Raw genomic sequence first — 144,179 nt, forward strand, 5'->3', positions numbered from 1 at the left:
TTGGAGGATTTTTAGACCCGGTTAAATAATAGGGTAATCGGGTATGGGGATTTTCGGGTTCGGATATGGAGGCGGGTTTGATATAATCTGACCCACACCTGAACCGAATACCCGTTTAAATTAATATATATAAATATATATATGTATATATGTATATATATAGTAATTATATTTATTTATATTAAAAATTCATCAATCAATCGACTGATTTTCGGAGTTTTCAATATATATAATCATAAATTTGAAAATTAAAGAAAACGATGTTTTGTATATTAAAAGAGAACAAAATATATAAAACTTCATATTATATATATATATATATAATTTATGTGCACAAAGATTTTCAAAAAAGTGAAAAACAAAAAGACGGTAAATGTAAAAGAATAAGTCGTGTCTCATTATCAAGCGTTGGATGAGTTGATCTACCGGAAATCCATTTAGTTTGACTTTTGACCGAGTTATGGAATGTTCATATCTTTGTTGGGATATTTGGGAAAATGATTGGCAGAACAAGCAAAGCAGCCGGCGGAATACCCAACCCTATCATCTTATCATCTTCTCAAATCCAAGTAAATCAATACTTTTTCTTTTCTCTTCCCTTTCCCTTTCATTTTTACGTTTCAAGGTTTTACCACTCTTTTATTTTTCATTCAATTTCTCATCTTCTTCACTGGTAAGTTTATTCCATGTTTGACTTCAAAAATTGAAAAATATTTTATTTCTTGATTATGGTTCATTGTATTTCTTTTTTGTTTGCATATTTCCCAATTCATTTTAGGGTTTTTTTAACCAATTAATTTTGAAAGTTTGGAATATACATGACTTTTTTTTATTGGTTTTGGTTTTTTTTTATTATTTTAACTTGAGGTATTTTTCTCAAGATTTCTTCGTTAAGGTTAGATATGATTGAGAGATGGAAATCGAACAATCCATAAAAATTTAAAGTAGAAAGCGAAACTGAAACGTCCTGTTCTTTTTATTACTTTAAAAGTACTAGAAATTTTTTTTTTTTAACACTCAATTTTCGGCCATGTACCTTTCTCACATGAAAATATTTTTATAAAATATTGTACCCTTTAAAATTAAACATTAACCAACTAGCATTTTAAAAACCAAGCGCAATAGTGATAAAATGAAATCGTCGCATATTTTACCAAACCTAAAAAACAATAATTTGAAAAGAATAGTCCATACTAAACCTCTCAAAAATATCTCAAATGCATAAATAAATAATCTTAAAAATCTTTAATCATAAAGCATGAGTCAAAAGTCATAATGCGGAAAAAGTAGAAACGCTGGTCCTCGGGTTGTGTGCACCTTCAGTCCAGTCAAATCACCCGTCAAGTCCTCCCTCAAACTCACCTGCATCCATCACACCTAGTGAGTATAAAAACTCAACACACCATCATCTTTATAGCAAGTAATACGTAATACAGCCAACATATAATAGTGAAAAATATTTGTACTTAAAATATCGTTTTCATGAAGATGCATAAACTTCAAACATGAACATTTTCATGAACCTTTTATGATGCATGAACTTTAAATAGGAACATTTTCATAATGATGCGTCAACTTTAAGTATAAACATTTTCATGACATGCATAACATAAACATTAACTGTAACGCCCCGAAAATTTAAAGGTTCACGCGAACCACATGCATATGATTTATTAAATTCTCTTGTATTTTAATTAATTGTTTTAATTGCATAAATTAATTATCTTGTGCATATTTACATGTTTAAAATATATTTTTCTACAATATTGCATTAAAATGGTATTTTTAAGGAATGTTCAAGTGACGAACGAGGAACGGGGACCGAGGGCTGTAAATGTAAAAATTTTTATTAAATAATTATTTTTAATTATTTAAATTATGGTTGATGCTTTTAAGTATTTTTGAAAATAAGGGGGTTTTGAGGTGATTTTATACGCCAGGACGTAAATTTTATCGGTGTTGGTTTTTCAAACAAAAACTCGAACATTTTAGCAACCCGGCTAATAAATTCACAAATTTACTTAAACAAAAAACTTTGAAAATATTGTATTAAATTCTAATTAAAATTAATGGGCTTAATTTAGAGACTTAATAGGCCTAAGCCCTATTAGTAGAATGAGTTAATATATAATATGTTAAAACCCTTCTCCCCATCACACTTTTACACGCCTCAAAGTCTGAATTCTCACTTAAAAATTCACCCCAAGACACACGGCTCACACACACCACGATATTGAAGAAGAAAAATCGAGATTTTTGCAAGAAAGAGTCTAGCCAAGGTCTTGCTCCGTTCTCCGCAATCGTCGACAAATAATCGTGCGTTAATTACGCAAAGGCACGCCTATTCTTTCTTCAAACCATCACCACATCATAGTATTGTTTTCATGAAAGAAAAGTTTACAAGTCAAGGATTACTTTCTGTATTTTCGTTTTTGCATGCATCATGAACTTTTCAAGTATGAATTTCAATCCAAATTGTGTTGTTATTTGTGTTAAAGGGGCTGCCATGATCAGGACATGTTTAGACATTGTTTTACATGAGGTTAGGGTCTTAAGATAAGCCACAAACATGCACAAACCGAGTCTAAACACAAGCTGTAAGCAACCTGCTGTCGTGGGAAGCAAGGGATTCGGTTTTGGGCTCCAAGGGCTTGGCTGGGTCGTGGCTTATGTCCAGGGCTTAGCCAGGGTCTGTGAGGGGTCAAGGAGGAGTCCTAGCCATGCTAGGACTCGAGCCAAGTGGGCTGGGAGGAGTCCTTGTTGACAAGGACTCCTACCCGAGAGTGCAGTAAGGGTGCGCAGGGTTCAGCTGTGGCGCAGGGGGTGTGGGGCTCTGCCTGGGTTCGAAGGCTGGGTTTGACTGAGTCTTTAGGGTCTTAAGTCAGGGCACAATAGGATGGTTCGGTGGTTGGGCTAACGGATAGAGTCCTAGAAGCTAGAACAAGAGTTCTTGTCCTTAAGCAATTCTCGGCCACTTTAGATACTTGCTGAGGTGGTTCGATTTTGGTGTTAGGGATGGTTTCCTTGGGATCTTTGGGTCCAGTATGGTACTTTAGGACGTTTGTCAAGTTTTGAATCGACATGGTTTGGGGGTAACTCGTGAAAATCGAAAGTTGGCTCGGGGTAGAAGATTTTGGGTCAATTTAGGGTTTGGAACTCATTAAAACTTGAACAACGGCTCACGGGGGTCGATTCGTGGTTCATGGGGACTAAAATAATATAAAATACTAAACTTAGAATTTAGGAATTTTATATTAAAGTTTGGGATTTTTCGGAATTAAAACGCCTTCAAAAACGTCTGAATACGAATTAATTAAAAAGTCTCGTTTTTAAGCTACATAAAATTATGGGAATTTTAATTTAACCTTAAATAATTATTTGGGACATATTAGAGTCAAGAAAATCAAGGAAACGTCAAAAACGTAAAAAGTCACGTCAAGGGGTAAAACGGTCTTTTTACAGCGGAAAATTAGTAAACATCATGGCAGTGCCCTATTTGCTGTTTTATATGCTAACATGATTATTTTTAATGTTTATGAATGTTTACAGGGTAAAATGATTATTTTATATGTTTATGATTTAAAATGTTAAAATGTTCATTTTAAATGCCTATGGACATGCTTGGTTTAAAATGAAAAATGTTATATGCATGATTTTTATTAAGTGATGATAATATGTTGAAAGATGTGAAGGGATTGTGACTAACACGATGATATGTTGGAGATATCGTGAGGGTTATGGTCCCAGTGGGAGCCCGACGATCGTATTTCCTTGGATACGAATATGTATATGTATATGTATATGATGATATGATAATACGTAAGGCCAGGGCCCAGTTGACCGGTGAGAGTGTTGCTGGTATCCCCCGCCGCCCAGTATTGTGGTTACATGTAGATGAATCCATCGCCTAACACGTATATGAAAGTCACAATCAACGATCTGAATTCAACAAACACGAACATGAGTAGGAATACGAATATGGACATGAATATGAATATGTTTAAGTGATATGTTTATGTCTTTTGAAAATGTTTTTATGCATCATGAAAATGTTTACGAAAATATTGAAGTTTAAGTTTATGCATCCTCATGAAAATGATATTTTAAGTACAAGTATTTTTCACTGTTATATGTTAACTGTATTACGTATTACTTGTTACCAAAGATAGGACGTGTTGAGTCTTTAGACTCACTAGGTGTGTTGATGCAGGTGGGATTAATGGCAATGATATTGGAGGTCTTGACCTGGTGACTTGCTGGACTGTCGGTGCACATAACCCGAGGACCATCGCTTCTATTTCCGCATTTAAGTTTATCACTTTAAGTTAAAGATTTCTACGACATTTTACTTTATGATTTTCAGAGATTTTTGAGAGGTAGTATGGGCTACACTTTTCAATTAATTATTGCTTTCTAGGTTTGGTAAACGATTTACGATTTCATGTTTGACTTCTCTCTTTGGATTTTCAAGCACTAGTAGGATGTTTTATTTTAAAAATGGTGACAAGGTATTTTAAAACGTTTGTATATAAGTATATTTATTTACGAGGAAAAAAAAATTTTCTAGTACTTTTTAAGAAAACGAAAAAGAGGAGACGTTTCATTAACATTTTTTTTTCCTCAACATGGCATAACATAAACATTTTTCATGATCATAAACATTTTTCTTTTCCTTTTTCTTTGTTGAATTCAGATCGTTAATTGTTACTTTCCTCAAACCTCAAAAGTCGACGGATCCATCTACATGTAACCACAGTACTGGGCGACGGGGGACACCAACAACACTCTCACCGGTCAACTGGGCCTTGGCCTCATGATCGAATAGAAATACGATCATCGGGGCTCCCTCTGGGGCCTTCTCCTATAAATGGGCTCCCTCTGGAGCCTTCTCCCCCCACGATATTCTCATTCTTACCTCAAACCTCATATCCTCATAACCTCATATTCGCAATAATGAAAACACGATCGTCGGGCTCCCACTGGGACCATCACCCTCACGACATCGCCATCATTAACGAATTAGTCACAATCACTTCACTTCCTTCAACATTTACATTCTCACCACTTAATAAAAATCATGCATAACATAACATTTTGTTTTTGAAACCAAGCATGCAACATGTCTTTTAAATGTCTTCCTTAAATCATAAAAATCTCTTAGACATTTAAAAATCATAATTTAATCATGAACATTTCATAAACATTTAAAAATAACCATAATATCATAAAAATAGCATTTAGGGCACTGCCATGACCTTACTAATTTCTAGGTGTAAAAAGACCGTTTTACCCCTGAACTCGACATTTTACGATTTCGATTTTTTCCTTGATTTCATGACTCTAACATGTCCCAAATAATTATTTAAGCTTACATGAATTTTTTTTCGTAATTTTATTTAGCTTAAATATTAGACTTTTTCATTTATCTTTAATTAATTGTTTTGACGGTGTTTTAATCCCGAAAAATCCCAAACTTTAATATAAAATTCCTAAATTCTAAATTTAGTCTTTTTATATTATTTTAGCCCTTATGGACCTCGACTCGACCCCCGTGAGCCGTTTTCCAATTTTTTTTTTTAAAAAAAAACCTATTTGACACCTAAACTTCGACCCCGAGCCATCTCTTAATTTTATCGAGTCACCCCCGAACCATATTGAACTAGGACCTTACCAACATGCTTAGGTACTCTACTGACCCACAAGAACACATGGGTCAAGCCCATGGACTCGAAACCGAAGCACAATATTCAGAACCTGTGCTGGCCGAGACATTGCATTACACTAGGACTCTTAAATCTTGAGCTTAGGACCTAGCCAATCACCCAGCCCTCGAACCATCCTGTGGTGCACTCTCCTAGGGACCTACGGTCACGTCATGCCCCAACCCAGCCCACTGGACCGAGCCCCTTTTCCCAGAAAACCAGCGCCCCCTGCGCATGGCTAGAACCCTCTCGGGTAGGAGTCCCTCATGCGAAGGACTCCTCGCCGCCTCTCAGCTCGAGTCCTAGCATGGCTAGGACTCTGACCTTGTCTCCCCCACGCCCGCGGCTAGCCCCTGGACAGGAGCCGCACCAAGCCCAGCCATGAGGACCCCTAACCGAACCCATGTTCTTCCCATGACAGCATGTTGTGTTTTATTTGGTTCTCTTCAATTTCCAGCGTGTGTGGTGTGTTTATAGGACCCTAACTCACGTGTAAACCCTTGTAAATCATGGCCTAGATCATGGCAGTCCTTAAACAACATACAATCATGATTTAAGAATCAAAAACCTTACTTAACATATCATGCTATGATCCAAAAACGACAATCTAGAAAAGTGACACTTGTTTTTCTTTCATGTTTTTCATGAATCCAATAATTTAAACATTAATATGATATGATGGATGAAAAAAGGAGATGTATGGCGTGCCTTTGCGTATTATACGCTCGAATAATCGTTGACGACGAAGAACGGAGGGACACCTTGGCTAGCTTTCACTTGAACCTTCGAAAAAACCTTCCACTTGTGATGTGTGTGTGCCGTGGGGTTTGAGGAGTTGTGGGGAGAGTTTTCAGAATATTAAAAGTGGCCGTGAGGTTTGATTGCAAAGTGAAGGGTTTTGTGTGCATTAGTATATTAAATACACTAATTAAATAGTTAATTAGGCTTTAGGCCTATTAAGGCACAAAATTTAAGCCCATTAGCTTTAATTAGGATTTAATAAAATAATAAAAAAGTTTTTCTTTAATTAAATATGTGAATTTACTAGCCGGGTTACCCAAAAGTTCGTATTTTATTTGAAAAACCAACACCGATAAAATTTACGTCTCGGCGTATAAAATCACTTCAAAACCCTTTATTTTCAAAAATACTAAAAACCATAAACTTTATTTTAAATAATTAAAAATAATTATTTAACAAAAACATTTTACATTTACAGCCCTCGATCTCTGTTCCTCGATCGTCACTTGAACATTCCTTAAAAATACCATTTTAATGCAACATGTAGAAAAATATATTTTAAACATGTAAATATGCACAACATAATTAATTCATGCAATTAAAACATTTAATCAAAATACAGGAGAATTTAATAATTCAAATGCATGTGGTTCGCGTGGACCTTTAAATTTTCGGGGCGTTACAGAAACCACTTCTCATTTCAAATGCCGAAAGAAGATAATAGCAAAATATATTATGTTATAACTATAATTTAAAATTATAGTTTTCTAGGTTTTGGATTTTGATTATTTCAATAATTGTACGTTTACCAAGTTTATTGACTAATTTGCTTTGATTGAGGGGTTTACTGATCCTTGCTGCAACATAATTGTGGATAATTTATGTTGGGATTTTTCACTGATCAATTTAATCGTATTTAGTATTTTTCTATGAATTTTTTTATGCATTCCATGCCTTGATTCATTTGGTGGATTATTAATTGTAGCTATTTTTATTATGTCTCTTTTTTGTCTTTTTGATTTACTTGTCTTGTGTTTCGATGAAAAGAAGGTGAATCTAAATTTTCAACAAGTGACAGGAGAGTGTATCCTCAAGGTATTTGTGATTATTTACTTTTTTTTATGATGTTTACTTTTGACTTCTTGATCTTAGTAAAAACTTGCGTCAAATATGAGAAAGGGCTAAGATTTTTCTAATATTTATTCTCATTCCTCTTAAGTTTGAACTAAAAAGACATTGTTATTTTCTCTATTTTATTTTATTTTGTCTTTTTTAACATACATTACTTCACCACTTTCAGGTATATTAAATGGACTCAACAGATCATTTAACAGAAAATGAAGTACCACTATCTGAAATAAATCACGAGGTTCCACAAAATACATCATCTGTTGATGGTGCCTCTCCTAGTGAAACAAGAAAGAGAGAGTTAACTTCTGATGCGTGGAATCATTTTGAAAGGAAGAAAATTAATGGAATGGATAAGGCAATTTGCAACTACTGCAAAAAATCTCTTTCTGGCCAAAGCAAACATGGGACAATACATTTACGTGAACATTTCAAAATTTGTTCAAGAAGAACTGTTAGGGATATAAGGCAGAAACTGCTGATTAAAGAGCAAAACAAGGGGGAATTTGCCATTAAAGGTTTTCATTTTGATCAAGAAACATCAAGGTCAATTCTTGTTGAAATGTTAATTTTACATGAGTATCCATTGGCAATAGTGGAGCATCATGGAATTCATAAACTTTTAGCAAGTCTTCATCCTTTGTTCAAGGTTCCAAGTCGCAATACCATCAAGAGTGATATACTGAAAATGTATGACTATGAAAAGACAAAAGTATTGAGTTTATTGGAATCTAATAAAGGCAGAATTGCTTTAACTACCGACATGTGGACTGCATCTAATCAGAGGAAAGGATTTTTGGCTTTGACTGCCCATTTCATAGATGATAATTGGACTTTGCAAGGTTGTATTTTGAGGTATATTTTCTATTTGTCACTCAAATATGTAATATTTTTCACATTTTTTATGATTTCAGTTAAATAGATACTTACATATATACATTATTTTAATTGAATTATGTAGGTTTACTTATGTTCGTTCTCCACATACCTCAGAAGTCCTTGCTAATGTGATAGTTAAGTCTATGATGGATTGGAATATTGATAGGAAAATATCTACCATTACTGTTGATAATTGTTCCACTAATGATTCTCTTATGAACTATGTGATGCATAAGCTTGATCACTCTACACTTACACTGCAAGGGTCTTTACTTCATATGCGTTGTGCTGCTCATATTTTGAATTTAGTTGTCCAAGATGGTTTGGATATCATTGCACCTAGTGTTGAGAAAATTCGTGAAAGTGTCACATATTTGAGAGCATCCCTGAAAAGAGCAAAAATTTGATGATGTGGCACGGATTGTAGTACGCAATATGAATGCTAAAAATTTGGTGTTGGATTGTAAAACCCGTTGGAACTCAACATATGTGATGCTCATGACTGCTATATCTTTTACAGATGTGTTTGCTCGTCTGAGATTTCGTGATCCATCATATAAATGTTTCCCAACAGATGATGAGTGGTTGTTAGCAGAAGAGGTTTCTAAAATGTTGCAAGTGTTTTATTCTGTGACTGAAGTATTTTCTGGAAGAAAATATCCCACAACTAATATCTTTTTCCCCAAGGTTTGTGAAATTAAAGCTTCATTGTTCAAGTGGACCGCATCTCCTAACAAAGTAATTTCTTCAATGACTGAAAGGATGCTTTCCAAATTTGAGAAGTATTGGTGTGATATTCATGGAGTTATGGGAATAGCTACTATTTTAGATCCAAGATATAAGACAAAGTTGGTTGAGTATTGTTTCAAAAGAACACATGGAGAGATTGGTTTTAAAGAACCTGTTAGAAAGATTAAAAAGATGTGTTATGATTTGCTTGACGATTATACAAATAATAATGGTTATGCCAGTGTTGAACAAAGATCAACGGAGACTAGATTGAATACAAGTACTGATGATTTTTTGGATAGTTTCGATAAAGAAGTAGCACTTGAGTGTGATGTTTACACTGATATGAAGACTGAGCTAGATCATTATTGGAAGACAAAGTGTTGCCTAGAAATGTTGATTTTGACATATTGGAGTGGTGGAAGACCAATGGAATCAAATATCCCACTTTGATGAGGATGGCACGAGATCTGCTTGCCATTCCAATATCAACAGTGGCTTCAGAATCAGCATTTAGTACTGGTGGCAGATTAGTGAGTTCCCATAGAAGCAGGCTTCATCCAAAAACCATAGAAGCATTGATGTGCACTCAAAGTTGGTTATTGAATGAGAAACAAGGTAATATAAATTGCATTTTTAGTTTTTATTGTTTTTGAACAAAAATATTATTAATTTACAATCTATAGTAATGATTTTTTTCTTTGAATTTTGTAGCTACAAGTTCACAAGAAACGGAAGCATATTACTCTTCAGTTGAATATGATGAGGACACTATTGATGTTGATGTTGTAAGTTTTGAATACAATTTAATTTTGTTAAATTTGACATTGAAAATAAACTGTTGGGTCAATTATTTATGTTGTTCTTTATCATTTTGTAGGACACTACAATTTCAAGTGATGAAGACATGTATGATTAGTTCGGAGATAAACCTATCTAGTTTGATTTTGGGTTGATAATGTTTACATATGATTAAACTAGGGGTAGCCCATAGATGATTAATCAATTGAATTATGAATTTTTGGATATGAAGTAATTTCTATTATATTTTTGTTGAATTGCGTATTTTTATTCAACTAATATAAACTATTTTTATTATTTTGTTATTTTTTCTATAAAGTTTATTTTGCAAATTTTTATCATTAATAATTTTTCTTATTGTTCATTTAAATAATTTTTTAAATATTCATAACTTCATTGAAACAATTTAAATTTGTAGGGTATTTGGGTAGGGTATGAGTATCCGATAATCCGATGGGTATGGGGATGATGATGAAATTCAATACCCGATGGGTATGGAGATGGATGTATGAAATCGGACCCATACCCTACCCATTGCCATCCCTAGTTTTTGTGTATTTCATAAACCCACGTCCGACCAGATTTATGATAATTTCTCTATAATATAATTGAAATTCAAAAGACACTGTGATATTGATTTAGTTTCTACAAAAATTAGTCCGTCAAAAAAATTAATGTTAAAAACATTTATAAACAATGATCAATTTCAATTTTTAGTTTTTGGCTTTTCTTTCCCAACGATCACTTTTACAAAATCATAATATTTTTCACCCTTACTTAACATTAATGTAAGTAAATATTATCTTAATCACTAGGTTCGTTCCAGTCATTTCAAGAAAACCTGTAAAAGCATGCTTCGGACAACCGCGATCATCACTGAAGGGGAACGCCAAGAACACGTGGATAAACTCATAAGGTGGTGACCTGTACATGTAACTGCAGCCTCTGTAAGGTTTAGAAATTCGAAAGATATAACCTGACTGCATGTAAATCTAGGGTTTTGTTAGAATGTGTGTTTAATTATTTCTAATGTATTAAATTCATGATTGAGACATGAATATGTATTTTATTTCATAAATTACTAGATTTCATTATTTTATGACTTTTAGCAGTATTTCACGCTCGAATGAAGAACGGAGACCGGTGACAGTTAATGTAATGATCATGGGCCATTAGGCTGAACCAACATGGGCCTCGGCCTATACCCATGCACCACTACTGATGATGGATCGTTAGGATGGTCCAACATGAACCCTAGCCCATGCCAATGCACCGTCACTCATAGAATATCGCACCACTGGAAAGTTTTTTCTTTCGCCTTCCTCAACGCTTGAGCCCAGGACCTCCAGGCATAAGTATCTAGATTCTTAAAGTGTTGACCAACCGGGGTTGATCGCCGGTGTCATGAGGTTGCACGGACAATGAGCCGCTCCTTTCAAGTTTCTAGGCGGATGGAACATGAATGAACCGATCTTACACCAGAAGGAGAGGGATTTTGAAACTGTTCAGGTATGGGGCTGTGAAGTTGAGGAAGGCTTAAAAGATTTGATATGTACTACTGATATCAAGAATGTGCAACTTTTTTCGGTAGCTCATTACATAAGAACTCCAAAGTTAAGCGTGCTTGACTTGGGACAATTTTGGGATGGGTGACCCTCTACGAAGTTTCCCAAGGTTCGTGTGAGTGAGGACACAAAACGCTGGAAAGACCCGTTTTGATACAGTGAGGACAGTCGTCGAATCTGGGGCCTTACAGTTAAGGAAAATTGTTTTTATTAAATAATTATTTTTATTTATTTAATATATGATGTAAATATGTAGGATTTTTGAAAATGAGCATTTTAAGGTATTTTTACTCATCGAGTCATATTTTAAAACGATATCCAATTTTTTGCAAAATAGAGGACTTTTAAGGTTCGGGTAATATTTTAAAAAACATACCAAAACGAAATATTTTACGAGTGTGTTATTGAGCTTAATGAGCCTATTTTAATATATGTTGGGCCTAAACTCCTACACATCCTTATCAATTTTAATTAAGAGCCCAATATATACTTTTATTATATCAAACCTTACCCTCCCAAAACCCTAATCTCGTCACCACACCACACGGCCGCCCCTCTCAAAATTCCAACAGCCTCTTCACGTCCAGAAGCAGCATTTTAGGTCAAATTTTGTAATAAACCTTCATAGGAACTCTTCCCCGTCCCTCCGGTACCCGTTCTACGTGATTGTTGTCAAGGTTTTCGAGTGTAAATACGCAAAGGCATGCCCTATACTTCCTTTTTCTCATCAATCACATCATGATATGTGTTTTGAATGGTTTTTGTATGATACTACATAGATCTATCATTTTGCATTGGATTTACATGATTTGTACAAAAAAAATATGCATATTCTTTGGCATGAAGCTCATGTTTCCTTGCTTCTGTCTAAGAGGCTGCTAGACCTTGGTGTAAGGGCTGTGTTACATCATGTTAGAAGGCGTCTAGGAGTGAAGATAGGCTTTGGGATCGATTCATGCAAAGGCCGATGGGTTTTTTCTAGTGACAGGGCTCAATAAGGCTAGATCAGGTGAAAGGGATGAGAGCAGCGTGCATGGGCTCGGTCCAGGCCATGGTTCAGACCTTGGTGGGTACGTGTCAAGGCTGGGAAGGGTCCATGAGCTGTTGGACGGAAGGTTGGTGTCGATGCGAGGGTTATGTGAAAAATTAAGTTGTTTCATGGATGAATAGAGCGATCCGATGTGTAGAGGCTACATGCATGGGATTGGTTAGTCCAGGAGGGGGCTCATGGCTTGGTCTTGGTCTTAGGATAGTTGGCTAAGGGCTAGACATGTTGGTTTCGGGCCTAGGGTCGAGATTAGGGAGCTAGGTGCACTAGGGTTTGAATGTTGTCACGCGCGGCAAAATTCCAGCAGCTGGTCGAGAGTTTTCGAGGGTCTTAGGTGGTTTGGAATAAGTGATTTAAGGGCTGGTCATGTGTGGTTAAGTCATGGTTTAAGTTTGGAAAGATTTGGTTGAGTTTCGGGTTAATTCAGATTAAAACCGAGACCCCGGTCCAAGTTTTTAATTAATGCATGGGCTCGAGTTTACGTCTAAGAAATGGTTATAAACACTTTTTGAGGTGTTTTAATAAGTTTGGTTGGCATCGGGTTGAAATTTTGAGATCCAGGGGTAAAATGGTCAATTAGGGTTTCAAGAGGCAAAATAGTCATTTTGCACCCGGGTCGAGTTAGCAATCCTGGCAGTGCCCTGATAACCAAAATTTCATGTTTAAAATGTATATGTTTAAAATGAATATGAATTTTTATGAAAATACGGGAAAATATGTTGCATGTTTGTTTTTAAGAAAATGTACGTATATGCATGAATTTGTTAAGTGATAAATATGATGAAATGTTTTTGAAGGAGGTGAGTTGGTTGTGACTAATATGAACACGAACATGTAAGGCCAAGGCTCAATTGATGGGTAAAACTGTCGCTGATGTCCCCGTCGCCTGGTACCGCAGTTATACGTATATGAATCGATCGGCTTAGAGCTGATACGAAAGTCACAACTAATGATCAGAATTCAATAAAGGAAAATGAACAAGTATACAATTACACGATGAGATATGATTTGAATATGTTTATGTTACGTTATGTTTAAGTTCACACTTTTAAGGATCGTGAAATTTATTTTAATTACAGTACTTTTCACTGTTCTATGCTATGTATATGTACTTGATATAGCGGTTCAGGTGTGTTGAATCTGTAGACTCACTAGGTGTCACTAGAAGAAATTTCACATTCAACCACACTCAAAATACAACGGTTTTATCGAAAACCGTTGTCTTTTTCCTTTTAACAACGGTTTTAACGAAAACCTTTGTCTTTGTGAATTTTTTTCTTGTCAAAGACAACAGTTTTTTAAAAACTGTAGTTTTTTATGGGTCAACGACAACGGTTTTAGCATACCGTTGTCTATGGGCGTGCTTTTTGGTTGCTAAGACAAAGGTTTTCAAAACCGTTGTCTTTGTGCTGGTTTTTTATTTAGCTAAAACAACGGTTTTTGTTAAAACCTTTGTCTTTTATTGGTTACGACAACGGTTTTTATACATTTGTTTATGAGCGGGTTTTTTAGTAGCTACGACAACGGTTACTAATACCGTTGTCTATGAGTGCGTTTTTATGTAGCTAAGAACGGTTTTTAAAACCGTTGTCTATTAATAAAACCGTTTTAAGTCTTTGTTCGTTCTACAACACACTTACAACAACGATTTTATTAAAACCGTTGTTAAATTTAGCGACGATTTAAGCAAAACAGTTGCATGTTTTAAATTAGCGAAGGTTTCTTTTTAAATTAGCGACGGATTTTGCTAAAACCGTAGCTATTGGCGACGGTTATGATCAAACTGTCGTCAATAGTGACAATTTAATAAACAACCGTCGCTAATAGCGATGGTTTAGGTTTAACTGTCGCTAATAGCGACAGTTTAAACAAAATCCGTCGCAATTTGTCTATAAATATCCGTATTTTTGGTCCATTTTCATCCACACCTCTTCATAACAGTACTTAAAAATTTTCTCTTTTATACGATTTTAATAGTTTTTCGCTTCATTTTTTTGTTAAATTTTAAGTGTTATTTAAGATCATGAATATTGTTAGCATTGTCATATTGTAAATTTTTTTTTAGATTTATTAAATTCTAAAAGCAATTTTTTTTATTCTCCTGAAAATATTAGCGACGTATTAAGTTTGTATATCGTCGCAAAATTAGCGACGGATACAAAGACTATCGCTAATTTTAGCGACCGTCGCTAATTTAAAATTATAGCTAATTTTAGCGACGGTATAAAAACCGTCGTTAACTGTCGCTAATTAACGACGGTTTTCGAAAATCCATCGCAAATAATCGAGCGCACTTTTTAACCACGTGGCCTATAACAATGATTTTACAAGACCTACGACAACGGTTTTTCACCGTCGTCTTTAGACGTCTGCAACAACGATTTTTTCACCGTTGTCTTTGAGCCCATCCTTTAACCACATGACCTTTAACAACGGTTTTACAAGACCTACGAAAACGATTTTTCACCGTTGTCTTTAGCCTTTTTTTTTTGTAGTGTGTGATTGATGCAGGTGAGCATGATGATGTAGAGACTGGAGGCACTGAAGACTGATTAGGCGGAATTGGGAGTGCGCACGATAACCCAAGGTCCTTGCATCCTTCCGCACTTTATGTTTATGAATCAGGGGTGAAACAATGTTTTATATTTTTTGCATCTTTTCATATGATGATTTTGACAAGTGTTAAATTCTTTGAAAACAATAGACTAGGAGTTGATGATATTAGATTTATATAACTGCAATTATTTTTATTCAGTGGTTGCATTACTTTTTAAAATGCACGATTGATTGATTTTATTGGATGCCTATGTTTTGAGTATTTTTGAAAAAAGCTTTTAAAAATGAAATAAAAAAAAATTCTACAATAGTTTAGTAATAGACATCTAAGCCTCCCTATTTATTCTACTCGTAATCCATTTCTTTTCTCAGAGAACCTATACGCACAGCAGTTATTCTCCCCAGCAAATCATCGGCGTGTGTGGTGTCCTGTCAGGATCAAGTCTACATTGCTTCTCTACTCGGTATCTCCTCTCTTTGCTCGAAATCCGAGCCAAGAACTGAGGAGTATTTCTGCAATCCACTGAGGTAAAGATATTATTTGTAATGTGGATCATATTAAAATTGATCGAAACTTAGCGCCACTTGTTTTTCTGTAGGGTTTTAGTGAAAAGAGGACATAATGGGTAACAACGAGGGGTTTCTAACCGAGGGGCAGCAGGAGATGCTGAAAATTGCATCCCAAAATTTTGAGGTCATGTCATCATTGTCGTTTTCTTCGTCATCGAAATCTCCAGGTCCGAGGTCTCCCAGTCAGAATTCGTCTGTCATTTCTGAGGATCATTTTGTGAAGATTCCAGGTGGAGGACAATCTCTGCTGTGGCCGGGGGCGTAGCTATTAGGCACGTCCGCCGATCTCACTCTGGTAAATTGATTAGAGTTAAGATTAAGAAGGGCAAGTTTATACCCTTAAAGTATTTGAAGATTACTTAATTGGTATAAATGTCTATTTCTTATTTCCTAGAGATTTTTTAATGGTACGAAAATAATTCCATGTTGTTGATGCTTTTACGTTTTCTTCTTTATTTGGTGATGGTTAAGGATTTTAATCGAGGTTCTAAAATTCGCTAGGGCTGATATGAAGAGCATAGGTTGCCTAGGCGGAGACTAGGTGCCGTTAGACGGATTTAACGGTATATATCAAAAGATTTGTAATGGTTCTTAAAATAAATCGCAGTAAAAATTTTGTTAAAATCCAATTGACACCTTTCTCCTGCTTCTTCTGCTGAAAGCGGTCACCCCGGGTGCAAAATGACCATTTTGGCACTGGAAACCCAAAATGACCGTTTTTACCCCTAGACCTCTAAATTTTCACCCGAAGCTTACTAAACTCATTAAAACATCCCAAAACATAATTTAAAGTGTTTCTTAGACGTAAACTCGAGTCCGTTTCAAAACTTAATCGATTCATTTTAAAACTTGGACCGGGGTCCCGTTTTAGCCTGAATCAACCTGAAACTTAACCAAATTTTTTCCAACTTAAACTGTGAATTAAACCTACATGACCAACCTCTAAAACACCCGTTCTAGACCACTTATGACACACGAAACAAGACCAAAGGTTGCTGGAAATCTACACCGTATGCACACAAATTTTCACAGCTTGAGCAATTTTACGATAAAAATCATATCTCTCTCATTTCTTAACAGAAAATTACAAATTTTCTATTGAATCGAAGATAGCACAGAGTGATACAATTCATATTTGAACACATTTCCAGAAAATCAACCTATAAGTCTCATAATTCGAAATAACAGAAGGTGACGAGTTTTGTGACACAGAAATTTCACATTTGTGCGGTTTTACGATAAAAATCATATCTTCCTCGTTTATTATCAGAAAATTACAAATTTACTATGAAATCGAAGATAACATAGAGTGATACAACTCATACGTTGAACATATTTCAAGAAAACCAACATATAAGTCGCAGAGTTCACAATAACAGAGGGTGACAGTTTTTGTGATATAGAAATTTCACAGCATGTGGAGTTTTACGATAAAAATCATATCTCCCTCGTTTATTATCAGAAAATTACGAATTTGCTATTGAATCGAAGATAACAAAGATTTCTACAAATCATATATTGAACACATTTCCAGAAACCAACCTATAAGTCGCATAATTCGAAATAACAGAAGGTGATGGGTTTTGTGACACAGAAATTTGCAGTTCTACAATATAAATCATATCTCCCTTGTTAAAGCCGATCGGCTCTCACCAAAACCTAACTAACTTGTGAATCTAGCCCCTTGACACCTTAAATCCCAACGTATATGTAATGTCCGATTACTCGTACAAATGATAATAATGCGCTTATGTTATTTATTATGTAGTTATTTAGCTCATTAGATTTCACGTGATGATTGAGGTATCAATATTGAGATTGAACATGATTTTTATATTGTCCATGGTGTATTGAGAATGAATATGTGACTAAATAGTGATAGTAAGATGTGTAGGTAGAAGTAGTGTAATGAAATTGGTAGAAAACGAGATGAAAATATGGCCGTGTTTACGGGTTTTAGCATAATGATTAGAATATTTATCCAAATTATGTGAGGCCACCACCATTAGGAAGCTAAGATATAATGCTACAATATTCATGTTTTTGGGTTTTGTCCAAATCATTGTGGAAGACAAGCCAAAAGTGCCCCGAAGTGTGTCGTGTGTATCGTCATTCCTTCACTGACACATGTTGGGAGAATAAGCATAACTTTTTACTCAGACCTCCAAATTACATGAATCTAGTTGAAGATTCAAACCAAAACATAGGGCTACAACTTTTATGTTTACCACTTTTTCAAATTACGAAGGGAAGAGACGTTTATGGAGCAATCTTTGAGAAGTCTGCTTGCATGGGGCAGAAGCGCTCGCGCTGGGGCGGCCAATTTTGACCGCCCTAGCGCCCCTGTACCAATTTTTAGGCGTTTTTACAGTAGGGCTCGCGCTGGGGCGGCCAAACTTCACCGCCATAGCGCCCATGGACAAAAGTTTGAGTTAGAAGCTTGATATTTGTGACTTACATAGATAAGGGTCGAGGGTTTCCACCATTTTTACCATTTCACCATCAAATCTTAAGGAGAAACCAAGAGAGAAAAGAAGGGTTTGCCAAGTTCTTCCCTCAAGTGATCCTCCATCTTTTCTTCTTCCTCAAATTGAAGATATAATTGAACTCTTCACCACAAAAGCATCATAGGGTTGTAAGTATTCACCGTTTTATATGGTTGTTATATATGTAGAAGACCATATAGACATAGTGATTGGATTTTGATATATTTGACAGTATAGGAGCGAGAAACATCGTCTCAAACCAGTGTTCTTACGCTTGGACTGTAAGTTGGCATGTTCTTGAAGTAATACATGAGTAATATTATGATTTCAAATGTCTTCCATTGATTATTGCTATATGTACATTGTTAGTATGCTCATTGATGAAAACATAGCACCATATTTCATTGTTATGTATTTAATATGAAAAAAACTCATGAATATTGAAGATGGGTGCTATGCATGAACATGAACATGAAAAGAAAATGACTTATTTTTACATGATATAGAACTTGTTGACATCATAGGTAATTTTAAGTCCACCAAACCTATTGGCCAATATATGTTCATGGGGTGTGAGGTTGCCAAAGGTTGCTCCCTGACGTCCAACACAGTAGTAGCTATATAATAAAGCAAGCACAGTAGTACAGGCCAACTAATGAGGCTCAAGTACAAAAATGAACATGAATATATGCTATGATATGACATGGTTTAAAGATTCATTGTTGTTCACGACTTGATATGTATGTTCCTTCTAAGCATATTGATACGTATAAGTGCCAACTTATTGAGTTTTATAAATTCACGTAGCTCATGTATTACAGGATCAGGTAATAAAGATACATAGGATGCCGGTTCGCCAATGGATGCTTGTGACGTGCCTCACCTCGACAAGAACCTGGACGCCTTATTGTATAGTTTCCGCATATATATTATAGTGTATTATATGTCAGGGCAGGGTTTGAAACAAGTTTCACGACGTTTATGATTATATGTATAACGATACAGTGTATGTTTGAGTATAATTATATGTATGTATAGATATTGTTGCTTGAGTTTAGATTTTACAAAATATAGGGACATAATGCCAAAAATTTTAAAAACCCTCAAATTGATATACTATAGGTATATCATTCAAATCCTATTTTTATTATGATAATCATGTCAAGTATAGTGCAAGGGTGTGACATTTTAGAGTGGTATCAGAGCCCACGGTTCTTCGACAGTGAAGACACTGCACTTCATCCACACATGGGGAACTCGGCAAGTAAGTATCTTTGTATCCCATAGTTTATGCTAAGTTATATGTTTCTACGTGACCTATATGTAGGTTAAGATAAAACACGATGCCACCTAAACGCAAGGTACATGAAGGAGAGTCATCTAAGGGCAAGTCCCCAACTGTTGAAGGTGAGTGCAGCGCGCCACGGCCTACAGATGATTTTGCTCAACTGCTCCAACAACAAACGAAAGTCCATGGGGAGCAGATACAACAATTATGGAGATGCAACGGACTACTCATGAGCAGGCACACACACAAGCCATGATACCCAGACAAGGGCCAGTTCAAACAGATGTGTATGATCGTTTTCGACGTCTGAATCCTCCGGAATTCATGGGATGCACCGATCCAGCAGTAGCAGAAGAATGGATTAAGTCGTTGGAGTCCTTCTTCTCCTACCTTCATATGGAAGATGCCATCTTTTTATTAACAAAACATGCAAGAATATGGTGGGAGAGTGCAAGGGTGACATTATCTGTGATACCATTGACATGAGAAACTTTCAAAACTGTGTTTTACAGCAAGTATTTCAGTAAAGATGTACGAGCCAAGAAAGCCAGTGATTTCCTTAATCTGAAGCAAGGAACCATGTCAATGGCGGAATACATACAACAATCCGAGGCTGGAGTCCAATATGTACCATATATTGCACATGATGACACAAGTAAGGGCGAACACTTCATGCGGGGACTTCGCTCTGAAATTAAACGAGATGTACGGATGTCGAAAGTTGTTACCTATGGGGAGATAGTGGAAAGAGCACTTATGGCTGAACAGGATGAACAAGACATTGATAGAGACAGACAACGACGAAGGCAGCAGTACTTTCAAAGGAACCAAGCAACAGGACAAGGCAAAAAGACCGATATTAAGGGTACTCGACCAGAAGGGGTGTCAAGGATATTTAGCATCTATCTTAACTATTGACCCACCTGTTCGTGAATTAAGAGATACAGATGTTGTTTGTGAATTTCCAGAGGTATTTCCTGATGATGTAACAGGCTTACCCCCAGATAGGGAGATCAAATTTGTTATTGATATTGTGACAGGAACTCATTCGATCTCAAAAGCTCCTTATCGATTAGCTCCTACAGAAATGAAAGAATTGAAATAACAATTGCAGGAGTTACATGATAAAGGGTTTTTTAGATCGAGTTTTTCACCGTGGGGTGCACCTGTTTTATTTGTGAAGAAGAAAGACGGTACCCTTCGTCTGTGTATTGATTATAGGGAGTTGAACAAGATGACAATCAAAAATAAATATCCACTCCCCAGAATTGATGATTTGTTTGATAAATTACAAGGAGCTGCTATCTTTTCGAAGATTGATTTACAATCAGGCTATCATCAACTAAAAATGAAATCAGATGATATCTCAAAGACTGCCTTCCGAACAAGGTACGGACATTATGAATTTCTTGTAATGCCATTTGGACTAACAAATGCACCAGTTGCTTTTATGGATTTGATGAACAAAATTTTCAAGCCATTTTTAGACAAGTTCGTGATTGTGTTTATAGATGATATTCTCAACTACTCACGAACTGTAGAGGAGCATCAAGAACATTTGCAATTAGTTTTGCAGACTTTGAAAGATAAAAATTTATATGCTAAATGGAAGAAATGTGAATTTTGGCTTGAACAAGTAGCATTCTTGGGCCATATCATCTCAAAAGAAGACATATCTGTGGATCCAATCAAGATTAAAGCTGTTAATAACTGGCTACGACCAACTACTGTTACCAAAGTACGTAGTTTTCTTGGGCTAGCTAGTTATTACCGTCGGTTTATAGCTGGATTTTCTAAGATAGCATTACCTTTGACTGCGTTAACACGAAAGAATGTGAAATTTTTATGGAACGAGGCATGTGATCGCAGTTTCCAAGAGTTAAGAACAAAATTGACATCAGCACCGGTCCTTGCGATACCAGAAGGTCCAGGAGATTTTATGGTATACAGTGATGCTTCGAAACAAGGATTAGGAGCATTTTTAATGCAGCACGGGAATGTGATCGCTTATACCTCAAGACAATTGAAGGAATATGAAAAGAATTATCCCACACATGATTTAGAACTGGCAGCAGTAGTATTTGCATTGAAAATATGGCGCCATTATCTGTATGGCGAATGGTGTGAAATATATACGGACCACAAGAGTTTGAAATATTTATTCACACAAAAAGAATTGAATATGCGTCAACGACGTTGGTTGAAATTAGTGAAAGATTATGATTGTGTTATTAACTATCATCCAGGTAAAGCCAATATTGTTGCAGATGCATTAAGTCGAAAGTCCAGTTCTATTGCTGCAATGCAAGTACAAGAACAAATTTTATGGGATTTACAGAATTTGAAGATTGATGTTATGCCAAAGGGCACTGCAATCCAATTATCATCTCTCATGGTTCGACCAACACTTGCAGACAAAATTAAGGCCGAACAAAGTACAGATAATGAATTACAACAACTGAGGCAGCGCGATGAAGAAAAAGGAAATATGAACTTGGAATTGAATGGGGAAGGAATATTGACATATCGAGGGAGATTGTGTGTGCCAAAGCAAGGAACGATCAGAACTGACATTCTTATTGATGCTCATGCTACTCCATATTCGATCCATCCAGGAGGCACAAAAATGTACAAGGATTTGAAACCCTTAATTTGGTGGTCAGGTATGAAAAAGGACATTGCTCAATTTGTTGCACAATGTCTAACTTGTCAACATGTCAAGACTAAACATCAAAGACCAGCAGGACTTCTTAAACCACTACCCATTCCTGAATGGAAATGAGAACATATCACAATGGATTCCATCCTTGGTTTGTCAATAACACAAAGAGGATTCAATGCTATATGGGTTATTGTGGATCGACTTACGAAATCAGCTCACTTTCTTCCAGTGAAAACCACATACACGATGAATCAATATGCAGAAGAATACATCAAAGAGATAGTGAGACTTCATGGCATCCCAGTGTCCATTGTATCTGATAGAGATCCCAAATTTACGTCTGCATTTTGGAAGAGTTTACATCATGCTATAGGAACTCGACTGGCATTTAGTACAGCATTCCACCCTCAAACTGATGGACAATCAGAACGAGTGAATCAGATCTTATAAGATATGTGTACTATTGACTTCCCAGGAAGTTGGGACAGTAAACTACCATTGGCTGAGTTTACATATAACAATAGCTATCAGTCAAGTATTGGAATGAAACCATATACTGCATTATATGGTAGAAAATGTCGCTCCCCAGTACATTGGGATGAAATAGGAGAAAGAAAATTATTAGGCCCTGAATTGGTACAACAAACAGCAGAATTAGTAACCAAGATTAGAGAAAGAATGCATATTGCCCAGAGCCGACAGAAAAGCTATGCTGATGTGCGACGTCGTCGATTGGAATTTCAGGCTGGTGACCATGTATTTGTAAAGATATCACCATTGAAGGGCATTTTACGTTTTGGTAAGAAGGGAAAATGAAGTCCAAGATATATCGGTCCATTTGAAATCTTGGAAAGATAGGAGACAGAGCCTTCCGAGTTGCATTACCACCGAGTTTATCAAATGTTCATAATGTTTTTCACGTTTCCTTGCTACGAAAGTATTTGGCCAATCCTTCTCACGTTCTTCATTACGAACCATTAGAGCTTGCATCGAATCTCTCATATGAAGAACGACCGGTCCAAATCCTCGACAGAAAATCAAAAGTGTTACGAGGCAAGGAAATAACCTTAGTAAAACTTTTATGGCGCAATCATACAAGCGAAGAAGCAACTTGGGAGCGAGAAGACAAGATTCAATAGAGATATCCTGAACTATATGGTACGTCAAATTTCGAGGACGAAATTATTTGAAGGAAGGGAGAATTGTAATGCCCGATTACTCGTAGAAATGATAATAATGCGCTTATGTCATTTATTATGTAGTTATTTAGCTCATTAGATTTTTCGTGATGATTGAGATATCAATATTGAGCTTGAACATGATTTTTATATTGTCCATGATGTATTGAGAATGAATATGTGTCTAAATAGTGAAAGTAAGATGTGTAGGTAGAGTAGTGTAATGAAATTGGTAGGAAATGAGATGAAAATATGGCCGTTTTTACGGGTTTTAGCATAATGATTAGAATATTTATCCAAATTATGTGAGGCCACCATCCTTAGGAAGCTAAGATATAATGCTACAATATTCATGTTTGGGTTTTGTCAAAATCATTGTGGAAGACAAGCCGAAAGTGCCCTGAAGTGTGTCGTGTGTATCGTCATTCCTTCACTGACACATGTTGGGAGAATAAGCATAACGTTTTACTCAGACCTCTAAATTACATGAAACCAGTTGAAGATTCAAGCCAAGACATAGGGCTACAACTTTTAAGTTTACCACATTTTCAAATTACGAAGGGAAGAGACGTTTCTGGAGCAATCTTTGAGAAGTCTGCGTGCCGGGGGTAGAAGCGCTGTGGGGACCCGGGCTCTAACTCAATTCTTTTCGGGATTAGTCGGATCATTGTTCAAAAATACGGGTCAAAATTTTGCTTTTAACATTAAATCAAATGTTTTTAACTCAGGCACAAGATAATTCTATATTCATTTCATTACAACAAACATAATATACCTGCCTCGTTTTATTCATATTCTACAAACCAGTGATTAAATACAGTACATATCAAAAGTACAACTACTAGTTCATCTGCTACGCCCGTGATCACCACGCTATGTCCATCTCTCATCTCTGTCGCGACCCTGATCCCGCCCCACCTGTTGTTATGCACACATACAGACATAACAACAGCCGGAAACTCCGGTGAGAACAAATCCCAATATAAAACATGTATACATGCTGATACATAATCATAAATCATGAATCAAAGCAATAATAATGGGCTCCATAGTCTATGAAACCAATCTATATAAACATACAATTCAAATCAAATCATGTCTTGACTCGACTCGACTCTACTCTAGGGATCCCGGTGTGAATAAGACGTCACTGTCTGTCACCTACCCTCCCAATCGGGGTAACTGTACGTCTTATTCCTAGACTTCGGTCATGTCTGTATCGAATGTCTACAATCGGAGTGAATCTGATCCGAAGCGTCGATACCACCGAACATCTAGTTTGGCAAGTCTGCCAATGACTCTCCTATCTCAAAGGCTTGAATATAAATCTATAAACAAGACATCATCATATCAAGAGATTTGAATATAAATCTATAAACAAATCAAATTCATATCAAAAGATAAACAACAATTCTAGTATGTGATTTTGTTGGGAAACTCAAATTGAATCTTATTTGAGTTGTGTCTTCCCCAAACAAAACATGCATTATACCTTTCGTCGTAGTATAATCGTCGTCGTAGTCGAAGTCTCGAAGACGAATCTGTCAATATCAAATCTGAAATGGAAATGTTGATACATATTCTATCAATCTCTAATCTCAATCAACACATATCCAATTCAATACTTGACCTCGGTACCATTTGACGGCATAACGACGTAATTTCTCAATACCGATCAATCCAACTCTCACATATATCAACAATTCATAAGTCTCAACTCATAATCATCATCATAAGCATATGATAGTACTCAAAATCTGCATAACTTAACTCTAAACATGCTGGAAAATAGTTACAATAGCATACAACGTCCGTTCTTCGATCCGGTTGCGTTTCTACGATGTCAATAATCTCAAGAACATATAATTTCAATCATATCAATCTTTCCTCAACTTTTACATTTCAGAACATGTTGAAATTTAAAGATACTTACATTCTCTTTTAGCCCTTGAAGAGAGGAGCTCAAAACCGAAATCGGATTAAATTTTGGATGGCTCGATCTTTCACAATTCAAAATCTAAGCTATAATGAGAGTTGAGGAGTTCTGAACCTTGCTCTCGTTCCTTGCAGCTGAAAAATGAAGGAATGAAGTACAAATCATATATATATCTTGCATGTTGAGGGGCAAGTGTCATATTTTTCAAGTAACACGTATGACCGCGGGTGCGGTAGTTCATGAACCGCGGCTGCGCTCAAGCTTCGGCGATCCATCAACATTTGCATAAACGTCGACCGCGGGTGCGGTCAGTTCTGCACCGCGGGTGCGGTGTCATTTCTGTAAATACTTTCCAACTCTCTGTCCATCAACCGCGGGTGCACTCTTTCTTGGACCGCGGGTGTGGTGACCCTACTGTAAAATTGGCCAACTTTCTGTCCATGCACCGCGGGTGCGGTATCAAAAGGGGCGCGGGTGCGGTCTCTTTCTTCAAGCAACACTTCATCTTTTCATTTTATCCACATACAATCTAGGGCATTACATTTCTCCCCCTCTTAGATATTAGTTTGTCCTCGAACTTGAAATCAATTAATCAAAGCGAGTAATAGTAGCATTAAAATCCAAAAGCTGAATAAATACTCACATCATGAGCATAACTCGGGATATCTCTGTCTCATATCTGCTTCTGTCTCCCAAGTCGCTTCCTCGGTGCCATGACGACTCCACTGGACTTTCACTAGTGGAATAGTCTTCGTTCTGAGCTGTTTCTCTTTCCGATCGAGAATCTGTATCGGTTGTTCAACATAACTCAACGTCTGATCCAGCTTAGCTTCGTCAGGCCGAATGACATGAGAATAATTTGGCATGTATCTACGCAGCATCGATACATGAAAAACGTCATGTATCCCGGATAGAGAAGGAGGAAGAGCCAGTCGATATGCTCGATCTCCAATCTTCTCAAGAATCTCGTATGGACCGATGTATCTAGGAGACAATTTCCCACGCTTGTCAAATCTGACAATGCCTCTGAAAGGAGAAATCTTCAAGAATACTCTGTCCCCTTTTTCAAATACAAGTGGTCTACGTCTGATATTGGCATATTTGGCTTGCCTATCCTGTGCTGTTTTCATTCTCTTCTGGATTATCTTCATCTTCTCAATCATCTCTCGAATCATATCAGGCCCAAGTTCTGGTACCTCAGATATATCATCCTAGTATAACGGAGATCTGCACTTCTTGCCATACAATGCTTCAAACGGTGCCATCTCTATGCTCGTTTGATAGCTGTTGTTGTACGAGAATTCACACAATGGTAGTGAATCCTGCCAACTAGTGCCAAAGTCTAGCACTACAGCTCTCAACATGTCCTCTAAAGTCTGGATAGTCCGTTCTGACTGTCCATCGGTCTGGGGATGATAGGCAGTACTCAGGTGCAATGTCGTACCTAAAGCCTGCTGCAAACTGTGCCAAAAGTGTGAAGTGAATCGTGGATCACGATCTGATACGATAGACTTCGACACACCATGCAATCTGACTACTTCTCTGATATAGATCTCGGCCATCTGATCGTGTCTGTATGTCATTCTGTATGGAATAAAACAAGCCGATTTGGTCAATCTGTCAATAATGACCCAAATCGCGTCACAGCCCCGGGATGATCGAGGTAACTTCGTCACGAAATCCATGGAAATGTGATCCCATTTCCATTCTGGAATAGATAGGCTCTGAAGTAAACCTCCGGGCTTCTTTCTTTCAGCCTTCACCTGTTGGCAATTTAAACACTTAGACACAAATTCTGAAATATCTGATTTCATCTGTTTCCACCAGAATTGTGTCTTCAGATCGTTGTACATTTTACGGCCTCCAGGATGAATACTAAACCGACTACAGTGCGCTTCTGACATAATCTGTTGTTTCAAGTTTGAAACATCTGGCACTACAAGACGGTTATTCACATACAGAACAAAATCATGTACCTGATATTCAGACTGATGTCCTGATCTGACCATCTGAATCGACTTCTGCACATTCTGATCAGTTCTTTGTGCCTCTTTGATTTTCATAATCAAATCTGGCTCAACTTGAATCGTGGCAAGTCTTAATGGTCTACTATCTGTGTCAAATGCCAAACCAGACAAACAACAATCTTCAACTAAATTCGAAACACCTATCGTCGATAAGGATAGGGCACAAACCTTTCGACTCAAGGCATCTGCTGCAGCATTTGACTTCCCTGGATAGTACTTGATCTCGCAATCAAAATCTTTCAGTAGATCAAGCCATCTACGCTGCCTCATGTTCAACTCTGACTGAGAAAACAGATACTTCATGCTTTTATGGTCAGAGTAAATCTCAAATTTCTCACCATAAAGATAATGACGCCAAATCTTTAATGCAAATACGATAGCCGCCAATTCAAGATCATGAATGGGGTATTGAATCTCGTGTGGCTTCAGCTGTCTAGAGGCATATGCGATCACATGACCCCGCTGCATAAGAACACATCCCAGCCCTCTGTGAGATGCATCACAATATACAACGAAATCGCCAGTAACTGAAGGAATCATCAAGACAGGTGCACTTGTCAGCCTCTTCTTCAACTCTAGGAAGCTAGACTCGCAATCCTCCGACCACACAAATGGTGTATTCTTTTGCGTCAACTGGGTAATCGGCTTCGCAATGCTGGAGAAATCTTTGATGAATCGTCTATAGTACCCTGCTAGACCCATGAAACTGCGTATCTCAGGCACCGAAGTCGGTCTCGGCCAACTGATCACAGCTTCCACTTTACTCGGATCCACAGAAATACCATCTCCAGATATGATATGACCCAAGAAGACAACCTGTCTCAGCCAAAACTCACACTTTGACAGTTTCACATATAATCTTTCATTTCTTAGTGTTTGCAACACAATTCTCAAATGATTGGCATGCTCATTCAGATTCTTAGAATACACCAAAATATCATCAATAAAAGCAATCACAAATTCATCTAAATACCTCTGAAAGACACGGTTCATTAGTCCCATGAACACCGCTGGAGCATTCGTTAAACCAAAAGGCATGACAATAAATTCGTAATGTCCATACCTGGTTCGGAATGCTGTCTTTGATATATCAATATCTCGTACTCGCAGCTGGTGATATCCAGATCTCAGATCGATCTTGGAATAGATAGATGATCCCTGCAACTGATCAAATAAGTCGTCGATACGAGGCAAAGGATATTTGTTCTTTTTCGTTGCCTTGTTCAGTTGCCTGTAATCTATACTCAATCTCATAGAACCGTCTTTCTTTCGCACAAATAGCACTGGTGCGCCCCAAGGAGATACACTGGGTCTGATATATCCCTTGGCTAGAAGATCTTCTAGTTGTGCTTTCAATTCTTTCAGTTCTATAGGCGCCATCCTATACGGAGCTCTCGAAATAGGAACGGTACCTGGAATAAGATCAATACTAAAATCTACCTCTCGAGCTGGAGGTAACCCTGGAATCTCGTCAGGAAATACATCTGCAAACTCCCGTACTACTGGCAAATCTGCCAATGCCGGGCTCGATTTCAGTAAATCTACTGAATAAATAAGGAACCCTTCTGCTCCTTGTTGCAACAATCTCATCATAGTCAAAGCAGATACTAAGGGAATCCGAGATCTGGAACCCTTCCCATAGAATTTCCACTCCTCTGCCATTTCAGGTTTGAATTTGACGATCTTTTGGAAACAATCTACGGTAGCTCTGTACTTGGTCAACATGTCAATCCCGACAATACAATCAAAATCAGATAAACCAAGTACAACACATTCTAAATCGATCTCATGCCCTTCAAACTGTAGTAAGCAATGTCTAACTGAAGTCACAGATATCAGACCACTTCCCAACGGAGAAGAAATAGACACTACAGTAGACAATGACTCTACAGGCAATGTATGTGTCAATGCAAAACGTTCTGATATGAATGTATGTGATGCACCTGTATCTATCAATACATATGCAGGATACCCGCAAAGAAAACAGTTACCTGCAATCACATCGTCTGGTGCATCCTGGGCCTGCTCCTCTGTCAGTGCGAACACTCTAGCTTGCTGTCTGGGAGGTTGGCTCACTGTCTGGCCACCTCTGGCTCTAGGTTGGGACTGTGTAGGCGTGGGCTGGAAGGAATGGACAGACGAAGCTTGCCTCTCAGGCTGAGTCACTGATGCTGATGACCCTGCACTCTGAAATCTCTGTGCACCTCTCTGGGGACAGACTCTGGCGAAATGTCCCTGTTGCCTGCATATGTTATATCTGCCCATCACTCCCCGACACTGCTCTGTGGCATGCCTGCCTCCACTTGAACTGCAATAAACACCACTATACTCTGAACTCTGACCCTGACCTCTCTGTCGGGATCCACTGGAGCTCGACGAACTGCTCCCTGATCTCTTGAACTGCTTACCCTTAGCTTTCAAAGAATCTTTCTTGCCACTACTACTGCTTCCACTATCAAATCGAGGAGGAGGTGGTGGAAACTGTGCGGTAGGCTGTGGCGGTCTATGACCCTGAACACTATAGGAAGCTCCTCGCTGCCTAATCAAACTAGCCTCTGCTCCCTTCGCTCGATTCAGCGCCTCAGAAAAAGTGTTGGGTCGCCCCGTGTTCACTAGGGTGAAGATATCCGGATTCAAACCATTTATGAACTGATCGGAAACTGCCTCATCATTCCCTGCTACATGAGGTGCAAATCGAAGCAAGGACGAGAATTCCTAGACTTCGGTCATGTCTGTATCGAATGTCTACAATCGGAGTGAATCTGATCCGAAGCGTCGATACCACCGAACATCTAGTTTGGCAAGTCTGCCAATGACTCTCCTATCTCAAAGGCTTGAATATAAATCTATAAACAAGACATCATCATATCAAGAGATTTGAATATAAATCTATAAACAAATCAAATTCATATCAAAAGATAAACAACAATTCTAGTATGTGATTTTGTTGGGAAACTCAAATTGAATCTTATTTGAGTTGTGTCTTCCCCAAACAAAACATGCATTATACCTTTCGTCGTAGTATAATTGTCGTCGTAGTCGAAGTCTCGAAGACGAATCTGTCAATATCAAATATGAAATGAAAATGTTGATACATATTCTATCAATCTCTAATCTCAATCAACACATATCCAATTCAATACTTGACCTCGGTACCATTTGACGGCATAACGACGTAATTTCTCAATACCGGTCAATCCAACTCTCACATATATCAACAATTCATAAGTCTCAACTCATAATCATCATCATAAGCATATGATAATACTCAAAATCTGCATTACTTAACTCTAAACATGCTGGAAAATAGTTACAATAGCATACAACGTCCGTTCTTCGATCCGGTTGCGTTTCTACGATGTCAATAATCTCAAGAACATATAATTTCAATCATATCAATCTTTCCTCAACTTTTACATTTCAGAACATGTTGAAATTTAAAGATACTTACATCCTCTTTTAGCCCTTGAAGAGAGGAGCTCAAAACCGAAATTGGATTAAAGTTTGGATGACTCGATCTTTCACAATTCAAAATCTAAGCTATAATGAGAGTTGAGGAGTTCTGAACCTTGCTCTCGTTCCTTGCAGCTGAAGAATGAAGGAATGAAGTACAAATCATATATATATCTTGCATGTTGAGGGGCAAGTGTCATATTTTTCAAGTAACACGTATGACCGCGGGTGCGGTAGTTCATGAACCGCGGCTGCGCTCAAGCTTCGGCGGTCCATCCACATTTGCATAAACGTCGACCGCGGGTGCGGTCAGTTCTGCACCGCGGGTGCGGTGTCATTTTTGTAAATACTTTCCAACTCTCTGTCCATCAACCGCGGGTGCACTCTTTCTTGGACCGCGGGAGCGATGACCCCACTGTAAAATTGGCCTACTTTCTGTCCATGCACCGCGGGTGCGGTATCAAAAGGGGCGCAGGTGCGGTATCAAAAGGGGCGCAGGTGCGGTCTCTTTCTTCAAGCAACACTTTATCTTTTCATTTTATCCACATACAATCTAGGGCATTACAAGCGCCCGCGCTGGGGTGGCCAAGTTTGACCGCCCTATCATCCTTGTACCAATTTTTATGCGTTTTTACAGTAGGGCTCGCGCTGGGGCGGCCAAATTTTTCACCGCCCTAGCGCCCCTGGACAAAAGTTTGAGTTAGAAGCTTGATTTTTGTGACTTACATATATAAGGGTCGAGGGTTTCAACCATTTTCACCATTTCACCATCAAATCTCAAGGAGAAACCAAGTGAGAAAAGAAGGGTTTGCCAAGTTCTTCCCTCAAGTGATTCTCCATCTTTTCTTCTTCCTCAAATTGAAGATATAATTGAACTATTCACCACAAAAGCATCATAGGGTTGTAAGTATTCACCGTTTTATATGGTTGTTATATATGTAGAAGACCATATAGACATAGTGATTTGATTTTGATATATTTGACAGTATAGGAGCGAGAAACATCGTCTCAAACCAGTGTTCTTACGCTTGGACTTTAAGTTGGCATGTTCTTGAAGTAATACATGAGTAATATTATGATTTCAAATGCCTTCCATTGATTATTGCTATATGTACATTGTTAGTATGCTTATTGATGAAAACATAACACCATATTTCATTGTTATGTATTAAATATGAAAGAAACTCATGAATATTGAAGATGAGTGCTATGTCATGAACATGAAAAGAAAAGGACTTATTTTTACATGATATAGAGCTTGTTGACATCATGGGTGATTTTAAGTCCACCAAACCTATTGGCCAATATATGTTCATTGGGCGTGGGGTTTCCAAAGGTTGCTCCCTGACGTCCAACACAGTAGTAGCTATATAATAAAGCAAGCACGGTAGTACAGGTCAACTAATAAGGCTCAAGTACAAAAATGAACATGAATATATGCTATGATATGACATGGTTTAAAGATTCATTGTTGTTCATGACTTGATTATGTTCCTTCTACGCATATTGATACGTATAAGTGTCAACTTATTGAGTTTTATAAACTCACGTAGCTCATGTATTACAAGATCAGGTAATGAAGATACATAGGATGCCGGTTCGCCAATGGATGCTTGTGACGTGTCTCACCTCGACAAGAACCTTGACGTCTTATTGTATAGCTTCCGCATATATATTATAGTGGATTTGATAGGATCGATTAGGGGGGTAATCGTTGAGCTACAATAGCTCGGTTCTTGAAGTATTGAACACCGATGAATTAAATCGAGTTTGGTGTTCAAACCAAGCGGAAATTACTCGAAATAATCCTTCATAGATACCGATTAAATATTTTGTAAACCATTTAAAATATATGCAAGTTGAATGAGTAAAAATATTTTAGTTGAAGCATTTTATCAAACAATTGGTATGCAATATTTTGGTATTTGAAGAACACATAAAATGCTTCAACAATGCTTCTTTAAAACTATGAAAATGATAAGTAAATGCAATAAACAAATAGACACGAATTTGTTTATGGATGTTCGGAAACTTCAAATGCTCCTATGTCACCCCTTCTTCCCCTTGGGAAGGATTCACTAGAAGACTTTGATTTATACAACACTTTGTACAAACCCATTCAACTAGGACTTACCCACTGCCTAAACTGAACTCCTAGCACTCAAGATTGTAGGCAGCACCTCACAATCAGCATATTGTTTAATGTCTCATATCCAAAGATTACATACACAAGTTTATTGTCTTTGTGCAAGACTCACTCAACTAAACTTTGAAGTTCAACTCTCTGTATATGTGTGAGTGATTGTGTGTGAGAAATTTTTTTTTCATGCTAACTGCCCATGCTTTGAATCCTCTTCAAAAGCTCTTGTTTGATTTTCAAGATGTTGTATTTATAGGCTCCAACACTGATATATACGTTAGACACAAGAATATGACCGTTTGTAAATTTTCTGTACTGTTTCGGGAATTGCAACGGTCAAATTCGTCTTGCTGGACATTCTCCCGATTGGTCAACTCTGGTCAACTCAACAGGTCATTCAGTTCAACTAGTCAGCAGCTGGTTCAGTTCAGTTCAGTTCAATTGGTTCAGTTGGTCTGGTTCAGTTCAACTGGTTTGGTTCAGGTTCAGCTGGTCTGGTTCGGTTCAGTTGGTCAGCAATTGGTTCAGTTCAATTGGTCAGCAGCTGGTTCAGTTCAGTTGGTCTGGTTCAACTGGTCTTCAGCTGGTTCAGTTGGTTCAGTTTCAGCTGGTTTGCTGAAATCAGCCTAGCTGATTTCAGTTTGTGCAGAACCAGTAACTTCATCGTCATTTATTAGCATTTTAAGCTTCGATTCAGACTTTGACTTCTAAATATGATTTGTAGATCATCGTCTTATCTTTCCAACGCATACTGAATCGCTTCATTTGGATAATTGAGCTGAGAGATATGACCAAAATACCGCAGCTGCTCAAACCCAACTGATTGTTGTCTTCGTACGATTAGTTACGATCCGTTGCGATCAGTTTGACCTAGATAACTTCTGATTTTGCCCAACTGACGTGAAATACTACTTGTTCCAAATTGAGTTTTCTAATCAGTCCAGTTGGCGGATTGTTATTTAGATTGTCCATTGAGAGATATATACCAAATACCGAAACTTGCCAGAAATTCAGTTTGTTCAGAATTCGGTTTCAGTTTGCTTCTTGTGTTAACAACTTCACACTTGAGTAAATATGTTAGAAACACAATAACAAGTTTTGTTAACATCAAAATCAAGATTGCGAACTTGAAAAGTTCCAACAGGATTGTATGTCAGGGCAGGGTTTGAAACAAGTTTCACGACGTTTATGATTATATGTATAACGATACAATGTATGTTTGAGTATAATTATATGTATGTATAGATATTGTTGCTTGAGTTTAGATTTTACAAAATATAGGAACATCATGCCAAAAGTTTTAAAAATCGTCAAATTGATATACTATAGCTATATCATTCAAATCCTATTTTGATTATGGTAATCATGTCAAGTATAGTGCAAGGTTGTGACAGTATACATCCCCTAACACCTTAAACCGGTAGCCCCTTACACAAGAAGTCAAGAAAACGTGAATTGCATCAAAGTGTAGGTGTATTTCATTTCAAAATTATGCAAAAATGATACCATATAATAGATCAAAAGATTCCTCATACATAAACACACAAACCAGCATATTATGATGTGAATGATGAGAAAAATGAGATTTTGGGCGTGCCTTGAAGTGTAGATGTGGGGACCCGGACGCTAATTCATTTCTTCAATCTTTTTTGGGATTAAGTGGATCAATTATCTAAACTAGGTCGACATTTTTTTTAATGTTGAACACTTCAAGTGTTGGAAGCCCAATCTACTTCTAGGCCCGGATCTCCACTCTAATCTCGATTGTTCATCCTCTTCTCGACCCTGATCATGTCCCACCTGTTGTCATGCACACATACAAACACAACAACAGCCGGATAACTCCGGTGAGAAATATATTTCCCAGTATAAACAACGTATAAATGCATCTCATACAAACATATACAAAAGCATATAACATTTGTAAACAACATGTATCATATAATCTAATAAAACATAAAGCAATATCAAGCTTTAAATCAAACTCTTAAACTCTTAATCTTGACTCGACTCTTATCTAGAGATCCCGATTTGAATAAGAACGTAACAAGTCTCCCACCTACTCTTCCCAGCTAGATGGTGGTACGTTCTTATTCCCAGACATTGGCCCTCTATATCGAATCTCTACAATAGGAGTCGATCTTCTCCTAAGCACATCGATATAAACCAAATGCCCAGTGACCTGACACCTCTGCCAAAGACTCAATGCATGCTTTGCTATAACTCAATAGACTAAGCATATCAATCTCAAAAATTGCAAATACATCAAAGAAATTACAATAAAGTATGTGGTTTTGGGAAACTCAAGCTATCTCTTACTCGAGTTATCTCTCCCGGTTTAACATTGATTTATACCTTTCTTTTCGTAGTTCTCGGTTGATTCAAATCTCAATCTGGCTTTGATCGTTCTTCGAAGCCTTCAATACCAACACTGGAATGACATATTCGAGAAATACAATATCAATATACAACCCAAGGCAAGAATTCCTAATCTAATTACGTTTCGACGGCATAACAACACAATCTCGAGATACCGGTAATATAATATCAATAGATACCAATCTCAAAAACTCATAATCATAACAAACACAAGCTGATATTCTCAAATTCTGCATAATCTCGATCAAATCAAATCTGTAAAATGATAACAATTGCATACGGTGTCCGTTCTTCTATCCGGTTTCGATTATACGATTATCACAATCTCAGGAACTCATAATATAGATCAAATTATGATTCCCCCAACAATAAATTTTAGAACCATGCTGAAAAGTAAATAAACTCACATAATTTTGAAGCCTTTAACGAGAGGAGCATGGAACTAAACTCGGATCGAAAATCAGACGGTCGGATCTCGCAAAATCACAATTCTAGAATGAAGAACTTGAAAATTCTTTCATGGAGGACTCGGTTCTCTTCTCCTGTAATTCTGAATGTTCAATGAAGAATGAAAGTTTATTTATACATGTCTCCATGCATGGCAAGACAAGTGGCACAAATTAATATATCTGTGCTCGCTGTCTCGGCACATGACAAATTCTTCTGCTCGCGCATATGCGCGCCTAGTCTCGTGCATATGCACGAGACCTACTGTCTCGGCACTTCTGCATTTCACCAGCTCGCGCATATGCGCGAGACCTACTATCTCCGTGCTTGAACATTTCATTTACTCGCGCATATGTGCGCCCTCTTCTCGCGCATATGCGCGAGGTCTTCTGCCTTGCATTGACTGCTCGCGCATATGCGTGCCTCGTTTCGTGCATATGCGCGAGGTGTTCTGTCCTCACACATATAACATACCTTTCTCTTGTCTCCCTCGGGCTTTTCCTTTCATAATCCCATTAATTCATCAATAAATTACCCTCGGATTAAATGATATAATCTCAGGACTTACAATTCTCCCCCTCCAAGATACGATTTTGTCCCGAAATCACAGGCAATCAAAGCATATAAGATAAGCAGATATAACAGAAGCTAAATAAGAAACTCACATCAATGAAATAACTATGGAAATTTCTGTCTCATATCTAATTCAGTTTCCCAGGTAGCTTCTTCAATGCCATGACGACTCCACTGAACTTTCACACGCGGAATAGTCTTCGTTCTGAGCTGCTTTTCTTTACGACCTAGAATCTGAATCGGTTTCTCAAAATAACTCAGAGTTTCATCAAGTTCTGCCTCGTCAGGCTGAAGAACATGAGAAGCATCAGGAAGATATTTCCGTAGCATAGATACATGAAAGACGTCATGTATACCAGATAGAGAAGGAGGAACACCGAGTCGATAGGCATGAATGAGTACCTATCTTCTCCAGAATTTCATACGGCCCAATATAACGAGGAGACAACTTCCCTCGCTTGCCAAATCTGACAACGCCTCTGAAAGGAGATATCTTCAAAAATACTCTGCCTCCTTGCTCAAATTATAATGGTCGACGTCGAATATCTGCATATTTTGTCTATCTATCCTGAGCTGTCTTCATTCTCTGCTGAATCAGCTTAACTTTCTCAGTCATATCTCGAATCATATCAGGACCAAGTTCAGGTACCTCAGATATTTCATCACAATAGAGAGGTGATCTCAACTTCTTGCCGTACAATGCTTTAAATGGAGCCATCTCTATACTCGTCTGATAGCTGCTGTTGTACGAAAATTCACAAAGTGGCAAAGAATCTTGCCAACTAGTGCCAAAGTCTAGCACTACAGCTCTCAACATATCTTCCAATGTCTGGATAGTCCGCTCTGACTGTCCGTCTGTCTGAGGATGATATGCTGTACTCAAATGTAATTTTGTACCTAGAGCTCGTTGCCAACTGTGCCAAAGTTGTGAAGTAAATCGAGGATCACGATCTGATACAATAGACTTAGGCACACCATGCAATCTGACCACTTCTCTGACATAAATCTCTGCAATCTGGTCTTGTCTATACGTTATTCTGTAAGGAATATAACATGCTGATTTGGTTAATATGTCAATAATGACCCAAATCGCATCGCAACCTCGGGAGGATTGTGGTAGCTTCGTAACAAAATCCATGGAAATGTGATCCCATTTCCATTCTGGAATAGATAAGCTATGCAACAGACCTCCTGGTTTCTTTCTTTCTGCTTTCACCTGTTGGCAATTCAAACATTTGGATACAAAATCTGTAATGTCTGATTTCATCTGTTTCCACCAAAATTGTTTCTTCAAATCATTGTACATTTTTCTGCCACCAGGATGAATACTGAAACGACTACAGTGTGCTTCTGTCAAAATCTGTTGTTTCAAGTCTGAAACATCTGGCACAACAAATCGATTATTCCACATTATCACGAATCTGATATTCTGATTGATGCCCTGCTCTGACCATTGCAATCGAATTCTGAACATTCTGATCAATTTTCTGTTCTTCTTTGATTCTCAAGATCAACTCTGGTTCAACTTGAATGGCATACAATCTCAGAGGTTGATAATCTGTCTCAAATACTAATCCAAAAAGACATCAATCTTCAATCAAATTCGAGACACCAATCGTCGATAAGGATAAAGAACATACCTTTCCACTCAGTGCATCAGCTGCTGCATTTGATTTCTCCGGATAGTATTTGATTTCACAATCAAAATCTTTCAATAAATCAAGCCATCTACGTTGCCTCATATTCAGTTCTGACTGTGAAAAGAGATATTTCAAACTCTTGTGATCAAAATAAATTTCGAATTTCTCACCATATAAGTAGTGTCGCCAAATCTTCAATGCAAATACGATGGCAGCCAATTCAAGATCATGAATCGGGTAGCGTGTCTCATGTGGTTTCAATTGTCTTGAAGCATACGCAATAACATGTCCTCGCTGCATCAAAACACAACCTATTCCTCTGTGAGAAGCATCACAATAAACAACAAAATCACCAGTACTTGACGGAATAGTCAACACAGGAGTCTGGTTAATCTCTTCTTCAACTCTAGAAAACTGGATTCACACGCCTCTGACCAAACAAACAGGGCATTTTTCTGAGTCAGCTGGGTAATCGGCTTAGCAATACTTGAAAAATCTTTAATTAATCGACGATAGTATCCTGCTAAACCCATAAAACTGCGTATCTCTGGCACTGATGTCGGTCTAGGCCAACTGATCACAGCCTCAATCTTGCTAGGATCAACAGAAATACCATCTCCAGATATAATGTGTCCCAAAAATACAACTCGTCTCAGCCAAAATTCACATTTAGACAGCTTTGCATATAATTTCTCAGTTCTCAGAATCTTCAATACAGTTCTCAAATGCTCAGCATGATCAGTCAAATTCTTTGAATAAATCAGAATATCATCAATAAAGATAATCACAAAATCATCAAGATACTTCTGAAATATACGGTTCATCAAAACCATAAATACAGCTGGAGCATTCGTTAACCCAAATGGCATGACTATGAACTCATAGTGGCCATACCTGGTTCTGAAAGCTATCTTCGATATATCAGAATCTCTGACTCTCTGATCGAGCAGAACTTGCACTGTTAAATCTTTGATAAAAATATGGTTTTGTATGCTCAAAATTTATCGCAAGTGCACGATGTCAAGTAATAGTATAATGTACGTGAGTACGAGTATCGTTCCATTGAAGACTGTATTTAAAAATTATTATTTTCAGTTATTAAATCTTTAGCAACGAAAATTTGAATGATTGTTTTATTGCTACTAAAATCAACTAAACATGCAAATAAAATTATTCAAGAACTGATTAATGAAATCTAATATCTAAAATAGTTGATTAAAAATTCAATGAGAAATGAATTTGTTGGGAATATCGGTTCACCTACCCCTCATTAATTAATTAATTCGTTCGATATTGATTTTATACTTCCGACAGGATTTCCTATTCAATTGAACACACTCTCTCGAGCTATGCCAAACTAATTCTACTCAATGAAGTAATTAAATGTCTTTAATTATTTATCAAGAGTGAATTGAATGTCGATTTATGAAATCCCCTAGTTTTCGACCCTTAGGACTATGACTATCAGCGCGTATCCAATTTCATATATCTATGCAAATTGTAGATCCACGGATTATACTACTCGTTCCTATCACAAGTTATTCTCTCGAACTCACTCGCAATATAAAAACGTTGTCAAAGTTAGCTACGCTCTAACAACACGATAAAACAGTAGTATAATCAAGAATAACGCAACAATCGAAATATAAATTAATTCAAATCAATGTTCGGGGTAGGATCCCCTTAAATCCCAACAAATAATAAAAGTTTAGCTACTCGAGTTCATATTAAAACTAAACAAAACAAAGTTTAAATAATAGAAACTAGATCAGAAATACTAGGTGTGACGAAAATCGCAAAGACGACGCCCGAAAATCTTCAAATCTTCAACTTCTGGCGCAAAAATTCTCCAAAGCTTGTGGCGGCTCTGAAGTTATGTCTGAATGAATGTAAAATGGTGCCTCCAACCCCTTCCATATCATCTACCTCCAGAAAATAGGGCAATGAATCGCACAAAATATTTTCCAGAAATACAATCGCGCCCGGGCGGACATAGGTTTCCGCCCGGGCGGAAGTTCTTCATAGATTCAGCTTTTCAATTTTCCTTTGACACGCCTGGGCGGATATAAGTTTACGCCCGGGCGGGTGGTCTTCGCAGATTTTCATTTTTCTTTTTTCTTTGGCGCGCCCGGGCGGAAATAAGTGTCCGCCCGGGCGGATGATTCTCGCAAAAATTATTTTTTCTCATGCCTTGTATGCGCCCGAGCGGACATAAATGTGCGCCCGGGTGGAGGTCTCTCAAATTTCTCCCTTTGATCTTCAGTTTTGCACGAATCTCCAGCATTTTCGCCAACTAAACACATGAGTAACAATAAAACATAATTTATTCTAAAATTTGACAAAATGCATGCAATGTAAACGATAAATGCAACACAATGCGACAAAACATGACATGAAAAACAAGTAAAATCCACATATCAACCCTCCAATACTAACCTTTTTGTTAGAGTAGGTGCACGTCGAGCCAAGTGTTGGTCGAGTGTTCACAATGAAACTCTATGTGTAAACAATCTTTATTTTAATAATATTTGAAATTATTGTTTTGGCACTTATTTATCTGTATACCCATGCTAGTTGCATAAATAAAGTCCTTGAATATATAAATAGTAGAAAGAATATGAGATGCTCATATGATGAGTATCATGAAACTCATATTTGGAATACTGTATATTCTAAACAGTTCCTAGTCGATTCAGCCGCCGCTAAGAAGGATATATATCGCTCGAGTTCGAGACTAGTATCTGCGATGTAAGTACCATGTTTCATTGGTAGGGGACATTGTGATATCCGAGCATGCAGATAGGTGCTCCTTGTAGAGTGCAGTGAACAACCATCGATAAAGGACTTTCCAAGTGGTTCTCACTTATCGAGTGGAAACGTCCTAGTTTATGGTTGTACACCATTAGTTCTTATGACCCGGGACAACATTGAGACTCTATGTGCTAGAATTACACTTTGACTTGTTTACCGACTCTCATGGGGTCATCAGGAGGCAAGGTTGGGTGTTCTGTCGAAATATATAGGAGTCGATGCATTGTAGTCGGGGATTCACCGCTTACCTTCGGGTATGGATATCCTGTGTTCTCATGTATATGTAGTATGAAATCTCTGATCAGAGTATGGTGGTAATTATGAAAGGGGTTTCATAGATTACACCATCGATGCAACTACGACATGACCCATAGTATCGATTTATTGACAACTCTCGATATACCAATGGTTGTCGAATCGGTCGGGATATATGAGTTGAAGGGACCGTACTGTACACTAACCATAATTGAATGGTTCTTGCAGGCACTATCATTTGATACATATGGAATCATGTAAGCGATGCTGCTATGCGTTTAACATGATTGGTTGGGTACTATCAGACTTGAGTTCTTACATTCTTGTTATCAAGGAGTTGATAAGTAAGAATGGAGCAATTGGGGTATGCTCGTATAAGGACATGTTTAGTCCAAATCACATGGAGATGTGAACCCACGGCTAGTTGTATCAATGAACTATTGAGGGCCACAAAAGTACTAGCTTTCTAGATCCCGTTGAGAAGTTAAAATAGTTCAATGTGTTGAACGGCTTATAAATGAGTTTATAAGCGTAAGAAAAAATAGAAGTATGACTTCTATGAGGGAAATGTAACTTTTAATTTATGGAAGTGTTCTTAAATTAAAAGTTGGCCAAATAAATAATGTATTTGAAAATTGTGTTTTCATAAACATTATTATAGACTAAATTATATTAATTCAAGTGTTGAATTAATTAAACACTAGTGGACCTAGTAGAGTCCAAATAATTAAATTATTTCAAGTGTTGAATTAATTAAATAACATCGGGCCTTGTAGAGCCCAATTAGAAATAATTATTAAACTAGTGGGCTTGAGTAAAATCAAGTAAACTTTAAATGGACTCAAATGTGTTTGAGACATTTAAAATAAAAGTCCATGGGCCTTGTAATAGTTACAAGCCCAAGTCAAATTGCATGCATGGGAGTTGAAGGGTTGGAGATCACTTTTTTAATCTCCAAGGCTTGGCATGCTAAAAGTTGTTTTAGCTTTTCCCACAACCAAGAAAAACTTTCCCTTCTCTCCTCCCCACTCCCTTTGGCCGAAATTTCTCTCTTATTTTCTTAAAAAAATTTGCTTCTTCATTTTGATGTATTGATAGCAAACTTCTCAAAGAAAATGCCTTACATTTTCTAGTGCAAGTGTAAGGTGGATCTTCCTAGTTGGTGGTGGGCTTGATTTTGAGCATGGTGTGCTCAAGGGAAGCTTGAAGATTTGTCATCCTTTCAAGAGCTAAGGTGTTTACACTTTAGTTGGTGCCATCATCAATATTAAGAGATTGATAGGAAAAGATTTCTAAACACCCTATGTATGACATTAATGTGTTTTGTATTTGCTACACATCCTAGTACATGAGGTGTTCGAATCACTTGTTGAAAAACAAATTTTGAACTTCCGTTGCGCTTTAGAACACCTAAAATCGATCCTCTTTCAAGTGGTATCATGAGCTAAGGATACTAGTTTGTGTAGCATATACATGATATTATATTGATGTCGATTTCTAACTGCATGAGATGAAATTTTTGCAACAAAATCAAGGAATTTTTGGGGCAAATTTCGGGCAGCAAGGGCAGCCCGAGGGGCCGCCCGAACGTCCCCCTAAAAAAAAAAAAAATTTTTTTTTGCATGTTGGCCGGAATCCGGCGACGGAACTCCGGCGACGGCGATGATGACTAGGGTTTTCAAAAGGTGTTTTGAAATATCAAAGTGTCATGTGCCTTTAGTTGTTGGGCCATTGGATGGCTAACATATTTGTAAATTTAAATGGGCCAAAATATTTTTGGTGAAAAATGAGTTTTTGGGCCCTTAAGTTTAAAATTACAAAAGTTGCAAATATTTTCTCATGAAATAAATAATTGAAGTTGGATTTTAGTTATTTATAATAAATGGTGATTTACAAGAAATTCAGTTATAAATAAATTAATTGGAAAGTAGACAAAGGTGTTTGTATACTTTGTTAATTTAGTTTATAATCGTGGCGGTTAGTGATTGGATCAAGATATATAATATTTGATCAATTAATTATTGTGATAATTAATTGATGGTGTATGATATGTGATATTATGCATGAAGGATGATCAAAAGCCCAAACCCAATTTGCTAGGTGTATGCTAGGATATTTTGTGTTGAATGATTGTAATAATTATCAATTTTTAAAGTGGGCTTGGTTTATGGCCCATTCCCACCCCTATGAGATGTATCCCTATTTGCCATGGATATTTATTTGTAAATATTAGTATAGTGGATGATCAAGATTGGAAGATGGTGGCCGTGATGATTATGAAGATCGAAGACATGTAAATATTGAAAGCTAATGTAATAGTTGCATTTGCATCCCATGCATTTCCCTAGGATTGGACCTAGGCCCGTGTTTAGCTCACACAGGCCATTAGTTTTAAAGCGATTGATCATCCTTGTTTTGTTTACTGTTTATAATATATGTATGATATGTTATAAATAATGAGTATGTGCGTTATTATTATGATAATAACAAAGTTGCATGAATCCGGCAAACATACGATCAAACATGGCAAGCTTTTAAATAAAATTAATGATGAGACCTTTCAAAATTAAAAACCCTCATTTTGAATAAGATTCAAAATTAATATCAAGCCCGAAAAGGGGAATTATAAATTTGTTTATAATTTTCATGTCTTCCATCGACAATGGGTGCATGATGAACGCTACCCGTGCTCGGGGCTCGGCTCATATTATTGGGGGGCCCCTGGGTGCCGGAAAGCTGTGACATCCATTGACATGGTGATGTGAACTACGTGGAACTCCCATGAATTCGGCTCATATTATTGGGGGAACTCATGGCGACCGTCCATTAAGGTTCAACATCGATGGGTAAGGCTTGACACCTGAAGATGAACGACGTCATATTATTGGGTCCTAATCAAACGTGAGACAAAAGTTTACGTAAAGGGTTGCATGGTGATGCAATTGGAAACTACCTTTTAGGAATTGTGATTGGCTGATATTATTCGAGATCATAATTCGCTAATTGGACCTTGCGTACCTACTGAGGAAAGGAGTTTCCCGTTTTCACTAGAGGGTAGTGAAAGATGTCAAAACAGTGGGAGTAAACATTTATAAAGTAAAAGTCCATACTTTATATCTTATTAAATATTTTAAAATAGTCATTAACATTTATCTGTTTACTTTTAAGTACAATTTTTGACAATGTCTTCGGTTCGCAATCCGCTGTCTGCTATACTCGAAAAACACGTTTTAACCGGACCTAATTACATCACTTGGCTAAGAAACCTGAAAATCGTCTTGAACTCGAAAAAGATTGCATATACACTGACTGATTCGCCCCCTGTTGAGGCTTCGACTAGCTGCACTCCTGAGGAATTGCAGACTTACAAGGATTGGTGTGACCATGACTTGAAAGCCAGATGTTATATGCAGGCTTCTATGAATGATGAGCTGCAGAGGCGTTTTGATGTTGCAAAGAATGCTGCTGACATTCATTTGCATCTCAAGGAGCTCTTTGGTGAGCAGACTCGACCTCTAAGGCATGCTACCGTCAAGGAGCTGATCACTTTGCGCATGCGAGATGGGGCCTCGGTCCATGAGCATGGCCTGAAGATGATTGGGCTCGTGGACAAGCATGTTGGCATGGATCTGGTGTTGCCTTCGGAGTTGACCACCGACGTGTTGCTTTTGTCACTGCCTAGCTCATTTGATCCTTTGGTGGTGAATTTCAATATGAACAAAATGGAGCCGACCCTTGAGGAGTTGGTGAACATGCTTGTGACCTTTGAGTCCACCATCAAGAAAGAGAAGCCGGTTCTTTATGTGGGTTCTTCATCTGCTACGAAGACCGGTCCACCTGGGAAGGGAAAGAAGCGTTCTTTCCAATGTCCCAAGAAGAACGTGCCCTTGAAGAGGCAGACTCCGGGTCCCGTTGTGGCAGCCACACCAGTGAAGGCTGACAAGACTGTTGACATCTGTCATCACTGCAAGAAGCCTGGACATTGGAGGCGTAATTGCAAAGAATATCTTGCCCAGAAGAGTTCTGGAAACGGTATGTTCTATATTGAAGTAAACATTTCAATTAACTCTACTTCTTCGGTATTGGATACCGGCTGTGGCTCACATCTCTGTAATGATTTGCAGGCGATGGGAAGAAGTAGGAGGCTCAGGGAAGGTGAGACCTTCTTGAGGATGGGCAATGGAGCAAGGGTTGCTGCCAATGCCGTAGGAGATGTTTATTTGCATTTGAACAATGATTTTAAGTTTGTTTTGAGAGATGTTTTGTTTGTACCAGACTTGGTGAAAAACATTATTTCCATTTCTATGCTTGATAAAGATGGATTTTCTTGTTGATTTAGTAAAAGGTGTTTGCAATATTTACAAGAATGAATGTTTAATTGGTACTGGAGAACTTGAAAACGATCTCTACACCTTAAAATTGAAAGATATTCCACTAAACAATGTCCAAGCAATAACAACAACAAACAAGCGAAAACAAGATACTCTAAATTCGGTACAATTATGGCATGCTCGATTAAGACATATTTCCCTAAGAATGATGAACAAGTTAGTGGGAGTGGGCATGTTTGATATGTCTGATATTAATACTCTCACGACTTGTGAATCCTGTCTAAAAGGAAAGATGACCAAAATTCCCTTTAAGGGCCATGTGGAGCGAGCCAAAGGGTTATTGGATTTGATCCATACCGATGTGTGCGGTCCGCTTAGCATCACCACTAAGCATGGACATGCCTACTTCATCACTTTTACCGATGACTTTTCGAGGTATGGCTATATGTATTTGATGAAATACAAGTCTGAAGCCTTTGAAAGGTTCAAAGAATACAGAAGTGAAGTAGAGAAACAGTTGGGACGGAGCATCAAGACACTTCGATCGGATCGAGGTGGTTAGTACTTGAGGGCCGAGTTCAAAGAGTATCTTAGGGAGAATGAGATTCTCTCGCAGTGGACTCCGCCCGCTACACCACAGTTAAATGGTGTTTCGGAGCATCGTAACCGGACTTTGATGGACATGGTTCGATCTATGATGGGGTTCACGAAGTTGCCGCCATCCTTTTGGGGATATGCGCTTGAAACAGCGGCACTGTTGTTGAACAATGTCCATTCAAAGGCAATTGATAAAACACCATATGAGATATGGATGGGTAAGCCACCCAAATATTCTTATCTTAGAATATGGGGGTGCCCTGCTTATGTGAAGCAGGTAGTGGGAGATAAATTGGATACTCGATCCATTTTATGTTACTTTGTGGGATATCCAAAGAATTCGGTTGGATACTACTTCTATCATCCCCAAGAAACAAAAGTGTTTGTTTCTAGGAATGCAACATTTTTGGAAAATGAATTTCTATTGGATAGAAAAGGGGAGATGATAGAACTCGAAGAGGTTCGAGAGATACCCACAATTATAGAACCCACACCCGAAAAGCCAAGAGAGGAGATACAAGCTCCTAGAAGATCCGAGAGAGTCTCGAGACCACCTATGAGGTATGGTCTGCTTCTTGAAGAAGGCCATGATGAGCCTAACCATGGATGTGATCCAAGGACCTTCAAAGAAGCATTATCTGATGCCGATTCATCCAAGTGGCTTGAAGCAATGGAATCTGAGATGAATTCCATGCATTCGAACCAAGTGTGGAATCTCGTGGATCCACCTGAGGGAATTGTTCCCATAGGGTGTAAATGGATTTACAAGAAGAAACTTCGGGCGGATGGGAAGGTATTGACCTTCAAAGCGCGATTGGTGGCAAAAGGATATACTCAAAGACAAGGAGTTGACTTTGAGGAAACCTTTTCTCCAGTTGCAATGTTCAAGTCCATAAGGATATTGCTAGCCATAGCTGCATGGTATGACTATGAGATATGGTAGATGGATGTCAAGACATCCTTTCTTAATGGGGATATTAAGGAATAGATTTACATGTCTCAACCCGAAGGGTTTACATCTGTCGAAAGTGAGCATATGATATGCAAACTTCAGAGATCTATTTATGGTATAAAGCAGCCTATCTAGAAGTTGGAACCTCAGATTCGATAGTACAATCAAAGAGTTTGGTTTTGCTAAGAATCCTGAGGAACCCTGTGTGTATAAGAAGGTCAGTGGGAGTGCTGTGACATTCCTGGTGCTGTATGTTGATGACATTCTACTCATTGGGAATGATGTAGGAATGTTGCAATCAACTAAGATATGGTTAGCAAGTAAGTTCTTGATGCAGGACTTGGGTGAAGCATCTTTTGTATTGGGAATACAGATCTATAAAGATAGATCGAAAAGATTACTTAGTCTCACCCAGTCCACATACATTGATACCATCGTGAAGCGGTTCTCGATGGATGAGTCCAAGAGAGGACATCTACCAATGTGTCATGGCGTGTCCCTATCCAAGTCTATGTCTCCCAAGACTGATGCAGAGATAGCGGCGATGACACGCATTCCGTATGCATCTGCGATTGGTAGCATCATGTATGGGATGATATCTACACGTCCTGACTTGGCTTTTGCACTATGTGTAGTGAGTAGATATCAATCGAACCCCGGTCTTCCACATTGGAAAGCTGTGAAAGACATCTTCAAGTATTTGAGAAGGACCAATAAATTGTTCTTGGTCTATGGGGGTGGAGAACTGAAATTGGAAGGCTATTCCGACTCCAGCTTCCAAAGCGATATCGATGACTCGAAGTCAACCTCTGGATTCATATTCATGCTCAATGGTGCTGCTGTCTCTTGGAAGAGTTCCAAGCAAGACAGTACAGCGAATTCCACCACTGAGGCAGAATATATTGCTGCATCAGCTGCAACAAAGGAGGCTGTTTGGATAAGGAATTTCGTCTAAGAGTTGGGCGTCATTCCTAATGGAGTTGCTCCTGTCCCGGTGTTTTGTGACAACACGGGAGCCATTGCTCAACCAAAGGAGCCGAGGTCTCATCAGAAGTCCAAACATGTATTGAGAAAGTACTGTCACATCCTCCGAGAGATTGTGGAGAGAGGAGAAGTCTCGATTGACAAAGTCGGCTCCACAGATAATGTTGCTGATCCACTAACTAAGCCTTTACCTGGACCATTATTCGAGAAGCATCGCGAATCGATGGGTTTGAAGCATATGGGTAGTTGGCTCTAGTGCAAGTGGGAGATTGTTAGAGTAAGTGCACGTCGAGCCAAGTGTTGGCCGAGTGTTCACAATGAAACTCTATGTATAAAAAATCATTATTTTAATAATATTTGAAATTATTGTTTTGGCACTTCTTTATCTGTATATCCATTCTAGTTGCATAGATAAAGTCCTTGAATATACAAATAGTAGAAAGAATATGAGATGCTCATATGATGAGTATCATGAAACTCATATTTGGAATACTGTATATTTTAAACAGTTCCTAGTCGATTCAGCCGCCGCTAAGAAGGATATAGGCCGCTCGAGTTCGAGACTAGTATCTGCGATGTGAGTACCATGTTTCATTGGTAGGGGATATTATGATGTCCGAGCATGCAGATAGGTGCTCCTTGTAGAGTGCACTGAACAACCCTCCACAAAGGACTTTCCAAGTGGTTCTTACTTATCGAGTGAAAACGTCCTAGTTTATGGTTGTACACCATTAGTCCTTATGACCCGGGACAACATTGAGACTCTATGTGCTAGAATTACACTTTGACTTGTTTACCGACTCTCATGTGGTCATCAGGTGGCAAGGTTGGGTGTTCTGTCAAAACATATAGGAGTCGATGCATTGTAGTCGGGAATTCACCGCTTACCTTCGGGTATGTATCCTATGTGTTCTCATGTATGTGTAGTATGAAATCTCTGATCAGAGTATGGTGGTAATTATGAAAGGGGTTTCATAGATTACACCATCGATGCAACTACGACATGACACATAGTATCGATTCATTGGCAACTCTCGATATACCAATGGTTGTCGAATCGGTCGGGATATATGAGTTGAAGGGACCGTACTGTACGCTAACCATAATTGAATGGTTCTTGCAGGCACTATCATTTGATACCTAGGGAATCATGTAAGCGATGCTGCTAGGCGTTTAACATGATTGGTTGGGTACTATCAGACTTGAGTTCTGACATTCTTGTTATCAAGGAGTTGATAAGTAAGAATAGAGCAATTGCGGTATGCTCGTATAAGGACATGTTTAGTCCGAATCACATGGAGATGTGAACCCACGGCTAGTTTTATCAATGAACCATTGAGGGCCACACAGATACTAGCTTTCTAGATCCCGTTGAGAAGTTAAAATAGTTCAATATGTTGAACGGCTTATAAATGAGTTTATAAGCGTAAGGAAAAATAGAAATATGACTTCTATGAGGGAAATGTAACTTTTAATTTATGGAAGTGTTCTTAAATTAAAAGTTGGCCAAATAAATAATGTATTTGAAAATTGTGATTTTCATAAACATTATTATGGACTAAATTATATTAATTCAAGTGTTGAATTAATTAAACACTAGTTGACCTAGTAGAGTCCAAATAATTTAATTATTTCATGTGTTGAATTAATTAAATAACATCGGGCCTTGTAGAGCCCAATTAGAAATAATTATTAAACTAGTGGGCTTGAGTAAAATCAAGTAAACTTTAAATGGACTCAAATGTGTTTGAGACATTTAAAATAAAAGTCCATGGGCCTTGTAATAGTTACAAGCCACAGTCAAATTGCATGCATGGGAGTTGAAGGGTTGGAGATCACTTTTTCAATCTCCAAGGCTTGGCATGCTAAAAGTTGTTTTAGCTTTTCCCACAACCAAGAAAAACTCTCCCTTCTCTCCTCCCCACTCCCTTTGGCCGAAATTTCTCTCTTATTTTCTTAAAAAATTTTTTTTCTTCATTTTGATGTATTGATAGCAAACATCTCAAAGAAAATGCCTTACATTTTCTAGTGCAAGTGTTAGGTGGATCTTCCTAGTTGGTGGTGGGCTTTATTTTGAGCAAGGTGTGCTCAAGGGAAGCTTGAAGATTTGTCATCCTTTCAAGAGCTATGGTGTAAACACCTTAGCTCTTGAAATTAATTCAAGTGTTGAATTAATTAAACACTAGTGGACCTAGTAGAGTCCAAATAATTAAATTAATTCAAGTGTTGAATTAATTAAATAACATTGGGCCTTGTAGAGCCCAATTAGAAATAATTATTAAACTAGTGGGCTTGAGTAAAATAGAGTAAACTTTAAATGGACTCAAATGTGTTTGAGACATTTAAAATAAAAGTCAATGGGCCTTGTAATAGTTACAAGCCCAAGTCAAATTGCATGCATGGGAGTTGAAGGGTTGGAGATCACTTTTTCAATCTCCAAGGCTTGGCATGCTAAAAGTTGTTTTAGCTTTTCCCACAACCAAGAATAACTTTCCCTTCTCTCCTCCCCACTCCCTTTGGCCGAAATTTCTCTCTTATTTTCTTAAAAAAATTTGCTTCTTCATTTTGATGTATTGATAGCAAACTTCTCAAAGAAAATGCCTTACATTTTCTAGTGCAAGTGTAAGGTGGATCTTCTAGTTGGTGGTGGGCTTGATTTTGAGCAAGGTGTGCTCAAAGGAAGCTTGAAGATTTGTCATCCTTTCAAGAGCTAAGGTGTTTACACCTTAGTTGGTGCCATCATCAATCTTAAGAGATTGATAGGTAAAGATTTCTAAACACCCTATGTATGACATTAATGTGTTTTGTATTTGCTACACATCCTAGTACATGAGTTGTTCGAATCTCTTGTTGAAAAACAAATTTTGAACTTTCGTTGCGCTTTAGAACACCTAAAACCGATCCTCTTTCACTTTTGCTCGCCCTCGAGCAAAATAGGTGACAAGACAGAATGGAACATGACATAAATTAGCTCGACGGTGAATTCATAGTCATCACTAGCCTCAGCAAAACTCAACATATTCCCTTGTCCATCATCACAAAAGCACAATGCTTCGCACTTCCCTTGGTCTAGACATCGTTTCAAATAAAGCCCGAACGTGTGTGTGTGTTGTTAGTCCTAGCATCACAAATGATAGAGGGATCCATTCTCAACCATTGTCAGATATTTAAATTAGTCTGTTAGTGTAAATATCACTCTCATTTATTCCTTTGCACTCAGTATCCATCAGCAACTATTATTTTTTTTCTCTCCTTTTTTTTTTCTCTGAATAAGAATACAGTAATGAAAGGACTATATTAGAACTTTTCATTTCAGATTCAAATCCATGTGTTTTGCATTTTTAGCCAGGAATAGGATTTCATTTCTTTATTCGACTCCTCAACACTTTACATCTCCAACTTTAGCCAGGAATAGGATTTCATTCCTTTATTCGGCTCCCCTACACCTTACATCTCTATCTTTTTCTTTTTCTTTTTCTTTTTTTTCTTTTTTTTTACGATGCTGATAGATACCTCGATTCAAGAGAATGTCGTCAAGTTCAATTTACACCTTCAAACATCTTCGTTCCCCACTTTAGTTTTTAAATTTTTACCATCTTATCATGCATGCTTCTAGTTCTAACATTTGTGCAAAGAGAGTTCAATGTTTTAAATAAAACTTTATGTCTTTACCACAGTATGTGCTAAACGTGTGCGAATACACGACAGACAGGGCATGTCTCATAACTTCCTAATCATCCTTGGCTAACAATGTACTACTCCAAACACTGTCGGCTGACACACAAACATATGCGAAACAACTAAAACTACATGGCAACGAAAAATATGAACAAAGCACCAACACGACAAAGACGACACAACACCCATCCACCCCCCAATACTAAAGTCGAGCATTGTCCCCAATGCAACAGACGATAGAACAGAGACAGATAGTGCATAACAAAACAGATGCAATATGACCTAAACATGCAACAGAAATAGAAATAAACGAAAATAAATAAACTGAACGAAACGAAATGCGATAAAGAAAAGAAGGGATAGAAGTGACTCCCCTCTCACTGATCCTCCTCCTCGTGCGCCTCCGGGGGAACGATGCCAGCATCCGGCTCTGGCGCATTGGCGTAATGAAAATGGAACGGCGGCGGGAAAGCTGTCATGGGTGGTGGGAGAAGGGCTTGGTCGACACCGCTGTGGCTCAGGGATAGGCGAAGCATGGCATCAGTAGCCGTCTGATACGTCTGACTCACGGCCTGCCACTGTAACTGATGGTCCGCAAAGGCTGCAAACTCATCCATCCTCTCATGCCGAAGGCGACGTCTAGGTCGCGGGGCCGGTTGTGGAGGCTGCTCTGGCAGTGGATCAAAAGTCAAATTGTCCCAGATAGGGCAAAACTGAGAGAAATCATCGTCCTGAAAAACCACCCCAGCGCTCGCACATAGTTCGGTGATAACATGGGAAAAGAATAACGCCACATTTGGATTATGGATGCTTAGTTGGATCTGTGAATGAATGATTTTCCCCGCGTTGAGCGGCATATGTGTGATCAGTGCATATATCAACAATGACCTTTCCCTCTGGACGTTACTCGTGTGCCCGACTGGCATCAATCGTGTGGTCAGAAAATCATACCACATTGCAGCCGGGACTAGCATATATTTTTCAGCGAAATAGGTGTGCCATCAAGGTGTCTTCCACGGAGACCCCGGATAGCAGATGCGGCGCATCATCAACTCTAAATCGGGTTCTGCCGCCCATGCCGTATACAACGAATCGTCCACCGCCGGTGTCTCAAGCACCCTATTAATTTATGTTGAACTAAAATCCACCAATTTTCCTCTCACAAATGCCTTGCTGTCACTCCGCTCAGCCGCATTGGCGTAAAATTCTCGCACCACTGGTGCCACTGCGGCTTGCGGTTGCGAACAAAATTTACCCCATCCTCTACTCGCAGTTTGTCTGATAATAAGAATATTCTGCTCAAGCTGGAAACCTCGCTCCCGAATCGGAGCACGATGTATTTTCGCGTGCTCATATTGTTCCCTAGCCGCAGGATTCACAAATAATTGGGAAATATGAGATGACGAAGAAGACGCACCGTGACTTACCCGAGCTTTTTTAGGTGCCATCGTTGAAGACGATTTCTGAAGAACAATAAGCCCGGAGTAGGAGGGTGTGTCGCCGAGAGAATGCTCTCTGGAACTCGGAGGAGGCGGCCGGAATGACGCAGCGGTGGCCGGAGTTTGTAGAGGTGGCCGAAAAGTTCAATTTTTGACCGGAAAAATCACTTCTTGATGTTTGGTGCGGATGGAGACCCACGATTTGTACCTAAAATTGACACACGGCTAGCTATGTGAGCGAGATTTGAGTGAGGAGGTGCGAAAATTCGAGGGGGGAGGAGTAGGGTTCGAATGGAGAGAAGAAAGGAAGGCTGCAGATTTTTAGATCTGCGCGATCCGCCCAGGCGAATATAAGTTTCCGCCCGGGCGGATAACTCTCGGCTTTTTTTATAAAAAATTTTTTTTGAAAAGGGACGCGCCCGGGCGGATGTAAATGTTTGCCCAGGCGGAAGCTTAACGGCATTTTTTTTAAAATTTGGTTGAAAAAGAACGCGCCCGGGCGGATGCAAATGTCCGCCCGGGCGGAAACTTCACGGCTTTCCCTTTCTTTTTTTTTTAAATAAAATAATAAGAGCACAAACTAAAAATAAAATTAAATGCAAGAAAAGGGAACGAGAGGTAGTTCTCAATTTATAGTCGAGAGCTGGACTGTCGGTCAGTTTCAGTTTGGATTGTCTTGGAACCGGGTGATTCCAAGTTGCGGCTCAATATTGCCACCCATGTAGTGCCTCAGTCGCTAGGCATTGACCGTAAATGTCCCATCCTTTCTGTCGTGCAATTCTACAGCTCCCGATGGGTAAACTTTAGAAATCACGAATGGACCAGACCATCGCGACTTCAATTTTCCGGGAAACAGTCGCAACCGGGAGTTGTAAAGCAGGACATTTTCGCCTTCTTTGAATTCTCTTTCGATGATCCGTCTATCATGAGCTTTCTTTGTTTTTTCTTTGTATGACAATGCAAGATCATATGCAAGATTCCGGAACTCCTCCAACTGATCCAATTGAAGGAGACGTCGTTCACCTGCATCAGTAAAGTTAAAGTTTAATGCTTTTGTTGCCCAATATGCACGATGCTCTAACTCTACAGGTAGATGACATGCTTTACCAAACAGTAACCTATATGGTGTAGTGCTTATAGGTGATTTAAAAGATGTCCTATATGCCCAAAGAGCATCGTCTAACCTCACTGACCACCAGTCTTTCCTACTAACACCTACCACTTTCTCTAAGATTCGCTTTATTTCTCGGTTGGACACTTCCACTTGACCACTCGTTTGGGGGTGATAGGGAGTAGATATCTTATGTGTGACACCATATTTGCTTAAAAGTTTTTCAAAGAGTTTGTTGCAAAAATGGGTGCCACCATCACTAATGATTGCTCTCGGTGTTCCAAATCTGTTAAAAATATTTTTCTTCAAAAATTTCAAGACCACTTGAGCATCATTACTGACAAATGCTTCTGCCTCTACCCACTTAGACACATAGTCAACCACCACCAAAATATACTCTTTCGTGAACGAACTGGGGAACGGTCCCATGAAATCTATCCCCCACACATAAAAAATCTCACACTCAATGATATTATTCAAAGGCATTTCATGACGGTTGGAGATGTTACCTGTCCGTTGGCATTTATCACAGGTAAGCACATAAGAACGAGCATCCTTAAAGAGGGTTGGCGAATAAAAGCCACATTCAAATACCTTGGATGCCGTCTTGGTTGGTCCAAAATGGCCACCTACCTCACGGTCATGGCAATGATTGAGAATTTGCCCAAACTCCTACTCTGCAACACACCTTCTTATCATAGAATCTGCACAAATCTTAAACAAAAACGGCTCCTCCCAAAAATAATATTTCACGTCAGAGAAGAATTTCTTTCGTTGGTGAAATGATAGATTTGGTGGTGGTGTGCCTGTGACAAGAAAGTTAGCGAAATTTTCATACCACGGACAATGTTTCATCTCAAACAATTGCTCGTCAGGAAACCAATCATTAATAGCCTGATCTACACAGTCATTACTAACAAGTTCCAGTCTAGACAAATGATCCGCCACCACATTCTCAACACCTTTCTTATCTTTTATTTTCAAATCAAATTCTTGCAACAATAAGATCCATCGAAATAGGCGTGGCTTTGCATCTTTTTTAGCGAGTAAATATTTCAGTGCCGAGTGATCTGTGTAAATAATGACTTTGGACAAAACAAGATATGCATGAAATTTGTCAAGTGCAAATACTACTGCAAGTAATTCCTTTTCAGTTGTCGTATAATTCAATTGAGCCTCATCTAAGGTTTTACTTGCGTAATAAATTGTATGAAATACCTTGTTTTGCCACTGTCCAAGCACAGCTCCCACCGCAGTATCACTGGCATCGCACATGACCTCGAAGGGTAGATCCAAATCTGGTGTCACCAAGACAGGAGCCGTCACCAAGCGCTACTTCAAATTCTCGTATGCCTGTAAACAATCAGTATTGAAATCAAAGGGCACATCTTTCATAAGAAAGGAAGATAGAGGTTTAGCAATTTAGAAAAATCTTTGATAAAACGCCGATAAAAACCGGCATGGCCTAGAAAACTTCTAACTCCCTTAATGGATGCCGGAGGTGGTAAGTTCTTGATAACTTCAACTTTTGCCTTATCCACCTCCATTCCATGCCCTGATATCATACTATTCCTTCTTGTACCATAAAATGACATTTTTCCCAATTCAGCACCAAATTCGTCTCCTCACATCTCATCAATACCACCTTCAAATTCTGCAAACAGTCATCAAAAGAAGAGCCAAAAATCGAGAAGTCATCCATAAAAATTTCAAGAAAGGTTTCTATCAGGTCATGAAATATAGCGGTCATGCATCGTTGAAAAGTGGCAGGGGCATTACACAAACCAAGGGCATCCGTCTAAAAGCAAAAGTGCCATAAGGACAAGTGAAAGTGGTTTTCTCTTGGTCCTCAGGCGCAATCATAATTTGGTTATACCCAGAATACCCATCAAAAAAACAATAAAACTCATGACCCGCTAACCTCTCAAGCACATCCTCAATCACTCCGCGGGGGTACTTGACAGATCTGTCAGCTAGTTGTAAAGACATCCTCGTTGGCTTAGGTTCTCCCAATCCAAGATTCCTAAACACAGAAAAAGGCATCAGGTTAATACTTGCACCAAGATCACATAACGCTTTATGAAAAACAACATCTCCAATCATGCGAGGAATAGAAAAACTCCCTGGATCCTTAAGTTTCGGTGGGATTTTGTTTTGCGCCAAAGCAGATCAATTTTCAGTAAGATTCACCGTCATGTGATCCTCCAACTTTCTCTTGTTTGCTAAGATGTCTTTTAAAAATTTAGCGTAACTCGGCATTTGAATCAAAGCATCGGCAAAAGGAATATTTATATGCAATTTTTTAAATATCTCAAGAAACTTACCGAATTGCGCATCCAGTTTGGCCTTTTTTAATGCTGCCGGAAAGGAGGAGGTATAACAATTTTAGGTTGTGCAGTGGGTGCTGGTGTAGATTAGAAGACTTACCTTTGGATGTTTCAGAATGCTCATCCAATGTTTGAGTTTTCTCTTTTTCTCTTGACTCTAAAACTTTCCCACTCTTCAACTCGATGGCCTTCTTTTGCTCTTTTGGATTTGTCTCTGTGTTATTTGGCAAGGTGCCCGGCTCTTTACTTGCTATCATCTTGGACAACTGTCCAATTTGATTCTCGAGCCCTTTTATCGATGCATCTTAGTTTTGAAGTCTAGTTTCAATGGATGAAATGAACTTAGACATCATTTGCTCCAGGTGGACTTTTCTTCTCTAGGAGGGTCAGATCTGTACATCGGTTGTTTCCCATATTGTTGTCCTCCTTGTGGTCGATTCTGGCTGTTTTGACCATCCCAAGAGAAGTTGGGATGTTGCCTCTATCCAGGATTATATGTGTTGGAGTACGGATCATTCCTTGGACGATTTTGGACTCCCACTTGATTCACTAGTGCCCATTCTGGCACATAAAAGGGATTTCCATCTTGACAGTCCTTAACATAATGTTCACCTCCACACTTTTCACAGAATATCTCTTGAAGACGCATAGCTGTGCCACCCATGTTCAAACCATCTAGTTTCCTGTTCAAAACATCAAGTTGTGCAGTAATAGCAGAAAGGTCAGTTACCTGGTGGACTCCTGCACTTCTCCGCTGATTGTTTCTTTCAGATTGAGGATGATAGCTGCTAGCAGCCATCTCCTCCAACAGCTCATATCCCTCTTCAGCAGTCTTCCTCAATAGGTTTCCGCATGCAGCAACATCTATCATAGTACGATTAGGAGTAAGTAAACCATAATAAAAGGTTTGAACAACTAACCCAAGTGGCAACTCGTGATGTGGGCATCTACGCAAGAGATCTTTGAAGCGCTCCCATGCCTCATACAACGACTCCTGCTCGAATTGAGCAAAGGTGGTGATGTATGCCTGAAGCTTCATGGTTTTAGATGGAGGAAAGTATTTAATTAAAAATGCTTTCGCCATGTCCTCCCATGTCATGATTGAACCTACAGGCAAACAATTCAACAATGCTTTAGCTTTATCACGTAGAGAGAAAGGAAATAAACGCAACCTAATAGCGTCATCAGAAACTCCATTAAATTTAAAAGTGTCGCAAATTTCAAGAAAATCTGAGATGAGTGTGTTTGGGTCATCTACTGCAGATCCTCCAAACTGGACTGTGTTCTGTATCATCTGAATTATCGCTGGTTTGATTTCGAAGTGGTTTGCCCGCACAATAGGCCTCACAATGCTAGGGCGTGCACCATCCAAAGAAGGCTGGGCATAATCTAGCATTGGTATGCGGCGTGGCATCTCAACATGTCTATCTTCACGATGTTCCTCCTCACGATCGTTCTCGTGCCCCTCCATCAGTTCTTTCAGTCTCTGCTGCTGTCTTCTCCTGCGGAAAGTTCTTTCAATTTCAGGGTCGAACTGCTCAAGCTCTACGTCAAGTGACTTTGGCATGCACTGGACGAGATATCTGTAACAAAATATGGAGTGTTAATTTAAAACAAAATGAACCAATGCTAAAGAAAATAACTAAAAATAAAATTGTGAATTAACAGTCCCGGCAACAGCGCCAAAAACTTGATCGAGCAAAACTTGCACTGTTAAATCTTTGATAAAAATATGGTTTTGTATGCTCAAAATTTATCGCAAGTGCACGATGTCAAGTAATAGTATAATGTACGTGAGTACGAGTATCGTTCCATTGAAGACTGTATTTAAAAATTATTATTTTCAGTTATTAAATCTTTAGCAACAAAAATTTGAATGATTGTTTTATTGCTACTATAATCAACTAAACATGCAAATAAAATTATTCAAGAACTGATTAATGAAATTTAATATCTAAAATGGTTGATTAAAAATTCAATGAAAAATGAATTTGTTGGAAATATCGGTTCACCTACTCGTCATTAATTAATTAATTCGTTCGATATTGATTTTATACTTCCGACATGATTTCCTATTCAATTGAACACACTCTCTCGAGCTATGCCAAACTAATTCTACTCAATGAAGTAATTAAATGTCTTTAATTATTTATCAAGAGTGAATTGCATGTCGATTTATGAAATCCCCTAGTTTTCGACCCTTAGGACTATGACTATCGGCGCGTATTCAATTTCATATATCTATACAAATTGTAGATCCACGGATTATACTACTCGTTCCTATCACAAGTTATTCTCTCGAACTCACTCGCAATATAAAAACGTTGTCAAAGTTAGCTACGCTCTAACAACACGATAAAACAGTAGTATAATCAAGAATAACGCAACAATCGAAATATAAATTAATTCAAATCAACGTTCGGGTTAGGATCCCCTTAAATCCTAACAAATAATAAAAGTTTAGCTACTCGAGTTCATATTAAAAATAAACAAAAAAAAGTTTAAAGAATAGAAACTAGATCAGAAATACTAGGCGTGACGAAAATCGCAAAGACGACGCCCGAAAATCTTCAAATCTTCAACTTCTGGCGCAAAAATTCTCCAAAGCTTGTGGCAGCTCTGAAGTTATGTCTGAATGAATGTAAAATCGTGCCTCCAACCCCTTCCATATAATCTACCTCCAGAAAATAGGGCAAGGAATCGCGCAAAATATTTTCCAAAAATACAATCGCACCCGGGCGGACATAGGTTTCCGCCCGGGCGGACTTCGCAGATTCAGCTTTTCAATTTTCATTTGACGCGCCCGGGCGGATATAAGTTTCCGCCCGGGCGCGTGATCTTCGCAAATTTTCATTTTTCTTTGGCGCGCCCGGGCGGATGATTCTCGCAAAAATTATTTTTTCTCATGCCTTGGATGCGCCCGGGCGGGCATAAATGTGCGCCCGGGCGGAGGTCTCTCGAATTTCTCCCTTTGATCTTCAGTTTTGCACGAATCTCCTGCATTTTCGCCAACTAAACACATGAGTAACAATAAAAAATAATTTATTCTAAAATATGACAAAATGCATGCAATCTAAACGATAAATGCAACACAATGCGACAAAACATGACATGAAAAACAAGTAAAATCCACCTATATCACTCTCAGCTGATGATATCCATATCTCAGATCGATCTTGGAATAAACAGAAGAACCCTGCAACTGATCAAATAAATCGTCAATACGAGGCAAAGGATATTTATTCTTTATCGTAGCCTTGTTCAATTGTCGATAGTCAATGCAGAGTCTCATCGAACCGTCTTTCTTTCTGACAAATAATACTGGAGCGCCCCAAGGAGAAACACTCGGTCTAATGTACCCCTTAGCTAGTAAATCTTCTAGCTGCTCTTTCAATTCTTTCAGTTCAATCGGTGCTATTCTGTATGGAGTTTTAGAAATAGATACTATACCTGGTATCAATTCAATACTGAAGCCTATTTCTACGATTGGAGGCAAACCCGGAATCTCATCTGGAAAGACATCAGCAAACTCACATACCACTGGCAAATCTGCCAATGACGGGCTCGATTTCAATAATCTACTGTATACACAAGGAATCCCTCTGCTCCTTTCTGTAATAATTGAGTCATAGACAAAGTAGATATCAAAGAAATTCGAGCTCCGGAACCCTTACCGTAAAATTTCCATTCATCATCCATCTCAGGTATGAATCTTACAATTTTTTGGAAACAATCTACGGTAGCTCTGTACTTGGTCAGCATATCAATACCGATAATGCAATCAAAATCAGACAAACCGAGTACAATACAATCTAACTCAATTTCATTCCCATCATACTGCAGTATACAATGTTTAAAAAACTTATCAATCAATACATAAGCAGAGTAACCACAAAAAGAACAGTAACCTGCAACAACATCATCAGGTGCTTCCTGTGCCTGTTCTTCAGTCAATGCAAACACTCTAGCCTGTTGTCTCGGAGGCCGGCTAATAGTCTAGCCTCATCCTGGCCTCGTTGAGAACATCGCTGTGGACAGACTCAGGCAAAATGTCCTTGTTGTCAACAGATATTGCAAATACCAAACACTCCGTGGCATTGCTCTGTGGGATGTCTTCCTCCACAAGTTCTGCAATAGACCACTGTATAACTCAGGTTCTGTCGTGAACCACTGGAGCTAGATGAACTACTACCAGACTTCTTAAACTGTTTCCCTCGGGCTTTCAAATTATCTTTCTTTCCACTGCTGCTACCACCACTATCAAATCTGGGAGGGGGTTGGTGGAACTGAGCTGAGGGTTGTTGCTGTTTCTGTGATGGAGCAACATACGAAGCTCCTCTCTGCCTGATCAGGCCCACTTCTGCTCCTTTTGTCCGGTTCAAGGCATCTGCAAAATTATTTGGTCGGCGTATTTACCAAGGTAAAAATCTCAGGATTCAGCCCATTGATGAACTGATCAGCAACTGCTTCATCATTCTCAGCAATATGAGGAGAAAATTGTAACAAGGTAGAGAATTTAGCCACATATTCTTCAATGTTCAGATGACCCTGTCTCAGATTAGCAAACTCTGCACCCTTGTCTTTTATGTACGATATTGGGAAGAATCGTTGATAGAACTCAGCTTTAAAGATCTTCCAAGTAATAATTGTACCTCGATGCTCCAAAGCCCTCTTGGTTGTGAGCCACCAGCTTTTTGCAACGTCATGCAACTGGTGCCCAATCAGTCTAACTCTTCGTTCATCTATGTAATCAAGGGAATCAAACAGCATTTCAATATCATCAAGCCAACTCTCAATCAATAGAATTCTCAGTGCCCTTCAAGGTCGGCGGTTTGAATGACTGAAATCTCTTCAGCAGTGTTTCCATGGGTGTCGCTGTAACATCCATTGGATTAGTAGAAGTACTGCCCTGTTCTGAGATTCTTCGAGGAGGCATATCTGATTATCAAAAGGGTTAGTAACCAAATATAACAAATCTGTCTCAGTCCTCCTCTGATCAAGAATCGGTTCTGATTCATTGTTTCAATAATACACGTTTCCAATCAAATCAGATAATCAGGTAACATGTATTTTCAAAGCAGTAAAATGTGCAAGCATCACAAAAGCAGGAAAGAAAACTCAATATACCCCGCTCACTCGCTTCTATTCCAGTCTAAGGAACATACAGCTCTGATACCACTTGATGTGGGGACCCAGACGCTAACTCATTTCTTCAATCTTCTTTGGGATTAAGTGGATCAATTAACTAAACTAGGTCGACAATTTTTTTTAAAAGTTGAACACTTTATAATCAAGTGTACAAAATACTGCAACAAGTTATTGTTAGAGTAGGTGCCCGTCGAGCCAAGTGTTGGCCGAGTGTTCACAATGAAACTCTATGTATAAGTAATCTTTATTTTAATAATATTTAAAATTATTGTTTTGGCACTTCTTTATCTGTGTACCCATTCTAGTTGCATAGATAAAGCCCTTGAATATACAAATAGTAGAAAGAATATGAGATGCTCATATGATGAGTATCATGAAACTCATATTTGGAATACTGTATATTCTAAATAGTTCCTAGTCGATTTAGCTGCCGCTAAGAAGGATATAGGCCGCTCGAGTTCGATGCTGAACAAGTACAGAACTTTTATAGATTCCTTTCAGGAGAGTATAAAATTCAGACCAGATATGGCTGATGAGTAAAGATTTCACGGTAAGGATTATAGATTTTGAATTCCTTGGATATCTGTATTGTCTATGACTCGATTATTACAGAAAGAAGCAGATGGCATCCTTATGTATTCAGTAGACATACTGAAATCGAGCCTAGCATTGGCAGATTTGCCAGTGATGTACGAGTTGGATGATGTCTGCCAGATAAGATTCCAGAATTGTTTTGTATTAGGAAGATAGATTTCAGAATTGAATTGTTACCAAGTACTGGTTGTGTTTTAGAATTCAGTACAGAATGATATTGAATGTGCAGAATGTCACTGAATGAAGTGAAAGAATTGAAAGATCAGTAGAAGAGTACGGGCCAGGAGTTACATTTGATTTAGTATTTCTCGTTGGCATGTTTCAGTAGGTTCCGAGATATTCTGTTGAGTTCATGCTTGTTGTATCTATGATAGCTTGATATACTTACAGCATCTGATTGACTGAATCGAATATCTGAGGATTGTATTCAATACTCTGAGAACTGTGATTATTATATACAGAAATTATTCAGATAAGAATCTTTTTTAAAAACAGATTGTAGTCAGTATACCGATTGATTTTGACACAATTGAGATAAAAATCAGTGACTGAGAATGATACTGATATCAGACATATCAGAAATATCAGGAATATCAGAAATTTCAGAAATGTATGTTTGGTCTGAATTGACGGATTTTCGTATACGATTGTTGTTTTGTGTCTGTCTGAGTATTGTTATATTTCTACAGCCGTATTTGATACAGATCAATGTGAACCGTTGAGATTATATACAGTTCAATCCGAATCAGAGCTGATTTCGAGAATTAAAGCAGTTTAGAAATGTGATCAGAATGTTCAGAACTTAATTTCGATAATCAGAGCAGAACATCGAACAAAGTAAATGATATGTGATTTTACTGTATGAGAATGATTATCTTGTGATGTCAAATGTTTCAGAATGGTACAACAGAATTTGATATCGATAGTCAAAACAAAGTGGCAATCAGAATACCAGGTAGGTATTTTTTTATTTACTTTAGGAACTGATTGTTGGTGCATCTTTCGAATATGAAATGATAGATAGGGGCAGAAAAGCACAGTATTAGATTCAGTATTATTTTGATGACTTAGAATGTATGATAATTCGAACAGACTCTTTTTAGAAAGATAGATTAAATTCGTTGTGGCAGAATTTATACTGAAATATTGGCAGAATTTGTGCTGAAATGTCTGAATCGCCAATAAATGAAGATAGAAAGATAGAGATCAGAAGAGTTATTAGAGAATTTGTATATTTCTGACTAGACATGGGGAGTATATTTCGATGAATTTCGTAATGAGATTACTGCAATACTTTCCAGATTGTGATATGATATGATTGACAGATTGTTCGATCTATATTTATTAGTTTGTACAAGATGACTTACAAACATGACCAAATGACACAGATCGATGTCAGAAAAGTGGTCAGAATAATTAGAATGCCGAAGTAGAGTATATCAGATTGTGATTTTGCTTGATTTTGTGCTTGTTGCAGAATATACCACGAACTCTTTTCTACACTATCCAGATATGGGAAGTTATTTATAGAGCCGTAGTGCTGGATGTTAGCACTAGTGAAAACGAAGCATTATTACTTTGTGCATTCTGGTACAATGAGAACTGCAGATTTCCTGCGTATAAGGATAATGACTCAAAGATATCTGAGATATTATCTGATACAGTCAGAGATAGAGCAAGAAAAATGAAACTGATTCAGAAGAAAATGAAAATTATTCTGTTGTTGAAAACACAGTAAGACTTTCAGAATATCAAAGAGACTATTTGAGGGATAGAATCTGATATGAGACTGCGATTTCAAAATGATTTCATTGAGATGAGTTTACCTCTTTTATACGATTCGTTCGATAGCTGAATTGATTGCCTGTGAGTTCGAGGACGAAATCGTATCTAAGGGGGGGAGAAATGTAATGCCCGAGATTCTTGTTGATATGTCTGAATTGATATATTATAGTATGAATAAGAAATGCAAGAACAGACGGGGGAAACGACGTGCAAACCTTGGGTTTATTTGCAAAGTGGCCACCGCCCCCGCACTCCATTTTCTACCGCACCCGCGGTGTATGGACAGTAGGGTATGAAAGTTGCTACTGGAGATTGAACGCACCCGCGGTGCTAGACAGACCGCACCCGCGGTGTTGTTACAGTAGCGTCAGCGCACTCGCGTTAAAAGACAGAGCGCACCCGCGGTCCAAGCTTCGGGCAAAGTTGATGCATATCAATACATGGAGCGCACCCGCGGCGCAAAAGTGAGCGCACCCGCGGTGCGACGTGCAGTATGAAGATTAAGCCACTTGCCTCCTACCTAAGGAACGTGTATACATATATATATATATATACCTACAGGAAAATCCATGAGAATGAAGGAAAGAACGAGCCGAGGGAAGTGCAAGAAAGAATTGAAATATTCTTACGCCTTTTGTGAGAAATCCGTCCTTCTGTTTTTGAATCCGACTTCAGAACTGTTTTCCTATCGACACAGGCTACAACTGGACGTAAGTTTCGTTACGTTTAGATATGATTTGAATTTATGATATTGTCAGAATTGAATATGAATCAGATATGATGTTTCTGCTGCAGTAGACATTGTATAACTGAAGTCAGATTAAAGAATAGACTGTTTATGAAATTGTTATAAATTTCAGAGTTGATTTAGTTGAGATTCTATATCAGAGTTGTGTTATTATTCAGATTATGAGATGTACTGATATTGGTAATGAATTCTGGTATTATATATGTGATGTTGAGATAGACGGGGTTATCGTGACTGTATTGTTATGCCGTCGAAACATCAGTAGATTGATATTGATCAGATTCAGTAATGATTTCGATTGTATCGTGATATCATTGATATGAATTAGATTGTACCTTGTTCAGATATGGATCAGATTATATACCGATTTGAGTATTGATCAGAACAGGTCTTCAATTGAGTTATATACTGATATGATATTTATATGATTGTCATTATCAGATTTGGATATGGACAGATTGGAATACAAGACTTCGTCTTCATCAGACCGAGAAGAGAAAGGTATAAATCGATGTTAATTGGGAGATCGACTTGAGTTAGATTTAACTCGAGTTTCCCTAAACCACATACTTGCATGGTATTGTTTCTGTTGTACCTTTATGTTTTCTTTAAATGATTGTGCTTATTCGATTGAATTAGAAGTAGAGAGCAGATAGCTATTAAGTGAGATTATGACAGACTTGTCACTGACCCATTGCACATTGTCAAGATAGGCTTAGTCTTGGTAGATACGCCAAGGCACTGGACGTTTGGAATATCGTTATGCTTCAGATACAGATAGCATTCTATTCGATATAGATTAGACCAAAGTCCAGAAATAAGAACGTATCGCCACCGCGACTGGTAGTAGTAGGTGGGAGACTTGTTACGTTCTTATTCACCGGGATCCCTAGATTAGAAGGAGAGATGAGTCGAGTCTTCGAGGTCGAGTCAAGAATTTGATTTACAGATCTGTCTTGATTTATGTTTCGTAGAGTACGATTCATGTTTTATTTACAGTTTGGTAGTGATACATGTTGTTCGACTATGTTACATGTGATAAGATTTAATTCATGCTTCTATATCAGTTATATGATTGCATGTATACATGTTTTATACTGGGATTTATTCTCACCGGAGTTTCTGGCTGTTGTCTTGTCTGTATGTGTGCATGACAACAGGTGGGGACAGGATCGGGGTCAAGAAGATGATGAGAGAAGATGAGTTAGAGTGGTGATTCCGGACTTATTGTAGACTTGGTTTAATACTTGAAATTTAGTAGTTGAACCTTAGACTAGTTTGAATAATTGTTGTACAATATTGTATTTTTATACTGAGATGTATATTAATTAAATTCCATTACGTTCCGCACTTATATTTTAAAAAGAAAAATTTTTAGACCCTGTTTATCTTAATTGATAATTAAATCCCAAAGATGATTAAGAAGATGATTAGCGTCCGGGTTCCCCACAACAGGTGGTATCAGAGCGATAGATCTTTTAGACTGAGATATGGGGGGCCCTGGGTGCCGGAAAGCTGTGACATCCATTGACATGGTGATGTGAACTACGTGGAACTCCCATGATTTCGGCTCATATTATTGGGGGAACTCATGGCGACCGTCCATTAAGGTTCAATATCGATGGGTAAGGCTTGACACGTGAAGATGAACGACATCATATTATTGGGTCCTAATCAAACGTGAGACAAAATTTTACGTAGAGGGTTGCATTGTGATGCAATTGGAAACTACCTTTTAGGAATTGTGATTGGCTGATATTATTCGGGATCATAATTCGCTAATTTGACCTTGCGTACCTACTGAGGAAAGAAGTTTCCCGTTTTCACTAAATATTTATACTTTATATCTTACTAAATATTTTAAAATAGTCATTAACATTTATCTGTTATACTTTTCAGTACAATTTTTGACAATGTCTTCGCTAATTTGACCTTGCGTACCTACTGAGGAAAGGAGTTTCCCGTTTTCACTAAAAGTCTATACTTTATATCTTACTTAATATTTTAAAATAGTCATTAACATTTATCTGTTATACTTTTCAGTACAATTTTTGACAATGTCTTCGATTCGCAATGCGCTATCTACAATACTCGACAAACACGTATTAACCAGACCTAATTACCTCAATTGGCTAAGAAACCTAAAAATTGTCTTGAATTCGGAAAGGATAGCATATACACTGACTGAGTCGCCCCCTGTTGAGGCTCCGACTGACTGCACTCCTGAGGAATTGCAGACTTACAAGGAATGGTGTGACCATGACTTGAAAGCCAGGTGTTATATGCAGGCTTCTATGAATGATGAGCTGCAGAGGCGTTTTGAGGATGCAAAGAGTGCTGCTGACATTCATTTGCATCTCAAGGAGCTCTTTGGAGAGCAAACACGGCCTCTTAGGCATGCTACCGTCAAGGAGCTCATCACTTTGCGCATGCGAGATGGGGCCTCGGTCCATAAGCATAGCCTAAAGATGATTGGGCTCGTGGACAAGCTCGTTGGCATGGATTTGATGTTGCCTTCGGAGTTGACCACCGACGTGTTGCTGTTATCGCTGCCTAGCTCATTTGATCCTTTTGTGGTGAACTTCAACATGAACAAGATGGAGCCGACCCTTGAGGAGTTGGTTAACATGCTTGTTACGTTTGAATCCACCATCAAGAAAGAGAAGTTGGTTCTTTATGTGGGTTCTTCATCTGGTACGAAGATTGATCCACATGGGAAGGGAAAGAAGCGTTCTTTCCAACATCCCAAGAAGAACGTGCCCTTGTTGAGGCAATCTCCGAATCCCGTCGTGGCAGCCACACCAGTTAAGGCTGACAAGACTAGTGATGTTTGTAATCACTGCAAGAAGCCTGGACATTGGAGGCGTAATTGCAAAGAATATCCTGCTCAGAAAAGTTCTGAAAATGGTATGTTCTACATTGAAGTAAACATTTCAATTAACTCTACTTCTTGGGTATTGGATACCGGCTGTGGCTCACATCTTTGTAATGAGTTACAGGTGATGGGAAGAAGTAGGAAGCTTAGGGAAGGTGTGACCTTCTTGAGGATGGACAATGGAGCAAGAGTTGCTACCAAGGCTGTTGAAGATGGTTACTTATTGTTGAACAATAGTTTTAAGTTAATTTTATGAGATGTTTTGTTTGTACGTAATTTTATGAAAAACATTGTTTCCATTTCTATGCTGATAAAAATGGATATTCTTGTTTATTTAGCAAATGTGTTTGCAATATTTACAAGAATGAATGTTTGATTAGTACTGGTGAACTTGAAAACGATCTCTATAACTTAAAATTGAAAGATATTCCTCTAAATGTCCATTCAAAGGCAGACACCATATGAGATATGGATGAGTAAGCCTCCCAAGTATTCTTATCTTAGAATATGGGGGTGCCCTGCTTATATGAAGCAGCCAGTGGGAGATAAATTGGATAGTCGATTCATTTTATGTTACTTTGTGGGATATCCAAAGAATTCTGTTGGATAGTACTTCTATCATCCCCGAGAACAAAGGTGTTTGTTTCTAGGAATGCAATCTTTTTGGAAAAGGAATTTCTATTGGATAGAAAAGGGGAGATGATAGAACTTGAAGAGGTTCGAGAGACACCCACAATTATAGAACCCACACCCGAAGAGCCAAGAGAGGAGATACAAGCTCCTAGAAGATCCGAGAGAGTCTCGAGACCAACTATGAGGTATGGTCTGCTTCTTGAAGAGGGCCATGATGAGCCTAACCATGGATGTGATCCAAGGACCTTCAAGGAAGCGTTATCTGATGCCGATTCATCCAAGTGGCTTGAAGCGATGGAATCTGATGTGAATTCCATGCATTCGAACCAAGTGTTGAATCTCGTGGATCAACCTGAGGGAATTGTTCCCATAGGATGTAAATGGATTTACAAGAGGAAACTTGGGGTGGATGGGAAGGTATTGACCTTCAAGGTGCGATTAATGGCAAAAGGATATACTCAAAGACAAGGAGTTGACTTTGAGGAAACCTTTTCTCCAGTTTTAATGTTCAAGTCGATAAGGATATAGCCAGCCATAGCTGCATGGTATGACTATGAGATATGGTAGATGGATGTCAAGACAGCCTTTCTTAATGGGGATATTAAGTAATAAATTTACATGTCTCAACCTGAAGGGTTTACATCTATCGGAAGTGAGCATATGGTATGCAAACTTCAGAGATCTATTTATGGTCTTCAGCAGGCATCTAGGAGTTGAAACCTTAGATTCGATAGTACAATCAAAGAGTTTGGTTTTACTAAGAATCCTGAGGAACCCTATGTGTTTGAGAAGGTCAGTGGGAGTGTTGTGACATTCCTGGTGTTGTATGTTGATGACATTCTACTCATTGGGAATGATGTAGGGATGTTGCAATCAACTAAGATATGGTTAGCGAGTAAGTTCTCGATGCAGGACTTGGGTGAAGAATCTTTTGTATTGGGAATACAGATCTATAGAGATAGATCGAAAAGATTGCTTGGTCTCACCCAGTCCACATACATTGATACCATCGTGAAGCGGTTCTTGATGGATGAGTCCAAGAGAGGACATCTACCAATGTGTCATGGCGTGTCCCTATCCAAGTCTATGTCTCCCAAGACTGATGCAGAGACTGCGGCAATGACACGCATTCCTTATGCATATGCTATTGGTAGCATCATGTATGGGATGATATTTACACGTCCTAACATGGCTTTTGCACTAAGTGTAGTGAGTAGATATCAATCGAACCCTGGTCTTCCACACTGGAAAGCTGTGAAAGACATCCTCAAGTAGTTGAGAAGGGCCAATAAATTGTTTTTGGTTTATGGGGTGGAGAACTGAAATTGGAAGACTATACCGACTCTAGCTTCCAAAGCAATATCGTTGACTCGAAGTCAACCTCTGGGTTCATATTCATGCTCAATGGTGCTGCTGTCTCTTGGAAGAGTTCCAAGCAAGACAGTACTGCGGATTCCACCACTGAGACCGAATACATTACTGCATCAGATGCAGCAAAGGAGGCTGTTTGGATAAAGAATTTCGTCCAAGAGTTGGACGTCATTCCTAATAGAGCTGCTCCTGTCCCGGTGTTGTGTGACAACACGGGAGCTTTAGCTCAAGCAAAGGAGCCAATGTCTCATCAGAAGTCCAAACATGTATTGAGAAAGTACCACATCCTCCGAGAGATTGTGGAAAGAGGAGAAGTGTCGATTGACATAGTCAGCTCCGCAGATAATGTTGCTAATCCACTAGCTAAGCCTTTACTGTACCATTATTCAAGATGCATGGCGAATCAATGGGTTTGAAGCATATGGGTAGTTGGCTCTAGTGCAAGTGGGAGATTGTTAGAGTAGGTGCCCGTCGAGCCAAGTGTTGGCCGAGTGTTCACAATGAAACTCTATGTATAAGCAATATTAATTTTAATAATATTTGAAATTATTGTTTTGGCACTTCTTTATCTGTATACCCATGCTAGTTGCATAGATAAAGCCCTTGAATATACAAATAGTAGAAAGAATATGAGATGCTCATATGATGAGTATCATGAAACTCATATTTGGAATACTGTATATTCTAAACAGTTCCTAGTCGATTCAGCCGCCGCTAAGAAGGATATAGGCCGCTCGAGTTCGAGACTAGTATCTGCGATGTGAGTACCATGTTTAATTGGTAGGGGACATTGTGATGTCCGAGCATGCAGATAGATGCTCCTGGTAGAGTTCACTGAACAACCCTCCATAAAGGACTTTCCAAGTGGTTCTCACTTATCGAGTGGAAACGTCCTAGTTTATGGTTGTACACCATTAGTCCTTATGACCCGGGACAACATTGAGACTCTATGTGCTAGAATTACACTTTGACTTGTTTACCGACTCTCATGGGGTCATCAGGTGGCAAGGTTGGGTGTTCTGTCGAAACATATAGGAGTCGATGCATTGTAGTCGGGGATTCACCGCTTACCTTCGGGTATGGATATCCTATGTGTATGTAGTATGAAATCTCTGATCAGAGTATGGTGGTAATTATGAAAGGGGTTTCATAGATTACACCATCGATTCAACTACAACATGACACATAGTATCGATTCATTGACAACTCTCGATATACCAATGGTTGTCGAATCGATCGGGATATATGAGTTGAAGGGACCGTACTGTACGCTAACCATAATTGAATGGTTCTTGCAGGCACTATCATTTGATACCTAGGAAATCATGTAAGCGATGCTGCTAGCCGTTTAACATGATTGGTTGGGTACTATCAGACTTGAGTTCTGACGTTCTTATTATCAAGGAGTTGATAAGTAAGAATGGAGCAATTGGGGTATGCTCGTATAAGGAAATGTTTAGTCCGAATCACATGGAGATGCGAAACGACGGCTAGTTGTATCAATGAACCATTGATGGCCACACAAGTGCAAGCTTTCTAGATCCCGTTGAGAAGCAAAATAGTTCAATGTGTTGAACGGCTTATAAAGGAGTTTATAAGCGTAAAGAAAAATAGAAGTATGGCTTCTATGAGAGAAATGTGACTTTTAATTTATGAAAGTGTTCCTAAATTAAAAGTTGGCCAATGAGTAATGTATTTGAAAATTATGATTTTCATATACATTATTATGGACTAAATTAAATTAATTCAAGTGTTGAATTAATTAAACACTAGTGGACCTAGTAGAGTCCAAATAATTAAATTAATTCAAGTGTTGGATTAATTAAACACCCATGGGTCTTGTAGAGCTCAATTATAAATAATTATTAAACTAGTGGCCTTGAGTAAAATTGAGTTAAAGTTTAAATGGGCTCAAATGTGTTTGAGACATTTAAATAAAAGTCCATGGGCCTTGTAATGGTTACAAGCCCAAATAGAATGTGCATGGGGAGGTGAAGAGTTGGAAGACAACTTTTTCAATGTCCAAGGCATGGCATGCTTTTGGGACACCACAACACCTTTTTCACCAACCAAGAAAAGTCTCCCCTTCACTCCACACACCATATGGCCGAAATTTCTATCATCTTTCTCTCCAAATTTTGTTCTTCAATGGTTGAGGAAACAATACACTTCTCAAAGAAAAATGCTCTAATTTTTCTAGTGCAAAATTAGAGTGGTTCTAGCTAGTTGGTGGTAGGCTTAATATTTGAGCAAGGTGGGCTCAAAGGGAAGCTTGAAGATTTGTCATCCTTTCAAGAGCTAAAGTGTTTACACCTTAGTTGGAGCCATCATCAACCTCAAGAGGTTGATAGGTATGATTTCTAAACACACTATGAATGTCATATTTTGGTGTTTTTGTATTTGCTACACATCTAGTATGAAGTGTTCGAATTTTTCATCTTGAAAAATAAATTTTGAAACTTCCGTTGCACATTCGGGCGCCTTAATCGATCCCCTTTGAGTTATTCATTATCTTATTGAATTACAAAATCAAGTTTAATATCAACAACAAGATCAAAAGTACAAGTCTTGTACAATATACAATCACCGCAAACTTGGGTTCAACAACTACATATCAAGTGTTGGAAGCCCAATCTACTTCTAGGCCCGGATCTTCATTCTAATCTCGATTGTTCATCCTCTCTCGACCCTGATCCTGTCCCACATGTTGTCATGCACACATACAAACACAAAAACAGCCGGATAACAGCGGGTAGGAGACTTTCTTGAAAATGGTGGAAGAAAACATGACTTGCTGTTGGTTTTACATGTAAAGGTGCTTCTGAAAGAGGGGTGGGCGGCTCTTATTTGGGGATTTAGGTTTAGGGTGTGTTTAGTGGGGTTTTAAAATAGTTAATTATGCACTAATGAGACAAAAATAAAGATTAAGGGATACAAAAAGGTGTTGGGCCCATTAAGCACTAAATCAAACCCAACAATCCCAAAAATATTCTCGAAAAATATTTCGTTTTGATACGTTTAAGAATATATTTCCCGAACCCTCAAAAAGTCCTCCGACTCGCTAATATTCGCGTATCGGTTAAAATTTTAACACGGCGAGTAAAAATGCCCAACCAAGGCCCATAATAAAAAATCGTACTTAAAACACCTCATATTATGTAAAGGGCCTAAAACTCGCCTAAAACTCCTTTCTTGAAAATTTGCGGAAAATTAAAAATTTTTCTTTTTAAAAGAACTTAAATGGCCTCATTCATAAAATCACTGGGGAATCAAGTTCAATGTTTAAAATAATAGCAGCGGAAGAAAATAAAGTTTTGCCAACAATAACAATTTAAAAATTATCCAACGACTGATAAAAATTGTTTGCGGAATAAAATAACAACTGCTGCACTGAGGTTCTCGGGTGCCACTACTGCCGACCCAAGCTGGCTCACTGGTCCCCGCCCTCGGCCCTGGCCTCATCAGTACCTACAACAATCAAGTCTAGTGAGCCTAAAGACTCAGCATGCATAAATCGCATGTAACGAGTAAAAATTTGAATTTAAAATATGCATGAGTTAACATATCCTTTCCTGAGGCATACTGAAAAATAATCTGTACTGAGCAATTATAATACGTGCATAAATGAACTGATAATCAAAGTAAAAATGTTTGCTCCTTGGAGCCTGTACTGAAATAACTGATAAAATTTTCTGTTGAGATTATGTTTTACGCCTGTGGCCACTGCACTAAGCTGAACTGATCGGTAACTAGCTACCGGGGAGGCTGAAACTGAACTGAGCTGGCCGGTCACTGGCGACCGGGTGGTACCATACTGAACTGATCGGTCACTGGCGACCGTATAAAATAACACTCCCACATAGTGAATGAACTACAAGCCATATCGCATAAATCTCAAAAATAATCATTTTCTGTTTAATGCACGTAAAATAATTAACTGGCGTAATGAAAATTCCTGTAATTTTACCAACTGGATTGGATTGGATCTTCCCCAGGCTCGCTGCAACCTAACTGTACCATGAAAAATATGCAATAGCTTAAACTTGACCAACTATGCAATTTACGTTCAAAAGATGCGACTATGACGCCTAATGGCTTCGCATTTAATCATGACTCCGAGCCAACCTGAACCGACACCGAACCGACGTATAGTCATGATTAAAATACGCTGAAAAATCATAAAATAATGCTCCTAAAATGATAGGGTCGAAATCTAGGTGGAATGGAGGCCAAAACACGAAACGCTTTTTCGAGAGTCAATTTGGCACATTGCACCGTAAATTCTCGTACGACCTCGAAAATGATCCGAATGACGAACGGTCAAAAACATGACCTTCCCAACTCAATGAGGCACTATCCAGTCCAAGGCCATTGGCTAAAAGCCAACCAAGAACTCAAACGAGCCTTCTAAATGACAAAGCAACATGCTGTAATTTCCAGCAGCTGCGCAACTACAAGACTTGCATTGGTTTCGAGACTATCGGCCATTAGGGGCGTGATGAACCATTGACCAGAGACTCTTACCAACATCCCAAGGAATGATTTGAACCATGGCTAAGGGCCCTAGGCCAGCCACAATCCGCATCACACCAAAACTCAACCGAAGGGTCCAACCGAGAGCAACGTGCATGCGTGTGTAGTGTTTATGCTATGATCGATGTCTCGTGTCATTCCAATGGCCATTTGATTGACCATGGCACGATCTAGACATCTAGGAGCATGATATGAACCGTGGCTAAGGGCTATAGGCCAACCAAGATCCACACCAAGCAAACACAAACCGAAACCATATGCTGAACAAATGAAGAAGCCGAATGGGGCTGTTTTGATGTTTTGATTAAAAACCGAGGGGCCATGGACCAAGCCACCAAAAGGGCAACTTAGTCACGTCTTAGACATGCTAGGGGAGTGATCCAACCATGGCTAAGAGCCCTTAGGGCAGCCAAGATCAGATCCAACCCCTTGACACAAAAACTGAAATTTCGAAACACAAATCTGCGCCTATGGGAACTTGCTGTCATTCTGAATTTCTAGCAAGCATGGGGCTGGTTTGAATGGACCAAAATGGTCCTAATGCATCCTATTACGTGTCTAGGAGTCGCCTTTGGAGCCTGGAGTCGAACCAATCACCTGAAACTCACAAACCAAGAAAAACGTGAAGCTTTCCAAGGAAAAACGAAAATTCTGCATGTGTTGTTCCAAAATGTTTTGACATGTATCTCGGTTTTTGCTTGAATAAACATGATCATGTACTGAAAAATAAATGATAATATGACTTGATTGAGATTTGAAAGAAATCTAGACATGCCTGGTTTCGTTTCGAAAGAAAACGAACGAAACGACGACGACGCGGCACGGAGGAGATGGAGCGCTTCTTGTCTACCTTTCTTGCTCTCGATTTTTCTTGCCTTCCCTCTAGCTAAGACTCACGATTTTTCTACACTGAAAATGGATCTGAATGATGAGGTATTTCGGTGGTGAGGGAGGGGAGATAAGTGGTTATGAGGGGTGAGGAGGATGGTGCAAGATATAAGGATCATATCAAGACCAAGTCTTCCCAAATTTGAATTTTGAATTATGGTTTGATATCAAATGAGTTGGTGGATGCTTCTAGGAGGTAGTGGCCGAATTTTCTCTTGATTCTAGACTAGGATATGTCCATTAATTAATTAAATTGTGCTCCCAAAAATCCTAGAATTATTCTACAACTTACATGCAAAGAAATGGTCAAAAGATTGATGAGTTGGCAATTGAGTTGCCTAGCAACTAAGGGGCCGAAATTATGCTAATAAAATGAGTGGGAAGTGATGGTTATCTAGTCAACTAATAATCCTTGAAAGCCTTACTAATCCTTTAAATAATTTAGTGAGCTAACCCCTTAATTGAATAACTTAAATGAGTTCATTTCTTAATCACCTCAAATAATTAAATTAAATCCTCAAACCTCGCTTACTAACTTAAATGAACTTACTTGCTAGCTAAATTAACTTCTGGAAATATTTCTCGAATCTTAAATTCTACCTCAAAACTCCGACTCCGGTCCGGCCTCACTGAAATAACTGAAACGCTAAAATCAAACTACTGAACTGAAATAATAAATAATTAAATTCAAACAAATGGATTTAAAATAATTATGCAATGAAGTCAATTAAATTTAGAAATCTAGAATTATGCATGGCTTAAACGTCTACTGATTTACGGGTGCTACAATCCTTCCCCCCTTAAAATAAATTTCGTCCTCGAAATTAGAACTCACCGAATAACTCAGGGTATCGACTTCTCATCTCCGGCTCAGACTCCCACGTAGCTTCCTCCTCTGAATGGTTGAGCCATTTGACTTTGACTCGCTTAACGAGCTTGTTCCGAAGTTTCTTCTCCTGTCTGTCTAGGATCTGCACGGGTCTCTCCTCATAAGATAAGTTCGGAGTAAGCTGCAACGGCTCGAAATTCAGCACATGCGAAGGATTTGCCATATACTTCCTCAGCATGGAGACGTGAAAGACATTGTGTACTCCGGCCAGATTCTGCGGAAGAGCCACACGATACGCTAGCGTCCCAACTCTGTCAAGGATCTCAAACGGTCCAATGAATCTCGGACTGAGCTTCCCTTTCTTGCCAAATCTCATGACACCCTTCATAGGTGCCACTTTTACGAAGACATGATCGCCCACTGCAAACTCTAAGTCTCTCCTCCGCTGATCGGCATAACTCTTCTGTCGGCTCTGAGCAGTCCTCATCCTATCACGGATCTTGACTACTACATCTACTGCCTACTGAACAATCTCTGGACCCAACTCTGCTCTCTCTCCTGCTTCATCCCAATGAACAGGAGATCTACACTTGCGGCCATACAGTGCTTCATACGGAGCCATACCTATAGACGACTGGAAACTGTTGTTATAGGTGAACTCTACCAATGGTAAGTTCGACTCCCAACTCCCAGAGAAATCAATGACGCAAGCGCGAAGAAGATCCTCCAAAATCTGAATAACTCGCTCTGACTGCCCATCCGTCTGCGGATGGAAAGCTGTGCTAAACAGCAACTTCGTACCCAAAGTCGAATGCAAACTCTTCCAAAATGAGGAAGTGAATCTGGGATCTCTGTCGGATACGATAGAAATCGGAATACCATGGAGTCGGACTATCTCTCGGATATACAGCTCTGCATACTGAATCATGGTGAAAGTCGTCTTAATAGGCAAGAAGTGCGCTGATTTGGTAAGACGATATACAATCACCCAAATAGCATTCGATCCTCTGGCTGACCTCGGCAATCCGGTCACAAAGTCCATGGTAATGTTCTCCCACTTCCACTCGGGAATAGGAAGAGGCTTGAGCAAACCTGCTGGTCTCTGATGCTCGGCCTTCACTAACTGGCAAGTCAGGCACTCGGATACAAAACGCCTGATGTCCTTCTTCATCCCTGGCCACCAATACAATAGCTGCAGATCTTTGTACATCTTCGTACTCCCAGGGTGAATGGAGTACGGGGACGTATGGGCCTCTGATAAGATGTCTGCTCAGATAGAATCACTGCTGGGAACCCATATCCTATCTCGGTATCTCACAATACCATCGCTGACTGTATACAAAACACTGCCCTTGGCTTCATCTCTCTTCTTCCACTGTGCCAACTGCTCATCTGCTGCCTGACCGCTGCGAATACGGTCAATAAGAGAGGACTTGATAGTCAAGGTAGATAAACGAGGAACTCTACCTCGCGGATAAGTCTCAAGATCGAACTTCTGCCTCTCAATCTGAAGAGGTTTCTGAATCGTCAAGTGAGCCATCACTGCGACTTTCTTGCTCAAAGCATCCGCAACTACATTAGCTTTACCCGGGTGGTAGCTAATGTCATAATCGTAGTCTTTCACAAGCTCCAACCAACGCCTCTGATGCATGTTCAGCTCCTTCTGCGTAAAGAAATACTTGAGGCTTTTGTGGTCGGTAAAGATCTGACACTTCTCTCCATACAGATAGTGCCTCCAAATCTTCAAAGCAAAAACTACGGCGGCCAACTCTAGATCATGGGTGGGGTAGTTCTTCTCGTGGATTTTCAGCTGTCGAGAAGCATACGCTATCACTCTCCCATGCTGCATCAGAACTGCACCTAAACCAAGCTTCGAAGCATCGGTATACAGAACAAACTCACCGGATCCTGACGGTACAGCCAAAACGGGTGCTGAGATAAGAGCTTGCTTCAAAATATCGAAGCTCTTCTGACACTCCTCGCTCCACACAAACTTCACATTTTTCTTGGTCAGTGCTGTGAGTGGAACGGCAATGGATGAGAATCCCTGAATGAACTTCCTGTAATATCCTGCTAGCCCAAGAAAACTGCGGATCTTTGATGCATTCTGAGGCACAACCCAATCTCTGACTGCTGCAACTTTCGCCGGGTCTACCTCAATGCCACTGCTAGAAACAATGTGGCCCAAGAACGCCACCTTCTCTAACCAGAATTCGCACTTACTGAACTTTGCGAATAGTTTGTGTTTCTGCAATGTCTGCAACACTGTGGTCAGATGCCTGCTGTGCTCCTCCCGACTCTTGGAGTAGACGAGAATGTCATCTATGAACACTATCACAAACTGGTCGAGGTACGGCTGAAATACGCGATTCATTAGATCCATGAAGATCGCTGGCGCATTCGTCAGACCGAACGGCATCACTAGGAACTCGTAGTGGCCATAACGAGTCATGAAAGCTGTCTTCGAAACATCAGCATCTCTCACCCTCAACTGGTGATAACCGGAACGCAGATCTATCTTGGAGAAAATCGAAGCTCCCTGCAACTGGTCAAACAGATCCTCAATCCTCGGCAGTGGGTATTTATTCTTCACTGTAACCCTGTTCAACTCCCTGTAGTCAATGCAAAGCCTCATCGAGCCATCCTTCTTTTTCACAAATAAGACCGGCGCGCCCCATGGAGAAAAGCTCGGGCGAATGAACTCCTTGTCGAGAAGTTCCTGAATCTGCTTCTTAAGCTCTGCCATCTCTGTCGGTGCTAGTCGGTATGGCGCTTTGGATATCGGAGCCGTACCTGGCATAAGCTCAATGGAAAACTCCACCTCTCTCTCGGGTGGCATACCAGAGACGTCTTCGGGAAAAACGTCTAAGAAATCTCTGACAATCGGAACATCTGAGGCTGACTGGCTGGGTTCCTCGGGGACAGATAAAAAAGTCGCTAGAAATGCCCGACACCCTCTATGCATGAGTTTCCTAGCCTGAACATAAGGAATAATGCGCGGTAAAGGAAAGTACCTGTCCTGCTCAAATAAGAACTGCTCCATTTCAGGCGGTCGGACAAGAACAGATCTCCTCTGGAAGTCTATCAACACTCTGTTCCTCAATAGCCAGTCCATCCCTAGGATGATGTCAAATTCCGGCATCGGTAGCACGATCAGATCCGCATAAACAAGATTACGGTGCAGCTCAAGGTCTATATCTCGGATAACATTGGTAGCTGCCATCTCCTCGCCTGACGGCAACACTACTGAAAAGGCTGTATCTAGCCCAATGGTCTGGATCTTGAGAAAGTTTGCAAAGACCTCCGAAATAAACGAGTGAGTGGCCCCTGAATCTATCAAGGCCTTGGTAGCAGAACCAGATATAAAAATTCTCCTTGAAAGAGCGGAGCTCTAAGTTGAATCCCACTACAAGATCTAAACTTATAGACATGCAAAGGTCAAGGTTACTCTAGCTTAATTCCTCTGAAATAAATCTGAGTAGAGCATGCAATCTTATAACAGTTCTAAGTTCAAAAATCTAAATCCCGATTCCCAAAATGCTGAAATTCGAAGAATAACTTAAAGTTTAAAGGTACCTGTCAACAACATAGTCTCCGGGTTGGTTTCTGCGGCATGGAGAGCAAAAACTCTGCCTTGGATAGGCAGATTCCTCAGAGGGCACTGCAGCAACATGTGGTCTGGACTGCCACACTTAAAACACTTTCCTGAGCCAGCCATACATGCTCCCGGATGGCAACGTGAGCACCTGGGACAAACTAGGTGCTCCTGAGTCCTCGGGGCTGGGCGTCCCCGCTGCTGCTGCTGCTGCTGCTGGCCTCGGTTCCTGGGCGGTCCATGAAAAGGCCTCTTATTCTGCTGATGCTGCTGCTGGCCTCGGTTCCTGGGCGGTCCATGAAAAGGCCTCTTATTCTGCTACTGATGCTGATGAGGAGGAGGGCGGTGCGGTGCCTGGACTGGGCGCTTGCCCTGGCGATCCCTCTCGATATCCCGCAGATCCTGCTCTGCGGCTAAGGCCTTGGAGACGGCAATCTCATAAGTAGCAGGGTCAGATACCCTAACATCCCGGCGCAAGATCGGCCGTAAACCCACCAGGAAGTGCATCAGCTTGGCTCTGGCATCATTCGCGATCAGGGGCACAAAGTGACAGCCCCTCTCGAACTTACGGATGAACTCCGTAACCGTCATATCCCCCTGTCTCAGGCTCATGAACTCGGTGGTCAGCCTGGTGCGAACCTCCTCAGCAAAATACTTGGAGTAGAAAACCTCTGTAAAGCGGGTCCAAGAAAGTGTAGCCAAGGTCAGGGCTACCGAAGCTCCTTCCCACCATAAGCGGGCGTCTCCAGTGAACAGGTAGGTGGCACACCGGACTCGGTCTGCGTCTCCCAGCTCCATGAACTCGAAGATAACCTCGAGGGATTTGATCCATCCCTCGGCAACCATGGGGTCAGATGTCCTAGAGAATTCCTTCGGGCGCATCTTCATGAATCGCTCATAAACAGCCTCGGGCCCTGCCGGCCTGGCTGCGGCTGTGGCTACGGCTGCGGCATTGTTCCCCGCAAACTGTGCGAAGAACTGTGCCATCCCAGCTAACATCTGGGCACTCGTGTCCGGTGGGGGCGATGGAGGAGGTGGTAGGTCTCCCTCCGGTCTACGTTCCTCCCTGTCCTCTCGGCGAGGCTCCTCCTCTCTGTTGCGCTCTAAAATGGTCTAGGGGGCATACTGTTCCAACATAACCCATACGTAACTAACATGCATAATTCCATAATTTATTTTAAATGAACCCTGAAATACTGAAAATCTGGAAGCATGCTGACAAACTAATTCATGCTTTAACTGAAATGCTGAACAAAATGCTGAACTGAAAAACTTACAGACCAAAGGCGTGGCTTCGTGAGCTTCTCGCGGTCAGTAGTAGTGAAACCCTATACAGAACCACCGCTCTGATACCAACTGTAAAGGGCCTAAAACTCACCTAAAACTCCTTTCTTGAAAATTTGCGGAAAATTAAAAAATTTTCTTTTTAAAAGAACTTAAATGGCCTCATTCATAAAATCACTGGGGAATCAAGTTCAATGTTTAAAATAATAGCAGCGGAAGAAAATAAAGTTTTGCCAACAATAACAATTTAAAAATTATCCAACGACTGATAAAAATTGTTTGCGGAATAAAATAACAACTGCTGCACTGAGGTCCTCGGGTGCCACTACTGCCGACCCAAGCTGGCTCACTGGTCCCCGCCCTCGGCCCTGGCCTCATCAGTACCTACAACAATCAAGTCTAGTGAGCCTAAAGACTCAGCATGCATAAATCGCATCTAACGAGTAAAAATCTGAATTTAAAATATGCATGAGTTAACATATCCTGTCCTGAGGCATACTGAAAATAATCTGTACTGAGCAATTATAATACGTGCATAAATGAACTGATAATCACAGTAAAAATGTTTGCTCCTTGGAGCCTGTACTGAAATAACTGATAAAATTTTCTGTTGAGATTATGTTTTACGCCTGTGGCCACTGCACTAAGCTGAACTGATCGGTAACTGGCTACCGGGGAGGCTGAAACTGAACTGAGCTGGCCGGTCACTGGCGACCGGGTGGTACCATACTGAACTGATCGGTCACTGGCGATCGTATAAAATAACACTCCCACATAGTGAATGAACCACAAGCCATATCGCATAAATCTCAAAAATAATCATTTTCTGTTTAATGCACGTAAAATAATTAACTAGCGTAATGAAAATTCCTGTAATTTTACCAACTGGATTGGATTGGATCGTCCCCAGGCTCGCTGCAACCTAACTGTACCATGAAAAATATGCAATAGCTTAAACTTGACCAACTATGCAATTTACGTTCAAAAGATGCGACTATGACGCCTAATGGCTTCGCATTTAATCATGACTCCGAGCCAACCTGAACCGACACCGAACCGACGTATAGTCATGATTAAAATATGCTGAAAAATCATAAAATAATGCTCCTAAAATGATAGGGTCGAAATCTAGGTGGAATGGAGGCCAAAACACGAAACGCTCTTTCGAGAGTCAATTTGGCACATTGCACCGTAAATTCTCGTACGACCTCGAAAATGATCCGAATGACAAACGGTCAAAAACATGACCTTCCCAACTCAATGAGGCACTGTCCAGTCCAAGGCCATGGGCTAAAAGCCAACCAAGAACTCAAACAAGCCTTCTAAATGACACAGCAACATGCTGTAATTTCCAGCAGCTACGCAACTACAAGACTTGCGTTGGTTTCGAGACTATCGGCCATTAGGGGCGTGAACCACTTACCAAAGACTCTTACCAACATCCCAAGGAATGATTTGAACCATGGCTAAGGGCCCTAGGCCAGCCACAATCCGCATCACACCAAAACTCAACCGAAGGGTCCAACCGAGAGCAACGTGCATGCGTGTGTAGTGTTTATGCTATGATCGATGTCTCGTGTCATTCCAATGGCCATTTGATTGACCATGGCACGATCTAGACATCTAGGAGCATGATATGAACCGTGGCTAAGAGCCATAGGCCAGCCAAGATCCACACCAAGCAAACACAAACCGAAACCATATGGCTGAACAAATGAAGAAGCCGAATGGGGAAAGGGGCTGTTTTGATGTTTTGATTAAAAACCGAGGGGCCATGGACCAAGCCACCAAAAGGGCAACTTAGTCACGTCTTAGACATGCTAGGGGAGTGATCCAACCATGGCTAAGAGCCCTTAGGGCAGCCAAGATCAGATCCAACCCCTTGACACAAAAACTGAAATTTCGAAACACAAATCTGCGCCTATGGGAACTTGCTGTCATTCTGAATTTCCAGCAAGCATGGGGCTGGTTTGAATGGACCAAAATGGTCCTAATGCATCCTATTACGTGTCTAGGAGTCGCCTTGGGAGCCTGTAGTCGAACCAATCACCTGAAACTCACAAACCAAGAAAAACGTGAAGCTTGCCAAGGAAAAACGAAAATTCTGCATGTGTTGTTCCAAAATGTTTTGACATGTATCTCGGTTTTTGCTTGAATAAACATGATCATGTACTGAAAAATAAATGATAATATGACTTGATTGAGGTTTGAAAGAAATCTAGACATGCCTGGTTTCGTTTCGAAAGAAAACGAACGAAACGACGACGACGCGGCACGGAGGAGATGGAGCGCTTCTTGTTTACCTTTCTTGCTCTCGATTTTTCTTGCCTTCTCTCTAGCTAAGACTCACGATTTTTCTACACTGAAAATGGATCTGAATGATGAGGTATTTCGGTGGTGAGGGAGGGGAGATAAGTGGTTATGAGGGGTGAGGAGGATGGTGCAAGATATAAGGATCATATCAAGACCAAGTCTTCCCAAATTTGAATTTTGAATTATGGTTTGATATCAAATGAGTTGGTGGATGCTTCTAGAAGGTAGTGGCCGAATTCTCTCTTGATTCTAGACTAGGATATGTCCATTAATTAATTAAATTGTGCTCCCAAAAATCCTAGAATTATTCTACAACTTACATGCAAAGAAATGGTCAAAAGGTTGATGAGTTGGCAATTGAGTTGCCTAGCAACTAAGGGGCCGAAATTATGCTAATAAAATGAGTGGGAAGTGATGGTTATCTAGTCAACTAATAATCCTTGAAAGCCTTACTAATCCTTTAAATAATTTAGTGAGCTAACCCCTTAATTGAATAACTTAAATGAGTTCATTTCTTAATCACCTCAAATAATTAAATTAAATCCTCAAACCTCCCTTACTAACTTAAATGAACTTACTTGCTAGCTAAATTAACTTCTGAAAATATTTCTCGAATCTTAAATTCTACCTCAAAACTCCGACTCCGGTCCGGCCTCACTGAAATAACTGAAACGCTAAAATCAAACTACTGAACTGAAATAATAAATAATTAACTTCAAACAAATGGATTTAAAATAATTATGCCATGAAGTCAATTAAATTTAGAAATCTAGAATTATGCATGGCTTAAACGTCTACTGATTTACGGGTGCTACATATTAAATAACTAAAAATAATTATTCAATAAAAATATTTTTCCTGAATATCCCTGGTCTCCGTTCCTAGTTCGAGCTCGAAATGTAACTTTAAATCCTAATGCATGAAACTTTAAATAAATCATGAATTACAACACAAATTCATGAAATAAACATACATTTAATGCATTAAAACATTTTAATAAAATACAAAAGAAATTTAATAACTTGAATGCATGTGGTTTACGTGGACCTTCAAATTTCGGGACATTACAGCAGAAGTAAGACGACAAAGAAAATGAGATTGTTGTGTTAGGGCAAGGGCAAGCCAACAAATTATGATTTTAATTTGGCTTTCAATCCTAAAAAATTACAAGCAGAAACCTATAATTCTATCTTATGTTATGTCTTGTTTGGGTTAATTGGGCTTTCAAAAATAAAAGCTAAAAAAAATTTCCCAAAAAACTCTAAACGCTTAGGACCGGCCTACGCCAAGCCCGAGTTTTAGAACACCGGGATTTTTCTTTACTTCTTTTGTGTTGGTTGTGGAATTTGTGGATTTGTTTGGAAGTTTGTTTTTGTTATAGATGGAAGTATGCATCCGAGCTCTCTAAATGAGACGTCTACTAATTTAAAATGCTGTTAATTTTTTTATTTATATTTTTGTAAAACTCATATTTTCGAAAATAAATATTTAAATTGTTTGCATGCATGCAACCCTACGGAAAAATATGACATTTTAAAATAATCATAAACAATCAACAAATAAAACACCGTAGTTTAAAAATTTCCAACTCGGCCCACAATCATGCATAAATAAAATAAAACGAGTACGATCCTAAAAATCAACAGTATATCATAAAAACATATAAAACTTACCATGTCTACTCAAAGCTAGTAAAATCGTTATGTGCGTAAAAGTGTGGTTCTCGGGTCGTTTGCGCACATCCAGCGCTGCCTACTCAGAGTTCGGCACCCCAGTCGCCTCATCCAAATGCTCACCTGCATCACACACGCTAGTGAGTCTAAAAACTCAACACACCTGTACCAAATAATAGCAAATACATATATATAGCAAGCACACAGCAATGAAAAATACTGTAATCAACATACATTTCATGAACTTAAAAGCATAAACGTATACGTGTCGTATGAAATCATAACATGCCAAGCAGCTCATCTTAACATCATATACTTATATCTTTACTTTAATTTAATTCAGTTCATTAGTTGTGACTTTCGTAACAACTTTATCGTTTCATTGTTAAACGATGGATCCATATACATAAACCTTGGTACCCGGTAGCTGTCGGAGATCAGCGACAATATTACTCATCCACTGTGCCTAGGCCTCATCATTATCATTACATATACGTCATTAGTCACAACCAATTAACATCCTTCAAAGCATCATCATTTTCATCACTTAAAAAATCATTCATATATGTAAATTTTCTTAAAAATCAAGCATGCAACGTAATTTTCATAATTTCATAAAAATCATAATCATGATGCATACAAATTTAAAAGCATGTTAAATTTGTGCTCAGGGCTCTGCCAGGACCAAAAACTCACCCTGGGTGCAAAATGAACATTTTGCCCCTGGAAACCCAAAATGATTGTTTTACCCCTGGAAATCCAAAATGATTGTTTTACCCCTGGACTTCTAAATTTTGACCCAAAGTTTACCAAACTCCTTAAAACATCCCGAAACATATTTATAAGCATCCCTTAGACGTAAACTCGAGCTCGTTACAAAACCTAAACGTTTCGTTTTAAAACTTAGACCGAGATCTGGTTTTAACCCGAATCAACCCGAAACTTAACCAATTTTAAAGAAAGGATTTATCGGAGCAACCAGACCCAGGAGTAAACTTTCCCGTATGAGCATTCGGTACATGTGTATCATTCCGTGAAAGAGTGAAAGGGTCCCAACTCGACCCATAACTTAGCTCAACTAGATCTGTTCCTAAACTAATAATTCCAGACCACCTAAAACCCTCGATCAATCCCGAGAACTTGCTGGAATTTTTCTGCTCAAACTAATCGAACTCTAGCCGTGACCCTAGAACATTTTCACCGACCCTACACCAAAATCGTTTGGACCAGCCACAAACCACTCACTCCTAAGCCACCCTAAGACCCTCCTGGACCTACTAAATCCATGGCCCCAGCCCTATGCAATCCGTGAAGCGCAGCCACACCAAAATCGATCGAACGCCATAAATCACACGGCCCCTTACTCATCTACACCATAACTCGACACCAGCCATAAGACGCAATCTTAATGCCTTGATCATCCCTTATAACGCCCAAAAATAGAAGTCCCTTGCAACCATACAAGAAAACGTGAGGATACATCACACGAATGTAAAAATCATGACAAAACTTGCATAAAAATGATTTCTCATTCTAGCCGAAAAGAATCCTCATGCATATACACATATAACAACAATAATATGGCATGAATGAAGAGTAAAAGATGATACAAGCGCGCCTTGATGTTTAGATGCTCGAAAACTAGAAGAATCGCGCGTCGGGGAAGCACTGGTGGGAGGTAACTTGTTTGAAAGAAAAAATGGACGGCCGAATTTTGCTACTGGAAGGAGAGAAAATGCTGCTGAAAGAACGTGAAAATGGCTGCTGGTGGAATGAGGTGGGCAGCCACTAATAGTTAGGTAGGTTTAGGGTTTAGTTTAGGTGCTAATTAAGTTACTAATGGGCCTTAATTATAATTAAATGGTTTAAAAGGGTTTTTGAGCCCATTAATATCTATGAAAAACCCAACAAGCCCAAAAACATTCCCGAAAAATATTTCGTTTTGGTACGGTTTTGAAAATATCGCCCGAGCCCTCAAAAAGTCCCCCGAATTGTTAAAATTTGCGTACCGGTTAAAAATACGACCCGACGAGTAAAAATATCCACCAAGGTCCATTTTTCGAAAACACCTTTAAACAAACCTCCTAATAATAAATAGACAATTAAACATGTAAAAAAATATTTTTCCTGATAATTTCTTGGTCTCCGTTCCTCGATCAAGCGCGAAATAGATCTTAAAATCCTAATGCATGAAACTTTTAAAATATCGTGGAATTAATCCTAGTCATGTATGCATTAAATGCTTAAAAATAAATAAACGCACAATTTAAATAAAACCCTAGATTGTATGCATTCAGGTTACGTAAATTTCCTGAACCTTACAATAAAGAAAGGTTGTTGAAGGCCTGGTCAATTTCATACCACCCGAAATCACAAGTATACTCTTGTGTAGTGTAATGGAGATTCTTTTAGCAACTCTTGGCTTAATAAGGGCGTAGCAGTGAACTCTTTATTTATGTATGGCATACCTAGGTTCGTCATTGCATAAATAGATTATTAACATCGTTGGTAATTTACTAATTGAATGACCTTTACAGGAATTGCTTGGACGAAGGAATCTGAGAGTTGGTAAACATTTTCAAAAAATGACTATAAAGTTCTAAATGTAATGAATTCTGCAGTTCATGGCCTTATCTGCATTTGATCAACGCTCAGTCTTGCTTTATCACTTCTACATCAGGTGTAGAATCGAACGCTTAAAATGAGAAGATAATATTTGAAATGAAATTTTGGATTCTTGACTTGTGAAAAGATCAAGGATTTCCCTTCCCGTCACCAAAATCTGGAGTTGCTGGTCAGGTGGAAATTTAATGATTTCTAAGAAAATTGATGTCGCCAATATGGCTTCTCTTAGATAAACTGCCTGGTGCAGGTTTTTTTCTTATCCGATACATATATTTACATATTCTTGTTATTTCTGTTGCTCTTCTTTCGAGGCGGATATTTAATTTAGTAAAGCTACAAACCATATATGAAATTTACACCTGATCTGTTGCAGTAGGAAGCAAAAATTTAAAATAAACAGGATTATAATGCTTTTTTGCATGCACATGGCTCCACGCTCGATAATCTTTCGGTGCTGCCTATAGCCTATAATATTTTCATGAGCCTACGACATGTCGCCTAACACTGTAAACGAATCGAATCGAATCAAATTTTATGAAATTTTTGTTAGAGTAGATGCCATGTAAGCCAACTGTTGGCTAGAGAATTTATTTACTCAGTTGTAATAAACAATTTTTATTTTAATATAATTTAATATTTCGTGGTTTGTTATTTCTTTATCTGTATACCCATGTGAACAACATAGATAAAGACCTTGATTATACTTTAATACAAATGAATCGTAATTCGATGTTGAAACTCATTTGTAAACACTGTATTATCTAAATCTGTTCCTAGTCGATTCAGCCGCCTAAAACATGGATAAAGGTCGCTTGAGCTCGAGACTAGCATCTGTGATGTTGTGTACCGCGTTTCTTGGTAAGGGCATGGAGATGTCCAAACATACAGATAGGTAGTAATATGATGATTTGAAAGAGGATCGGTTTTAGGTGTTCAAATGCGCAACGGAAGTTCAAAATTGTTTTCAAGGTATGAAAATCGAAAATTTTAAAGAAAAATTTGAACACCTCATGTACTAGCATGTAACATTTACAAAAAAATCAAATTTATCAAAGATTGCATCTTTGTGGCGTTTTTCAATTGTTTTCGCACGGATTGTCAAAATGAGTTATTTGAAGGTTCGTATGAAATTCGATTGTTAGTATCGTTGATATTTGTTGCAAATTTTTAATCGCTTAGAGGTGAATATCACAAATCGTTGCTTGTTTCAAAAGATCGGGACTACACAATCGATCCTTGTTCGTTATTGAATTGAAGATGCGATTCTAATCAATCGTGTTTGCTTCTCATTCGTACGAGGATTCGTATCATTTTGTATCAGAGCATTTGGTTCTCTTCGATTCATGTAAGTTATCGTTGCTATTTTCAGATCTATCTAAAATTTCGTTCTGTTCTCAAATCTGTGTTATCCTTTCGTTTTTATTTTCAGATCTTTCTAAAATTTCGTTCTGTTCTCAGATCTGTGTTATACTTTCATTTCTGTTTTAAGATCCGTGTTATCCTTTGTATTGTTGTAAGATCTGCGTTATTCTAGCGTTCTTTGTTTTGCGCAGTCCAAGTGAGACAATTGCGAGTGTCCATGAGTTGAATCTTGTTAGTTTGATATACAAGTACAAAGCTTGAGCACATCTTAGAGAGAACTATCAAATTCGAGTGAAAACACTTGAGTGCGAGCGTTATTTCTTTGGAGTGACCAGTGAGTATTTTGTAGTGAGGAAAAAAAAAAGAGAGAAAAAAAAGGAAAGTCGAGTGAATTTTCATTGGAGTGACCAGTGAGGATTCGTGGTGAGAAAATTTATTCTTAATTATTTTCTACTAACCTTTTCTTGCATGTATAATGGTTGATGATCGTCAATTTCAAACAATGTTGAGAGGGTTGGATAGAATATGAGAGAATGAGTTTAAGCCTCTACGTGAGAGGTATAGGCGGAGTGAAGGAGAGGAGAGGTATGATAGGCAAGATGATGGGAATAGACGAGGTAGTAGATTTGGTGGGGATAGAGCTTTGCACGTGGTTCATGGTGATGATAGGCGATGTGAGGAGAATAGAAGAGTGGGCAGAAGGAGTGAACGTGTTGTGGGTAGGGAGTCATTGACACCCAATTGGCGGACGAGCTTGGAAGAGGAAATTATTGCTAGGCCAAAGAATGAGTCGAGAGTTGAAGCTCGCAAATATGAATATCAAGGTACATTTAAAAACTCAAATTCTAGTACTTGTGATATTATATGTTGTTGGTGTTTAGAAATTGGTCATGATATCAGTCAATGTCCACGTGATAAGGTGGCCATAGTAGAATCATCTGTTGAGCCTGAATCTGATGTTGTCGAGAACCTGAATATGAACTTGAGGTTGGGGAGATTGAGGATGATAATAATACGCTGGTTCTTGACACGAGTGTTGAGCAGTATGTGGTAGGAGGTGAATTGATAGATGATGGTACTTCACTGGTTGATGATGCGAGTACTGTTAAAAAACCTTGTGGACAGTGAATCATTGAGTGGTGAAAAAGTTTCTATTTGTGTTGTATTCAAGAGTTTGGTGAGAGAGTTGAGAGTGGGATGTCTAAAGGGTCTAACTGTGAATTAACCTTTGTGCCTAGAAGTCATAGATTTGAGAATGATGATATATCGAATAGATCAAATTTAAATGTTAGTGATTGTGATTTTTCAAGAGTTGTCAAATTGATGAGTTTTAGTCATGACAATGAATTGTATGCATTATGTTCAAATCTTTGTGATGCGTTAAATGTTTACATGGGTAGTACATCTAGTGTGTTCTATTTGCATGATTCATACTTGTTTGATGATGGCGTTGGAAAGAGCATGAATGAATATCATAATTTTTATGTTCATGATGAATACAATTTTAGAAAAATTAGGTTATTTTTCATTGAGAAGTATAATATTTCCTCAACCAAAATGAAGAGAAAAATAAGGAGAAAAGACATGCAATTTTCGGCCATCCATGTGTGGGAGGGAAGGGGTGAGTTTTCTTGGAGTGTAAAAAAATTGTTGTGGTGTCCCAAAAGCATGCCATGCCTTGGACATGAAAAAAGTTGTCTCCCAACTCTTCACCTCCTCATGCAAATTCTATTTGGGCTTGTAACAATTACAAGGCCCATGGACTTTTATTTAAAGGTTTCAAACACATTTGAGACAATTTAAACTTTACTTAATTTTACTAAAGCCCACTAGTTTAATAATTATTTCTAATTGGGCTCTACAAGGTCCAATATTGTTTAAATAATTCAACACTTGAATTAATTTAATTATTTGGACTCTACTAGGTCCACTAGTGTTTAATTAATTCAACATTTGAATTAATTTAATTTAGTCCACAATAATATTGATGAAAATCACAATTTTCAAATACATTATTTGTTTGGCCAACTTTTAATTTAGGAACACTTCCTCAAATTAAAATTTACATTCTCCTTATAGAAGTCATACTTCTATTTTATTTACGCTTATAAACTCCTTTATAAGCCGTTCAACACATTGAACTATTTTACTTCTCAACGGTATCTAAAAAGTTAGCACTTTTGTGACCCTCAATGGTTCAATGATACAACTAGCCGTGGGTTAACATCTCCAAGTGATTCGGGACTAAACATGTCCTTATATGAGCATACCCAAATTGTTCCATTCTTACTTATTAACTCCTTGATAATAAGAACGTCAGAACTCAAGTCTGACAGTACCCAACCAATCATGTTAAACGCCTAGCATCATCGCTTACATGATTCCCTAGGTATCAAATGATAGTGTCTGGAAGAACCATTCAATTATGGTTAGCGTACAGTACGGTCCCTTCATCTCATATATCCCGACTGATTCGACAACCATTGGTATATCTAGAGTTGTCAATGAATCGATACTATGTGTCATGTTTTAGTTGCATCGATGGCGTAATCTATGAAACCCCTTTCATAATTACCACCATACTCTGATCAGAGATTTCATTCTACATATACATGAGATCACATAGGATTTCCATACCCGAAGGTAAGCGGTGAATCCCCGACTACAATGCATCGACTCCTATATGTTTCGACGAAACAGCCAACCTTGCCACCTGATGACCTCATGACGGTAAACAAGTCAAAGTGCAATGCTAGCATATAGAGTCTCAAAGTTGTCCCGGGTCATAAGGACTAATGGTGTACAACCATAAACTAGAACATTTCCACTCGATAAGTGAGAACCACTTGGAAAGTCATTTACGGAGGATTGTTCAATGCACTCTACCAGGAGCACCTATCTGCATGCTCGGACATCACAATGTCACCTACCAATGAAACATGGTACTCACATCGCATATACTAGTCTCAAACTCGAGCGGCCTATATTCTTTTTAGCGGCGGCTGAATCGACTAGGAACTGTTTTGTGGGGCCCCGGGTCAGATATCTAATACCAATAATTATAAATGTAACAAACCAAACAATTTAGTAAAATACATAATTTGTAGTTCACAAATCCACAAAACATTTTCAAAATAATTTAATTGTCTCAAATGTTTGAATATAAGTTTCAACATGCCAAAATAAACTAGTGAACCAAAGAAATCCAAACATCATCACATAGCACCTAAGACCCGAGAATCCCACTCTAACTCGTGTCTCCTCGCCTGGAGCTGGACTCTGGCATCCCAAGCCTCGCCTCACCTACCGTCAAGCACATGAAAACAAGAGGTAGCCGACATGCCGGTGAGTATAAACCCAGTATGATACAATCAATAACATATGAGAATTAAAATTTACAAATAATTCATATGAGATTCATAAAGATGCAATATAATGCAATGCATGATCAGAAGCTGTGGGCTATCAATAAATCTCAAGATCAAGTGAATCATCTGGTCATAGGGTACCCAAGGGAATAGAATCACCCAGCAACATCCACCGACTCATCCGCTCGGGGTGGGGTGCTGTGTTCTACAATCCCAGGACTATGTGCGCCTATAGAGAGTGTTCAGGCCATAGCAGCGACCTCCGCATACACTATGCCAACTCAACTATAGCCCCATACGTCCAACAAATCAATAAATCAAGGCGACCTCCGCCATATCAAATCTGAATCGACAAGTGGCTCAATATGCAATGTAATGATGTAAATCAATATCATCATTTCGATATCATAATAAACTCATCTTAATACAACAATCATCATCAAATCGCCAATAATTCATCGAGCCATAGAGTTTTCAATTTAAAATAAAAATGATACTTTTACCTCGTATGTTACCGACCGTAACATACCTTTCAAATATTACTAAAAGAAGATCGAAATGTGAAGGTGAGAAGTCTTGAATCTTTGAATTCTACTATAACTCAAGAACATTGATCCTCTATCAAAACTGAGTAGTTTCTGTTCAAAATTCATAATTAATTATGTACTGCTTCGAATCAAGATCCGTAAATTTCTTAACCGTAATATGCCATAAAAACATTTATTGAATCATTTTATCAAACACATAACATGCGTGTTAAAGAGTTAGCTCCTTTACTTTGCCAATGGCTTCAATTCCATTTTAAATTGAAACCAACACAATCAAAATCTCCAAAATTCTCAACACCAAAATCCAACAATAACTAAACTCACAAGCTTACCTTAGTTCCTTGAACCCAAAATGCTCTTACTCTTACTCCAAAAACCCAACAAGTAGCTAGAATCAAAGGGACCAATGAAGGAAAAAGAGAACCCTAGCTTCCCTTGGAGTGAAAAATCGAGAAGTGAGGAGAGAAATAAGGGAAAAGTGAACCAATTCTTCTATTATATCACTTAAATCTCGAAAACACGCTTTTTAAAAATCGCTGGCCGCCCGGGCAGACATCTTTTTCCGCTCGGGCACGGAACTCTCGGCCAAAACACCATTTTTCCCGAACAAGACCTGCCCGGGCGAACATTAATTCCCGCCAGGGCGCGCACTTTGCGCACATCCACTACAAAGATCGCTTCTAAAACACCTCTTCTCTTCAGAATTAGGAAAAGTGATAAACTAGAAAGTTGTAGCCCTATATCTTGTCTTGCATCTTCAATTAGCCTCATGTCATTTGGAGGTCTGAGTAAAAAGTTATGCTAAATCTCCCAACATGTGTCATTGTAGGAACGACGATACGTACGACACACTTCGGGGCGCTTTTGGCTCATATTCCCTAATGATTTGAACAAAACTCAAAACTGGAAAGTTATAGCCTTATGTCTTATATTTCTAATGGAAGTGGCCTCACATCAATTGGATCAATATACAAAACATTATTCTAAAAACCACAACTTGTGCCATATTTTTCATACCGTTTTTGCACTTCCATTACCTATTTAGCTCAAATTCCACCTTTGATTCTACCCATCTATTATCTATTCCATTCTATAACATTATTACCATTCATACCATATCGTAAAGCCAAGAACCATCACAACTACTGCTATATTATATCAAAATTCGGGCATTACAATTCCTCCCCTCTAAAAATAGATTTCGTCCTCGAAATCAATCATCTCTTTCAAGTCTAACATGTAATAATCAATACTGAAATTAAAACCGAGAATAGAAGCATACTTCATTTGAATAACTCGGGATATTTTTGTCTCATTTTATCTTCTAATTCCCAAGTTGTTTCTTCGACACCATGTCTGTTCCACTGTACTTTAATCAACGGTATCAATTTATTTCTGAGTTGCTTATCTTTTCTATCTAGAATTTTAATCGGTCTCTCAATGTAGCTCAAATTCTGATCTATCTCAACTTCATCGGGTGGAAGTACATGAGAAGGATTTGGATGATATTTCCTCAACATGGACACATGAAAAACATCATGAACACCTGATAACGCAGGAGGAAGAGCTAATCTATAAGCCAAATCACCAACACGTTCCAAAATCTCATACGGACCTATGAATCTCGGTGATAATTTACCCTTCTTTCCAAATCTAACTGTACCACGAAAAGGAGATATTTTCAGAAAAACTCTGTCACCTTTCTCAAAAATCAACGGCCGTCTCCTGATGTTCGCATACTTAGCCTGTCTATTCTGAGCAACTCTCATACAACTCTGAATCAATTTCACCTTCTCTGTCATATCTCTTATCATATCAGGTCCTACAATTGGTGCTTCAGATAAATCATCCCAATACAGAGGAGATCTACACTTCCTGCCATATAGTGCTTCAAATGGTGACATTCCAATACTCACTTGATAACTGTTGTTATAAGAAAACTCGACAAGTGGTAACGAATACTCCCAACCAATACCAAAATCCATCGCTACAGCTCTCATCATATCCTCTAATATCTGAATAGTACGTTCTGACTGTCCGTCTGTCTGAGGATGATATGTTGTACTCAAATGCAAACGAGTACCAAGGGCCTCTTGTAAACTCTGCCAAAAATGAGAAGAAAATCTGGGATCACGATCTGATACAATGCACTTAGGCACACCATGCAATCTCAAAACTTCTCTGATATACAATCTGGCCATCTGATCATGCCTATATGTCATCTGATAAGGAATAAAACATGAAGACTTGGTTAATCTATCAACGATAACTCAAATTGAATTGCAACCCCTTGACGACCTTGGAAATTCGTGACAAAGTCCATGGTGATATGGTCCCACTTCCATTCTGGAACCTTAAGGCGATGCAAAAGACCTCCTGGTCGCTTTCTTTCTGCTTTCACTTGTTGACAATTCAAAAAACGAGATACAAATTCTGCTATGTCAGATTTCATTATTTTCCACCAAAATTGTTTCTTCAAATCATTGTACATCTTTTTACTTCCAGGGTGTACACTGAACTTACTGCAATGAGCATCACGCAAAATCTGTATCCTCAATTCTGAAATATTAGGAACTACAATACGATTATTCACAAACAAAATAACCTCATTATTGACCTGAAATTCTGATTGATGTCCTGATCTGACGAGTTCAACTGATTTCTGAATGCTTTGATCCAACCTTTGGGCCTCCTTAATTTTTACAAACAACTCGGGCTCTGCCTGAATCATAAATACTCTTATAGGTTGAGTATCTACCACAAAATCCAAACCAGAAAGACAACATTCTTCTACTAGATCAGATACACTGCTAGTGATCAAAGACATATTACATTCTTTTCTGCTCAAAGCATCGGCTGCTGCATTAGACTTTTCTGGATAATATTTTATTTCGCAATCATAGTCTTTCAACAAGTCTAACCAACGTCTTTGTCTCATGTTCAGCTCCGCTTGTGAAAAGAGGTATTTCAAACTCTTATGGTCAGTGAATATCTCAAATTTCTCCGCATACAAGTAGTGACGCCAAATCTTTAAGGCAAAAACCACTGCTGCTAATTCCAAGTCATGCACTGGGTTTCTAGACTCATGTGGCTTAAACTGTCGTGAAGCATAGGCAACAACACGTCCATGCTGCATTAATACACAACCCAGTCCTTGATGTGAAGCATCAGTGTGCACTGTAAATCCTCCTACACCTGATGGAATAGTCAGAACAGGGGCACTTGTCAATCTCTGCTTAAGTTCAACAAAACTAGCCTCACATGCTTGCGACCAAATAAATGGTGCATTCTTTTGTGTCTGTTGGGTAATTGGCCTCGCAATCTGTGAGAATCCTTCAATAAATCTGCGATAATATCCAGCCAAGCCCATAAAACTACGCACCTCAGGAACTGATGTCGGTCTAGACCAATTAATGACTGCCTCGACTTTACTCGGATCAACTGATATACCTGCACTTGAAATCACATGTCCAAGGAAAACCACTCTATCCAACCAAAACTCGCATTTCGATAATTTAGCATTCAACTTTTCAGTTCTCAAAATTTGCAAAACAGCTTTCAAGTGCTCGGCATGCTCAAATTCAGATTTTGAATAAATAAGAATATCATCAATGAAGATCACAACAAATTGATCTATATACTTTTGAAACACACGGTTCATCAAATCCATAAATACCGCACCACAGGTGCATTGGTCAACCCAAAAGGCATAACCAAAAATTCAAAATGCCCATACCTGGTACGAAAAGCAGTCTTAGGCACATCTGCCTCTATAACTCTTAACTGATGATATCCGGATCTTAAATCAATCTTAGAATATACTGAAGAACCCTGCAATTGGTCAAAGATATCATCAATCCTTGGCAAAGGATATTTATTCTTTACTGTAGATTTATTCAATTGTCTATAATCGACACAAAGCCTCATAGACCCGTCTTTCTTCTTCACAAATAAAACCGGAGCACCCCAAGGTGAAACACTTGGTCTTATATATCCTTTAGCCAATAGATCTTCAAGTTGTTCCTTTAGTTCCTTCAGTTCAATTGGCGCCATCCTATAAGGAGCTCTAGAAATAGGCTGTGTACCTGGCATCAACTCAATGTTGAACTCAATCTCTCGGACTGGAGGAAATCCTAGAATATCATCTAAAAATACATCTGAAAATTCACTAACAATTGGAATATCTGTCAATTTAGGTACTGACCTTGAAATATCAATTGCATAAACCAAGAAACATTCGGCTCCTTTCTGCAACAAACGAGTCATGGACAAAACAGATATCAAAGGAATCTTAGCTCGAGAACCCTTACCATAGAATGTCCAGTGATATGTCATATCAGGCCTAAACTTAACAACCTTCTGAAAACAGTCTACAGTAGCCTTGTATCTTGTCAACATGTCAATACCAAGTATGTAGTCAAAATCAGACATCTCCAACACAATGCAATCAATCTCAATGACATTATCCTCATAACGAAATTCACAACCATTTATCATTTCAGCTGACCTCATCACTTTGCCCAGTGGAGTAGAAATAGATAATGTAGATGATAATGGCATAGCATGCAACGAATGCAATGTGACAAAGTGCTCAGCTATGAAAGTATGTGATGCACCAGTATCCATCAAAACATAAGCAGGATAACCTGATAGAAAACAATTACCTGCAATGACATTATCTGGAGCATTATGCGCCTCATCCTCCGTGAGTGCAAAAACTCGAGCCTGCTGTCTTGGTGTCTGTCCTACCCTATGGCTACCACTTTGTTTGTTCTGATCTGTCCGGTTTGATTGCTGATAAGAATGAACTGTAGGGGTCTGACGATTTTGGTGAGGTGTCTGTCTCGATGATCCCCCACTCTGAGATATTTCACTGCCACGGTTAGGACACACTCGAGCATAGTGTCCCACCTGGTTACACAAGTGGCAAGCTCCCGAGATTCCTCTACACTGATCGGTATAATGTCTACCACCACATTGACCACAAGTCGGGGTTAAATAATCAGTACTCTGAACTGAACCAGACTGTCTCGATCCACTAGAACACGAAAAATTACTGCCATGTCTCTTAAATTGCTTCCCTCTAGCCTTGAACTGCTCTATTATGTTTCCACTGTTACCGCCACTATTACCCTGTCTGAAATGCTGTCGGAACTGCGGCTGTTGGGGTCGTTGCGAATACTGAAAACCTCTCTGCCTAATGATTCCAATTTCAGCTCCCTTTGCTCGATCAAGAGCCTCAGCAAAAGTGTTAGGCCTTCCGGTATTAACCAAAGTAAATATATCTGGGTTAAGACCATTTATGAAGTGATCGACCTTAGCTTCTTCATCGTATGCTACATGAGGAGCAAATCTCAGTAAATTCGAGAACTTAGCAACACAGTCCTCAATATTCAAATTTCCATGTTTTAAATTTGCAAACTCGGCTCCCCTATCTTTCCTGTAAGAGGTAGGAAAGAAACGCTGATAAAATTCAGATTTAAAAATATCCCATGTAACAATCGTACCTCGACCCTCTAAAGCTTTCTTTGTCATGATCCACCAACTCTTAGCAACATCTAATAACTGATGAACAACTAATTTGATTCTACGATCATCTGGTTACTCAAGAGATTCAAATAACTGATCCATATTCTCCAACCAGTTCCCACACTCTAATGCATTCTCTGTACCCTTCAACATCGGTGGGTGCAAAGACTGAAATCTGGCTAACAGTATCTCCATCGGAGTCGGAGTTATATCCATCTGAGTATGAGTAGCACTGCCCTGATCTTGTGCCACTGGTATGTCCTGTCTAGGTCTACCACGACCTCTACCTCGAGTAGTCATGTCTGATATAAAATAGATCAAACACATATAAATCACAATATCATAATAATCTCAATCTTGTATCAATCATCTGTGGCTCTTGAGACTCAACAATCTCAAAAATCTCGAATAAAACTCAACAATATAATATCTCAATTTAAATCATGTATTTCACATCATAGCACAATGAAACTGCTAACAAATATATCACATGGTCAAGCAATTCAAACTGACCCGATCTACCCTGTTCCCAAATATCTTACGCTCTGATACCACCTAATGTGGGGCCCCGGGTCAGACATCTAATACCAATAATTATAAATGTAACAAACCAAACGATTTAGTAAAATACATAATTTTTAGTTCACAAATCCACAAAACATTTTCAAAATAATTTAATTGTCTCAAATGTTTGAATATAAGTTTCAACATGCCAAAATAAACTAGTGAACCAAAGAAATCCAAACATCATCACATAGCTCCTAAGACCCGAGAATCCCACTCTAACTCGTGTCTCCTCGCCTGGAGCTGGACTCTGGCATCCCAAACCTCGCCTCACCTACCGTCAAGCACATGAAAACAAGAGGTAGCCGACATGCCGGTGAGTATAAATCCAGTATGATACAATCAATAACATATGAGAATTAAAATTTACAAATAGTTCATATGAGATTCATAAAGATGCAATATAATGCAATGCATGATCAGAAGCTGTGGGCTATCAATAAATCTCAAGATCAAGTGAATCATCTGGTCATAGGTTACCCAAGGGAATAGAATCACCCAGCAACATCCACCGACTCATCCGCTCGGGGTGGGGTGCTGTGTTCTATAATCCTAGGATTATGGTGCGCCTATAGAGAGTGTTCAGGCCATAGCAGCGACCTCCGCATACACTATGCCAATTCAACTATAGCCCCATACGTCCAACAAATCAATAAATCAAGGCGACCTCCGCCATATCAAATCTGAATCGACAAGTGGCTCAATATGCAATGTAATGATGCAAATCAATATCATCATTTCGATATCATAATAAACTCATCTCAATACAACAATCATCATCAAATCATCAATAATTCATCGAGCCATAGAGTTTTCAATTTAAAATAAAAATGATACTTTTACCTCGTATGTTACCGACCGTAACATACCTTTCAAATATTACCAAAAGAAGATCGAAATGTGTAGGTGAGAAGTCTTGAACCTTTAAAATCTACTCTAACTCAAAAACATTGATCATCTATCAAAACACAGTAGTTTCTGTTCAAAATTCATAATTAATTCAATACTGCTTCGAATCATGATCCGTAAATTTCTTAACCGTAATATGCCATAAAAACATTTCTTGAATCATTTTATCAACCACATAACATGCGTGTTATAGAGTTAGCTCCTTTACTTTCCCATTGGCTTCAATTCCATTTTAAATTGAAACCAATACAATCAAAATCTCCAAAATTCCTCAACAACAAAATCCAACAATAACTAAACTCACAAGCTTACCTTAGTTCCTTGAACCCAAAATGCTCTTTCTCTTACTCCAAAAACCCAACAAGTAGCTAGAATCAAAGGGACCAATGAAGGAAAAAGAGAACCCTAGCTTCCCTTGGAGTGAAAATGTAAGGCTCGAGAAATTTATCCTGTTAATCTGAAATGATTTATGATTAATTGATGTGATTATAGACGGAATGAATCAGACCGGGAAAGACGAGAAAAGACGGGAAATATGTGCGAGGGAGATGCCATCCACGCACATGCGCGATCTGGTGCGCACACATGCGCGGATTTGGCAGAAGACCCCGCGCATATGCGCGGCGTGAGGGCGCGCATATGCGCGAGGTGCCCAGTAGCCAAGGGGCTGGAACGGAACATTGCGCGGACATGCGCGACGTGAGCCGCACACATGCGCGAGGTAGGCAGAGAGTTGCGCGCACATGCGTGACGTGAGCCGCGCACATGCGCGAGGTAGGCAGAGAGTTGCGTGCACACGCGCGACGTGAGCCGTGCACATGCGCGAGGTAGGCAGAGAGTTGGGCGCACATGCTCGGGGTGAAGTCGCGCATATGCGCGAGTGGTAGAATGCACGAGACAGTAGGTCTCACGCATATGCGCGACGATGGGGCGCGCATATGCGCGAGCTGCCGTGATGCTACGCACCGAGACTTTGTGTCTTGCGCATATGCGCCGATGCTGGTCGCGCATATGCGCGAGACGTGCAGTATGCACATTTAGCCACTTGCCTTGCATGCGTGAATGTGTTGATATATATATATATAAGTACCTTGCAATTCTTCAGAAGAAAAAAAGAAAAGAACCGAGGGAGGGAAGCTCCAAATCCTTATGCCTTTATATTTCGACCCGTCCATTCGAATTGTAATCCGACTTCGGTATCGTGTTCCTAGCGACGACAGCTACAACTGGACGTAAGTTTTGTTACGTTTAGATACGATTTGAAATTATGATATTGTCAGAATTGAATATGAATCATATATGGTGTTTCTGATATCGTAGACATCGTATAATTGAAGTCAGATTGAAGAACAGACTGTGTATGTAATTGTTGTGATTTTCGGAGTTAATTTGATCGAGATTCGATATCAGAGTTGTATTGTTATTCAGATTATGAGTTGTACTGATACTGGTGATGAGTTCTGGTATTATATCTGTGATGTTGAAATTGACGGGGTTAGCGAGAATGTATTGTTATACCGTCGAAACATCAGTGGGTTGATATTGATCAGATTCAGTAGTGATTTCGATTATATCGTGATATCGTCGATATGAATTAGATTGTATCTTGATTCGATATTGATCAGATTATGTTTTATTTGAGTATTGATCAAAATAGATTTTGAATTGAGTTGCATATTGAAATTGTGCCTATGCAATATTGTATTTCAGATTGATATGGACATATTTGACTTCGAGACTTCGACTTCGTCAGACCGCGAATACTAATGCAAAGCCTCTAGAACTTCTTGCATGAAAATTTGCGGAAAATTAAAAATTTTCTTTTTAAAAGAACTTAAGTGGCCTTCTTCATAAAATCACTAGTGAAACAAGTTCAATATTTCAAAATATTGCAGCGGAAGAAAATAAAGTTTGCCAAAAATCAAAATTTAAAACTATCCAATGACTGATAAAATGTTTGCGGAATAAAATAACAACTGCTGCTCTGAGGTCCTCGGGTGCCACTACTGCCGACCCAAGATGGCTCACTGGTCCCCGCCCTCGGCCCTGGCCTCATCAGTACCTACAACAATCAAGTCTAGTGAGCCTAAAGACTCAGCATACATATATCGCAGGTAACGAGTAAAAATTTGAATTAAAATATGCATGAGTTAACATATCCTGTCCTGAGGCATGCTGAAAATAATCTGTACTGAGCAATTATAATACGTGCATAACTGAACTGATAATCACAGAAAAAAATGTTTGCTCCTTGGAGCCTGTACTGAAATAACTGATAAAATTTTCTGTTGAGATTATGTTTTACGCCTGTGGCCACTGCACTAAGCTGAACTGATCGGTAACTGGCTACCGGGGAGGCTGAAACTGAACTGAGCTGGCCGGTCACTGGCGATCGGGTGGTACCATACTGAACTGATCGGTCACTGGCGACCGTATAAAATAACACTCCCACATAGTGAATGAACCACAAGCCATATCGCATAAATCTCAAAAATAATCATTTTCTATTTAATGCACGAAAAATAATTAACTGGCATAATGAAAATGTCCCGTAATTTTACCAACTGGATTGGATTGGATCGTCCTCAGGCTCGCTGCAACCTAACTGTGCTGTGAAAAATATGCAATAGCTTAAACATGACCAACTACGCAATTTACGTTCAAAAGATATGACTATGATGCCTAATGACTTCGCATTTAATCATGACTCCGAGCCAACCTGAACCGACACCGAACCGACGTATAGTCATGATTAAAATACGCTGAAAAATCATAAAATAATGCTCCTAAAATGATAGGGTCGAAATCTAGGTGGAATGGAGGCCAAAACACGAAACGCTCTTTCGAGAGTCAATTTGGCACATCGCACCGTAAATTCTTGTACGACCTCAAAAATGATCCAAATGACAAACGGTCAAAAACATGACCTTCCTAACTCAATGAGGCACTGTCCAGTCCAAGGTAATGGGCTAAAAGCCAACCAAGAACTCGAACGAGCCACCGAACTGACACAGCAACTTGCTGTAATTTTCCACCAACCAAATCCTCTCCACAACGTCCCAAGGAATGATTCGAACCATGGCTAAGGGCTTTTGGCTAGCCATAGTTCGCACCATTCCAGCAACAACCGAAAACTCATACCGAGAATGCTTTTGTATGCGTGTGTAGTGTGTTGCTTCGATTGATGTATCGTGTCGTTCCAGTGGCCATTTGATTGACCATGGCACGATCTAGACATCTAGGGGCATGGTATGAACCGTGGCTAAGGGCCATAGGCCAACCAAGATCCACGTCAAACCACACAATTCGAAAAACATGATGCTGTCAAAAGAAGGGAAACCGAGAGGGGAGGGGCTGTTCTTGTTGTTTATTTAAATACCGATGAGCCATGGACCAAGCCACCAAAAGGGCGACTTAGTCACGTCTTAGACATGCTAGGGGAGTGATCCAACCATGGCTAAGAGCCCTTAGGGCAGCCAAGATCAGATCCAACCCCTTGACATAAAAACTGAAATTTTCGAACACATGAGAAGCAATGGGAAAGTTGCTGTCATTCTGAATTTCCAACGAGCATGGGGTTAAAACAATGGACAAACGTGGTCCTAATGCATCCTATTACATGTACATAGGTCGCCTTGGGAGCCTGGAATCGAACCAATCACCTGAAACAGCAAAACTCAGAAAAACGTGAAGCTTGTCATGAAAGGGCCGAAATCTACATGCATTAATTTTCTGAAAATTCTATGATGTATTTCGGTTTTTGCATGATAAAACATGATCATGTACTGAAAAATAATTGATAATATGACTTGATTGAGTTTTGAAAGAAATCTAGACATGCCTGGTTTCGTTTCGAAAGAAAACGAACGAAACGACGACGACGCGGCACGGAGGAGATGGAGCGCTTCTTTCCTTTCCTCTTCTACTCGATTTTTCTCCCTTCGCTTAGCTATGAGTCCCACGGTTTTCCTCTCTCAAAAACACTCTGAATTTCGTGACTAAGGGAGGGGATATGATGGTTAGGGGAGTGAGGGAGATGGGTGCAAAATATAGGGAAAGAATCAAGACCAAGTCTCCATTTTTTTGAATTTTGAATTGTAATTTGCTATCAATTCTACTTGGAGGGATTATGGTGGTGCAATGACCAATTCTACATGCTCATCTAGACTAGGATAATGTTCTAACATTAATTAATTACATGGTGCTCCCAAAAATCCTAGATTTATCCTACTAATTACATGCAAAAAAATGGTCATTGTTGATGAGTTGGCAATTGAATCCTCTAGTAACCAAGGGGTGGCCGAAATCTACTAATGAAATGAATGTGGATTGTTGTTTATTTACTAAATTAATAACTCTAAAAAGCCTCACTAATCCTTTAATTAATTTATTGAATAAATCCTTAATTAAGTAACTCAAATGAGCTTATTTTCTACTCACCTCAAGTTGCATAAATCAATCCCCAAATCTCCTTATTAACTTAAATTAACTTACTTGCTAGCTAAATTAACTTCTGGAAATATTTCTCGAATCTTAAATTCTATCTCCAAACTCCGACTCCAGTCCGGCCTCACTGAAAATAACTGAAATGCTAAAAATCAAACTACTGAACTGAGATAATAAAATAATTAACTTCAAAGAAATGCATTTAAAATAATCATGCAATGAAGTCAATTAAATTTAAAAATCTAGAATTATGTATGGCTTATACGTAGACTGATTTACGGGTTCTACAACTAAGGTATAAATTAATGTTGAGTTGGGATTGCACAACTCAAGTAAGGTTTGACTTGAGTCTCCCGAAATCACATACTTTATTTTATTGCATTGTTATTTGCAATTGAATGATATTGATATCTTTGATTTATTGATTTATGTACGGAGTCATAGGCGAATACGTCTAGTTGTACACGAGTGATCTTGTGACAGAAGCGCCTGATAGTGGTGGGATCGCCACGGGCACATTGCACGATGTCACAAGATTTACTGATTCATGTTTAGGATTATAATACATGTGATGAATATTTGATTCATGTTCTGATTTTGATAGATGTTATGACTGTCTATTCCATGCTTTTATATTTTTTATATGAAAGGCATGTATACATGATTTATACTGGGAATGTAATTCTCACCGGAGTTATCCGGCTGTTGTCTTGTTTGTATGTGTGCATGACAACAGGTGGGACATGATCAGGGTCAAGAAGAGAACGAGGCTGGACTAGATAGCGTGGAGATCCGGGCTCAGAAATAAATTAGGAGTCAGCACTGATATGTAGTTGAACCTAGTTGGATTATTGTAGATAATACAAGACTTGTACGTTTATATTTAATATGTAATGCAGATTGATTTACATAACGTTTCCGCTTTGTATTTTAAAAAAAAAATTTAGATCCTGTTTATTATAATTGAATAATTAGTCCCAAAGATGATTAAAAATCGAATTAGCGTCCGGGTCCCCACAGAAAAATCGAGAAGTGAGGAGAGAAATGAGGGAAAAGTGAACCAATTCTTCTATTATATCACTTAAATCTCGAAAACACGCTTTTTAAAAATCGCCCGCCGCCCGGGCAGACATCTTTTTCCGCCCGGGCGCGGAACTCTCGGCCAAAACACCATTTTTCCCGAACAAGACCCGCCCGGGCGCACATTAATTCCCGCCCGGGCGCGCACTATGCGCACATCCACTACAAATATCGCTTCCGAAACGCCTCTTTCCTTCAGAATTAGGAAAAGTGGTAAACCAAAAAGTTGTAGCCCTATATCTTGGCTTGCATATCCAATTGGCCTCATGTCATTTGGATGTCTGAGTAAAAATTAATGCTCAATCTCCCAACATGTGTCATTGTAGGAACGACGATACACACGACACATTTCGGGGCGCTTTTGGCTCATCTTCCCTAATGATTTGAACAAAACTCAAAACTGAAAAGTTATAGCCTTATGTCTTATATTTTTAATGGAAGTAGCCTCACATCAATTGGATCAATATACAAAACATTATTCTAAAAACCACAACTTGTGCCATATTTTTCATACCGTTTCTGCACTTCCATTATCTATTTAGCTCAAATTCCCCCTTTGATTCTACCCATCCATTATCTATTTCATTCTATAACATCATTACCATTCATACCATATCGTAAAGCCAAGAAACATCACAACTACTGCCATATTATATCAAAATTCGGGCATTACATGTTTAGAATATACAGTATTCCAAATATGAGTTTCATGATACTCATCATATGAGCATCTCATATTCTTTTTACTATTTGTATATTCAAGGACATTATCTATGCAACTAGCATCAGTATACAGATAAAGATGTGCCAAAACAATAATTTCAAATATTATTGAAATAAAGATTGTTTATTCATAGAGTTTCATTGTGAACACTCGGCCAACACTTGGCTTGACGGGCACCTACTCTAACATTTTATGTATTAACCCTACCCACCCAAACCCTAACCCTACCTCCATAATTCGGCCGCCCCTCTGTGAGAACCCGAAATATTTGAAGCGAATCATGTAAGAATTGAAACTCGAAATTAAGCTCAAAACTTTAATCTAACTATAAACTTAAATTTTCAGCTAACATGGTTTGAGGAAGTAACTCTAAAGCTCGAAGATTAGCTCAACGGGAAGATATGCTATGAGAAATCGCAATAATCAGAGCATCATCATCGGAGGAGTAAAACCCCAGCTATACCGCCTACCACAAAGAATCAGAATGGCAACACTAGATCACAAAAAGAGAGTTGGACAAAGCGTAAGATAGGATTTTTACGCTCCATATTCGGGATGACAGTCGTCTCAAAACACAACGCCGTCTTGAGGAACAAATCAAAGAACAGAAAGTCAATGAAAATGTAAACCAACCCACAATTCAGCCGCTACAAGAGGAAGTGGAAACACTGGCGAATCACAATACTCTTTTGGAACAACACATCAATCAACTACAAAATGTTATGATCAATATGGAAGATCTCATGGACGAACTCGAAGAAAACCAAGGAGGAAACCCCATGGAAGAAGAAATTGATGAAGCTGTAGGAGATGGTGAAGTACTGGACGAGTAGAATAATCTCTAGTATAAGCATCGATTGTATTTAGGCCAATTAGGCTAATCATTTTGATATTGAAAGACTGATTGTATGCATTTCAAAAATTAATGAAAATATTTCTTTGATTATGCATTGTTACAAAAAAATTAATAAAATATATGTTTATAGGAAATGGCATGCAGACCACCAGAACAACCGAAACCCCCACAACACCAATCAAAACAAAAATCCACCATCACCTCCGAGGGTGAATCTTAGCCGAGAGGATATGATGGCAATAGCTACGATTATAGCTGCAACATTGCAAGGAATTGTGAACCCCATTGCCAATGCTATCTAGCTGCCACCAGAACCACAATCGCGAGGAATTAAGCATCATTACGAATCTCTCCGAAAGAACAAAGTTCCAACCTTTGATGGCAATCTTCATCCAGAAGTCAGTCATAACTGGCTTAAGAATGTCGAAACTCAATTGCATCTACTGCAAGTACCTGAGGGACTTAGAGTTGAAGTTGTGACACCATTTCTGGAAGATCGAGAACGCAAGTGGTGGGAAACAGTGTCACCATCTTTGGCTGATATGGAACAGATCACTTGGCAAACCTTCAGGAGATAATTTTTAAATCAATATTACCCAGCTGAATTTCGTCTTCAAAAGCTAAGTGAGTTCAAAAATTTTAAACAAACATCAGACATAACAGTAATGGAGTACACATAAGGGTTCAATGATCTTGGAACCTATGTTCCAACCATGATGTCGGATGAAACTCTGAAAATGCACCGTTTCAAGAAAGGGCTGAACAACCGAATTCAATATGTTTTGGCTGTATTCAGACCAAACAACTTTTCAGACATAATGGGCGCGGTGATGAGCGTGGAAACAGACATAAAGCGCCGTGAAGAGGAGAACAAAAACAAGAGACCTTTATTCTGTCAGTCTGCTCAGAGTGGCCCCAAATTCAAGCGGCTCCTCCAAAAGTACGTTTAACAATGTCGTCAACAAGGAAGGAAAGTGGTGTTCTACTTGTCGACAGAATCATATCGGAGAATGTTATAGGAAGATGTGAGCTTGTTTCAAATGTGGGAAAGTAGGACATCGGATTAGAGAGTGTCTTGGGAACAATGATAAAGGGACTGTACCAAACAAACCAAATGAAAAAATGCCAACGCACGAATGTACGCTATGACTCATGATGAAACAGATAACACCAATGATATGTTGGCAGGTAATGTTTTACCAAATGAAATGCTTGCTTATGCTTTGTTTGATTGTGGTGCTATCCACTCATTTGTGTCTAGACGATTTGCTAAAAAGCTGAAACTTGAGCATGAAACTCTTAGTAAACCGTTAAGAGTTGCAACACCTGCTAGAAAAACAATTGAAAGTCATAAGGTACACCGGGAAAGTAAAATTTACATCAGTGATCAAATCTTTGAAGCAGAATTGATTCAACTCAACATGATTGAGTTCGACATCATTCTCGGTATGTACTGGTTAGCTAAACACCAAGCCATGGTAGACTGTAAAAAGAAAAATGTCAAACTTCAGACTCCAAATAAAAAGGAAATCATATATCATGGAAAGGCCAAGGAAAAAAAATCTCTTCTATCTGCCTCACAAACTTGGAATGCCATAAAAGGAGGTGAAGAAATTTACCTTGCAATGATCAACGATGTCCAAGAAGAAGCTGCCCCAAAGTTGGAAGATATTATAGTTGTCCAAGAATTTCCATATGTTTTTCCCGAGGATTTACCGGGTGCGATACCCGATAGAGAAGAGGAATTTGAAATTAATTTGGTCCCTGGTGCTACACCAAATTCAGAGGCACCATACTGAATGGCTCCAGTTGAATTAAAGGAGTTAAAGGAGAGACTTTAGGAGTTATTGGATAAGAAAAAGATCCGACCCAGCGCATCCCCGTGGGGAGCCCCAGTTATGTTCGTAAAGAAAAAAGACGGAAGCATGAGACAATGTATTGACTATAGGGAGTTGAACAAGATTATAATAAAAAATAAGTTCCATCTCCAAAGAATAGATGATCTTTTCGATCAGAGCTAGAAGAAGCCAAGGTTTTCTCAAAACTCGATCTAAGATCAGGTTACCATCAGTTAAAAGTTAAAGCAGAGGTTATCCCTAAAACAACTTTTAGGACAACATATGGGCACTACGAATTCACGGTAATGCCTTTTGGTCTAACAAATTCTCCTGCAACATTTATGGACCTTATGAACCGAGTATTCAAGCCATACCTTGATAAGTTTGTGGTGTTTTTCATAGATGATATCCTTGTATACTCACTAAGTGAGGAAGACCATCGAGAACATCTGCGTCTTACCTTGCAGACACTGCGTGAAAAGGAACTCTATGCCAAATTCAATAAGTGTGAATTTTGGCTGAAAAGTGTTGCGTTATTAGGCCATATAATCTCTGAATTAGGGGTATCAGTGGATCCTAAAAAAATATAGGCAATAAAGGACTGGCCTCGACCAAAGACTATAACCGAAATAAGAAGTTTTCTGGGATTAGCTGGCTATTATAGAAAATTTGTGGAATGATTTTCTTTGATAGCCATTCCTCTCACCAAACTCACATAGAAGAATTAAAATTCATTTGGAATGAAGCATGTGAAAAAAGTTTTGAAACCCTTAAAACAAAGCTTGCATCTACACCAGTACTAGTTTTTCCCGAAGAGGGCAAGAACTTCACGATATATAGTGACGCTTCAAAAGGATGATTAGGGTGTGTGCTTATGCAGGAAGGTCAGGTAATTGCCTATGCACCAAGGCAATTAAAACATTATAAGCAAAATTACCCAACTCATGATCTTGAATTAGCAGCAATCGTATTTGCGCTAAAGATCTGGAGACATTACCATTATGGGGTAAAATGCGAAGTATTTACTGATCACCAGAGCCTAAAATAAATATTCACCCAAAAGGAACTAAACATGAGGCAAAAAAGGTGGATTGAACTTCTGAAAGATTAAGATTTATCAATCAATTACCACGGAGGCAAATAAAGTAGCAGATGCTTTGAGCCGAATGAACATTGGGAAAGTAAGCTTATCTTGTCTATAAGCGCAACCATGTCTTAGAGAATCAATCAAAGTAAAACAAAGCCAGGACCCCTCTGTCTCAAAGATTAAGGAAACAATTCAAGAAAGAAAAACCCAACAATTCCAGACTGATGAAAATGGTGCTCTCTGTATAAAGGGACAGTTGTGTGTACCAGACATCGATGGGATTCGAGAAGAAGTGATGGCCAAAGCACATAAATCATAATTTTCAGTTAATCCCTGAAGCACCAAGATGTAGCAAGATCTGAAAAATAATTACTGGTGGAATGGAATGAAGTTTGAAAAACAAGGAGGAAACAACCTAGTAGTTCGAATGAATTACAACATGAATAAATTAGCCACCCTGTACATGGAAAACATAGTTAGACTACACGGAGTTCCGACAAGTATATTATCTGACAGATATCCAAGATTCATATCACGATTTTGGAAAAGTTTTCAAAAGACCATGAGAACCAAAGTAACCAACCCTTAGAACGGCATATCATCCACAGACTGATGGCCAAATGGGAAGGACAATTCAATCCCTCGAAGACATGTTGAGGGCATGTGCTTTGGATTTTTATGAAAATTAGAGCGAACAGCTACCTCTGATAGAATTTGCCTATAATAACTGCTATCACAGTAGCATCGAAATGGCTCCGTATGAAGCATTGTATGGACGAAAGTGCAGGTCACCTCTGTACTGAGATGAAGTCGGAGAAAAGGCTATCATTGGAACTGAGCTTGTTTAAGTAACCATTGACAAAGTAGCCATAATAAGAGAAAGACTCAAGACAGCTCAAGATCGATAAAAGAGCTGGGCTGATTTAGAGCGAAGACCGTTGTAATTTGAGATCGGTGAAAAGGCTTATGTTAAAGTCTCCCCTATGAAAGAAGTGGTTCGGTTCAGCAAGTCCGAAAAGTTAAATTCAAGATATGTCGGACCCTTTGAGATACTAGAAAAAGTGGGAACCCTAGCCTACCGACTGGCTTTAACCCCAGACATGTCCAGAATTCACAACGTTTTCCACATCTCACAACTATGGAAATATGTCATAGATCCGAGTCACATCCTTAAAGTTTCACCGCTAATTGTTGCGACTTTGAGCACTCCCAAGAGCAGGTTGTCCACAAGTAGTATAATTCGGTGAGTCCGAATATCGTATCCACAGGGAAGCTAAGGTAATTACAAGTCCACTACAATGTCTTTTTATTTTTATTTTTTTTTAGTTGTTTGAATCTTTAATTGGTAATTTTTAATTGTTCAAATTTTAATTAAGTAGTTGAGATTAAAGGATCCACTCTTGGTATTTTAATAAAGTTAACATTAACGAACATTATTGAAATCCATTAATAAAATGGTTCCAATATATTAAATAATCATATTTATATTATGTTATATATTATTATCTTATAAGTATATAATATATACCAAAACTTATAAATATTGTCAAGTATTTATTGTGCTATATATATATTTGTAAACACTAAATCAAGGTTTCCACTTTAAATGGTTGGTAAAACCAAACTAACATTTAAATGGTGCCAAGAAATTATTATTATGATATATTTATATATAGTAAATCAAGGTTTCCACTTTAAATGGTTGGTAAAACCAAACAAACATTTAAATGGTTCCAAGAATTTAATATTATAATATATTCATATATAATAAATCAAGGCATCCACTTTAAATGGTTGGTAATATCAAACTAACATTTAAATGGTTCAAAGAATTTAGTGTAACATATAGCAACAATAAATCAAAATTGCCACTTATAAGTAGGGTATAAAAATGCTTAAAGAAATAAATATAATATAAACAATAAATAATGATTAAATAATATAAAACATAGATTCTTACATTTTAATAACCTTATTGTCATGCCAAGAGTTTCACCTTTTCATCTCAACTTTAGGAAGTTAGCTATTAATTATTCAAAGTGTAAAACTTTGAATATGAAATTAACATGCTAATTATATTTAAATGAAGAAATAAAGAAAAAATATAGAGAGAAATATTATGAAATCAAAGGTTTGTTCATAGAATGAGGGATATCTCAATACATTACAATGCACCCCTATTTATAGCCAAATTTGGGGAGACAACCACAAATAAAATATTATTTTTTGCACATAAGTCTTCATTGGTGTTCCAAGATGATATATTATATTACACATCACTTTTGAAAATCTTCTTCTCCGAATTTGCTTCTTCACGTAAAAAGAAACATGTGGATAATTGAGTTGTCTAGTTGTGGTATTTTTTTCACAAAAGGCGTAAGAATATTTCAATTCTTTCTTGCACTTCCCTCGGCTCTTTCCTTCATTCTCCTGGATTGCGTGTAGGTATATATATCTATATACACGTTCCTTAGGTAGGAGGCAAGGGGCTTAATTTTCATACTGCACGTCGCACCGTGGGTGCGCTCACTTTTGCAGCGCGGGTGCGCTCCATGTATTGATATGCATCAACTTTCCCCAAAGCTTGGACCGCGGGTGCGCTCTGTCTTTTAACGCGGGTGCACTGACCCTACTGGTACAACACCGCGGGTGCGATCTGTCTAGCACCGCGGGTGCGCTCAATCTCCAGTAGCAACTTTCATGCCCTACTGGCCATGCACCGCGGGTGCGGTACTTCTTCACCGCCGGTGCGGTGTCACTTCTGTAAATAATCTCTAACTCTCTGTCCATCAACCGCGGGTACACTGCTTCTTGGACCGCGGGTGCGGTGACTATACTGTAAAAATGGCCATTTTTCTGTCCATGCACCGCGGGTGCGGTGCTTCTCTAGGCACGGGTGCGCTCATGCTACTGTAACTCTTCCATATTTCTTGAACCATAACCGCGGGTGCGGTCTTGTTCGTAACGCGGGTGCGGTCTAGACTTTATGCAACCCTTCATAATCTCATTCAGTGCCTCTCATTACATGTCATGCATACTCATATCTTCCGAATATCACATCAGTGAAGACTAATAAATCTCGAGCTTTACACAAGGGCTAGCGCACCCGTGGTCGGTGAACAGTAGAAGCGTGTTTTCGAGATTTAAGTGTTATAAATGGTAGAGTTACTCTCATTTCTCTCCATTCTCTCGGTTTGCAGCTAAAGTGAAGGCTAGGGTTCCATTTCCTTTCACTTCATCTCTTTGATTCTTGCATCTTGTTAGAGTTTTGTAGTGTGAGCATAGTTATTGTGGGTTCTAAGAGTTAAGGTAAGCTTATGGGTTTGTTTATTTCTTGGTTTTGGTGTTGGGAGAAGTATTGGGTTTGTGGATTGTGTTGGTTTTATGGATTTAATGGTATGGGTTTGTGATTATTGAGATGATAATAGTGCAATACATGGTTTATTGTTGTAGGTTGTGTACCAAGAGATTATATTCAAGGGTTCTATTGGTTGTAAGTGGAATTTCATTCCTTGTGCTCACATGAGAATATATGTATGGTGTTTCAATGGTTTTAATGTGCTATTCCCTTCATTTGATTCGTGATATATATTGATACACTTTGTTGTATATTATGGAGGCATTTTATGTCTCAATTGTGAAAAAGGGAATACAAGAGAAAAGAGTCTTCAAAGTGTTTGATTTAATGCCAAAGAGAGAGTATAAATGATTTATTGGATTGATAGATACATAGTCAGATATTGCATGCAATTAGTTGATCAACGACCATAGGCTTATATCCCTCAGAGTTATCGATGTATATCGATGAGATATAGGTAAAGAGACAGAGATACTATATAGGTATCAATCCAACAGAGAAGAGAGAAATATCATCTTATTGTTATATTATGCTCTGTTATTCATGTTTCAAGAGTTGATGGTATTTAATGATTTCAAAGCCATGTTTTACAGAGTATGATATATATATATATGTCCATTGCTATGTAAGAGTTTCAGTTGCTGAGTTTTATACTCATTCCAGTTATTTAATGTGATGCAGATAAAAGTGACGGGCCAGGACATTGATTGGGGCCTGAGTCATATTCATAAGAGAGGGAAGGAAGAAGGCTACTTTAGCTAGCATTTTGGACATGATCACAAAAATGATATTTTGTATTTTGTTGTATCATTTCATTGATCATGTATATACTTTTGATTGTAAATGTTTTTATGTCAAGAAATTTTTAATCCTTCCTCCCTTCAAGTAAAATTTTAGTATTCCGCTGCTATTTTATCAACTGCAAGAAGCCTGGACATTGGAGGCGTAACTGCAGGGAATATCTTGCCTAGAAGAGTTCTGAAAATGGTATGTTCTACATTGAATTAAACATTTCAATTAACTCTACTTCTTGGGTATTGGATACCGGCAGTGGCTCACATCTCTGTAATGATTTACAGAGGATGGGAAGAAGTAGGAGACTTAGAGAAGATGAGACCTTCTTGAGGATGGACAATGGAACAAGAGTTGCTGCCAAGGCCGTAGGAAATGTTTACCTATTGTTGAACAATGATTTTAAGTTGGTTTTAAGAGATGTTTTGTTTATACCTGATTTGGTGAAAAACATTGTTTCCATTTCTATGCTTGATAAAGATGGATATTCTTGTTTATTTAGTAAAGCTGTTTGCAACATTTACAAGAATGAATGTTTAATTGGTACTGAAGAACTTGAAAACGATCTCTATAACTTAAAATTGAAAGATATTTCACTAAACATTGTCCTAACAATAACAACAACAACACAAGCCAAAGCAAGTTACTCCTAATACGGCACAATTATGGCATGCTCAATTAGGACATTTTTTCCTAAGAAAGATGAACAAGCTAGTGGGAGTTGACATGTTTGATATGTCTGATATTAATGCTCTCACGACTTGTGAATCCTGTCTAAAAAGAAAGATGACCAAAATTCCCTTTAAGGGCCATGTGGAGCGAGCCAAAGGGTTATTGGATTTGATCCATACCAATGTGTGCGGTCCGCTTAGCATCACACTACTAAGCATGGACATGCCTACTTCATCACCTTTACCGATGACTTTTCGAGGTATGGCTATGTGTATTTGATGAAATACAACTCTGAAGCCTTTGAAAGGTTCAAATAATTCAGAAGAGTAGTAGAGAAATAGTTGGGACGAAGCATCAAGACACTTCGATCGGATCGAGGTGGTGAGTACTTTAGTGCCGAGTTCACAGAGTATCTTAGGGAGAATGGGATTCTCTCGTAGTGGACTCCGCCCGCTACACCGCAGTTGAATGGTGTTACGGGGCGTCATAATCGGACGTTGATGGACATGGTTCGGTCTATGATGGGGTTCACGGAGTTGCCGTCATTCTTTTGGGGATATGCGCTTGAGAGAGCGGCACTGTTGTTGAACAATGTCCATTAAAAGGCAGTTGATAAGACACCATATGAGATATGGATGGGTAAACCTCCCAAATATTCTTATCTTAGAATATGGGGGTGCCCAGCTTATGTGAAGCAGGTAATGGGAGATAAATTGGATAGTCGATCCATTTTATGTTACTTTGTGGGACATCCAAGGAATTCAGTTGGATATTATATCTATCATCCCCAAGAAACAAAGGTGTTTGTTTCTAGGAATGCATTCTTTTTGGAAAAGGAATTTCTAGTGGATAGAAAAGGGGAGATGATAGAACTCGAAGAGGTTCGAGAAACACCCACAATTGTAGAACCCACACCTGATGAGCCAAGAGAGGAGATACAAGCTCCTAGAAGATCCGAGAGAGTCTCGAGACCACCTATGAGGTATGGTCTGCTTCTTGAAGAGGGCCATGATGAGCCTAACCATGGATGTGATCCAGGGACCTTCAAGGAAGCGTTATCTGATGCAGATTCATCCAAGTGACTTGAAGCAATGGAATCTGAGATGAATTCCATGCATTCGAACCAATTGTAGAATCTCGTGGATCTGCCTGAGGGAATTGTTCCCATAGGGTGTAAATGGATTTACAAGAGGAAACTTGGGGCGGATGGGAAGGTATTGACCTTCAAGGCGCGATTGGTGGCAAAAGGATATACTCAAAGACAAGGAGTTGAATTTGAGGAAACCTTTTCTCCAGTTGCAATGTTCAAGTCGATAAGGATATTGCTAGCCATAGTTGCATGGTATGAATATGAGATATGCTAGATGGATTGTGGGGATCCAGACGCTAATCATCATCTTAATCATCTTTGGGATTTAATTATCAATTAAGATAAACAGGGTCTAAAAATTTTTACTTTAAAATGCGTAGGTAATGGAATCAATCTATTATACAAACCAGTATAATAATACAAATCTTGTACAACATGCTTCTAGTTCAAACTAGTCTAAGGTTTAACTACTAAATTTCAAGTATTAAACCAAGTCTACATCCAAGTCCGGAATCACCACTCTAATCTCGATCTCTCATCATCTTCTTGACCCCGATCTTGTCCCACCTGTTGTCATGCACACATACAAACAAGACAACAGCCGGATACTCCGGTGAGAATAAATCTCAGTATAAATAATGTATACATGCAGTTAACTGAATTAACATAAAAGCATGAATTATATCTTATCACATGTAGCATAATCAAACAACATGTATCAATACCAGTCTGTAAATAAAACATGAATCGTAATCTACGAAACAAAAATCAATACGGATCTGTAAATCAAATTCTAGTCTCAATATCTAAGACTCGACTCATCTCTCATTCTAATCTAGTCTAGGGATCCCGGTGAATAAGAAGTTAACAAGTCTCCCACCTACTACCACCAGTCGCAGTGGCGGTACGTTCTTATTTCTGGACTTTGGTCTAGCTGTATCGAATAATCTACAATAAGAACATTATCTGTATCTTAAGCACATCGATACACCAAAAGTCCAGTGCCTTGGCGTATCTACCAAGACTAAACCTATTCTGACAATGTGCAATGGGTCAGTGACAAGTCTGTCATAATCTCACCCCTCTGTCAGTGACTCTCACTTAATAGCTATCTGCTCTCTACTTCTAATTCAATCGAATAAGAACAATCATTAAAAGAAACATAAAGGTACAACAGAAACAATACCATGCAAGTATGTGGTTCAGGGAAACTCGAGTAAAATCTAACTCGAGTCGATCTCCCAATTAACATCGATTTATACCTTTCTCTTCTCAGTCTGATGAAGACGAAGTCTTGTATTTCAATCTGTCCATATCCAAATCTGATAATGACAATCATATAAATACCATATCAGCATATAACTCAATTCAAGACCTGTTCTGATCAATACTCAAATCGGTATATAATCTGATCCATATCTGAACAAGGTACAATCTAAATCATAACAATGATATCCCGATACAATCGAAATCATTACTGAATCTGATCAATATCAATCTACTGATGTTTCGACGGCATAACAATACAGTCACGATAACCCCATCTATCTCAACATCACTGATATAATACCAGAATTCATAACCAGTATCAGTACAACTCATAATCTGAATAATAACACAACTCTGATATAAAATCTCAACTAAATCAACTCTGAAATTCATAACAATTTCATAAACAGTCTATTCTTTAATCTGACTTCGGTTATACAATGTCTACTGTAGCAGAAACATCATATCTGATTCATATTCAATTCTGACAATATATAAGTTCAAATCATGTCTAAATGTAACAAAACTTACGTCCAGTTGTAGCCTGCGTCGATAGGAACACAGTACTGAAATCGTATTAAAATTCTAACGGTCTGATCTTTCACAATCACAAATCTACAAAGGCGTAAGGATTTTTCTCTCAAAAGCTTCGACCCTTTTCTGAATTTTGTGAAGGAAAGGCGTGCAATTCTTATATATATACTGCATGCAACACCAAGAAACGTGGCTTATTTTTCATGCTGCACGTCGCACCGCGGGTGCGCTCATTCCATAACCGCGGGTGCGCTCAGTGTAATGATATACATCAACTTTTCCGAAAGCTTCGACCGCGGGTGCGCTCAGTCCTGTAACGCGTGTGCGCTGACCTCACTGTAGTTGCACCGCGGGTGCGCTGCCTCTGGAACCGCGGGTGCGGTGTTGCTACTGTAATTCTATTCAACTTTCTGTCCATGCACCGCGGGTGCAGTCCTTCTTTAGGCGCGAGTGCGGTCTATATCTCATGCAACACTTCATAATCTCATTTAGTGCCTCATATTACATGGCATGCATACTCATATCTTCCGAATATCACATCAATGAAGACTAATAAATCTCGAGTCTTACATGGATGTCAAGACAGTCTTTCTTAATGGGGATATTAAGGAAGAGATTTTCATGAGTCAGAATGAGCATATGGTATGCAAACTTCAAAGATCTATTTATGGTCTAAAGCAGGCATCTAGGAGTTGAAACTTTAGATTCGACAGTACAATCAAAGAGTTTGGTTTTACTAAGAATCCTGAGGAAACCTGCGTGTATAAGAAGCTCAGTGGGAGTGCTGTGACATTCCTGGTGCTTTATGTTGATGACATTCTACTCATTGGTAATGATGTAGGAATGTTGCAATCAACTAAGATATGGTTAGCGAGTAAGTTCTCGATGCAGGACTTGGATGAAGCATCTTTTGTATTGGGAATATAGATCTATAGAGATAGATCAAGAAGATTGCTTGGTCTCACCCAGTCCACATACATTGATACCATCGTGAAGAGGTGCTCGATGTATGAGTCCAAGAGAGGACATCTACCAATGTGTCATGGCGTGTCCCTATCCAAGTCTATGTCTCCGAAGACTGATGCAGAGATAGAGGCGATGACACGCATTCCATATGCATCTGCAATTGGTAGCATCATGTATGGGATGATATCTACACGTCCTGACGTGGCTTTCGCACTAAGTGTAGTGAGTAGATATCAATCGAACCCTGGTCTTCCACATTGGAAAGCTGTGAAAGACATCCTCAAGTATTTCGAGAAGGACCAATTGTGGGGACCCGGGCTCTAACTCAGTTCTTTACGGGATTAATCGGATCGTTGTTAGAAAACGTGGGTCAAATTTTTGCTTTTAACTTTAAATCAAATGTATATAAACCAAGCATAAGAATTCTCTTTATTTAATTACAACAAACATAAATACATGGTTTGTTCTAATACATCCATACCAAACTAAAGTTCCATACTATACAATCTCCAAATCATAAGTAGTACAAGTCTAGTACAATAACTACTAGCAGTCCTCTGTGCCCGAAGCCACCACTCTATCTCGATCTCATCTCGGTCGTGACCCTGATCCTGCCCCACCTGTTGTTATGAACACATACAGACATAACAACATCCGGATACTCCGGTGAGAACCAATCCCAGTATAAAACATGGTATGCATGCATAAACAAAATATAAATCATGAAACAACTATCATGAATAATATCAAAAGCAATAGGTTCCAATATCTATGAAACCAAATCAATATAACCATGCAATATCAATCAAATCATGTTCTGACTCAATTCGACTCTACTCTAGGGATCCCGGTGTGAATAAGACGTCGCTGTCTGTTACCTACCCTCCCAATCGGGGTAACGGTACGTCTCATTCCTAGATTTCGGTCATGTCTGTATCGAGTGTCTACACATGGAGTCGAACTGCTCCAATGCGACGATACTACCGAACATCTAGTTTGACAAATCTGTCAATGACTCCTATCTCAAGGCTTGAATATAATCTATAAACAAGGCATAAACATTCAAAATATAAACATAATCTAGTATGTGATTTTGTTGGGAAACTCAAATTGAATCTCATTTGAGTTGTGTCTCCCCAAAGTAACATGAATTATACCTTTCTTGTTGAACCTTTATCCATGTCGAGGTCTCGAAGTCGAAGTGAGACACAATGAATCTGAAATGGTAATGTTCAATAGATACAAGATCAACATTCTATTTAATCCATACATGTACGTAACAATATTCATTCCCGGTACATTTTGGACGGCATAACGACGTATTATTTCGATACCGATCAACTCACACAACAAGAATCAATATCATCAACTCATATCCCTCATACTCTATACATCATAAACTCATATCAATTCTGAAACCTCCATATTTCCAAATCAAGACATGCTGAAAATCATAATAATTGCATACAATAATATTTCTTCGATCCGACTACGAGTATACGATCACCAACCTCACAAGAACACATAATCTAGTGTAATTCACAATTTCCTCAATAACAATATCTCAAATCATGCAGGAATTGAATGAAACTTACATCCTCTTGTAGCCCTTGAAGAGAGGAGCTCAAAACCGAAATCGGATTAACGTTTGGAACTTGTAAAATCAAAGTCCTAAAAGAGTTGAAGCTTTGAGGAATTTCTCTGGAGCTTCTCGGTATTCCTCAGCTGAAATGGGAAGGAAAGAAGACACATATCCCTTATCATGGCAAGGACAAGTGTTATCACTTTCAAGCAACACGTCTCGCGCATATGCGCGACATCACCCGCGCATATGCGCGAGACCTACTGGTCTCGGCAATGCAAATCTTAACACCTCGCGCATATGCGCGCTTCATCTCGCGCATGTGCGCCAAAGTCTCTGGAGGTGTCGCGCATATGCGCGCCTTATCTCGCGCATGGGCGCCAATGTTTCTAGACGCGTCGCGCATATGCGCGCATTTCTTCGCGCATGTGCGTCATAGCTTCGGCCCTTCACAACTATTTGAATATTTTCTCATCTTTTTCCATGTCTTTCCTATTCCCATCTCACTTAGTGCTTCTCATTTTATATCATGCATACTCATATCTTCCGAGTCTCACATCAATGAAGACTAATAATCTCAAGCCTTACACCAATAAATTGTTCTTGGTCTATGGGGGTGGAGAACTGAAATTGGAAGGCTATACCGACTCTAGCTTCCAAAGCGATATCGATGACTCGAAGTCAACCTCTGGGTTCATATTCATGCTCAATGGTGCTGCTGTCTCTTGGAAGAGTTCCAAGCAAGACAGTACAACGGATTCAACCACTGAGGCAGAATAGATTGTTGTATCAGCTGCAGCAAATGAGGCTGTTTGGATAAGGAATTTCGTCCAAGAATTGGGCATCATTCCTAATGGAGTTGCTCCTGTCCCGGTGTTTTGTGACAACACGGGAGCCATTGCTCAAGCAAAGGAGCCAAGGTCTCATCAGAAGTCCAAACATGTATTGAGAAAGTACCACATCCTCCGAGAGATTGTGGAAAGAGGAGAAGTTTAGATTGACAAAGTCGGCTCCGCAGTTAATGTTGCTGATCCGCTAACTAAGTCTTTACCTGGACCATTATTCGAGAAGCATCGCGAATCGATGGGTTTGAAGCATATGGGTAGTTGGCTCTAGTGCAAGTTGGAGATTGTTAGAGTAGGTGCCCGTCGAGCCAAGTGTTGGCCTAGGGTTCATGTTTAAACTCTATGTATAAACAATCTTTATTTTAATAATATTTGAAATTATTTTTTTGGCACTTCTTTATCTGTATACCTATGCTAGATGCATAGATAAAGTTCTTGAATATACAAATAGTAGAAAGAATATGAGATGCTCATATGATGAGTATCATGAAACTCATATTTGTAATACTGTATATTCTAAACAGTTCCTAGTCGATTCAGCCGCCGCTAAGAAGGATATAGGCCGCTCGAGTTCGAGACTAGTATCTGCGATGTGAGTACGATGTTTCATTGGCAGGGGACATTGTGATGTCCGAACATGCAGATAGGTGATCCTTGTAGAGTGCACTGAACAGCTCTCCATAAAGGACTTTCCAAGTGGTTCTCACTTATCGAGTGGAAACGTCCTAGTTTATGGTTGTACACCATTAGTCCTTATGACCCGGGACAACATTGAGACTCTATGTGCTAGCATTACACTTTGACTTGTTTACCGACTCTCATGGGGTCATCATGTGGCAAGGTTGGGTGTTTTGTCGAAACATATAGGAGTCGATACATTGTAGTCGGGGATTCACCGCTTACCTTCGGGTATGGATATCCTATGTGATCTCACGTATATGTAGTATGAAATCTCTGATCAGAATATTGTGGTAATTATGAAAGGGGTTTCATATATTACATCATCGATGCAACTACGATATGACACATAGTATCGATTCATTGACAACTCTCGATATATCAATGATTGTCGAATCGGTCGGGATATATGAGATGAAGGGACCGTACTGTACGCTAACCATAATTGAATGGTTCTTGCTGGCACTATCATTTGATACCTAGGGAATTATGTAAGCGATGCTGCTAGGCGTTTAACATGATTGGTTGGGTACTATCAGACTTGAGTTCTGACATTCTTGTTATCAAGAAGTTGATAATTAAGAATGAAGCAATTGGGGTATGCTCGTATAAGGACATGTTTAGTCCGAATCACATGGAGATGTGAACCCACGGTTAGTTGTATCAATGAACCATTGAGGGCCACACAAGTACTAGCTTTCTAGATCCCGTTGAGAAGTAAAATAGTTCAATGTGTTGAACGGCTTACAAAGGAGTTTATAAGCATAAGGAAAAATAGAAGTATGACTTCTATAAGGAGAATGTAACTTTTAATTTGAGGAAATGTTCCTAAATTAAAAGTTGGCCAAACGAGTAATGTATTTGAAAATTGTGATTTTCATAAACATTATTATGGACTAAATTAAATTAATTCAAGTGTTGAATTAATTAAACACTAGTGAATCTAGTAGAGTCCAAATAATTAAATTAATTCAAGTGTTGGATTAATTAAATAACATTGGGCCTTGTAGAGCCCAATTAGAAATAATTATTAAACTAGTGGGCTTGAGTAAAATCAAGTAAACTTTAAATGGACTCAAATATTTTTGGACATTTAAATAAAAGTCCATGGGCCTTGTAATTGTTACAAGCCCAAGTCAAAAGCATGCTTGGGAAGTGAAGAGTTGGGGAATACTTTTCATTAAAAAATTGCATGGCATGCATATACAACTTTATCACTTTTTCAAGGACCAAGAAAGCTCTCCCCTTCTCTCCTCCACACCCACCTTGGCCGAAATATTGAACAAAAAATTCTCCTCATTTTTTTCTTCAATTGTTGAGGAAACCATACACTTCTCTTTGAAAAATCTTTTTATTTTTCTAGTGCAAAATAAGAGGGATTCTAGCTAGTTGTTGGTGGGCCTAATTTTTGAAGGAAGGAAGCTTGTAGATTGTCTTGCCATCAAGAGCTAAGGTGTTTACACCCTAGTTGGAGCCATAACATCAATCTTTGAGATTGATAGGTAAAAACTTCTAAACACCCTATGTATGAAATTTCGTGTTTTTCGTATTTGCTACACACTATAGTGGTTGAGGTGCTCGGTTTTCTTGTTGAAAAACAATTTTTAAAACTTCCGTTGCGCTAAAGGGCACCTTAATCGATCCTCTTTCAGCATATGCGTGAGGCAGACAGAGAACCTCGCGCATAAGAGCGACATGGATCCGCGCATGTGCGCGAGGATGGCCGAGAGTTGTGAAGAACCTCGCGCATATGCGCCGTGCGAGGGCGCGCATATGCACAAGCTGCCGAGACTGCACGCGCCGAGACAGAATGTCTCGCGCATATGCGCCGAGGAGGGTCGCGCATATGCGCAAGACGTGCTGCACATAGGAAGAGCCACCTCGCTTCGACATGCATGATATATATATCAAAGTGTTAAGATTCCTTGATTTTACTTCAGAAAGGGGCCTAGAGCTTCTCTAGGGGAATTAACAAACTTTGATACGAGAATTCGATTTGAAGAAAATCCGTCCGTCATAATTTAAATCCGACTTCGATACTGTGTTTATATCGACGAGAGCTTCACCCGAACGTAAGTTTTATTGATTTCTATTATGATTTGAAAACATGATATTGAAGGAATCAGATATGATTCATATATGGTGTTCTGGATATGTTAGACATCATATAATCGAAACCGGATTGAAGAACAGATACCGTATGTAATTGTTATGATTTTTCAGAGTTGATTTGATTGAATTGTGATATCAGATTTGTATTGTTATGGATTATGAGTTGTGGGAATTGATATATGTTGATTTGTATTGCTGGGTATATTGAGTTTGTGTAGTTATGCCGTTGAAACAGAATTTGATTGAGTTCTGATTATATCCAGTATTGAGTGAGTGCTGTATTGATATTATATTCCTCGATATTTTCATTTCTAGATTGAATATTGACAGATCCGAATTCGAGACATCGACTTCGTCAGAACAACAAAAAGAAAGGTATAAATCAATGTTGATCCGGGATTGCACAACTCGAGTTTGATTTAACTTGAGTTTCCCAAAATCACATACTGAACTTTCATTGCCTCGATATGTTGCAATGTCTGAGATTGATATGCTTAGTCTATTGATTTATAGCAGAGTATGTATTGAGTTATGGGCTGATGCGCCTAGTCATTGGCTGATGTGCCAAGTCTTCGGCTGAGTCGCCAAGACACTGGATATGTGATCTATATCGATGTCGCTTAGGAGTTGATTCATTCCTATCGCTGAGATTCGGTATATTGTAATATCCAGGATCCGGGATCCCTAGATTAGAGAAGAGTCGAGTCTGAGACGACGAGTCCATATTTTATTTACAGCTTTATATCGATACATGTTTTTCTGATTTGATACATGATATTGATATCTGTTTCATGCTTTTATATTTGTTATATGATTGCATGTATTCATTGTTTATACTGGGATGTATTTCTCACCGGAGTTATCCGGCTGTTGTTGTGTCTGTATGTGTGCATGACAACAGGTGGGACAGGATCAGGATCAGGAAGAGGATGAGAGATTACGGTTAGCGTGGAGATCCGAGCTCAGAAGTAGAATAGGATTCAGCACTTGTTGTATAGTTTTTGAACCCTAGTTTGAGATAAAGAGATGTTGTACAAGACTTGTACTTTTATGTTGACATGTATATCCGATTGATTACATTACGTTTACGCACTTGCATTAAAAAAAAAATTTATGCCCCACACTACTAAATTGTTATATTGAATCTTAATAATGATTAAAAAAATGAATTAGTGTCCGGGTCCCTACAACAGGTGGTTTCAGAGCAGTAGGTTCCTTAGACTGAGATAGGAGCTAGTGAGCGGTGTAGAATGAGTTTTCTTTCCTTGCTTTTGATTGCTAGCATGCCTTACTGCTTTGAAATTCATGTTTACTTGTTTATCTGATTTGATTGGTAACATGTATTATTGAGAACGAATCAGAACCGATTCTTGATCAGCAGTAAGATGATCAGAGGAGGACTGAAATATGTTTGTTATATTTGATTGCTAACCCTTTTGGTAATCAGATATGCCACCTCGAAGAGTACCAGAACAGGGTAGCACTTCAGCTAATCCGATGGATGTCACTCCAACACCAATGGAAACGTTACTGAAGAGGTTTCAGTTGTTTAAACCGCCAACCTTGAAAGGAACAGAGAATTCGGTTGGGTGTGAGAGCTGGTTAGATGACATAGAGATGTTGTCTGATTCATTGGATTATACAGATGAGCGACGAGTCCGATTGATTGGGCACCAATTGCATGACGTTACAAAGAACTGGTGGATCACGACAAGGAGAGCATTGGAGCATCGAGGTACCAATATCACTTGGAATGTCTTTAAAGCTGAGTTTTATCAAAGATTTTTCCCAGTGTCGTACACAAAAGACAAGGGGGCAGAATTTGCCAATCTGAGACAGGTTCAGTTGAACATAGTGGAGTATTTGGCCAAGTTCTCCACTTTGTTGAGATTTGCTCCACATGTGGCTGAGAATGACGAAGCCGTTGCCGATCAGTTTATCAATGAATTGAACCCCGAGATCTTTACATTGCTGAACACCGGGCGACCGAATAACTTTGCTGATGCCTTGAACAGAGCTAAAGGAGCTAAAGCTGCTGGTCTCATGAGACAGAAAAGAGCTTTGTATGTTCCTCCAGCACCGAGACCACATCAACCCCCTCCCAGATTTGAGAGTGGCAGCAGCAGTAGTGGGAAAAAACATTTCTTGAAAGCCCGAGGAAAACAGTTCAAGAAGTCAGAGAGCAGTTCATCTAGCTCCGGTGGTTCTCGACAGAGCCAAAGTTATACTGAGGTTTATTGCATGACTTGTGGAGGGAGACATCCCACAGAGCAATGCCATGGAGTATTTTGTAGTTGCCACATCTGCAGATAGCAGGGACATTTTGCGAGAGTATGTCCACAGAGAAGTTCTCAAAGATCCCAGGGAGCAGAGTCATCTGGATCAGTGGCTCAGAAAGATAGACAATCATCTACTATTCACTCCTTCCAACCACCACCGACGACTCCTCAGTCACAGCCAAGGCCAGGAGGAAGCCAGACTGTTAGCCAGCCTTCTAGATAGCAGGCCAGAGTATTTGCTTTGACTGAAAAAGAGGCCCAGGAAGCACCAGATGATGTTGTCGCAGGTAACTGTTCTTTATGTTGTTATCCTGCTTATGTATTGATTGATACGGGTGCTTCTTATAAATTTATATCTGAACGATTTGCATTGAGTCATGCATTGCCTGTTGAATCTTTATCTGCTGTAGTGTCTGTCTCTTCTCCTTTGGGGACAGGTTTGATATCAGTGAAGTCTGTGAAACATTGTATGCTACAGTATGACAGGCATGAGATTGAGTTAGATTGCATTGTACTTGGATTGTCTGATTTTGACTGTATTATCGGTATTGATATGCTGACCAAGTACAGAGCTACCATTGATTGTTTCCATAAGATTGTGATATTCAGACCTGCATGGCTGAAGAATGGAAATTTTACGGCAAGGGTTCTAGAGCGAGAATTCCTTTGATATTTGTGTTATCTATGACTCGATTATTACAGAAAGGAGCGGAGGAATTCCTTGTGTATTCAGTTGATTTACTGAAATCGAGCCCATCATTAGCTGATTTTCTAGTGGTCTGTGAGTTTACTGATGTCTTCCTAGATGAGATTCCGGGTTTGCCTCCGATTCGAGAGATAGATTTCATCATTGAATTGGTACCAGGTACAGTTCCGATTTCCCGAGCTCCGTACAGAATGACACCAATCGAATTGAAAGAGTTGAAAGAGCAGTTGGAAGATTTACTGGCCAAGGGATACATCAGACCGAGTGTTTCTTCTTAGGGTGCTCCAGTATTGTTTGTGAGAAAGAAAGAGGGTTCTATGAAACTCTGTATTGATTACCGGCAACTGAATAAGGCTACGGTAAAGATCAAATACCCTTTGCCTCGTATCGATGATTTATTTGATCAGTTGCAGGGTTCTTCTGTTTATTCCAAGATCAATCTGAGATTTGGATATCATCAGCTGAGAATCAGAGATTCTGATATATAGAAGAGAGCGTTTAGAACCAGGTATGGACATTATAAGTTAATTGTCATGCCGTTCGGTTTGACAAATGCTCCAGCTGTATTTTAGGGTCTGATGAACCGTATATTCCAGGGATATCTTGATGATTTCGTTATTATATTCATTGATGACATTCTGATATATTCGAAAAATATGATTGATCATGCTGAGCATTTGAGGATTGTGTTGAGAACTCTGAGAGCTGAGAAACTGTATGCTAAACTGTCGAAATGTGAATTCTGGTTGAGACAGGTTGTATTTTTGGGTCATATTATTTCCGGATATGGGATTTCAGTTGATCCTTGCAAGGTTGAGGCTGTGATCAGTTGGCCAAGACCGACTTCTGTGCTAGAGATACGCAGCTTTATGGTTTGGCAGGATATTACCGACGGTTCAATAAAGATTTCTCGAGTATTACTAAATCGATTACTCAGTTGACTCAGATGAATACTCCATTTGTTTTGTCAGAAGGCTGTGAGTCCAGTTTTCTTGAATTGAAGAAGAGATTGACCAGTGCTCTGATCTTGACTTTTCCATCAGGTACTGGTGATTTCGTTGTTTATTGTGATGCTTCTGACATAAGGTTGGGATGTGTTTTGATGCAGCTGGGACATGTCATTGCTTATGCCTCGAGACAGTTGAAGCCACATGAGACTTGCTACCCAATTCATGATCTTGAATTGGCGGCCATTGTATTTGCACTGAAGATATGGCGACTTTACCTATACGATGAGAAGTTTGAAATCTATTCTGATCATAAAAGTTTGAAATATTTGTTTTCACAGTCAGAGCTGAATATGAGGCAGCGAAGATGGCTTGATTTGTTGAAAGATTTTGATTGTGAGATCAAGTACTATTCGGGGAAATCCAATGCAGCAGCTGATGCACTGAGTCGAAAGGTATGTTCTTTATCCTTATCGGCGATTGGTGTTTCGAACTTGATTGAAGATTTTCGTTTGTCTGGATTAGTATTTGAGACAGATTATAGACCATTGAGATTATATGTTGTTCAAGTCGAACCAGAGCTGATTTTGAGAATTAAAGCGGCTCATAAAGTTGTCAGAATGTTCATAATTCGATATTGATGGTTAGAGCAGGACATCGATCAGAATATCAGGTACGTGATCAGGTACTGTATGTGAATAATCTTATTGTTGTGCCAGATGTTTCGGATTTGAAACGACAGATATTGTCAGAAGCGCATAACAGACGATTCAGTATTCATCCTGGTGGCAGAAAAATGTATAATGATTTGAAAAGGCAGTTTTGGTGGAAACAGATGAAAGCTGATATTGCTGAATTTGTATCAAAATGTCTGAATTGCCAGCAGGTGAAAACTGAAAGAAAGAAACCAGGAGGTCTATTGCATAGCTTGTCCATTCCTGAATGGAAATGGGATCAGATTTCCATGGATTTTGTAACGAAGCTACCGAGATCCTCTCGAGGTTGCGATGCGATTTGGGTTGTGTTTGACAGATTGTCCAAATCAGCATGCTTTATTCCATACAAGATGACGTACAGACATGACCAGATGGCAGAGATATATGTCAGAGAAGTGGTCAGATTGCACGGAGTGCCGAAGTCGATTGTTTCAGACCGTGATCCTCGGTTTACTTCGCACTTCTGGTAGAGTTTGCAGCATGCTCTAGGTACGAAGTTACATGTAAGGCCCGAGAATTCGAATACCGTGATCTGAAATGATTTGATGATAATTGAGGTGATTATAGAGGGAAAGGATTAGACCGGAAAAGACGGAAGAAAATACGAATTATTTGCGAGGGCAGAACACCTCGCGCATATGCGCGATGAGGATCCGCGCATATGCGCATGAGTGGCAGAAGTGTGCGCGCATATGCGCGAGCCATGCGAGAAACCAGAGGGAAGTCCAGAGTAGTTGGCGCATATGCGCGAAATGGATGGGCGCATATGCACGAGCATGGCAGAGCAGTTGGCGCATATGCGCCGGATGGAGGCGCGCATATGCACGAGTTGTAATGCACCAAGATAGTAAGTCTCGCACATATGTGCGGGGCTTGGGCGCGCATATGCGCGAGTCATGCAGAATGAAAAAGTGCCTGATACAAATCCTCGTATGAATGAAAGGCAAGCACGAATATATAAATCGCACCCTCAATTCAATAACAAACAAGGAACGATTATTTTGTCCCGATCTTTTGAAACAAGTAACGATTTTGTGATATTCGCCTCTAAGCGATTATAACTTAGCAACAAATATCAACGATAAAACAATTGAATATCAAACGATTCTTCAAAGAACTTGTTTTGACAATCCGTGCGAAGAACAATCGACAAAAGCCACAAAGATGCAATCTTTGATAAGTTTTATTTTGATAAACACAAAGCACAAGCTTTGCAAATTGAGAGAAAACTCAAGAACTTTTATCTATCATTCATCATAATTCGTTCATGGTTTGGTACACTGAATATATATTAAATAAAGTATGAAAAAGTAGTGTAAAAAGGCTTAATTATGATAACAAGCAAATTTGACACGGAAGTTGACAAAAGACAGCGGGTGCGCTGCAGACTGGACCGCGGGTGCGGTGCCGCTTCGGCGAAGTTCGGATGCAAAGGACCGCGGGTGCGGTCCTTTTAGGAGCGTGGGTGCGCTCGCCTTTCGCGGGTGCGGTCCTTTTAGGAGCGCGGGTGCGCTCGCCTTTCGCGGGTGCGCTCGACTTCGGACCGCAAGTGCGGTATAGCTTCGGCAATATTCTCTTAAATTTGATTATTATGGACCGCGGGTGCAGTCCCTGAACTGGCGCGGGTGCGCTGTAACTTCGGCAATTGCACTTGAATAACATTCCAAAAACCTCCAATATTATTCCCATGATTCTCAACCTCCTCTAATTTAGACATCCAACTTGTAGGACTTCCTTGATAGCTCATCATGAGTCCTTGAAGTGTATCTTTAAACTTCTGCTTCGTCCCCTCGTTATAGGTCCTTCGGGCAACTCCAACGACTCCCATTCTTTCTTTGGTGCTTGATCAACCACATTTGCATCATTCTCCCCTTCTTGAAAATGATTTGTCCTCAAATCTTGATCATCTCCTACATCAAACAACGAAAGATCACTAACATTAAAAGTAGAACTGACATTATACTCACCTGGTAGGTCTAATTTGTAGGCATTGTCGTTGATCTTTTCAAGCACTTGAAATGGTCCGTCACCCCTAGGTAAGAGTTTTGAACGTCGCTTTTCTGGAAATCTTTCCTTCCTTAAGTGCAACCACACCCAATCTCCCTTTTCAAAAACCATCTTTTTCCTTCCCTTGTTGGATTGCTTCGTGTATTGTAAATTCTTCTTCTCGATGTTATCATTGACCTTCTCATGCAAACTTCTAATGAATTCAGCTTTCTTCTTGCCATCCATATTCAACCTTTCAACTCACAGGTAAAGACATCAAATCCAACGGAGTCAAAGGATTAAAACCATATACAATTTCAAATGGTGAATAATTCGTAGTAGAATGCACACTACGATTATAAACAAACTCAACAAATGGTAAACAATCCTCCCAATTCTTTAAGTTCTTTTTAAGAATAGCACGCAAAAGTGTTCCTAAAGTTCTATTGACAACTTCAGTTTGCCCATCCGTTTGAGGATGACATGTAGTAGAAAACAACAATTTTGTGCCAAGTTTAGCCCATAACGTTTTCCAAAAATAACTCAAGAATTTAACATCACGGTCCGAAACAATAGTCCTAGGCATGCCATGCAACCTAACGACTTCTCTAAAGAATAGATCCGCAATGGTGAGATGCATCATCAGTTTTGTGACAAGCAATAAAATGAGCCATCCTAGAAAATCTATCCACAACAACAAATATAGAATCCCTCCCCTTCTTTGTCTTAGGCAACCCCAAAACAAAGTCCATAGAAATATCAACCCAAGGTTCACTAGGGACGGGAAGTGGTGTATACAAGCCTTGTGGTTGTGTTTTAGATTTAGCTTGTCTTCAAGTAATGCACTTATCACAAACACGCTCAACGTCACGTTTCATGTGTGGCCAATAGAAATGTTCATGCAATGCACTTAAAGTTTTAGCCACACCAAAATGCCCCATTAAGCCACCCCCATGTGCCCCCCTAACAAGTAATTCACGAATGGATGATCTAGGGACGCACAACCTATCTTCTTTAAACAAGAAACCATGATGCAAATAAAATTTGTCATGTCGACCATGCAGACATGTTTCAAATACATTCTTAAAATCCTCATCTAACACTTATAATTCCTTCACATGCTCAAACCCCAAAACTTTAGACTCCAAAGTAGAGATTAGTACATACCTCCGTGATAATGCGTCAGCCACCACATTTTCCTTACCTTGTTTGTACTTGATGATGTAGGGAAATGTACCTATGAATGCAACCCACTTGGCATGCCGCTTGTTCAACTTCTGCTGCCCCTTAAGGTGCTTAAGAGACTCATGATCCGTATGAATCACAAACTCTTTAGGCCTCAAGTAGTGTTGCCACACCTCCAAAGTCCTCACAAGCGCGTACAACTCCTTGTCATACGTTGGATAGTTCAGCGCTGCTCCATTGAGTTTCTCACTAAAATACGCCACTGGTCGTCCTCCTTGCATCAAAACACCACCAATACCTACACCTGAAGCATCATATTCAATTTCAAAAGTATTAGAAAAATCAGGCAAAACAAGTAAAGACGCATTAATTAACTTTTGTTTAATAATATTAAAAGACTTCTCTTGCTCTTCGCCCCAATGGAATGGAACGTTCTTCTTAATCACCGTCGTCATCGGTGCCGCCAGTGTGCTAAAATTTTTACAAACCTCCTATAGAAGCTTGCAAGACCATGAAAGCTTCGAACTTGACTAACATTAGCAGGGGTTGGCCAATCTCGAATAGCATTTACCTTGTCCTCATCTACTTGTATCCCCTGCGAACTTATCACAAAACCAAGGAAGACAAGTTTGCTTGTACAAAAATCACATTTCTTTAAATTAGCATATAAATTTCCAGCCCTTAGTGTGATTAGCACAATTCTCAAGTGATTAACATGCTCATCCAAGTCTTTGCTATATACTAGGATATCATCAAAGTAAACAACAACAAATTTTCCTATGTATGCACGCAAGACATGGTTCATTAACCTCATAAAGGTTCTAGGAGCGTTAGTTAAGCCAAAAGGCATGACCATCCACTCATATAACCCGTACTTGATTTTAAAAGCCATTTTCCACTCATCACCTTCTCTCATCCTAATTTGGTGATATCCACTTTTCAAATCAATCTTGCTAAAAATACAAGCACCATGCAACTCATCTAACATATCATCTAGTCTAGGTATGGGATGCCTATACTTAATGGTTATGTTATTGATTGCCCTACAATCTACACACATACGCCATGAGCCATCTTTCTTAGGAACTAATAAAACAGGTACAGCACAAGGAGACATGGACTCACGCACGAAACCCCTATCTAATAAGTCACTTACCTGCCGTTGAAGCTCCTTGGTCTCCTCCGGATTGCTTCTATACGCTGGACGATTTGGTAATGCACTTCCGGGCACAAAATCAATTTGGTGCTCAATCCCCCTCAATGGTGGTATTCCTTGAGGTAGCTCCTCCGGAAATATATCATCAAACTCCTGCAAAAGGGAAACAACAATGCTCGGAAGATTTCCGGCTATATCACTTGTGTTAAAGAGAATCTCTTTGTAAAGAATCAACACAAGTGTATCATGTGTGTGCAGCAATTGTTTCATGTCACTCTTTTGGACCATATATATTTTCTTTTTGGTCTCTTTCCTCTCATTTTCTTTTTCCTCATTTTTCTTTTGTATGGCTATCTCAATTTTTTTATCACTTTTGTTTTTAGCCATTTCATTTTTCTTTTCAAAGGCCATCTCACTTTTTAATTCACTCTTTCTTTCGGCCTCATCTCTCTTCTTCTTTTTCAATTGGTCCTCCAACACTTGTTTTGGGGACAAAGGAAGTAAAACAATGGGTTCTTTCTTGAGTACAAAAGAATATTTATTTCTAAACCTATCATGTGTCACTTGCCTATCATATTGCCATGGTCTTCCTAACAAAATATGACAAGCATGCATTGGTACCACATCACACAATACCGCATCAACATAATTCCCAATCGAAAATGCAACCAAAACTTGTTTGTTCACCTTCACTTCAGCACAGTCATTCAACCACTGTAGCCTATATGGTTGAGGATGTTTCAAAGTAGGCAAGCTCAATTTTTCAACCATCTCAAGACTAGCAACATTGATACAACTTCCTCCATCTATAATAACGTTGCAAACTTTGCCACTGACAAAACATCTAGTATGGAACAAGTTTTCCCGCTGATTCGTCTCCTCTTCTTTGACTTGGGCACTCATGATACGCCTAGTCACTAATGCCTCACCCACAACTGCTTCATATCCCTCATCAGGATCCTCTAATGCAAGCATCTCATCTTCATCCTCTCCATCATCTCCCTCACTATGAGATTCATACTCCCCATAATTATTCAACACCATCACCCTTTTATTGGGACATTGGCTAGCAATATGTCCAACTCCTTGACACCTGAAACATTTAATATCTCAAGAACGATTAATAGGAGTTTCAGGTTTACCTTGCATTCCCTGCTTATCGAGAGTTGTCAATGAATCGATACTATGTGTCATGTCGTAGTTGCATTGATGGTGTAATCTATGAAACCTCTTTCATAATTACCACCATACTCTGATCAGAGATTTCATACTACATACACATAGGATATCCATACTCGAAGGTAAGCGGTGAATCCACGACTACAATGCCTCAACTCCTATATGTTTCGACAGAACACCCAACCTTGCCACCTGATGACCCCATGAGAGTCGGTAAACAAGTCAAAGTGTAATTCTAGCACATAGAGTCTCAATGTTGTCCCGGGTCATAAGGACTAATGGTGTACAACCATAAACTAGGACGTTTCCACTCGATAAGTGAGAACCACTTGGAAAGTCCTTTATGGAGGGTTGTTCAGTGCACTCTACCAGGAGCACCTATCTGCATGCTCGGACATCACAATGTCCCCTACCAATAAAACATGGTACTCACATCGCAGATACTAGTCTTGAACTCGAGCGGCCTATATCCTCCTTAGCGGCGGCTGAATCGACTAGGAACTGTTTAGAATATACTGTATTCCAAATATGAGTTTCATGATGTTCATCATACGAGCATCTCATATTCTTTCTACTATTTGTATATTCAAGGGCTTTATCTATGCAACTAGCATGGGTATAGAAATAAAGATGTGCCAAAATAATAATTTCAAATATTATTAAAATAAAGATTTTTTATACAAAGAGTTTCATTGTGAACACTCGTCCAACACTTGGCTCGACGTGAACCTACTCTAACAATCTCCCACTTGCACTAGAGCCAACTACCCATATGCTTCAAACCCATCGATTCGCGATGCTTCTCGAATAATGGTCCAGGTAAAGGCCTAGTTAGCGGATTAGCAACATTATCTGCGAAGCCGACTTTGTCAATCGAGACATCTCCTCTTTCCACAATCTCTCGAAGGATGAGGTACTTTCTCAATACATGTTTGGACTTCTGATTAGACCTTGGCTCCTTTGCTTGAGCTATAGCTCCCGAGTTGTCACACAATACCGGGACTGGAGAAAATCTATTAGGAATGACGTCCAACTCTTGGACGAAATTCTTTATCCAAACAGCCTCCTTTGCTGCATCTGATGCAGCTATATATTCGGCCTCAGTGGTGGAATCCGCTGTACTGTCTTGCATGAAACTCTTCCAAGAGACAGCAACACCATTGAGCATGAATACGAACATAGAGGTTGACTTCGAGTCATTGATATCGCTTTGGACGCTAGAGTCGGTATAGCCTTCCAATTTCAATTCCCCACCCCCATATACCAAGAACAATTCATTGGTCCTTCTCAAATACTTGAGGATGTCTTTCACAGGTTTCCAATGTGGAAGACCGGGGTTCGATTGATATCTACTTACTACACTTAGTGCGAAAGCCACGTCAGGACGTGTATATATCATCCCATACATGATGCTACCAATTGCAAATGCATACGGAATGCGTGTCATCGCCGCTATCTCTGCATCAGTCTTGGGAGACATAGACTTGGATAGGGACATGCCATGACACATTGGTAGATGTCCCCTCTTGGACTCATCCATCGAGAACCGCTTCACGATGGTATCAATGTATGTGGACTGGGTGAGACCAAGCAATCTTTTCGATCTATCACCATAGATCCTTATTCACAATACAAAAGATGCTTCACTCAAGTCCTGCATCGAGAACTTACTCGCTAACCATATCTTAGTTGATTGCAACATTCCTACATCATTCCCAATGAGTAGAATGTCATCAACATACAGCACCAGGAAGGTCACAACACTCCCACTGACCTTCTCATACACACAGGGTTCCTCAGGATTCTTAGTAAAACCAAAATCTTTGATTTTACTATCGAATCTAAGGTTCCAAGTCCTAGATGCCTGCTTTAGACCATAAATAGATCTCTGAAGTTTGCATACCATATGCTCACTTCCGACAGATGTAAACCCTTCGGGTTGAGACATGTAAATCTCTTCCTTAATATCCCCATTAAGAAATGCTGTCTTGACATCCATCTGCCATATCTCATAGTCATACCATGGAGCTATGGCTAGCAATATCCTAATGGACTTGAACATTGCAACTGGAGAAAAGGTTTCCTCAAAGTCAACTCCTTGTCTTTGAGTATATCCTTTTGCCACCAATCGCGCCTTGAAGGTCAATACCTTCTCATCCGCCCCAAGTTTCCTATTGTAAATCCATTTACACCCTATGGGAACAATTCCCTCAGGTGGATCCACGAGATTCCACACTTGGTTTGAATGCATGGAATTCATCTCAGATTCAATCGCTTCAAGCCACTTGGATGAATCGGCATCAGATAACGCTTCGTTGAAGGTCCTTGGATCACATCCATGGTTAGGCTCATCATGGCCTTCTTCAAGAAGCAGACCATACCTCATAGGTGGTCTCGAGACTCTCTCGAATCTTCTAGGAGCTTCTATCTCCTCTCTTGGCTCTTCGGGTGTGGGTTCTATAATTGTGGGTGTCTCTCGAACCACTTCGAGTTCTATCATCTCCCCTTTTCTATCCAATAGAAATTCCTTTTCCAAAAAGGTTGCAATCCTAGAAACAAACACTTTTGTTTCTTGGGTATGATAGAAATAGTATCCAACTGAATTCCTTGGATATCCCACAAAGTAACATAAAATGGATCGACTATCCAATTTATCTCCCACTACCTGCTTCACATAAACAGGGCACCCCCATATTCTAAGATAAGAATATTCGGGAGGCTCCCATCCATATCTCATATGGTTTCTGCCTTTGAATGGAAATTTAGTTGAATATCTTTCAATTTTAAGTTATAGAGATCGTTTTCAAGTTCACCAGTACCAATCAAACATTCATTCTTGTAAATATTGCAAACACGTTTGCTAAAGAAACAAGAATATCCATCTTTATCAACATAGAAATGGAAACAATGTTTTTTCATCAAATCAGGTACAAACAAAACATCTCTCAAAAATTAACTTAAAATTATAGTTCAACAATAATTAAACATCTTAAACAGCCTTGGCAGCAACTCTTGCCCCATTGCCTATCCTCAAGAAGGTCTCACCTCCTCTTAGTCTCCTACTTCTTCCCATCACCTGCAAATCATTACAGAGATGTGAGCCACAGCCGGTATCCAATACCCAAGAAGTAGAGTTAATTGAAATGTTTACTTCAATGTAGAACATACCATTTTCAGAACTTTTTTGAACAAGATATTCTTTGCAATTACGCCACCAATGTCCAGGCTTCTTGCAGTGATGACAAACATCACTAGTCTTGTCAGCCTTAACTGGTGTGGCTGCCACGACGGGATTCGGAGATTGCCTCAACAAGGGCACGTTCTTCTTGGGACGTTGGAAAGAACGCTTCTTTCCCTTCCCATGTGGATCAATCTTCGTACCAGATGAAGAACCCACATAAAGAACCAACTTGTCTTTCTTGATCGTGGATTCAACAAATGTAACAAGCATGTTAACCAACTCCTCAAGGGTCGGCTCTAGCTTGTTCATGTTGAAATTCACCACAAAAGGATTAAATGAGCTAGGTAGCGATAAGAGCAACACGTCGGTGGTTAACTCCGAAGGCAACATCAGATCCATGCCAACGAGCTTGTCCACGAGCCCAATCAACTTCAGGCCATGCTCATGGACCGAGGCCCATCTCGCATGCGCAAAGTGATCAGCTCCTTGATGGTAGCATGCCTAAGAGGCCGTGTTTGCTCACCAAAGAGCTCCTTCAGATGCAAATGAAAGTCAGCAGCACTCTTTGCATCCTCAAAACGCCTCTGCAGCTCATCATTCATAGAAGTCTGCATATAACACCTGGCTTTGAAGTCATGGTCACACCATTCCTTGTAAGTCTGCAATTACTCAGGAGTGCAGTCAGTCGGAGCCTCAACAGGGGGCGACTCAGTCAGTGTATATGCTATCCTTTCCGAATTCAAGACAATTTTTATGTTTCTTAGCCAATTGAGGTAGTTAGGTCCTGTTAATACGTGTTTGTCGAGTATTGCAGATAGCGGATTGCAAATCGAAGACATTGTCAAAAATTGTACTGAAAAGTATAACAGATAAATGTTAATGACTATTTTAAAATATTTTGTAAGATATAAAGTATAGACTTTTACTTTTTAAATGTTTACTCTCACTGTTTTGACATCTTTCCCTACCCTCTAGTGAAAACGGGAAACTCCTTTCCTCAGTAGGTACGCAAGGTCCAATTAGCGAATCATGATCCCGAATAATATCAGCCAATCACAATTCCTAAAAGGTAGTTTCCAATTGCATTTCAATGCAACCCTCTACGTAAAATTTTGTTTCACGTTTGATTAGGACCCAATAATATGACGTCGTTCATCTTTACGTGTCAAGCCTTACCCATCGATGTTGAACCTTAATGGACGGTCGCAATGAGTTCCCTAAATAATATGAGCCAAAATAATGGGAGTTCCACGTAGTTCACATCACCATGTCAATGGATGTCACAGCTTTCCGGCACCCAGGGTCCCGCCAATAATATGAGCCGAGCCCCGAGCACGGGTAGAGTTAATCATGCACCCATTGTCGATGGAAGACATGGAAATTATAAACAAATTTTTAATTCCCCTTTTCGGGCTTGATATTAATTTTGAATCTTATTCAAAATGAGGGTTTTTAATTTTGAAATGTCTCATCATTAATTTTATTTAAAAGTTTGCCATGTTTGATCGTATGTTTGCCGGATTCATGCAACTTTGTTATTATCATAATAATAACGCACATACTCATTTTTTATAACATATCATGCATATATTATAAACAGTAAACAAAACAAGGATGATCAATCGCCTCAATACTAATGGCCCGCGTGAGCTAAACACGGGCCTAGGTCCAATCCTAGGGAAATGCATGGGATGCAAATGCAACTATTACATTAGCTTCAAATATTTACATGTCTTCGATCTTCATAATCATCATTGCCACCATCTTCCAATGTTGATCATCCACTATACTAATATTTACAAATAAATATCCATGGCAAATAGGGATACATCTCATGGGGGTGGGAACGGGCCATAAACCAAGCCCACTTTATAAATTGATAATTATTACAATTATTCAACACAAAATATCCTAGCATACACCTAGCAAATTGGGCTTGGGCTTTTGATCATCCTTCATGCATAATATCACATATCATACACCATCAATTAATTATCACAATAATTAATTGATCCAATATTATATATCTTGAACCAATCACTAACCGCCACGATTATAAACAAATTAACAAAGTAAACAAACACCTTTGTCTATTTTTCAATTAATTTATTTATAACCGAATTTCTTGTAAATCACAATTTACTATAAATAATTGAAGTCCAACTTCAATTATTTATTTTATGAGAAAATATTTGCAACTTTTGTAAATTTAAACTTAAGGGCCCAAAAAATCATTTTTCATCAAAAACATTTTGGCCCATTTAAATTTTACAAATATGTTAGCCATCCAATGGCCGAACAACTCAAGGCCCATGATACTTTGATATTTCAAAACACCATTTGAAAACCTTAGTCGTCATCGCCGTCGCCGGAGCTCCGTCGCCGGATTCCGGCCAACAAAAAATTTATTTATTTTTTTTATTTTTCAAAGGGGCTGTTCGGGCAGCCCCTGGGGATGCCCTTGCTGCCCGTTTTGGGCAGCCCCTCGGATAGCCCAAGCTGCACGAAATGGGAAGCAACTTGCTGCCCAAAAATATCCCAAATATGCCTTGATTTTTGTTGCAAAAATTTCATCTCATGCGGTTAGAAATCGACCTCAATATAATATTATGTATATGCTACACAAACTAGTACCCTTAGCTCATGATACCACCTGAAAGAGGATCGGTTTTAGGGTGTTCAAATGCGCAACGGAAGTTCAAAATTGTTTTCTAGGTAAGAAAACCGAAAATTTTTAAAGAAAAATTTGAACACCTCATGTATAGTCATGTAACATATATAAAAACACAACTATGACATTCATAAGGTGTTTAGAAATCTTTACCTATCAATCTCTTAAGATTGATGATGGCTACAACTAAGGTGTAAACACCTTAGCTCTTGAAAGGATGACAAATCTTAAAGCTTCCCTTTAGCACACCTTGCTCAAAATCAAGCCCACCACCAACTAGGAAGATCCACCTTACACTTGCACTAGAAAATGTAAGACATTTTCTTTGAGAAGTTTGCTATCAATCCATCAAAATGACGAAGCAAATTTTTAAGAAAAATAAGAGAGAAATTTCAGCCAAAGGGAGTGGGGAGGAGAGAAGGGATAGTTTTTCTTGGTTGTGGAAAAACTAAGTATCTCCCCAAAGGCATGCCATGCCTTGGATGTTGAAAATGTGCCTCCAACCCTTCACCTCCTTAGCATGCCTTTCTATTTGGGCTTGTAACAGTTACAAGGCCCATGGACTTTTATTTTAAATGTATCAAACACATTTGAGTTCATTTAAAGTTTACTTGATTTTACTCAAGCCTACTAGTTTAATAATTATTTCTAATTGGGCTCTACAAGGCCCAATGTAATTTAATTAATTAAACACTTGAATTAATTTAATTATTTGGACTCTCCTAGGTCCACTAGTGTTTAATTAATTCAACACTTGAATTAATTTAAATTTAGTCCATAATAATATTTATGATAATCACAATTTCGAAATACATTATTTATTTGGCCAACTTTTAATTTAGGAACACATTCATAAATTAAAATTACATTTCACTCATAGAAGTCATACTTCTATTTTTCCTTACGCTTATAAACTCATTTATATTCAACACATTGAACTATTTTAACTTCTCAACGGGATCTAGAAAGCTAGTACTTGTGTGGCCCTTAATGGTTCATTGATACAACTTGCCGTGGGTTCACATCTCCATGTGATTCGGACTAAACATGTCCTTATACGAGCATACCTCAATTGCTCCATTCTTACTTATCAAATCCTTGATAACAAGAATGTCAGAACTCAAGTCTGATAGTACCCAACCATCATGTTAAACGCCTAGCAGCATCGCTGACATGATTCCCTAGGTATCAAATGATAGTGCCTGCAAGAACCATTCAATTATGGTTAGCGTACAGTACGGTCCCTTCAACTCATATATCCCGACCGATTCGACAACCATTGGTATATCGAGAGTTGTCAATGAATCGATACTATGTGTCATGTCGTAAATGCATCGATGGTGTAATATATGAAACCCCTTTCATAATTACCACCATACTCTGATCAGAGATTTCATACTACATACACATAGGATATCCATACCCGAAGGTAAGCGGTGAATCCCTGACTACAATGCATCGACTCCTATATGTTTCGACAGGACACCCAACCTTGCCACCTGATGACCCCATGAGAGTCGGTAAACAAGTCAAAGTGTAATTCTAGCACATATAGTCTCAATGTTGTCCCGGGTCATAAGGACTAATAATGTACAACTATAAACTAGGACGTTTTCACTCGATAAGTGAGAACCACTTGGAAAGTCCTTTATGGAGGGTTATTCAGTGCACTTTACCAGGAACACCTATCTGCATGCTCGGACATCACAATGTCCCCTACCAATAAAACATGGTACTCACATCGCAGATACTAGTCTCGAACTCGAGCGGCCTATATCCTTCTTAGCGGCGGCTGAATCGACTAGGAACTGTTTAGAATATACACTATTCCAAATATGAGTTTCAAGATGCTCATCATATGAGCATCTCATTTTCTTTCTACTATTTGTATATTCAAGGGCTTTATCTATGCAACTAGCATGAATATATAGATAAAGATATGCCAAAATAATAATTTCAAATATTATTAAAATAAAGATTGTTTATACATAGAGTTTCATTGTGAAAACTCGGCCAACACTTGGCTCGACATGCACCTACTCTAATATCAAGATCATGAATTGGGTAACGAGTTTCGTGTGGCTTCAACTGTCTCGAGGCATATGCAATCACATGCCCTCGCTGCATAAGAATACGTCCTAGCACTTTGTGAGATGCATCACAATAAACAACGAAATCACCAGTACCTGAAGGGATAGTCAACACTGGAGCACTGGTTAACCTTTTCTTCAACTCAAGGAAGCTAGATTCACACGCCTTTGACCACACAAACGGAGCGTTCTTCTGAGTTAGCTGTGTAATCGGCTTTGCGATACTGGAAAAATCTCTGATAAATCGCCGGTAATAGCCTGCTAGACCCATGAAACTGCGTATCTCTAGTACTGATGTCGGTCTAGGCCAACTGATCACCGCCTCGACCTTGGTAGGGTCAACAGAAATACCCTCTCCCGATACGATATGCCCAGAAACACAACTTGCTTCAGCCAGAACTCACACTTCGACAGTTTGGCGTACAGTTTTTCTGCTCTCAAAGTTTATAACACTGTCCTCAAATGATTAGCATGATCAGTTCTATTCTTTGAATATATCAGAATGTCATCAATGAATATAATCACAAAATCGTCAAGGTACTTCTGGAAGATACGGTTCATCAGGCCCATAAATACAGCTGGAGCATTAGTTAAACCAAATGGCATGACAATAAATTCATAATGTCCATACCTTGTTCTAAATGTTGTCTTCGGTATATCAGAATCTCTGAGCCTCAGCTGGTGATACCCAGATCTCAGATTGATCTAGGAATATACAGAAGAACCCTGCAACTGATCAAATAAATCATCGATACGAGGCAATGGGTATTTGTTCTTTACCGTTGCTTTATTCAGTTGTCGATAATCGATGCAAAGTCTCATCGAACCATCTTTCTTCCGGAAAAACAGTACCGGAGCACCCCAAGGAGACACACTCGGTCTAATGTAACCTTTGGCCAATAATTCTTCGAGCTGTTCTTTCAATTCTTTCAATTCAATAGGTGCCATTCTATAGGAAGCTCGAGATATAGGAAAAGTACCTGGTAGGAGATCAATACTGAAATCTACCTCTCGGGCTGGAGGTAACCCTAGAATCTCGTCTGGGAATACATCGGCAAACTCACATACAACTGGCAGATCTGCCAATGCTGGGCTCGATTTCAGTAAATCTACTGAATACACAATGAATCCCTCTGCTCCTTTGTGCAACAATCGACTCATAGACAACACAGATATTAAGGGAATCCGAGCTCTGGAACCCTTACCGTAGAATTTCCACTCATCAGTCATCTCTGGTCTGAATCTGACAATCTTCTGGAAACAATCTCCAGTGGCTCTGTACTTGGTTAACATATCGATACCGACAATACAATCAAAATCAGGCAATCCAAGCACAACTCATCACCCTCAAACTGTAGTATGCAATGTCTAACCGATGTCACTGGTATCAAACCACTCCCCAAAGGAGAAGAAATAGACACTACGACAGATAATGACTCGACAGGTAAAGCATGCTTTAATGCAAAACGCTCAGAAATGAAGGTATGAGATGCACCCGTATCTATCAATACATAAGCAGGATAACAGCAAAGAAAACAATTACCTGCTATCACATCGTCTGGTGCGTCTTGGGCCTGCTCTTATGTCAGTGCAAATACTCGAGCCTGCTGTCTAGGAGGTTGGCTCACACTCTGGCTCCCTCTTGGCCACGACTGGGACTGTGCAGGTGGCGGCTGGAAGGAATGGACAGATGATGCTTGCCTCTCAGGCTGAGATACTGATGCAGATGGTCCTGCATCCTGAGATCGCTGTGACCCTCTCTGTGGACAGACTCTGGCGAAATGTCCTTGCTGTTTGCAGATATTGCATCGCCCAACCACTCCCTGACACTGATCTGTAGGATGTCTGCCTCCACAAGTACTGCAATAGACTTCCGCATAATCTGAACTCTGGTCAGGTTCCCTCTGTCGTGACCCACTGGAACTCGATGAACTGCTACCCGACTTCTTGAACTGTCTTCCTCGGGCTTTCAGTTGATCTTTCTTGCCACTGCTACTAACACCACTCTCGAATCTGGGAGGTTGTTGAAAAGAGGGCTGTGGTGGTCTTTGAATCGGAGCAGCGTACGAAAGTTTTCGTTGCTTAATCAGTCCCGCTTCCGCTCCCTTGGCCTAGTTCAAGGCATCTGCAAAGTTGTTCGGTCTGCCGGTATTCACTAGGGTAAAGCTATCAGGATTCAAGCCATTGATAAATTGATCTGCGATGGCCTCGTCATTCTCTGCAATGTGACGAGCAAATTGGAGCAATGTCGAAAACTTTGCCACATATTCTTCGATGTTCAGCTGTCCCTGTCTCAGATTGGAAAACTGGGCACCCTTTATCCTTTCGGTATGACACAGGAAAGAAGCGTTGATAGAACTTTGCTTAAAAAACTTTCCAAGTGATCTCTGTGCCACGATACTCCAACGCTCTCTTTGTGGTAAACCACCAATTCTTTGCTACTTCATGCAGTTGATGGCCAATTAACTTTACTCGTCGCTCATCGGTATAATCAAGGGACTCAAATAACATCTCGATGTCATCTAACCAACTTTCGCACTCAATAGCGCTCTCAGTACCTTTCAGTG

At 39.1% G+C, this 144,179-nt stretch overlaps 1 protein-coding gene, 1 long non-coding RNA gene and 1 other non-coding gene across 3 annotated transcripts; all 3 read left to right on the forward strand.

The window, feature by feature from the left end:
* The first annotated feature begins 15,524 nt into the window (after positions 1–15,524).
* LOC142539121 (uncharacterized) lies at positions 15,525–87,775 on the forward strand. Its single transcript, XR_012818823.1, has 3 exons — positions 15,525–15,677; positions 15,749–16,044; positions 87,220–87,775. It is a non-coding gene; the product is annotated as an uncharacterized LOC142539121 (long non-coding RNA).
* Positions 57,343–57,448, forward strand: LOC142541201 (small nucleolar RNA R71). The gene has a single exon (XR_012819267.1). It is a non-coding gene; the product is annotated as a small nucleolar RNA R71 (small nucleolar RNA).
* A 20,054-nt stretch (positions 87,776–107,829) lies between the features above and the next one.
* On the forward strand, positions 107,830–108,492 carry LOC142538673 (uncharacterized). Its single transcript, XM_075643976.1, has one exon. It carries the CDS (start codon positions 107,830–107,832, stop codon positions 108,490–108,492), a length of 663 nt encoding a protein of 220 aa, XP_075500091.1.
* The last annotated feature ends 35,687 nt before the right edge of the window (positions 108,493–144,179 follow it).

The sequence above is a fragment of the Primulina tabacum genome, chromosome 3, assembly GCF_025594145.1.
Source record: "Primulina tabacum isolate GXHZ01 chromosome 3, ASM2559414v2, whole genome shotgun sequence".
Classification (NCBI taxonomy): Eukaryota; Viridiplantae; Streptophyta; class Magnoliopsida; order Lamiales; family Gesneriaceae; genus Primulina; species Primulina tabacum.

Coding starts and splice junctions, on each gene's coding strand:
- LOC142538673 (XM_075643976.1), top strand. CDS start 107,830: ATGTACGCTATGACTCATGATGAAACAGATAACACCAATGATATGTTG.